This window comes from Manis pentadactyla, chromosome 10 (assembly GCF_030020395.1).
Source record: "Manis pentadactyla isolate mManPen7 chromosome 10, mManPen7.hap1, whole genome shotgun sequence".
NCBI classification, from domain to species: Eukaryota; Metazoa; Chordata; class Mammalia; order Pholidota; family Manidae; genus Manis; species Manis pentadactyla.
In genome coordinates this window covers 101,186,773-101,328,135 of record NC_080028.1, presented here as the reverse complement: position 1 = coordinate 101,328,135, position 141,363 = coordinate 101,186,773, and the positions used below count along the sequence as shown (strand labels likewise).

The window sequence follows — 141,363 nt, the reverse complement described above, 5'->3', positions numbered from 1 at the left end:
TCATCTTCCCGGGAGCACCTCTGGCCACAGATGCTCACGGCCTCCATCCGACCCGTGCCTCCCCTTGGAGCTCTGCTACAGCCAGTTGGCAGTCACTGCTCGCCCACCACATTCAGGCAGGACACCATGCATCCAGACTGACTCCTGCCCACCCCAAGGGGATGAGCGGAGGCTGGCTCTTCTCCACCAGCTCTGGCTGATTTGGGTCCCAGACACAACGAATTTAGGATTGTTTACTTCCTGGGACTGCAAAGCTGGGGTGGACCCTAAGCTCCCTAGAGTCACCAACTCTACACACCAGACTCAGCCTCCAGGAAATACCTCCAGCCACAACAGTAACACACCTCAAAATCTTCTACATTCAAAGAGCCCACATGCATGTCTGCAATGTGGCCATTCATGCTGCAAATGGGTTCTTAGAGCCTCACGGGTACTCGCTGCCCTGCCGGATGTGGAGGGGGTTCCAGAGAATTTGAGAACCAGAACAGCAGGAAGTTGTGATCCGACCACACCCCACAGACTTTCTGGATTTTGAATATCAGTTGTCATTCCTTCAGTAACTCAATAAACTACTTCTCAAGGGTGGACGCTCCGATCAGGGCTGAGTCAGCAGTGTGCAAGCAAATGGGCAGTTCATCGACCTCACCAAACTGGCACAAAACAAATAGGTGAATTAAGGAAAATGAAGATCACACGGAAGCAAAGTGCTCACCTTCCGAGCTGGCGTTCGCCTCCCTTTCTCCCATCACACCGCCCGAGTCCTGTCACGTTCTTATTCCCCTTTCCCAGATAAAGAAACAGAAGCCCAACAAAGTTAAGTATCTGAGTCCCCAAAGTGTTTTTAGTTGGTTGGTGATTCATTTTTTTAACATTTGGGAACATTATGACTTCTGAGAACTCTTGTGCTTCTTGGATGGTTCACAGCTAGATTTGCTGGTTCCTCAAGTGAACCTTCATGAGACATTAAAAGTTAAGCATACAATATTGGATAATAGTTGCACATTTCCTCCCGGGCTGCAGATAATAAATGAACAATTTTTTTTCATTTAACTTCCTGCCAACTCATAAATGGCAGCACCAGGCCTCAGACCCCAGCTGGCCCGCTGCAAGGCCAGCCCTCTTGACCATAACATTTGCTGAATTAATCGCATAAAGTTGATTTGCCACAGTCAGAAACCTGAGCTCCCTCCAATTAGCAAGGATAGATCTAAAGGTACGGAGTCCCTTCTCCCCACCTGGCTTTGAGATTATGCGGTAATGCAGTGTGATGTTTTTGGATTGCTAATGAGTGCCTCTTTTCTTTCTTTCTTATTGGGGCGAAATCCACATAGCATAAAATGAACTTTTTTAAAGCATACAATTCAGTGGCATTGGGTATGTTCCCAAGGTTGTATGACCATCACCTCTCTCTAATTTCAAAATACAACTGGTGACTTCTGCAGTGCCTGGTGTCTCCTTCGACCCTACTGAGAGTGTTGTCAGAGAGAGAAGAGCAGAGCAGAAATGCAGAAAGTGAGTCGTGACGGTAGTCTGACTGTGCATCACTTGTTCAACCCTTCTACTACCAGGGGACATTTGGGCATGTTCCAGCCTGGGGCAACTATGAACAGTGCTGCCATGAGCACTTTAGTGCACATCTTTGGTGGACATATGTATGCATGTCACCTGAGTGTATGCCTCAGGCTGGGACGTCTGGGCAACAGGGCATAAATAGGTTCAGCTTGAGAGGTAACACTAAACAGCTTTCTAAAGTAATTCGACAGGGTTGAGGGTAGGCGACATAGGTGAAGGGGATTCAGAGGTACAAACTTCCAATTATAAAATAAATAAGTCACTTGTAGGGAAAAGTATAGCATAGGGAAAATAGTCAATAGCATCATAATTTTGCATGGAGACAGATGGAAACCACGCTTTCCGTGCTGAGCATTTCATAATGTAACATAATTGTCTAATCACTATGTTGTACACCTGAAACTAATATAATATTGTTTGTCAACTATACTTCAGTTTAAAGTAAACAGCTTTTTAAAAACTGAAGTAATTCTACCAAAATTCATTAGGAAATGCAAAGGACCAAGAATGGCGAGGCAAGGCTGGAGAAGACGGGGAGAACAGAGGAGGAAAAGAAAGTCAGAGAACGAATCCCACCACGTAAGACCTACCAGGGGCTTATTATAAACCTATAATAATTAAGACAGTGTAGAAATGGTCAGAGATGACAAGCAAAGTTTGAAGACTCTTTTAAAGGAAAAGCAAATGCTCTAAACTAGCAACTTTCTTCTCACTGGGAAATGAAAATGCAACATTAAGGAAGCTTTGAAAGAGAATCCAGCTGCTCTCGGAAGGGTGGGATGGAAGGCAAAGGAGCCCTGCAAGTTGTATCCCAGCTTGGTGCATGAGACACGACCTGAGGGGCAGAAAGGGTCCTGAACCCCACCAGCACTTGACTTCCTCAACGAAGCCCCTTGACCTGCCCAAGGGGTGCCATTTTCCCGAACATTTTATTATGCAATTTTTCCGACAAGTAGCAAAGTTGAAGGAATTTTACAATGAACACCCATCTCCCCAAAACCGAGAGTCCACCAAGAACACTTGACTGTCTAACTTTATCCTTTAACTATCCAGTTCTTCACCCCATCCTCTTATTTTTTTATGCACTTCAAACAAATTGCAGACATGATATGCTTCTTCCTAAATACATCAGCATGCATGACATGGCCTAGAGTCCAGCATTAGTTTACTGCCACTTATGTAAAGTTTGCACACAATGAAATACACAGATTTTTAAGGACACATTTGCTGAATTTGGATAAAAGCACATGCTTGTGTAACTGAACTTCCATCAATAAATAGGACACTCCCATTAGGGGATGCCTTTTTTAACTCATGTAAAGGTTCCCTGTGGCTCTAGATAGAAGATTCTAAAAGCTTGAGCAGCTAGGAGGTCCTGAGCAAGGCTCAGTCTCTAGAAACAGTGACCTCAAAATGAAGATTATATCTGAAATATAATTTGACTTAAATCTTCATTTGCCAGCAGAGACCAAGCCTCTTCCTGGGTTTCACGCAGGACCAGCCTTGGGATCTGTCCAGGGTCCAGTGAATATTAGATTTCATACAAAACCGTAAGCAGAGCAATGGCAAAGCAAATAAAGACAGCATGGGCTGCTTTCCTCAGAGAAGAAGAGTACTTTCCAGAAAACCTCTAAAAATATCCAAATGGTGCAGCACTGTACATGTAAAGAAGGATCTGTTCTCTGTGCAAAATATGCCCCCATGCTGCTTGGGGGTTAAAAGTTCAATGCCCTGAACCCAAACCACTTGGATTTCAACCCGGGCTCCCCCAGGGACTTGCTGGGAGCCGAGGAGGTCAGCTCCTGGGCCTCATGGCCTTGTTGTCAAATGGAATCATTATAGTATCTAGTCTATGGGGTCTTTATTTGCTTTTGTGGTTGTTTTAATTATTTATTGAGCTGAAATTCACATAACTTAGAATTATTTAAAATCGAACAATTTAGGGCCATTTAGTACATTCCAGTGTTGTGCCAAACTCCATGTGTCTGGAGCATGTGGGCTCCAAGGAAATGTGAGCTGTCCTGGTTACATGAGCGGGTGACCCTGCTGCCTCGTCGGCGATGCCTCCCCCTTGGGTTAAGAGACGGGCGGGCGTTGGGTCCCCAGAAGCCGGAGCAGAACCTCCTGCAGACAGCGGTGTGGGCGGGCATGCCGCAAGCGCGGCCTCCGGGACGTCTGCGGGAGCAGCAGGGTGGCATCCCGCGGGGACTCAGGCCAGAAACAGCCACCTCCCCAGAGCATGGACTCGGCCAGCAGAGCAGCCTCTGGCCCTCCGATGGGGCTTGACTTTCATCCGTTTCTCCTCTTGGTTTACTTTGCTTTTCAGATCAATTTCCTTATGTTTTTAATTAATTTAGAACTTAATTAGTTTGGTTTTTAAAGGGCGTGCAATGGTTCCAAGGGTATCTAGGGACAAAAATAAATGAACGCTCAGCCTAATAAAATTAAGCCGTTTCTAGCAGCTGTCTGCACAGGCTTCCTCACGCTAAGAAGGCAGCAAGGAGACAAGGCATCACTAGGGGGCCAGGAACATCCCAGAAGACACATCCCCTCAAAACCCAAGTGCGAAGACACCGCTTCATTCGGCACGTGGGTGCTGTGAGTCTGCAACCGGACAGCTCTTGCCCCACCGTGTCTGAGGCCTCAGCAGGAGGCAGGGGCTGTGGAATATCCGGAGACGTCCTCACTTTTAGGTCTGGTGGTTGGTCTGCGGGCTCAGTAGGCCATTGTCTAGAACACCAACATTTCCACTTCCGTGTGGCCCCTGCAGGGCTGCTCAGGCTTCCTCACAGCATGGTGGGTGCATCCAAGAGCCAGTCTTCCACCAGAACAAGGCAGAAATGCCCCCGACTTTTACGGCCTAGCTTCAGAAGTCACATGGCATCACTCCCACAGCACTGTTGGCAGAGGCTGTCTCAAGGGCTCTGCCCAGGCTCAGAAAGCCGGGAAACCTTGATGAAGGGAAGAAGGTTCTAGAAGGACACATGGGAATAGAGGTATTTTTGTGGCCATCTTTGGAAAACCAGAATCTGCTACACCAGCTTCTACTGAAGAGTCACCTCCCCGCCTCTGCAGGCCCAGGGAAGGCACCCTGCCTTTCAGCAGAGCCACCCCTCCACACGGGGCCTGGTGGTGACTCCAGAAACCCAGCCTGCATCCGTCTGCGACCTGAAGTCAACTGCCCTGTGAGCCCTGAGACGCTGGGCTTATATGTTGCAGCAGCTAGCCGTGCTTCTGCTGATTAATAAAACCATCTAAAAAGGGAAGCCATGCTTGCAGTCCCTGTGCTCCAGGCCCCACAGCTCCACTGAGGCTCCTGAGAGTCACCATTTTTCACGTGCTCATGAGAATGTGTGGCCAATAGCCACTGGAGTGGACGCCCTATCCACACTGCTCACTCTGTTTCTTCCTCACTCCTGGGGCAGCTCTTTATCAGGGTCATTCTCTATTCTGCTCTCCTGAGGCTGATTTTAATCTATTTGTTTTTCTGCTATTAACACATACTACTCTTCTAAGCCATCTAAAATCATGTGTGGACCAAACTCTCTGAATCCTCAAGTGCAGCATATACATCACATGCATCTGCCTTATGTTACATGTGGCTGCCAAGGTCAGGGACCCTAGGAAGCAGGTCAGGCAGAGGAAGAGAGCATTGGGATACTGTTCCAGCGATGGCCTCAGCAGCCCCGCAGGCTAGTTCTGTTATGCTTCCAAAGGTCACTGGCTCTGTGCACCCCAGGAAAGGCTAATCCTTGAGCCAGGTTGTTCTCTATAGTGGAGAGGCAGTCCCTGACCCATCACCATCAGTACCCCCAGAGGCTGTGGCCACCTGTCCTTTCCACGTCCACACCGTTTGTGCACACTGCCCCATCCCACACTGAAGTAAAGCAGGAAGTCACACAGCACTTGGCTCCCAGACTCTCTCGGTCACTGGCCCACCAGTCCCCTGCTTCCCAGGAATGTAAGGACCATCAGGGACCATCTGGCTCCACATACCTTGTTTCATAAACATGAGCAGCTTAAGAAATGTGTTCAAAGACCCACAGCCAGCCAGGGGCCGAGCCCAAACCACTCTAATCCCCATCCGACCCACCTCTGTCTTCCAGGACTGACCCTCTTCCTGATACATTTTTTTAATGATTAAATGCACAAATGGTCCAGCCCCCACTGTCCTCCCCGGGACAGTGGCCCAGGGGCTGCCACATCACAGCACAACACTGAGGGCTGACTCAGCGGGACCACATCTCTGACCTCACAGGACTCGCCTCTTGGAAACAAAGTGTGTCTCAGGTGGGCCATCTGGGCCCAAAGCTGCTGGGCCCATCGGTTCTACTTTTCCCTGTGGGAAGACCTCTGTTTTTTTTTATCTTTTAAAAAGTGGTGGGTTTTGTTTTATTTTGTTTTGCTTGTACTGAGGTGAGATTCACACCCCATGAAGTGCAGCATTTTGAGCGACATTCAGTGGCCCATAGTGTGTTCCCCGCACTGTGCGCCCGCCATCCCTCTCCAGGTCCTGAAGCTTTCACCCTCACGTGGACCCCGCAGCCATGAGCACTCTCTCCCGCCCACCCTCCCCCACCCTGGCACCCCCCCCCCCACCTGTGTCCTGTCTTCTACAGAGTTGCCTTTTCTGGGCATTTTGGAAAATAGAATCATCCAGTATGTGGCCTTTGTGCCCACTCTTACCAAGCATGATGTTTCGAGGGCTGTCCTGTTATAGTGTGTATTGGGCATCATCCCTTTTTACGGCCTGTATGGCTCTATGGATGTCCCACAGGATCACGCCTTTTTAATCCTCTCATTAAAGAATCTGAGATCATCTCCTTCTACCTTTTACAAATTCACAGGGAACATCTTACTCGGTTATGTTTTATTTGTTAACGGTGAAGCATTCGTGCCAAAAGAAAGGTCCTTGGGGACCCCATATGTAAAATCAGAGAACCCCCAACATAAAAACTCACAGATGATCAGAGCAGATATGACTGCCATGGACCTAGGAGAAGACCCTCCCACACATCCCTGGGGTACCCTAGGCCCCAAGGAACAAAGTTTGAGAACCAGTGAACACAAAAAGCTCCATTATGAACCCCAGTGTGGTTTGCATGTAAAGTGTGTGTTAAAGTCTGGAGAGACTGCTTAGGCTCTTCAAACTTATTAAAAGATCATTTTAGAAGTGAAAATTGCCTTAGAGATAACTTCTGGAGAATTTTAATTTGTCTGTGAGTTAAAGTCACCTGGGATGGCGTAAAAGAGTATGTTCATTAAAGCCTACCTAACAAGGACCTGGTTAGGAATTCCAAATCCAGGTACAAAAACTTAGCTTTTCTAACCTCCTTTAGCTCTATTTCCTACAAAGTGGCGCTAAAACCTCCTTACCAATTGCTGCGAGAACCAAGTGAGATACAAATTAGGAACATAGCCAAGGACAGAGAGAATGCACAAAAAAATCTCCCTTTACCAAAAAAAAGAAGAAGAAATTGAACGATTCATGCGATGGAGACAGCTCTAAAAACTGATGTTGAGGGAAAAATGTATTATGCAAAATGATTCATAATATATCACAAAAAAGAAAAAAGGAGACATTAAAATATGCTGCTGAGTATGCCAATAGTTTTATAAAATGTGCATTTTGTGATTTTATACAAATGTATAGCTTTATAATTATCCATAAATCATTGGCAGCCTCTAAGTAGGCATCATTTATGTGTGTATGTGTGGGTGTGTGCATATATTTAAACACCACAAGATCATTATCAAAACAGTAGTAACCTCTGGGTAGCAGGGTGCATAAGAGATATTTAATCTTTGTGAGTTCTGTGGGATTTTTTTCCCAAGGTTTCTGCACTGAGTATGAGCTGCTTGTTGTTAGGTGAGGTTGATCCTCACCTATGTGCGAGCAGGGAGTGGAGAGTCCACCTGTGTCTTGGACAACTGGTGCAGCATCCTTGAATCTGGGGAACCTACTTTCTAGTTTAGTATTTTGCATTATATATAAATTGAATAGTCTATTTTAAACTAAACAGAAAATTTTTCTAGATTAAACAATTCAGCTCTGAAAAATGGCTCAGATAAAATGGACACACCTAACACACACCTGCAGGCCAGGAACCTCACCTCGTCATGGAGTCTGACTTGCAGGAAATCAGTTTAAACGGGGCCCAAAGGGACAGCTCTGCCTTGACCTTGGATTTTGGACCCCTCTGGCCCCCTAGACACCTGGTGAGCTCTGCTGAGGTGGATGGGAGGTCACCCAAGAACTGAGGCGGGTGTCCCATCAGCAAAGATCTGCCTGGAAGGGGACTGTGCACAGGTGTGACGGTGACGCTGGGGAGACCTGGGCCCAGGTGGGGCAGTGGGCACTGCAGGCTCTCAGAGGAGGGTGTCAGGAGCCACCCTGGACAGAGCCCCCTTGGACAGATGTCTGACCTGAACTCAGCCAAGATCAAGGAAGTGAGCGTGGGGGGAACAACATGATGGCCAAGTCTGAGAAACGCACCTAACGCCATCAGACTATCAGGGCGTGAGGCTGCCTTCTGCCATTCAGTCTTGCTCTCTGAGTCGTGCTGGCATGTAAAGCCATGCTCAGATCTGGAAACAGAGAACCTAGAAATCTCCCCTCAGAGCTGGGCAACACATCCATTCATTCCAAGGGGCATAAGGCAGGTGCAAAGGGAATGACTATTTGAACTACTGGCTCAACATAAATTTGAGCAAGAAACAGAGGCTCCAGACAGGTGCCCTGAAAAATCCAAGTCCCAGGCCCGCTGCACCCACCAAGTCTCAGGGCAGGGAATCTGTGTGGCAGGCCAACGGAGCACCTCGCTGCCCCTGCGCTGCCCCGATCTGCATGTGGCCTGCGCCTCTGTTGCTCATCCTCCTCCTCTTGGTGGCAGGGAGCCTGCAGGCAAGTCCCTGCCTCCATAACTGCCTCCCCTCCTCTTCCCACTGGCACCTGCCTGCTTCCCCGCACCACCCCCAGATCCTCACAATGCCCAGACGCTTCTGGGATGGGCAGCCTAGCCCCCACTTCAAGAGGTCTGGCTTCTCCCATCCCTCCTCCCTCTGGGCACCTGTCCCTCCATCATGCCTGCTCCCAACCCTGCTCAGCTGGGTAGGTGCACTCTGGCCTCAGCCATCAGGGGTCGTCCTGGCCGTGGGCAGCACATGTCCAGGGGTACAGCGGTGTTCAGCCAATGTGGGAGGTGGAGGGGCGGGTGGAAGGGGCAGGTGGGGACAGAGTTTTGGGGGATGGAAGGTTCCAGATCTTCATGGTGGGAGAGGGCCCGTTGTTGAAATGCATGAACCACACACTGAAAAGCGGACTTCAGTGCAAAAATATGAAATAAACCATTGTTATTCGGCAATGACCACTGCCCTCTTCAAACTGTTCCTTTTCATTCTCCACATCACATTTTAGATGCAGGTAAAACAAAAGGCAACAAACACAAATGTTTCTCCCGGCCTCCATTCACCAATTTTCTTCAAATTTCCCCTCAGTGTAGATTCTCCCCTTAATAGTCTCCATTCTGTAATTAGTCGCTCTGATTCTTTTATTCTGTATGTTTTATTTCTAAAATACTTATTATCATGGCTGTCCCATAGCGCCTTAATTCTCTACTCCCCGGTCACCATTTTTACAATCACACAGTATTAATAATATCTTCTTTTTTTCATGCCTTTTTTTTTTTTGGTCTGATGAACAAAAAAGGACTTTGTGGGTGTTTTATATCCCTGTGAGTTATTTAGGGAAGGAAAAAAGATTTCACAGATGGGAAAATATAGGCACAAAACATCGTGTGGCATGCAGATCACAGAGGGTTGTCCAAAGCTCCACTCAGAGCTTCATACGTGGAGAAAGGGGTGCCCCCAACCTCACGCACTGCTCCCCACTCCTAGCCTGGGAAAGCCTAGAGACAGCTAGAGGCACCCCTGCTGGGTGGGGGCTGAGCCTGGGCATCTCCCTTTACAAGTCAGAACACAAAACCTGCCCCATCCCCACCCTGGCCCAAAGACCTTTACTGAGGAGTGGCGGTGGTGGGGAATGACCTGAAATGAAACCATTAGCACACACATGCTCAGCTGGACAGAATTACGGGATTTCTCTAACTCCAGAGGTGGCCTTTTCATAATCCCCTGACTGTGATCTTTAAGGCCGCAGTGCACCCTGCCCAGAGGCAGGTCCCAGCCAGCCACCCACCACGGCACCTCCAGCTGTTTCCCCTGCTCCCACCCCAAAGAGCTCTCCGGGTCCAAGTCCTCCTCTCAACAAAGACAACAGGGCTTTTCCCAGATATCCCTCTCCCTGGCAGTGCTCTCCCACGGAACCCACCTTGTCCCAGCACACAAAGTCAGGGCCAGACATGGTCAAACTTTAAAACAATGTGGGACACACGCACAGTTACTAGGTGTGCAAAGGGCTGCACCAGGTCCAACCGAGGACAACCAGTAGGTGACCCTGACGGGCACCCAGAACACCACTTAAGTATAGGCAGGTTTAGAAGACTCCACTTCATTTACTCATTCACTTACAGGTATTTATTAGGCACCACCTGTGTGTCTGGCCTCCTCACCCGGATTTTAAATACTAAAGACTGCATGTACATGTTAGGGGAGGCATTCCTCCCTTGAAGGCTGCTTTGTTCTGCATTGAGGAAGCCTACTATGAGCACCCGGAATGATTGTCCACAAGGTACCATGGACCCCGTGCTCCGCACCATCTCACCCAAGTCCTGCGAAGCTGTGCCATGTGGGCTGGAGCTGGGAGGAAACATCCTGTTAAAGTTAAAGACCCCCATCTGGTAGTCTGAGACCCAGGGTCACTCTGGAGCCTTATACGCAGCCCAGGGTGAGCACAGTGACCAGCTCTTTCTAGTCCCTCATTTGTTTGTTTATTTGTTTTTTTGTTTTTTAATGCGCACCAGTCCCTTTCCTTTGTAAAGCTGACAGGGAGCTGGAGAAATGGGCTGTTTTGATTAATGGCATTTCTGGTTGACAGAACCGAGCTGAAACCATTCTGCTCTGACTCAGCGTCCTAAAGCGTCCTGCTCCCGGCTCTCGCTCAGTGTCAGCTGATAAACGTAAAGGATCCCACGTGGATGAGCAGACTCGAGGCACTAGCCTGGAGACCACTCTTTCTAAGGTCAGTAGGACTTCAGTGGCTTTAACTTAGGACCAAAACCAGATTCACACTAGGGATGCAGGCGTCGTGAGTTTAGGCGGAACCAGGAACTGAGCAGGCTGGCTTCTCCCAAGGCCTCTCTCCTTGGCATGTGGACGCCACCTCCTCCCTGTGTCCCTGCATGGTCATCCCTCTGCGCATGTCTGTGACCTGACTTCCTCTTCGTATAAGGACATCAGATTAGAATACCCCCCCCATGGGTTCATTTAACCTTAATTATCTCTTTAAACACCCCATATCCCCTTCTGAGGTCCTGGGAGTGAGGATCTCAGCATCTGCATTTGGGGAAAACACCTTCAGCCAAGGCACAGAAGGGTGACTGAAGACACGCACCTCTTTACCACAACCCACAGCACACACTGGCTTCCCTGAAGCTTCTAGAATGTTCAGCATGCGGATAAAACTATACAGTTTCTAAGATCATTTTGACACATTCAGAGTTTTGTTTGGAAATGGAAGGCAACCCGAGAAAGAAATTACGTTCTTTACACAAATAAGAGAAGGAACATGGTGTGCCTCGGCCTCTGCAAACCGCAAATAATCTACTTTCAGTTTTAGAGCAGAAGATCGCTGTTACCTGTTTGAAAAATGCAAAGAAACAATGCTGGGATTTTCTTCGTGGTGGTTTTTTGTTTTGTTTTCTTTTGTTACCTAAAGCTTAAGAGTTTCAGACGTTCTGGACGCTGCTGCACTGCGCCCCCTGGTGGTTGGATTGACCCATACGCCCCCAGAAAGACCCAAGTGCCCATTGCTCAGGCTCTGGCCCTGATTCCTCGTCCTGATTTCCTACTATTTGGCTGCCCTGGGATTCTGGTCCTGATCCAAATCTTGCTTCTCTTCCTTTCCTGTCAGTCCTCATTCTCAGGTCTTCAGACAAGGGGAAACATCTGTCTGGACCCTCAACTGCTGGGCTCTGCCCACGAGAACCCCTGAAGACCCCGGTGTGACTCACAGCTGAGCCCCCACTCTGCTGACCTTCCCACCCGCACTTCTGAGGCCCCAGCATTCTCCCACAAACCCTTCTCCACAAGGCTGGGGGAGGCCAGACTCCCACTCTCGAGATGGCAACTGCTTGGCTCTCGGACGTGTGCAGTGGGACATGGCACTAGCGTTCTTTGGGTGACCCAGGCTGTCTGTGTCCATCACTGGTCTTAACACTTCAGGACTTCCCACTGTCTGCAAAGATGAGATTCCACAGTTTGAAATCTAAAGCCCTCCTTGATCTCGTCCCATCTGCCCAGCCAGCCTTGCCTCCATTTACACAGACACACCACCCCCCACACACACAAGCACGTCTCTGCACACTCATGCACGCACATTGCACCCCCTTGACTCCTCTCTTCTCTGCAGACCCCTGTGCCTCTGCCAAAGTGGCTTTCTCAGCCTGAGAACCCCTCCTCTGCTCACCTTCACTTTCAAATCCCCCTAATTCTCAAGGCCAATTCCACTGCCACATCTTCCCTGAAAATTCTCACTCTCTGCACATCATCTTGCCTCCTAGAAAGAATAAATGCTAGTGTCTTAGAAGACTCCACTTCATTTACTCATTCACTTACAGGTATTTATTAGGCGCCACCTGTGTGCCTGACCTCCTCACCCAGATTTTAAATACTGAAGACTGCATGTACATGTTAGGGGAGGCATTCCTCCCTTGAAGGCTGCTTTGTTCTGCATTGAGGAAGCCTGCTATGAGCACCCGGAATGATTGTCCACAAGGTACCATGGACCCAGTGCTCCGCCTAAATGCTAGTGTAGTAATAACCATCTGCCCTGCACCTGGCCATCCAAGATCTTTGGAATAGCCCTCCCACAATTGCAGGAATTTCCTTCCTGGGGAGCTTCACCATCCCCCACATCCCACACTTTCTGGTAAAAGCCAGAATTCAATTTCCCAGATGCCAATTTTCATGAGCTGGCAGGAAGCACAGGTTCCACCTATGAGGTAGGTCAGGGCGAGGCTGTGACCCAAATGCAAGCACCACCCAGTGAGGAAGTAACAGCCACGTGTGGTAGCCACAACCAAGTTCTGGGTGTTCTTGGCTACACTGCATGCTCCCCAGGACAGAGTCCATCTTCACCTGCCAATTCCACTCCTCTTGCCTGCACTTTCCTCTCAAAACACCTAATGTATTAGCCAAGGCTGGCTGCTGTAACCTGTGGTCCCCAAACTCACAAGGGCTTAAGACAATGAAAATGTACTTCTTGCTCATGGGCCAAGCCAAGGAGGGCATATTCCTGGTGGGCTGGGGGCTCTGCTGCACCCAGGCATTCAGGATCCAGCCTCCCTGGGGGTTAGCATCGGTCTGCGTCTCCCAGGCAGACCTCCCTGGCCAGCCACATGGAGGAACACAGAAGTGGGGACACAGGGCCAGAAGGTATGTTGTGACTCTGAGAACAGTGGGGACACCTGGTCATAGGCAAGCAAGCTCAACAGAGAAAGAGAGAGGAACACGAGCAGTGACTTTATGCCCAGCCGGCCAATCAGAAGAGCTCCCCATCCTTTTGCAAGGGGAACGGAGTAAAAAAAAGTTCCTTCTAACAGTGTTTTTCACTCCCAGAGAGAGCCGGCCCTCCTTTCTATGCAAATATAAGGGAAGGAGCAATAAGGAAGCTCTTCACAGCCTGGCTTGGGCTTCCCCCTCCTCCACAAGTGACTCATGCCAGGGGACCCCCGTGCCCAAAATCTCCCTGCACTTCCCCAGCCTCAGAGCTTTTGTGCATGCTCTTCCTCCACCATAAATGCCTGCCCCTTCTTTGTCTAATTAGAAAAACCATATGCATCCTTTAAGACCCAGTGTAAATGGTACCTCATTTCCAGAACATACCCTGACACACACCTTCCCAGCAGCACTGGCTTTTCCTGAATCTGTGCCCCTGCAGTACTTGGTCGCTCGTGCAGAACTCCACTTCTGGCTACTCTTAGGACCCCAAGGCTGGGTCCATATGTAAGGCAAGGCACGTACCCAATCATTGGTTTTTAAAGAGGAAACCAGTGAGCGAACACATCCAGCCCATTTTGATTTCTGCCCCCCAGAAGAAAGTCACACACGTAACTTCTCCCTGCCTGCTCACAACTCCCTTCCCTCCAAAGGCTTAGACCCTCCGGGAGTTGCAGAATTGATAGGATCCAGGCAATGTCCGTTTTCTTCTCAGAGGGCAATTTCTCATTCTCCTCAATAGCTATTCCCACATAATGAAAATAATCACCTCTTCGTGGCCCAAGGACACGTTATATTTAATCTAGCTGACAGATGTCTTAAGTGGAAGGCCACAATGAAAATAACAGTGCAGAGCCAGAGTCGAGGAATGACTTGCCCGCAGGTGACCTGGCAGCCCCTGAGATGACCCTCCCAGCCCCCTCTGCCCCCTGCCAGCTTCTCAACCCGCTGTAATCATGATCCTCTGGGTCTGCCCAGCATTTAATTATTTTTCCAAACACTTTCGTGCCCTATCTCTCGTGATCCTTACCACACCCCCACAAGGCCATATGGGCCGATTCTCCCACAATATCCCAGCTGAGCCCTCAACAGCAACACTCAGCTGATTCACGCAGGAGTTCGGGCCGGCGCTGCCTCTGTGCTGAAGCTGGACTCGAAGATGAGGAGGCCCCTGTGCAAGGCTGCCGACACCTGCCAATTTGAGAGAGACCTCTCCAGGACAGGGGTAGCCCACGGCCTGCTGGTGAGAATGTAAATTGGCTCACCCTTTCTAAAGAGCTGCATGCTCGGGTGCCTGCCAAAGTTAACTGATTTGGCCACTAGATTCCCTCAGATTTGGCAACTCTGACACTTAACATCAGGTGGAGAAAATCCGTGAGTCAAGACCCAGGCTTCCAGTCCCAGTTCTGGAAAGGGCAGTTTAACCCTGTGTACAGCATCAGGTCACTCCAGGGCCCCTGCAAGAAGCAAACAGGGAGGACCCTCAGTGACTTTCAGCCTGTAGGGTCTCAGAGTTCATGATATCAAAAATCAAAAAACCCACATTCCCAAGAACAAGATTCCATGCACAGCAGTATTGTACCAACACGTTCGTAATTATCACACAGCACTGCCTTCCAGCCTAGATTTTATCTGGTCCACCAGTTAAGAGATTCTGCTTCAAAAATCAGATGGCATCTGAGCAGAAGCGCAGAGGCATCCACAGTTGAGGTCCTGCAATCAGGGAGATCTGAGTTCAAACCCAACCTTCCCGCCTAGTGTGACCTTGGGCAAATTGTCTGCCTGCTTCTGGATTTGGTTTGCTTGTCAGTAAAACAAGTCTACAAAAAAAGAGCTAACAAGAGTATGTATATCATCGTTGTGAAGATGAGTAGTACATTAAGGCAGGTGGCATCACTGCGAAGATCACATGAGATGATACAGCACCTGGCATGTAAGAAGTGCTCCACAAACACAGGGAATGTGATTGTTCACATTTGACAAAAATGATCAAAACAATTGCCTCATAGTTAACTGATTTAGCCACTAGATGCCCCCCAAAAATGCTATATATATAGATAGACAGATAAGTGAAAATCTTGAGTTAATCAAGAGACTAGTTTAGAACTAGGTAACATAAAGATTTGGAGGTTTCAATTCAGTCTCAGCCCCATAACCTCTCAGGCTGCTGCCTCCAGCCCCAATCCCTAGGACATCTGATCCTTTCTGAGCAAGTTCTAGACGCAACCTGTTCACCCTGCCACATTCTCTAAGCTTCACCATTTCTTGGCCACCAGTTCATGAAGCACCAGCCCCTTTGGGCGGTTCTGCCGGTAAACTTTAGCCTTCTGATCCTCTGGGTCCCTGGAAACCTTGTCAGATGGGAGTTTTACTCCAGCACAAAGGAGATAGGAGTATCTTTCTCATTATTAATGATCAGTTTAGGCTGGGTTTTTCCCCCTTATCAGTGTCAAGACTGGTGACACAAACTTACATGCCTAAAGCATGTAAGGCAGGCAGTTACCATAAATCAGTGCAGACAGTTGAGGAAGGAATCCGGCTCTGCTTTGGTGTGACATTTTTGTTTTCTTACTGTGACTGACAGAGGCTGTGGGCTGGGGTACGACAGGGCATGGTGGAGACTGAGGCTAACTGGAGACGGGTGCAGACACAAGCAGATTGGCCTGTCCGTTATAACTAGGGGTGGGGGCACTGATTTCTTTAGTTTCTCTTATTTTTCAGGTTATTCCTGATTTTTAGGCAAAAGCCCCCAAATTTTGAAATATTGGCCTTTTTTTTTTAAACACCATCAAATAAAACCTCAGACCAGATGCAGCTCGTGGGCCATCACTCTGTGAGCTTCCGTTGGGCCTCCTCTACACAGTCCTCACCACCGCCTCCCAAGTGGAGGTCCAGGATCACCTGTGTGATTGTCCAGGCTGTGCACTAGCGCAGGGTACCAGGCCCAAGAAGGGGCCATTTCTACCACCAGCATCCAAGATCTGTACTATGAATTTCAACAGTTTTCCAGCAGAGGGCAGTAACATGTCAGGCTCTAACAGAATCTCGTAACAAAAATTCTCAGCCGAGGGACATGTGTTGCAAGGTAGGGATGTCCTTTTTCTAATATTCACAAAGATGTCCTAAGAACAGCAGTGGCCCTGAGGGTGGAATATGTTGAAATGAATCAACCTATTTATCCTGATGGGGTTGCAACACCGGGCTGCAAATACCAAGTGTTGCTGAGATTTTGGAGGACCCTGCACAGCTCTCGTGCTGAATAGGTTCACCCCCGGCTTTGGAAATTAGCAGCAGCTCCTCGTCAGGTTGAGCAGGCAAAAAATGCCCATGGCTGCAATGCGGCTAGGTGGCTACCCAACAGCATGCATGCAGACGTGCACCCCGAAACATGTTCCGGAACATCCATAGGCATTGTACCTGCTTGTACCAGCCAAAACAGGATGCCCATCGGGAATCAAAAGGATAAATAAGTCATGGTATATCCATATATGGACACTGGACAGCAATGTGAAAGAACAAGTTCCTGCTACAAACCCTAACATGGACAAGTCTCATAAGAAAATGATAAACAAATGAAGCCAGCCAGAGAGAGCATTCCACGTGATTCCATGTGTATAAAATGTAAACAGCAAGCAGAGCTAATCTTAGTGTCTGAAGTAATAGGGGTGGGTGTTGGTGACCCTCCAAGGTGGTGGTAGGCTTTGATTCTTGACCTGGGTGGGGGTCACATGGATGGCTCATGTTGGGAAAATCCACGAAGCCGTACACACGTGTGGTTTGGGCACAAATTTTCCACATGCGTGTTAGTGTCCAATAAACAATGTCACAGCAAAGAATCCCATGTGTACCTGGGACAGGAAAGGGCTTCAGAGGAGGAGAGGGAAAGAAACCTACAGTGTCATGCAGCACAGTCTCCAGGGGTCACGTTCATTCCTGAAATGAACTACCTGGGCTCATGGTTGCAAAGGAAAACCAGCTTCCTTGGACTGCGATCGGCCGGGTCAGCAGGGAGACATCCTGTATTTGGCGACCAGGAACCCTTGCTTCTGGCTGCCACTTTTGCAGGTGGAAAGTATTGTTAGCCTCTTGTTTTATAGAGGAAATGAAAATGCTACAAATGATCTGATGTTATTTAACAATGTGTCACTATCTGGCAGCCTGGAACCCACACGCTCCAGCACAAAGAGCCATGAGGTCAAAGCCTAGACCTGCAGGGTGATGTGCACACTATCTGAGCCCCACCATGGTCCTGTGGTTCTTTTTAGCCTCCCTTGGCATTGGGTTGCTTTCCACTAGGAAGTGGCCCCCACTTTCCAGGTTGCTTTGCTTACACATGCCAAAACTGAGAGGTGCCTGGGGTTTTCATCCCCAGGGGATCCCCCGGCCAATGATCAACAGTCTTGAATATGAAAGCCCAGCTCCCTCACCTGAGTCTGGACAAACCCTCAGGGGTCTTTGCTGAAACCCCTGCCCTCTCTGGCTTCTCTGTCTTTTCTAGCTCCCTTGCAGCCCCCCTGGGACCATGGCCTTCACAAATGACTTGCACGCAAACCTCCATCTCAGGATTTGATTCTGGGAAGCCTGACCTAAAACAGAGGGGAAAATGGATTCCAGCCTCTTGGAAATTTCAAAACCAGACACAGATGTGGCCGGGCCCCCTGCCTCCCACACACATGCCTGCATATCAGGTTTCTGCAAACCGAGCGAGTGGCTTGCATCAGGCTTGTAGACAGCTGTCATCATTTCCAGGATTTGCTGTTACTCAAGTTGTAATGTTTTCTTTGTGTGCACAGACGTGCTCGCACTGGCCATACACCAGAGCTCATTCCTACATCCCTGGCTTGGACTCGGAATGCACTTTCCCGTAAAAATAACAGTGATGGCTAACATTGTGTAGCACCATTACTAACCAAGCCTGTTCCCAAAAATAAATCTTCTTAACCCATGTGTTGCCCAACTTTAAAGTGCTAATCTGAACTCTGGTGGTCTTCCTCCAGTTTGAGGAGGCAAAGAAAATTTTCATCTCCTAGAATCAAGGCTTCCCTACAGGACAGCAGATAAGAGCTCCTCTCTGTCATTTGAATAGAGCCAGGACCCACCACTTACCAGCCGTTCACCCTCAGACAGGCCACTGGCCCTTTCTGCCCTCCCAGTGTCCTCATTTGCCCAATAGACACAAAACACCAGCTTCTCGGGACTATGGTGAGTATTAGTCAAAGATAATAATAAGTGAGAAATAAGCATGTGCTCCACTAACCATCAAAGAAAAGCAGGATGGGCCACAGTAAGCTGTCTCCCAGTACACAGAAGCGCATGATACAACCACTTTGGAAATGAACTTGGTAGTGCCTGTAAGAACTAAATATGCACATGTCCAAGACCCAGTGAGCTTGCTCATTCCCCAGAGAAATAAGGACACAGAACCACCCCAAGATATATTCAAGAATGTCCACTATTGCTTTACTTATGACAGCCGAGAGCTGGAAACAACCCGAATGTCTATGGACAGTAAATGGGTAAGTCACGCGGGCTATACTCTAATGATGGAGTATGACGGCACCAGTGACTTGCATGAATCCCACAGACGTGATGCTGAGCAGAGAAGCCAGAGGTGAAACATCTGTGTTGTCCAATTCCATCAAGATCAAGTCCAAAAACAGGCAAAGCTAACTATTTTAGTTCAGGCTGCTGTAAAAGTATGGCACAGATGAGGAGACTTAAAAACAACAGAAATTTCCTTCTCGTGGTGCCGGAAGTCACGATCAGGGTGCCGGCATGGTCAAGCTCTGGTTGAGGACCCTCTTCTGGGTTGCAGACACTTTTACACAGAATGACCATATGACCCAGCAATTCCTCTCCTAGGTATGTGCCCAAAACGATTGAAAACAGGAGTTACAACAAAAACACGAATGTCCATAGCAGCACTATTCACGGTAGCCAAAAGCTGGGATCGAACCAGCTGGTGGGTGGACAAACAAAATGTGGTGCATCCATACAACAGAACATTAGTCCACCACAAAAAGAAAGAAGTACTGATATGTGCTAGAATGTGCCAGAATGTAGCTGAACTTGAAAACATTATGCTAAGCCAAAGAAGCCATACAAAAAAGGACATATATGGTATAATTCCATTTATATGAAATATCTAGAATAGCAAACAGATAGAGACAGAAAGCAGATTAGTGATTTCCAGGGGTCCAGACTGGGGAGTGAGTGTTTAATGGCTACATAGTTTCACTTCGGGGTGAGGAAGAGCTCTAACTGAGAGAGACGATGGTCACACAACATTGTAATTTACTTCATGCCCCTGAACTGCACCCTTTAAAATGGTTAAAATGATAATGTTCATGTGATGTGTATTTTGACACACACACACAGAAGTTAAACACAGAGGAACCACATGACTGAGCAATTCCACTCCTAAGCCAGAACCCAAGAGAACTGAAACACGTGTCTGTACAGAACCCTTGTGCATGAATGTTCATAGCAGCCTGATTCAGGAGAGCCGGAAGGTGGAACGACCCAAATGTCCATCAAATGATGAATGGATGTTTCGTTTTCCTAAGGCTGCTTAAACAAATTACTGTAAACCAGATGACTTGCAACAATCGAAATGTATTGCCTCACAGCTTTGGAGGCCAGAAGTCTGAGATCAAGGTGCTGGCAGGGCCACACCCCCTCTGAAGCCTGCAGGGGAGCCTTCCTTGCCTCTTCCAGCTCCTGGGGGCGGCCAGTAGTCCTAGACAGCTTTCCGGTACAGCTGCATCCCTCCGGGCTCTGCTCTGTTCTCATGCGGCCTTCTTCTCTCCGTACCTTATAAAGACACCACTCTCAAAGGGCTCAATCCACAGTATGGCCTTATTTTAACTAACTACATGTGCAATAACTCTGTTTTCAAATATTCTGAGGGGCTGAAGGTTAAGACATCAACGTTTGTGTTTTGGAGGACACAATTCAACCCCTAACGATGGATAAACAAAATATGGTCTATCCATGCCAAGGAATATTGTTGCTCCACAAAAAGAAATGCAATACTGATGCATGCCAAGACTTGTAAAATGGGAAAACATCATGCTCAGTGAGAGAAGCCAGACACCAGAGGTCACAGATTATATGATGCCATTTATATGAAATGCCCAGAATGGGAAAACCATGGAGACAGAAAGCAGACTTAGAGGCTGGAGTGTAGGAAGGAGGGAGACTGTTAATGGGTATGAAGTTTCTTTTTGGAGTAATGAAAATGTCCAGGAATTGAATAGTGTTAATATTTGTACAACACCGTGACTATACTAAGAACTACCAAATTGATACTTTCTGTGGATGAATTTATGGTATGTTGATCACATCACAGTAGAAACAAGAGGACAAAAAAATAAGCTACAAACTGGGAGAAAATATTTGCAAACCACTTATTTACCAAAGGACTTGTATTTAGAGAATATACATATGAAGAAGAATTCTCAAAAATCAAGAGTAAAAACAATCAATTAGAAAATGGGCAAAGGAAATGAAGAGACCTACTGAAAAAGATACAGAGGCAACAAATAAACACACAAAAATAATTCAGCATCCTTAGCCACTGGAGAAACGCAAATTAAAGCCACAGCGAAGCACCACACACACCCATGAGGATGGATGGAGTGAAAAATAGTGACAACACCCAGTGCTGGGGAGGATGTGGGGAAACTGGCTCCTGTAGGTGTTGCTGGTGGGAACGTAAAACAGTACAGCCACTCCGGAAAACTGTTTGACAGTTTCTCACAAAACTAAATATGCACAGATAATACACCTCAGAAATGACACTCTTGACCATTCCCTCAGAAATGAAAACTTATGTCCACACAAAAACCTGCACACGATGGTTCATAGCAGCTTTATCCATAATGGCCAAAAATTGGAAACAACCCAGTACCCTTCAAGGAAACTGTGACATCCACACCATGACTACTGCTTAGCAATAAAAAGGAACAAACCGTTGCTCCACATAATAATTTTTATGGATCTCAAAGGAATTATGCTGAGCAGGGTGAAACAAAGTCAGTCTTAGAAGGTTACATACTATATGATTCCATTTACATAATATTCTTTAAATGATAAGATTATAGTGAGGAGAACAGATTAGTGGGTTCCTGGGGCCAGGGATGGAGGTGGGGGGTGTGATGCTGTGCAGGGCCAGCCAGAGGAGCTTTGTGGTGGCGGATGAGCTCTGTGTCTCGACTGTGGTGTGATAGAGGTCTACACATGATAAAATCACATACCACCCCACACACACACATATAAATCTGAAAAGTTCTAAGATCATACAAATGTCAGTTTCCTGGTTATGATATTGTACCATAATTACACAAAATGTTAGCTTTCGGGGGAACTGGAGGCAAAGTACATGTGTTCTCCCTGTATATTTTTTTACAGCATCTTGTGAATATAGAACTTGTTCAAAATAAAAAGTGCCTTCAAAATAGATTCATATTACAAATATTACAAAATAGGTTTGTATTACAACATTGTGAAAACATTGAACAGCCAGTATTGCCTGGGCACTAACCAGTGGGAACACAGTCCAGCCATAAACAGTTAGTCAGCCAACCCCATTAATGGCGGCACGTCAGCCTTGCAAGGTCCTGACATGCAATCAGATGAGAGATGTCGAATGTATCTGGAAGCTGCATCCCAGAAGGGGATGCCTTGAAAAGATGGGAGCGCTCCTACAGATGGCTACCCTAGTTACGTTCAACGGGAGAAGAGAAAGAGGCGGGCTCCCTGGGTGCGAGGCCACTAGGTGGCAGAGAAAGAGCAGCTCAGTTCTCCCACACCCCCACCATCCAGCCCATCACCTTCGCCAAGGCAACAAATGAGCCCCAGTGTGCAAACAAACCTTGCTAAATGGAAACAAAAGTTCAGAGAGTTTACTTATCACAAAGTGCATCTGTAATAATGGAAACCTGGCAACAACTTAAGTGCTCATCAATAGGGGACAGATTAAATAGATGGGGACATATCCATGCAGTGGCTAGTGGGCAGTCCCTTAGGATGGTGACTTCCCAACTCAGCCCAAAATTTAGCAAAAGTATGATGGGCCTGACTGGGAGGAGTCTATGCCTCCCAGCCAGCCTCAGTCAAAGCAGGTTCCATTTTATCTATTTTGTGAAGTGAGCACTCCTTGAAGATTTTGTTTCTCTTCAAAAAGCTAGAAAACCACACATTGGTAGAATGTTTATTGATATGCATATAGTTTTAATGATATTTATCTCTGGGTAATGGCATTACAGATATTCATCTTTCCATTTGTTTCTTACCTCTATTTTCCCCTTTCTCTCACAATAAATCTGAATGCATTGTTTCTACAGAAGGAAAAAATAAATCACGGTTCAGTCTTCTTTGGTTAAAAACAATAGAGAGTAACTGACACTAATCTGAGCAAAAAGAAGTCAAAGGAAGGATGTTGGGGGCTGAGGCAAAGAAGGAGACCTGCCCACCCAATATTCATTCTCTTCCTCTTTCTCACAGAAGCCTGGTTTTAGTCAGGATGGGAATGTGTCCGGCTGAACGTTACCTCTCAGCTGCCCTTGACACTAGGGGTTGTCATGTGACCTTGCATGGCAGACAAGATATAAATGGAATTCCATTGAGTTGGAATTCTGGGAAAGATTTTTTTTAACTGGGTGACTGTGCCACAACGTCCTTTTGGCTCTCTCCCCCAATTCCTCCTGTCTGGACTAGCCATGTGATGGCTGGTACCACAGCAATACTCATAAGCATATGTGACCTTGAGGGTAGAAGCCACATACTGAGAACAGTTGGAGCAGAAACACAGGAAGAGTCTGGGACATTAATGACTCCATGGAGACACTGACCAGACAGGCTGCCTTCCTCTGATATTTAAGCCAGTCTTTCCTGCTTCAAACTCATCTCAAACTGATCCAGGATTCACAGGAACCGCAAGAATCTAGAGACCCAGGTTTGGAAATAGGCAAGACTAAGACAGCTCAAGAGTTAAGAAGCGAGAACCATATCCATGACGTTATGGGTGACCTCATCACCACCCCGGGACAATTTTCCTCCTTGAGGTAGCAGCTGGGTTCATAAATGATCACTGGTGTCTGAAAGCTAACCACACCCTTTCCTGGAAGCTAAGCTATACGTTGGCACAAGGAGAGAGAACCTGTAAGTATAAACTTGCCTTCTAAAAATCACTCTTTGGAAATTTTGTTCATTTATTGTTATGATGTTTCCAGAGAGAATCTTCCCCTCTCAGTGTCCCCAATAAATAAAAGTTAGGAATAGATGGGCCCACATTTCTCCATGATGAAAGATTTCTGAACTGTGAACTGTGGGTGATTGCTTGCACCCACACCTCCGCCAGGTAAGCCTGCTGGTTCAGGGGTCGGGGATGTCTAGACAAATGATGCAGCCTGTCGGGGGGACACCTGGAAGCACTGTGGAGTCCGTCTGAATACAGCTGAGGGAATAAGGATAGCAAAGCCCTTGGGAGCCTTGGAATTCCCATCTCATTGTGATTTTCAGAAACCTAAGTGAGATGTAGCCCCAAAAGGGGTGGGGCCCTAATTTGGGGACATCCTAAGACACAGCTCTCACAAGAGATGATGGAAAAGAGCTCCACTCATTTCTATCCTCTGTTATTTGGTCCCAGATTTCATTTCCAGAGGAGGAAACATCCAGCCGAATCTAGCTGGGGTCTATGACAGCCCTTGGGGAAGGCAGACTATCAATTATAAGCCCCACCCCACCTCGACTGAACTATATCCAATGGGAAAGGGACAGGCAATTCCTCATACAAACGCAGAAAAAATGGATAACTGGGAAATAGAGATATTTTTTAACTTTTAAATTTAAATTGAATTTTTCTAAGAGAAAAAGTAAAACTTTCTCAAAAAGAAAACTAGAAGTTCCAGAAAGGTAAGGTGATACTCAGCACATCCCTGCTTTAAAGTTCAAGTGTCCTGCCCAGATGAACCCTGTGCTGCCTTCGGCCTGAACAACACTATGATTTTTCTCAGGTAGCACAAAGATAAATGAAGTAGTCCCTGGAACTCAGTGACATATATGTGAACAAGACATATATGTGACTAACTGTAACATGATTGGGAAGCCCTGTTAGAGGTACTTGATGAAAGCACTGTGGGAGAACAGAAAGTTGTTAATTTTGACCCTCAAGATCAGGAGAGGCTTCCTGGAGGAGGTGACATTTGAGTGGAAGATGAGGATGAAGGCAGAGATTTAAACCAAAGGACGTGGACCTTTGAATGTTGCACTGAATTTTTCTGTGGAAAATGCAGTTTCATGAAAGATTTTTGAGCAGAGGGATAATATGGTCTTATTTCAGCAGTATACACAGATTAGATTGCCCCAGTGGGAGAGGTTAAAGGTTAGGAGACCAGTAAGAATGTGGTGGCAATAATTCAGATGAGCAATGATTAGCAGCTGCTTCAGAGTCCTGGGAAGCCAGATAATGATGAGAAACCACATTCCAGGGAGCAAGACTGGGCAAGTCTTGACGAATAATTGGATGGTGGGGTCAAAATGAAGAAAATGCAAGATTTCTGTCTGGGGTGAGCTGGTGAATGATGATGCTATCAGCCAATCCAGGGAACTTGGGGGCAGTGTGAAGAGGGAAAATGAGGTGGTGATTGGGGTCAGGTAGAGCTTGAGATGTTTTAGAGACATCTTGAGAGAAATGTTCTACTGGCTGCTGGAAATCTGAGTCAAAAATTCAGAAGAAATGGTGGTCATCATTACCTATGAGCATTGAATTACAGGAGATTTTTCTTTGGTTATTTTTAGGCTCTTTAATGGGCATGTGTTCCTTTTTTACTTACAGAGAAGAAAATGCTATTTTTTAACAATAACTAAAGCAGGAGCCAGGGCGGGATCTGGCAGGTCCGGAGGCTCACCAGTACCTCGGAACTTGTGGACGCAGACGCAGAATCGGCGTCCTCTCTGTTCGGTGTGGAGCAACATGGTCACCAAGCGCGTCCTCTTTGCCAGGCTCTGGAACGCTGCAGCAAACAAGACAGCAACCATGACAGATGTAGTCCCATCCCCAGGGAGCCCCGAGGAGTGGGAAGGTACCGGGAGAAGAGAGGCAAACAGATGTCCCACTTTGTTATAAAAGAAGGAAGGGGAGATTCTAGAAGCTGCAGAACTTGATGTCTGGCTGGGCAAAAATTCTAAAATCTTGTAAGGAGAGGGAAGTGCACATGGATGGTCTTAGGAGACCACAGCTTGGTTCCCTCCTTGAGAGGAGAAGATGAAAGGGTTCGTGTGTCTGGGGTTCAGCCACACAGCTAGCAGAGGTCCTCAGGATGCTCCTACGGGTAGTCTGGGTGAGAGGCAAGGGATTCGGATTCAGGCAGAGCAGAGCAGAGTTTTGATTACAGATTGTCAAGCCAGAGGAAGGTCTTGAGATCTCACATTTCTTCTCTTGGTTCTGTCCTGTTTATATATTTTTTTGATCAGGAAAATAGACACTGGCTCAGGATAAAGAGGAATGTAAGCTATCAGACGTCTCTGATGAGAGACCCTCTGTGGCAGGGAATCCCATCCCGGGTACATTCAAGCAGCCCCTGATGCCCCTTCCATGAACACGAAGACAGAGCCCAGTCCTGGATGGAAGTGTGTAGGGACATCCTCTGCAATCCTTCCCACCTGGAAGACCCTTCACGTCTGTAAGCACCCCTCAGACATACCCACCTGGAATCATCCCCCAAACTTGGCAAACTCAACTTGCCCAGAGCTGAGGTCATCCTCTGGAGAGGGTTTGGTTTGGTTTGGCAGAGTCCTTGCAGCCAGTCATACCTGGGCCTCCACCGACAACCACAGCTGTCCAGGTGTGTGCATTTGAGGCCAGGCATGCACCCTCCCTTGGCTTCAGGTCCTTCCTCTGGAAAAGCAGGTGATACCTACCTCAAGTAGTTGCGAGGGTTCAGCAAGGACCTACTATGTGTGTCAAGTGCTTGGATCCACCAGCACAAGGACAAAGAGTCACCAAGCGCCCATTAGTGCCAAGAACCCTGTGTGAGGCTGATGTCGGATGGCAAATACATTCAAATGGGCCAATAAGCCAAAGGACATGTCATTACAAAGAGACAGGAGTTGCGGGAAAGGAGGGTCAGAACACACGTCTCAGAGCTAAAGAAATCATACGTGCAAAGCTTTCAGCCTGGAGCATTGTAGGCATCTGATACCTGGCAGTCCCTTTCCATGGCCCCAGCTGTGCTCTAAATGGTGTGTCAGTCAGTTCCAGTTGCCAGAAAAAAATGCCACAACAGAAGCATATTTCCAAACACTTCTAGAGGCTGGACGTCTGAGATCAAGTCCGGCAAAGTCTGTTTCTGATGAGAACTCTGTTCCTGGCTTGCAGGCGGCCATCCACCGTGACTTCACTTGGCAGAGGGAGAGGAGCAGCAAGCTCTCTGATAAGAACACTGATCCTATGGCATCAGGGCCCCACCCTAGGACCTCATTTAACCATACTTACCTCCCCAGAGGCCCCATCTCCAAACACAGCCACACCAGGAGTTAGGGTTCAACGCTGACATGACTTTTGGAGGCAAGAACTCAGTCCATACACATGGGCGCCTGCCTCTCACACGTGAACAAGCTGCCACCCCCTTCCTGGTCCTCCCAGCTGGTGAACTGGGTGGTGGGCATGAATTCCCCTCAGCATTTTCCCAAAGGCCAATGGCAACCAGGCTCACAGTGTAGACCATGCCCCTTCTGCCTTGCCAACCCCTGACCTCACAACAATCAACTCTTGGGACCTTGAACCCCCCAGCCCAACCTGGACACACTTTTTCAAGTGTAAACCATTCAGAACACCCCATGGTCTGTGAACAACGCTGATAATCACAGTACCTAACACTAGTTGACTCTTCCCTGGATGCCCTGCTGTCTTCACTCATACCATGTTCCTTCAGACCTCTGCGGCGCGGCTGGGATCCAGCCTCACTCACTGAGCTCAGACACCGACAGACGAGGATCCCCCCACCAAGTCACATGGGAGGGTCACGCCAGAATCTGAAGCCAGGCAGTCGGGCCAGCGCACCCAGGGAAGAAGCCCCTGCCCAGCCCGCCCATCCAGCTGAAGAGCGTGGTCAGCACAATGCCACCAATGCTAAATATCCCTGCCTCTTCCTCGAGCCTCCATTTGTCGTGAAGTGTTAAGGGGGAAAATTCCAACCATTTAGCTAGCAATTCAAAACATCGTTTTTAATCTAGACACGCCTTTATCATGGAGGAGAATGCAAATGTGCAAGCATCTTTAAAACAAAGCTGGGTGCTTCGGGAGAATTTCACCCAGATGGGCCCTGGAAGTCTTTCTCTCACCCCTGCAGCCCCGTAGACCAAGCTCCTGGCTCCAGTGTCAGCCTGACCCCACGGCTTTCCTCCCCTCAGCCCTCTTGTCCACACTGTGCTCCCACTTGGCGCCCACACTAGACCACCCCCATTCTTCCCCAGCACCCACTCTGTGCCTCTGAACCCACACACCGCCTGCCCCCTAGCACTTGTTTGCCACTTTGTAAACTATGTTGCTCTGTTGTTGCTCTTTCCAGTACTTCCCAGTCTTTCCAATAAAACCAGTGGTTCTTTGCAAACAAGAGCCCAGCTATGGCTGCTCAGCACGACCCAGAGCCACATCTCACCCGTGATACACTCTCAGGGAACATGTGCCCATTCTGAGGGCAGATATTTCCCCCACAGTTTGGGGCCATCCCTGCAGAAAAGCTTATGGCAATTTCTGAGCAATACAATGTCCTGTAAACTCTAGCTTTGATCGGCTAAGACTAGTCCGCCACCAGGGACAGGGGGGACCTCTAAGGAAATCCGTCATTCGTGCAGACGTGCAGCATCATGTTTTCCCAGTCACTAAGCATACTTCCTGCCCGCGGAGCTAGTTAGCCAGCCCTTGGATCTTGCCTCCCAGATGAGGTCAGAACCCCTTCTCATATCTGCTCTGAGCAGCGGGAAGCCCTTCCTCACAGTTTACATGCATATTGGTGATGCTTCACCACCACACTGGGTCTGTTAGCAGGCTGCTCGTCACACAATAGGCAATCACTAAGTGCCAGTACATGCTCTCCAGCTCGGGGCGACAAACATAAGCCTCCCAGCAGGGTGCCTCCAAGTTGTCCTGGCAGGACGGCTCAGGCAGGGGTGCTGGGCTGACTCATGCTCCCGATTTATCCAGGAAACCAGAGCTCAGGGTTGGAACCTGAGAGCCCCAGGCCCGTCTGGCCATTACCAGGGGATTGATGGCAGGAAGGCGGGGAGGAGCCACTGCAGGCGTTCCCAGCCTCGGCCTCATTCAATTCCCGTCCTGCACTGCCATCTCCAGGACACTCGGGTGTGCTTCACGATCGAAGGAGTGACACGATCACCCTTGATCCAAGAAAGGTCAGAGCACTTGAGAAACATTTGCTCATCATGATTCTCCCTTTGCTGTGTGGCGGTGGGGGTGTTGGGGGAGAGGGAGTTGTTCCAAGCTGCTGGGGACGGAATCCAGGAGCGTAGCCAGCCGCTGTCCTTCTCCTACGCTATGAGCAGGTGAGGCCACAGGGATATCTCAGGGTGACGCGCCTGGCAGGACAGGCACCCAGGACCTTGTGAAAGGCAGATCCCGAAGCAGCAGACTGCGGTGGGTCCTGCGAGTCTGCATTTCTAGCAAACCCCAGATGCTCCTGTTGATGGCTGGATGCTGCATTCAATCCTTGATATTCAAAAGTGGTCTGAGGATGAAGCAGTAGAGGAGGTGCCAGGGAGCTGGTGAAAAACAGAGTCTCGGGCCCCATCCCAGACCTCCTGGATCACAGTCTGCTGCTGAACCAAATCCCCTGTTGACTCAGACGCAGTGAAGTCTGGGACACTCTGCCCTAGAATGCTGGTCTTCAAGCCTGCACATTGCAACCACCTTTGGGGTTTAAAAAAAAATACTGATGTGGGACTCCTTAGAGACCCCAGTTTAATCTCCATGGGGTATAACCTGCATATCAGAGATTTTAAGACTTCCCAGGTGATCTAATAAAAAGTGAAGTTTGAGGGCTTTGCTTTATATTAGAGTATCTTATCAAGTTTATTAAATTTTGCTAGCATTTGTCTTAATATTTATTGGAATTCTTTCTCCAGGAAAGATGTTCAGATGGCCAACAAGCACATGAACATATGCTCACCATCATTAATCATTAGGAAAATGCAAATCAAAACCACAATGAGATGTCACCTCCCAGCCACAAGAGCAGATATGACTTTTGGTGAACTAACAGTGCTAGCGAGGATGTGCGAGCATGGGCCCCTCGCACCCTGCTGGAGGCACGGGCAACGGTACAGCAACACAAATGGGTCTGGCAGATCCTCGGGTTAAAATGGAGTTACCACGTGACCCAGCAACTCCTGCCCCACATATGCCCAAGAGAATTGAAACCCGGGACCCAGATACTCAGATATACCCATAGCAGCCAAAAGGCAGACACAACCCAGCATCCACCAACAGAGAACAAACTAAATGCAGTCCAGCCATTCAGTGGCATACTATTCAGCCATGGAAAGGAATGGAACACAGGTGTGAGTCATAGCATGGAAGGACCCTGAAACCATGCTCTGTGAAAGGAGCGAGACACGAAAGGACAGGGGCTGTGTGACTCCATCTACACGGTGTGTCTAGAACAGACAGACTCACAGAGACAGGCATGCGTTTGGCCATCTCTTCAAAGGGCCATAAGTTCCCAGAACTGCAATTGGGCTTTCTTGGAAGATCTCTTGGCCTTTTGCAAAGTGAGTCAGGGTCCTTTCGGAACCAGCTCACACACCTTGATTTCATCAAGAAAATGTGTGTCTTCCAGTTCTTAAAGGGAGAAAATCATTCATAAGGATTTCACACATTTTTTAGTTTATTCTGGAGAGTTTTCATTTATTTTGTATTGTAAAAGGGATCTTTTCTTCCATTGTATTTTTTTGTTTTGTTTTTTGTTTTTTTTGTTTTTTTTTGTTTTAGTATCAGTATTTTTTTTTTTTTTTTTTTTTATTGAAGGGTAGTTGACAACAGTATTGCATTACATTCGTTTCAGGTGTACAACACAGTGATTCAACATTTATATACATGATAATTCTAGGTACCAGGTATCACCATACCAAGTTGTTACAATATTTTGACTATATTCCTTATGCTATACATTACATCCCGGTTACTTATTTATTTTACAATTGGAAGTGTGTTTATATATATATATATATATATATATATATATATATATATATATATATATATATATTGTGAGGGCATCTCTCATATTTATTGATCAAATAGTTGTTAACCACAATAAATTTCTGTATAGGGGGGTCAATACTCAATGCACGATCATTAATCCACCCCAAGCTTAATTTTCGTCAGTCTCCAATCTTCTGATGCATAACGAACAAATTCTTACATGGAGAACAAATTCTTACATAGTGAATAAGTTACATGGTGAACAGTGCAAGGGCAGTCATCACAGAAACTTTCGGTTTTGCTCATGCATTATGAACTATAAACGGTCAGTTCAAATATGAATACTCATTTGATTTTTATACTTGATTTATATGTGGATACCACATTTCTCTATTATTATTATTTTTAATAAAATGCTGAAGTGGTAGGTAGATACGAGATAAAGGTAGAAAACAGAGTTTAGTGTTGTAAGAGAGCAAATGTAGATGATCAGGTGTGTGCCTGTAGACTATGTGTTAATCCGAGCTAGACGAGGGCAATAAACATCCATGTATGCAGAAGATTTCTCTCAGAACATGAGGGGGGAGGTTCTAAGCCTCACCTCTGCTGCTCCCCATTTTCTCACCAGATGGCCCCCTGCGACTGTGCCTGTCTTAGGTTGTTCCTCCCTTGAGGAATCTTACCCGTCTCTGGCTAACCAGTCATCTTCCGGGGCCATACAGGGAAATGTTAAGTTGGTAAGTGAGAGAGAAGCCTTATTGTTTGAAAAGGTTAGCTTTTTACTTCTTTGCATATTTATGCCCTGTGGCTTCTATGCCCAGCATTTGTCTTGAGGTGTCTTTACCACTTGGAAGAATTATGATACTCGGTAAATTTGATATGAGGCACGAATTCTATTTAAGGGTTGTAATTAGGAAGGAAGAAGAAAAGCTATAGAAGTAGCAGGCGGGAGAAAACATGGGAAGATTGATTATTTCTTTGACATATCTTCTTGTAGAGTAACTTCAGCATGGATAGGTTTTAAACGACTAATTAAATTGTGCACACACATTAACATAATAGGAATATAGTTACCTAACCAAAGCATACCTGTAATTACCAGCCATCTCCAGTGAAACCAAGAAAACCAGTTAGGCACCTTAGGCATTTGTGAAAACTTATCTATGATATGGTGGATATTGTCCGACTGAACTTAAACAGTCTGAGAGAATTCAGATAAACTAGAATAACCCATTCCTGGGGACTGTTCATATCCCATATGTTCTTTTAACGATAAATAGTCTGTGGTTGTAAGATTTTGGAGCGCTACAATTTGCACTTCTCCTAATTCTTGGTTGAGTTCCAACAGTATAGATCCAGTCCAATTTTTGTTTTACTGTATGCACAGGCCAGCTTAGATATCTCCTTCATCATTCCCATGGCAAGTCCAGGAGCTGATGGGATGAGTGCATCTACACCTGTGACAGTGCGTGGATCTTTGTTGGAGTTTTTTTTTTGCTGATCATCTTCTGTCATGAGTCTTCCCGAGAGTGCTGATGTTGGAAGTTCTTTTTCATATCGTATCTTAGTTCATTTTCAGGGTAGCCAAATTAGGCTTTGATCCTCTGTATAAACACAAACAGACCCTTTGCCTACACTTTTATATGCCCTTTATATCATTGTGTAGAACTCATTAGAGGTCACCACATAGGAACTGCTTTTTTTTTTTTTTTAATCATTAATCTACACTTACATGACGAATACTTTGTTTACTAGGCTCTCCCCTATACCAGGTCCCCCCTATATACTCCTTTACAGTCACTGTCCATCAGCGTAGCAAACTGTTGTAGAATCACTACTTGTCTTCTCTGTGTTGTACAGCCCTCCCCTTTCTCCCACCCCGCTATGGATGCTAATCTTAATACCCCTCTTTTTCTGCCCCCCCTTATCCCTCCCTACCCACCCATCCTCCCCAGTCCCTTTCCCTTTGGTACCTGTTAGTCCATTCTTGAGTTCTGTGATTCTGTTGCTGTTTTGTTCCTTCAGTTTTTCCTTTGTTCTTATATTCCACAGATGAGTGAAATCATTTGGTATTTCTCTTTCTCTGCTTGGCTTGTTTCACTGAGCATAATACCCTCCAGCTCCATCCATGTTGCTGCAAATGGTTGGATTTGCCCTTTTCTTATGGCTGAGTAGTATTCCATTGTGTATATGTACCACATCTTCTTTATCCATTCATCTATCGATGGACATTTAGGTTGCTTCCAATTCTTGGCTATTGTAAATAGTGCTGCGATAAACATAGGGGTACATTGGTCTTTCTCATACTTGATTGCTGCATTCTTAGGGTAAATTCCTAGGAGTGCAATTCCTGGGTCAAATGGTATGTCTGTTTTGAGCATTTTGATGTACCTCCATACTGCTTTCCACAATGGTTGAACAAGTTTACATTCCCACCAGCAGTGTAGGAGGGTTCCCCTTTCTCCACAGCCTCGCCAACATTTGTTGTTGTTTGTCTTTTGGATGGCAGCCATCCTTATTGGTGTGAGGTGATACCTCATTGTAGTTTTAATTTGCATTTCTCTTCTTCCATTGTATTTTATAAGGAGTTGCTGTTTGTATATAAGAATGCTATTATATTACATAGTGGATCTGTGGCATCTTGCTGCACTAATGGACAGTGACTGCATTCGGGTATGTGTGGGGACTTGATAATATGGGTGAATGTAGTAACCGCATTGTTTTTTCATGTGAAACCTTCATAAGGGTGTATATCAATAATATCTTAATAAAAAAATTTTTTAAGAATGCTTCTAATTTTTTTCATATTCAAAGAACAGCCCCTGTCCCACGCTCATGGTAGTCTTCCAGCTGATCGTCTGATATTTCTAGGTTTAGCTCATATCATGCACAAAAATTTTACATAAGCCCCTTTTTCTGGACCTTCCCAAACTATGTTCAGTGATGGACCAGGTCCTGGTCTTCTTCTCAAGAAGTTTTGTAAAATAGATGTCAGGTCCCCCAGATCCAATCTCAGATGTCATTAAAATGTCAAATTACTGAAGAAGTTTCCAATTTCTGTACTTTCTTGTCACAGACCAGTAAGAGTTGGCAGACCTGGAGAGATCTGCAGACTGCACTCGGAGCATCACTGTCTTAGACCACATCTCGAATGGTATCAGATGTTAGAATCCCAGACCTGTAGCCTGTTCTCACATGTTCAGTTACCAAAGTCCATTTATTACTGCAAGATCACCAGCAGTGCCTATGTGAAGTACAGAAACCTGGATCAGTAAGTTACAACACCTGGTTCGTGTGTGCATAAAAACACTTTTTATATCTAAAGCCAAGAAAAAGGAGGGGGTAGAGAAAAGGATAATATCTGAGGGAGATTAGATGATAGATATAGATGATAGATAGATAGATAGATAGATAGATAGATAGATAGATAGATAGATAGATATAGATAGATAGATATTGAGAGTACATGGATTTTCTCTGAATTTGGGGGGTGAAGAGGAGCAGGAGGAGCCTGAGCCAAAAATAAAGCTTAAAAATTCTGAGCAAATTACAGTTTGGTGGGGAAAGAAAACTATGCTTTTAAAAATAACTGCTTCAGTTAAGATGTCTCCCCTTCCTACTAACTAGTGTGACAAGTCGTGTTAGTGGCCCCATGGCTCCCGCTGCAGCAGAACTGCCTCCAAGTCTGGGATCTAATTACATGTCAGCCCTGCATGACAAACAAGATTTTTGCAGCACACTCAGGATGCACTGTGCCTGGGATTCCGCCGTTCCAGGGCTCCGTGGCAGGGGTACAAGTCACGTGCAGCACAGAGACCGGGGATTTCTTTCCTATCTGATCCTCAGAACCCAGGAGCAGTTCAGCTGGACCTCCACCCTGCAGGCCAGCGGTGGAAGGCCACTTGTGGGCACCTTGCAGTTATATTCTGCAAGGGCCTTCATCCTAAAATCAACCCTTGGTGCCACTGAGGAAGGTGATGTCACCAGAGCATAGCCAGCCTGTCCCCACCTGTCCTTTGAGATGAGGTGGGATGTAAACAAACACATAATTTTCATAAGGACTTCCCGCAGTTGCAGCAGTGGGACCCCGCACTTCACTAGCGCCCCACACTGGTGGCCTCTTTAATCCGCAACAAGCTCGGAGACCGGGGAGAGAGCTGTTCTCAGTGCAAAAACAACCCAGTCCACTACTTGAATCCTGGCCCTCCCTTCTGGAGCCTCTATTTCTATTTTGTAAAATGGGCCTAAGGGTTGCTCTACAGACCATGTGACTGTTTATAACATGTTATCATTAGGAAAGATCCATCTAGTAGGAAAGATATGGGAGAGAGAAACAGACCACTCCTGTCTCTGGGGCGCTGTCCCATGCCCTGCTGTGCCCTGGAACCTCTGACAAGTCCCTTCACCTGCAAGCACCATCGTCTCCATCTGCCAAAGAGCTCGGACCACCTGTGCAGTGACTATACAAGGTTGATGCTCCTTCCCTTGAGAGGCGGCGTCCAGGTCCCTTCTCCTGGAATCCAAGCGGGCTTCTGATCGCTCCAAGCAACAAACTAGACAAAAATAAGGCTGCAGGGCTCCTGAGGGTAAATCTTCCAAGGCCATGCAGTTTCCTCCCTGCTTTCTTGGGAGCCTCACCACGAAGAAGTCCAACCACCCTGAGACGTCTGTGCCGAGGGAGCTGTGGGTGGGTTCCCCCCACGACTGCCCTGAATGAGCCCCCGATTGCCAGCAGCATCTCCTGCCAGTCTGCAAACGAGCTAGCCAGGGCGTCCAGACTGCAGACGCCCGCAGCCCCACCATCTGATGGTAACGTCAGGAGATCGCCAAACATGACCTGCCTGGCTGAGCCCTAAACCAGTTCCCATTTCTGAACCAGCTCCTGGTGCCCTCCGTTCTGCCTTCTGTGTCTGTGAACCTGAGTGTTCTAGGTGCCTCCCATACGCAGAATCGCAGTGGGTGCACCGCGGGGTGTGGCTTCTCTCACCGAGCACGGCGTCCTCCAGGTCCCCCTATGCTGTGACAGCTGTCAGAACTTCATCCCTGATTTATTTTAAATGATTTAATTGAAGTACAGTTTATATGCAATATTTTCTACCGTGATAAATGCACGTAATGCAGAATGTTCTTCGTAGCCTGTTAAAGCCGCACAGAACCCCATGGTATGCAGACACCACACTGTCACCCCTAAGGCCGGGTGAACCCGGAGGCATAAGGGTCCCCACGGCCAGCCGGCGCGGAGCGCGCGGGGACAGAGCCATGCGGCGCAGGGCAGGGTAACCTGCAGACCGCCCACTTGTGCCCACTTCACGGTCGAGCAATGGCCGGAGCACCAATCGCCCACCCAGGACACGAGCCGGGGAAAATCGCAGGCCGCGCGCAGGGCCCGCCCTCCCGCCAGTGCGCAAGCGCGGGAAGCGCCGCGCCGAGGCGAAAGGCGCACGCGCGGACAGTGCATTGTACGGAAGACTCCGCTCCCCTGTGTAAATCCGCGATCCGGGGTTTCAGCCCCGCCAGGAGCTCTGTTTATAAACACACCGAGCGTCCGCCGGTGAGGGGTAACCCTAAAGGTAGTGGGGCCGAAGGTTAGAGGTCAGCCGGGGCGCGGACGGGGGAGGCCGATCCCTTGGCCTTCACCGGCTGCTGGCTGCGCGGTGCGGCAGGTGAGGCAGCCCTGCCGCAGTCCGGGTCTGTCGGGGGGAGCGCCACGTGGTGCGCACGTGGTCCAGGCCCCGGCGCGGTGGCCTCCCCTCCCCCACGGCGCTGGCGTCCCGCCGCACCCTCTGGCGGCAGCCGTGCGCGCCTGCGCACAACACGTCACGGCGCACCTTCCGGTCTGGGCGGGCGCGGGGCGTGGGTTGGCTGCGGTCTCGTTCCCTCTGCGCGGCGGCTCCGGGGTCCGGGCGGGGTGGGGCGGTGGGGCGGCCCCCCCGGGTCGCGCGCGCAGGTGGAGGCTCGGGGAGCGGGGCTGGCGCGGCCCCGGCGAACTCGCCGGCCACGTGGGTCGCCTGTCCCGGGTCCCCGCCCGCCTTGCACGCACACTCACTACGTGACGGGTGGGGGTCACTAGTTAGCACAGGGAGCGGTGTTTCGCTGTCACCTACTCCATAAACTTTCTTTATGAGAGTCTACGTGAAAAGCGCTGCTGGGCGTATCTTAAACTCGCAGTCTATGGTAGTTTTTATCATGGCGGTTGCTTGCCCTTTTCTAATTCTAAGGTTTGAGGAGATTTACAAAAATCAAAAGGCAAACCTCGCCCTGAGTTTGCCACTTAACGCGAAGGCTCACGATTGCATTGCCGCAGCTGACGGCGCTGTTGCAATTAGGATTCCTCAGTTTACCCCCTGCAGCAACGTCTTTTAAACACCTGCTGTGTGCTGGACGCTGCTCCAGGGTCTGAGGTGCCTGGGTCACACGTACGTAAGAGGAAAACTTAAACGTAGTTAAATCATAGAGGAAAGTCAGGAAGTGCTCCCCCTCCAGGTCAGGCTGATGTGCTTGTGTAATGACTGGCCGGGGCGGGATGCGTGTATACATGCATTCCTTTATTACAAACTTCTCTGATAAACTTGTGTAGCACACGATCTACAAAAGAATAACACATACAACACTCTTGCTTGTAAAGCCCCTCCAGCCAATTGGTTCTGAGAATGCTTTTGCTCGTTTTTACTGAACTCTGGTATCCACAGCCAACTTACAGTTAAAATTCAACCATAATTTATCAAATTGAGTTGCCTCCCAACCCACTGTTCCCAATAAATTTATCATTAAATGTAATATGTGATACGGATGTTGGTTGATATAACATGAACAAGTAAAACAGAAAGGAAGCTAAAAAGACATAGAACTTTATTCATCAGTGATGTGAGCGACTTCTTTGCCGTATTGGATCATAATTTTCCAATACTGGGCAAATTCTTCCTCAGTGTTTTGTTTGTTTTACAATATAATGGCTACAGACCTGAAACAATTTATTTAACCACATTGTTAGTTTTCTTCATTACTTTCTTAAGTCTAGACTCAGGGTTGGCTAATGTTTTCTACAAAGAGTCAGATAGTAAATAAGGCAGTAAACATATTCTTTATCACCCTTTGAAAATGTAAAAACGATTCTTAGCGAGCAAAGGGCAGATTTGGCCATCGAGCTCTGAATTATATATAGTATTTTCAGATTCCCACAATATAAATATTTTTCTGATGTCTGATTTCAACCTACCAACGTGGAGTACCTGAACCAGCATGGAGTGTCTGAATGCAGGGTTGGAAAGTATTTCTAGCGTGTGGATACCATAGATATAAATAACCTCACAAGCATAGATTGTAGTACAATAATTAGGAAGTAATGATTTTTGAGACTTTGTTTCATGGAATTGATTTCACTGTAAGGTTATATAATTTAATTTTTGATAATGTCTGTGTTTAACATCCAGCCCACAAAAATCCTGAAAATTTAATAGTTGGCTCTTATGAGCCCACCCCAGCCCAGCATGGATCTTCCCTCTAAGTGGAGATGGGGATGGGTCAGCTGGGCTTCTGGAATGGTAGGCAATGTTCAGTTTCTTAACATGGGTTCTTAGCACACCCAAAAGTGACCCCCAGTAAGTCATCCCCTCCCCAGGAGTGTGGGTCGGACCTGTGACATGCCTGTAGCCAATAGCATTTAGTGAAAGGGATGGGATCTCATTCCCTTGATTGAATCATGCCATATGTAAAGGGTGATGGGGTCACACCCATCACTCCCATGATCCCATGACAGATGGAGACAGAGGCTCCCCTACTGTCCTTGCAGGAAAAAAGAGTCATGCTGTGGACAGCCCCTTGAGAGGGCCTGTGGCAGGGGACCGTGGCTGGCCTCTAGGACCTAAAGAGGGCCTGTAGCCAACAGCCAGGAAGAAGCCAGGGCTCCCGGCCATGTAGCCACAAGGTCATGATGCATCTGCCAACAAGCTAAGCGAGCTCAAAAGAGGATTTTTCCCCAGCTGAGCCCCCAGATGAGAACTCAGCCCACCCAAGCCTGGATTTTAGATCTGTGAGACCTGAGCAGGAAACCCAGCTAATCTTTGCCCAGACTCCTGCCCCATGAAACTGAGATAATGGGTTGTTTTAAGCTGCTAAGTTTGTTACAGGGCAATAGAAAACAAATACATCATTATTCACTGGATCTTCACTAGATCTATATACCTTTATGTACCTATGTTACATTTCTCAACTTTTAAAGTCTGGGGGAAATGTAACCGTTACACAATAAATGTAGCAGGAAAGAGCTACAGTAGGCATTGACCAGAGTGCTGTCCGGCGGTCTAATGAGGAAAACCATCAGTGAGTTTTGGTTGTTCTCCCCCCAGTGGGCTCATGTCCTGATTCAGTGGCTTGTCTACACTTTGAGGCGGGTGTGTGGTCAAGAGGTGGACTCCAGCGCCTTGGCTTTTGACTCAGCACCCATGCGTCCTACCTACCTGTCTCAACGAGCTCCACTTCCTCATCTTTAGAATGGGGTGCCCGCCTCATGGGGCACCTGGCAGGGTTTGGTGAGACAGCCACGTTCTGTGGTCGCTGTGATGTGGCCAGCACCCCCTGTGGCCTCACCGTTATGGAGCAGTCGGGGCAGGCATTGCCCCCAGCTCTGAGGTGGGCCCAGGTGTGTCTGCAGGACACGTGGGGACCTGCCAGTGAATGCTCAAGGATCTGTCAGTCACTACCATTCCCTGAGCTGTTCAGGAAGGATGAAGTATCCAACCTGAAGAGGCATTTGGCTGGGGTTCTGGAAAGGAGTTCTTCTGAAAGGCAGCTGTGAGAAGAGATGGGCTTTCCCACTCCAGAGGCCATGGGAAGGACACCAGCTGCTGTGGGCCCTCTGGACTGTGTGGCCATCGGGCCCCCAGCTGCCACAGGAAGAGAGCACAGGGGACCAGAGCCCCTAGTCCCTCCTGCATGCAGATCCAAGCCATGTGGATGGATGCATCAGCATTGTTAAGACCATTTTGAGTTGGGTTATCTTGATGAGCTTGACTTGCATCCTGATTAGTTGGCCATGTAGAGGCACTAACCAAGGCTGTACCTCGGGATCATCGGGGTCTGTCCGCAGCTCCCTCTGGAGTTGGGTGAGGCGGGAGTGGCATTTTTATCAAGGCTAAAATCCTTGAGGCTTCCTCAAGTTTGTGGGCTTTGATTGCTTTCCAGCTGTTCAATCACTTAATCCTCAGAACTGCACTGGGAGGCAGGTGTTGTCACCAGCCCTGTCTTAGCCTGTTGCGCCACCATAAAATACCAGACGGGATGGCTTAAACAGCAGACATTTATTTTCTTGTGTTTCTGTGGGTTGGAAGTCAGACATCAAGGTGCCAGCAGGGTTGATGTCCCCCAAGGCCTCTCTTTGGCTTAGAGATGCCATCTTTTCCCTGGGTCCTCAAACAGTTGTCCCTCCAAGCCTGCCTGTGTCCTAATCTCCTCCTAGAGGGACACCAGTCAGATTGGATCAAAGCCAACCATTTGACCTCACTTAATTGCCTTGTTAATAGCTCTCTCTCCAAATACAGTCACATTCTGATGTACTGGGAGTTAGGCTTTCAATATATGAATTTGGTGAGGGACAGAATTCAGCCAGAACCAGCCCCTTTACAGACGAGGACACTGAAGCAGAGAGGCACCAAGCACTTGCAGGAGGCCACCTGGCTCATGAGGAGCAGGGCCAGGCACACGCCTGGCAGCCTTACTTCCTGCCATGGCCTGAACATGTCTCCCCAAAATCCATAACTTAAAACCCTAATACCCAAATTCATGGTATTAGGAGGTGGGGTCTTGGGGTGGGGCCCTCTGAATGGGGTTAGTGTCCTCCTAAGAGGAGACAAAAGTGATGGCCGTCTCTGCCTCTCTCCCTCCCCCAAGTGAGGACACGGAATGTGGTCTGCAGACCAGGGGCAGGCTGCCCAGGTGTCCATCCCGCTAGCACCTTGATCTGGCTCCAGACCTGCGAGAGATGAACGTGTGCTTAAGCAGCACCATCAGCCTGAGCTGATTAGGACACCCCTCCCCGCCCCCCAGTGCAGCCAGTACACTCCATTGCCTCTGAAATCTGGGCAGGAAAAACACAAGCTAAGGTGAAGTTGTGGTGGCTGTGGTACACTGCTGGCCTCCATGTTGTGCCTGCTGACATGTTCAGAGCCTGGCAGACTAGCTGGCGTCTGAGTTTCTTATCTGCACGAATGCTACCATCCTGAGGGCACCCGGAGGTGGGTAATGAGCAGGAAGGAAATGTCCCCATCTGGTCCTCACCCTAAGGGAACCAGAATGCCCTGCTGATGCCCCCTTTCAGCCTCAGGACATGTGTACCCCGAGGAAGCAGCAAGCCAGGGTGGGCCTGGGCAGAGGTGCAGGGCCTTGTCACCATCCCCTCGCTCCCCGGGCACGTCCTCACCTCTGGTGTGGCCCTAGGAGCCCGCTCAGCCTGCCCACAGCCCGCCCAGGGCCTGCATCCTCCAGCCTTGGGGTGCCTCCTGCGGGAGCCGGCCTCACACCCCTTCTTCGGGGTCTGCCCTTCGCCGGGCCGCCCCTGGCGTTACTCTTCTCTGGTCTCCAGGATTTCACAAAATCACCAAGGGTCTTTGGGCCCCAGCCCGAGCCCAAGCCCTTGGTGAGGCCCAGCTGCCCCCTCCACCAGCCCGGGTGGGGATGACACACCCACTGGTCATGCAGCCCAGTGAGTCTCCCCAGACCGGCCCAGGTTGGGAGGTTGGCCTGCCAAAGACGGTGCCAAGCAGCCATGAGGACCCGGTTCCCAGCCAGCAGCCCATTGCGGCTTTATAGCCCTTTTCTGCTGAACAAAGGCCTGGCTGGGCTGGCAGCTCCCGCTGCTGCTCTATTGAAATCTCTGGTGGGTCCCTATTAATCAGTCCCTTTGGTGCCTCAAGGGCCAGAAAAGGAATCAAACAAAACCTCTTTTCTAAGCAGGAAGAGCTTTCCTGAGGCCGGAGCAGAGAGATTCCCCAACCCTCCCTCCAACACAATGCTAAAAAGATGCTTGGGGCCCCCAGACTCACACAGACGGGGATCCTTGCCCGGCCGCACAGGAAAGGGGTTGAAATGTGACCCATCCCTTGTGGGCTCCCAAGGGCTCCGTGCAGGGATCAGGGCTGGCAGTGTGGGGTCTTGCCTGCCTGCAGACCCCTGTGTGCTTTATTTTAAAACACAAAAAGACCCGATGAAATGTTTTTTTTAATAGATTCATCCTACGAAGATGGGAGAGGAAAACAGAAGTCCCATCCCCTCCCTCCTCAGACATGAGCTTGAATTCCCACTCCTTTGCCCCTATTTCCTCATGTTGCTGTTCTGCACTAACCGATAGCTAATAGTGCATTATTCATCAGTCTATAAACATGAAGTTTGACTTCTCTTTTTAAACAGAAAGCACAGAACAAAATAACAGCCATCATTTGCCCAGACAAGTCCTCATCTCCCCTGGCCCAGGCCTGTTTCCTGGGGGCCTGCATTTGGATTGTCCTGTGCAGAGAGAAATGGCCCTTTTATCTGGATGCTGTGGCTCCTCTCAGGCATGGGAAGCAATGGCCCTGGCTCTTCACAACTCTGAGCAGAAGAACATTCTTTTTCACAAAAATTTAATTTAAAAGTGAAGGAAAGGAAAAAAGCCAGCTCAAACATTCATGTGCCATCCGTTCACATCTGAGGATAGAAGTCCACCAAATCCAGGGCATGATATTACCTTGGAAAATCAGGTGAGTAAAGATACAGCAGTTCATTGTAAAGGCACAGCCTTGGCCCGGCAAGACAGGTGGTGTACTTGTGAATCCAAACAGACATGATGCAGTCGACAGGAAGGATGGTGGACAGGTATCGTCACATTACACGATCAGTGCTGAGCTCCAGCCCGAGGGCAGGTGCTCTTACCGCCAAGAAAATAAACCTGAGAACCAAATTACAACTTGATCTGTGCTCAGCAATGCCCACTCATTCCTTAAAGGTTAGCAGAATTAAATGGCTGGGTGAGGACAGGCTAGCCTAGCGCACACAGTCATCAAATAGGGCAAGTCCTACCGTCGTAGCTAAAAACACTTGCACAGCCTGGCTGTCCTGAGATCATTTTTTAATTAAGAAATGACAGTCAAGTAGGAGAGATGATTATAATGTCCCTACAGTGCTTCCTAAGGATCTGTCACACCAGTTAAGCTAGGAAAGACAAATACCATATGATTTCATTCACATGTGGAATCTGAAAAAACAAACGAATAAAACAAACTCAGATGCAGAGGACAGACTAGTGGTTGTCAGAGAAGGGGGTGAGGAGTGGGTGAAGGGGGCCAGCTGCATGGTGGTAGGTGGAAATGACTTGTGGCAATCACTTTGTGGTGTACACGGATGTCCAATTATAGAGATGTACCCCCTCAAACTTAGGAGTAAAAAAAGGGAAATTCGAAGTGCAGCTGAATACCACTATTATCCCAGGAAGTGCTCAGGCACTTGATGGCTGATCTTAAAAAAAATCTTCCCCTAATAATTGGGAAGTTTTGTGTTCTGCTTTGTAGTTTGCAGCACAAATAAACACACCAGGTTCCCCCAAAAAATCAGAGACATTCCTTCCACCCCACCCTCAACACAGGCTATCATTTTTCCCAAACTGAAGGAAGGTTTGATGTGACTTCAGAGTCCAACAAATGAGAACAAAAGATGGATGCTTAGGTTTGCAGCTCACCCCTTGTCCTCTTGTGATAGTCCTTCCAAAGCAAATGTATGGTGTTTTGCAAAGTGTAACTGATCGATGCATGTGCTATACTTACTTTAAAGGATTTTTAATAGTAGGGAAATAACCACGTAAAGGGATGTGAAATAAAGCAAGATGAGATGGTCTGTGTTATGAGGGAATCGCACCAACTATTAAGAATGGTGAGATCCTGCAAATGATTAGTTTCTCTCATATATGTATTTTCCTAGTTTTCTACAATGGACCTATGTCGCATTTCTGATCAGAAGTGTTGTCTTTGAGATGAAGTTTAACACAGACTGGAACAACTCTTCTTTTTCTGTCATGTGCTGCCTGTTTTTGATGATTGATTTTTGTGGTCCATTTAAGTCCCTTTTTTTCAGTTCTTGCTATGCTAGCTTGTCACTCAGTAACAGTCATTTTTAATGATTGCCTTTTTCTTTTTGGTACTCTTTAGTAATGCTGCATTGCAGAGCAATCTGGTGTGTAGCGATTTCAGATCAGAGCGATAAATGAAACTGTCTGACCTTCTCAATTATCACACCTTCCACCTCGTGAGGCGTGAGTGCCACTGCCAACTTTCAAACCACTACATTTAATAAATGTCCCAGAAAGAATAATGCCTTACCGACTCCCAGCTGCTAGCTTTTGCTTCCATACCCAGCCACTAGGTCTCTCCTTCCACCTTGTCCTCATGTACTGCTGGTGTTCAGTGTTCGAATCTTTTCCCATGGTAGCAGATACATTTTGGATGCCTATCTAAAAGCCCCCTCCCCACACCTCTCCTTCTGCCAAGAGAACCTAGATTTTGTCCAGACACCACTTTCTAGCAGCTTCAGGAGAGGTGGGGCCAGCTCCTAAGAGAGTCAAGATCGGCCTGAGAAAAGCCTGGTGGTCTCAGACCCCTGGCTGGGGAGTGGTTTGGGAGTGGGCACGGTGATTTTGGCTGAGATATGAGGGGATGTAGGCTGAAGTACGAAGCCTCCGAGAAAAGTGTGTTAGTTCCTAAAAAAAAGATGATTGAAGCAAAATTGGCTTCCGGGTCCTGGTTTGGGAAGATGTGGGCCTCAGGTGCGTGCAGCCACCTTGGCACCATGAGAGTCAGTACATCAAGGACAGAGGAGCCAGATGGTGGACAGGAACTGTGTCCTAGGTGGCATCTCTGAGTCAGGTCAGCCCATCCTGGGACTGCCCTCTACCCCCAGTTCTGTGTGTAAGTCATAAATCCCTGCATGTCGGAGCCGTGCAGAGCTGGGCTTTCTGCTGTTGTCAGTCAGTGCCTGCTCACCGAGCCAGGGCTGCAGCTGAGTGTTGCCTAAAGTGAATCCCCAGGTCACCGCTCACTAGTGGTCTACACCTGAGATCCTGGCAGAGTTATAACCAATGCCCAGTTTTACCCTGAAAAGCATCCCAGTTTCAGATGATCAACTACATGGTGGCGGTTATGGTTGTACGGTGGTTAAGCTGCATCTTTGGCATTTTTCTATGTTGAAATCCTCCCCCAGCACCTCAGAATGTGGTCTCATTTGGAAATAGGATTGTTGCAGGTGGAGTTATAAGATGAGGTCACACTGGAGTACGGCAGGCCTTAATCCAATATGACTGGGCCTTACGAGATGAAGGCCTCAGGAAGAGACATATGCGTGGGAATGCTGTGGAGGCCTGGAAAGACACTGCCACTCACTACCACCACCAGAAGCTAGGAGAGGGGCCAGAACTGGTGCCTTCAGAGGGGGTGCTTCCCTGCCCACACCTTCGTTTGCACCATCTGGCCTCCAGACTGAGACAATCATGTTCTATGGTTTAAAACACTCCAATTGGGGTACATTGTTTTAGTGGCCCCAGGAAACTGACACAGACATGCAACCTCAAGATGTGTCTGAGGAGGAAGGAATCACTTCCAGCCACAGGTGATCAGAGGTGTCAGCATTTGAGGGGAGCCTTGAAAGAAGGGGAGGATGTCAGTAGGCATCAATGGCATGTGGGGAGAGGACACAGGACACCTGGGGAGATGTATGAGCAACAGACAAAATGACAGACCTGTTAACTCATCCTGACTGTTAACAAAACAGGGCAAGGGACACCTTGACTTGTCTGGGAGGAGGGGTCCTCGTGTGACAGCAGAAGAAATGGGGTACCCCATGTAGTATACTGATTCATGTATACACAAATATTCCAGCAAAAGAGAGCAGAGAGGGCAGAAACTATACCTATGGACACTTAATACATGACAGAAGTGGCACTGCAGAGCTGTGATGGAAAGGAATAGTTTTCAATCAGTTATGCTAAAAAAATCAAATATGAGAGAAACAGAACCCCTCCCTTAAATCACATGTAAGAGTCGATCCCAGGTAGCTTAGAGAATAAAATGAGGCAAAGTTACAAAGTTTTAAAAAAGGTATCTTCATGACTTTTGGGTAGAGAGCAGCGTCTAAAATCATTAAAAGTACTAATCAAATGACAGTAATGATATTTAAATTAAAGTCAAGAAGTTGTTCGTTGAAGTGCAGCAACAAAACACAAGTGAAATTGAGGCCAGTCTCAGTGTGGAAAAAGATGTCTGCAACAAAGACTGGTTTTCCACACATTTGAAGAACTTCCAACTGGTCAGAAAAAAAACCAGACAACCCAATAGAAAAATGGGTAAAAGATTTGAACAGGCACTTCACAAAAGAGGCAATGTGAGTGGCCAGTAAACGTGAGAAAGATGTTCAGCTTCATTAGAAGTCATGCCAGATACCTCATTATACCTTTATAAATATATTTTTAGAATATAAAGGTATAAGTATACCTTTATACCTTGCATACTGGCAAGAATTTAAAAGCCCAGCAGAGCCAAGTGATAGCAACAATGTAGAGCAGTGGGAACTTGAATACCCAATAGGTGGGGCTGCATACTGGAACCAAGACTGTTAGTTTGACATTATCTTGAAAATTGGAACCTTGCATATCCTGGCTCACAAACCTACTTCTAGATGTGCAACTTAGACAACGGTTCTCTGTCACTTGCCCCAGAATCTCTGGGAGGGCTTCTGGATCCCACTCCCAGAATTCAAGTCAGGTGGTCTGGGGTGTGACTCCAGAATCTGCATTTCTGACAAGTTCCCCAGTAATGTGGATACTGCTGATCTGGGGACCACACTTTGAGAACCACCTAGAGAAATGTGTGCTCATGTACTCTGGAACACATATACAGAAACTGTTCTTCAAGTAATAGTTAAAACATCCACCCCCTGTTGACTGGATAAAATATGGCAAGTTCATTGGAATACCATATAACATTGAAAACGAATGAACTGCCACTTTAAAATATGGATGTGTCTCCCAATTTTAGTGCAAAAAGCCAGACACAAGACTGTATACAGTATAGTTCCCAATAGGTGGAACTATATCATGAAAAATTTTAAATCAGGCAACATGAAACCATATTATTCAGGGGTCACTTGCATACGTGATAAAATTCTAAGCAAAAGCAAAGAACAGAAAAGTTGCCTCCAGGGTAAAGGGAGAGTGACATCATGAGGGAACACTTGCTTGTTATTGAGTCATGGCCTCTGGGCTCCAAACCCACCCTTCTCCATGCAGGTCTGCCACCATTGGGGCTGGACCTCCCCTACACATTTCTGGTTCTCCAGTAGGTTCTCTCTTAGGACCTTCCAACAGATGGCGCTAGACAAAGCCTGCAAAGCTGGAAGGAGGGCTTTCTCCTGGTTCCTTCCCTTTGGGTCTCCTGTCTGCTGATCTTATAAGCTCCATCCTCACCCTCTGCACGTTGGTGCCTCTCAGCAGTAGCAGCTTCCTGTCTGCAATTTTTCTAACACTTCCAGAAACAACTCATGTGGCCCATCAGAACTGCCAGCACGAGCCAGCTGCTCCTTGGAGTTTCAGCTCCCCCAAGTTCCTGAGTTTCAATAATTCCAGCCTCTTCCCTTTGTCTCCCCACCCCACCCCTAGAGTCACTATTCACCTCACTTAGTTGCTTCCTCCCAGATGCATGTGTTCTGATTACCCAGCGAACAACCTGATACCTAATAAACAGTTTTTTATATCAAGGTTTTTCTGTTAAAGTAACTCTGTGGCTTTTGTCTGAGACTAAGGAGTCTTCCAGGATGCAGGACTTTCGTTGCTGAAACCAAGAAAGTCTAGGCACCCCAGGATGTGTTGGCCATACAAGCCCTGTGACCTCTGCTGAAACATATTAACAACCATAGGTATGTCGCATGGCCACCCCTGGCTTCAAGGACCGTGAGACATGTCGAGTTTTAGCAAGCTCAATGCCACCCCAGATTCTGCCCTGTAACTGCAGGCTGCAATGGTAACCATCCTGCAGCATCTCCTGAGATCAGGACAGGGTTTCCCTTAGGACACACTGCTTGTTTTCTTCATTCAATTATTTGTTTCTGGCTAGAAAGGAGAATCATTTCCATCCGTTAGCATCTTGGATAGTCAATGGCTAATTAAATTCTGTAGCTGAGGGCTTGAGCAGCAACTCTCCCACCGTGTGGGTTGGTGAGTGGCAGTGGCCACCAAAGGGAAACGCGGCAGGTTCACACGACCTCCATCCGCCTTTGTGTGCTCCCAGTCCTGCACACCTCTGTCTGAATAGTATCAAGGCTTTAAGTTCTCAGTTTGGAGAGGGGTCCAGGGATCTGGGGTCCTGTCCTCTTTTTTTTTTTTTCCAATCTTGTATTTATTTGGTGCTTTTCTCAGACATTAGTCACCATCTTATTCTAGATACCTTTAATACTTACATTTACTATTACTGGCGTGGTATGAAAATTCTTGCTAATAACTCAACACGCCAACTCATTTTAATTTCAACAGCTAGCTTACTTTTTATGGCAATAATAAGCATAAAAAGAGGGAGGCAAAATTATGTCTTGCAGATACCATCTTTTTTATTAATTTAATCTTTGTAAGACTCTTAGCCAGCTTGTTTTTTCCTTTGAAGCATTAAAGGGCTAAGCTGTAGAGGGAATGTGATCAATAGTTACCTGACAGCTGGGAGATGCTAGGCTGTGCACAGTTCACGTGCATTTTGTGGCCTGCCCACACCACACTATCCCTGGGGCTGCATGTCTGCAAGGTGCGTGAGAAGCAGGAGGCTGCTTCTCCTCTGATGCCAGTTACCCCAGTGCTGTGTGTGTTTAGCACAACCACACTTCTTACAAATAGCTGAGAGTTGGACTGGAAGCCAGGGCTTCTCAAATTCCACTTCTCTAGGAAACACATTTCTCCATGGTGTGAGGAGCTACATTTGCTTTTTCCTTTTCTCCCACTTCCAAACAGGGCCTGTGGTGATATATATTTACAGCATAATGAGAAACCAGAAGTCTTCCAGTATGGCACATAATTCACCAAAGTCCAGTTTCATTTTCCACCTATAGCTTTAGCTCCATCTCCTTCCCTGTTTCAGAGCTCTGTAAATTTCTAGTTGAATGCCTACACTTGGGTCCATGATTTTAAACTCAAGTTTCAGTCATACTTTTTGGTTGAACTATGAAATTAATCATAGTGGACCACATTTGCCCATTTTTAAATGGCAGGAGGCTGATCCAACCTAATCATAAGGGGCATGTATTGAGATCTTGCCTTCCTGTCAGGCACTGCATTCAACACATGACCCTCATTAAGTCTCGAGGTTTACAGGAAGTGGGGAAACTGAGGCATGCAAGGAGATGGAGTCATTGGGCCCAGGTCATGCAAGTAGCAAGCACTGGAGTACAATTGAAGCCCCAGGGGGTCTGGCTCCAGAGCTGGCTCCTGCCACCAGCTCTCCTTGAGGGCAGAAGCCTATTAGCAGCCACATGGCTTATAAAGCATTTTGTAGAAAAGACTAAGGGAAAGCTTTTTGCTTATGTATTTTATTAGCTTTCCCTTCAATTAATAATTTCCAGCAATGTGCAAGGAGCATGGTACACAAACAGCTTGAGGGGCTTTGGCATCAGATTAAAGTGCCAGTGGCATCTGCTCAGGCAGGCCTTTGCACCTTCCTAAATCACTTCCCGGCACAGCTACACGGGGCTAGTGCTGAGGCCTTTCCTAGGGTTGTTCAGAAAATTAAATAGCATATGCAAGGTGTCTAGCACACTGCCTGGCACACAGTGGGTACTCAACAAATGTGACCTAAAATAGGTGATGCAGCAAATTGTAGAAGGAAGAGCTGGGGGCAGGCGGAGGGGGGAGAAAGGAAGGAGACATGCTGGGACTGGTCTGGTTCATTTCTCCCTAGCAGCTTCCGTGGGCTTGGATGGGAGCATCCATCCCCCCAGTCCAGCCACCTCACACAGATGGGATGAGGAGGCGAAGCTGGGAGGGTGTCGTGGAAAAGACCCTGGACTCACGCAAGTGAGAACACTGGGCTCCATGCACACCTCTGCAGCCTGGGAGCACCTTCTCCACCCTGTTTGAATGGTAGCCTCCTGGTCATTAAATGGAAATGACAGCAATCAGATTTCTTGTTAAACTCTGAAAATGATCAAAGCAACACATTATTGTCATAAAATATGGTCCTTATAATGTGATCCTTCAGCTGTATGGGGCAGAGTATTTCCTGATATGTAAGTTGGTGTTTTGTTCTCTCTGCATTTATTTCTGGAAGTAGCTATGCCTTGTGATTCCTTGTGCTGGGGTTGCTTGGATTACAGAACTGAAAACCTAAAGTTTCCAGTTGTAGGGGGAGGCGGTGTAATTCTCCAGCCTTCTAGAAGGGAGAAGGAGGAGGAGAATTTCCCAGAAGGGGTGGCTCAAGCAACTACTGCGCTCGTCTCTCTTCTTTGGAGTTTTCCCTTTTCTACCAATTTCCCATATGTGGAATCATACAATATGTGGTCCTTTGTGTCTGGCTCCATTCACTGAGCATGAGGTTTGGGGTTCATCTGCGCTGTTACACGTGTCAGCAGTTCATCCCTCCTTTTGCTGTTAGTCCTCATTGTATGAATAAACCAGTTGCTGAAAAAATAACCCACTAGTTGATAGACACATAGATCGTTTCCAGTTTGGGGTTTATGAATAATTCTGCCCTAAACGAAGCCATTTTTTATGTGTTTCATTTCTCCCCAGTAGTTCCTTGAGGTGGAATTGCTGGGTTCCACACTGAGTGAACATTTAACTTTTAGGAAATTACTAGACTGTCTGCCCAAGTGAAGACTGACTGCAAGAAGGCATGAGGGAGCTTCCTGGGTGGCAGAAATACTCTAAAATATTCTAAAACTGGGCTGAGGTGGTGACTGAATAACTCTGTAAACCTCCTAAAATTCATCAAATTGCACACTAACCATGTATAAATCTTGTGTGTAAATTATATTTCAATAAAGTTGTTTGAAAAATGAGAATCTAAACACTGGCCAGGAATTTGATAATCTTAAGGTATTATTGAGATTATTTTACAGGTGATAATATTGTGGTTATGTTTTTTCAAATGAACTCTTCCCTTTTATGTTACACCCTGAATGATAGGAAATGATACCATGCCGGAAATTTGTTTCAAAATCATATGAGAGGATTTGGGTGGCTTATAGGTGAAAGAAGACTGGCCATAAATTGGTCCTTGTTGAAGCTGGGTGACGGGTACATGGAGGTTTATTTTATTATGCTGTCTTCTTTTGTATATGTTTTAAATGTGCCACAATTGAAAGTCTAAAAATGACCTAAAGAGTCTTTTAAACAGCTGAATTGGCTGAGTTCTCCACTGGCCACTGATGACACCTGGCAGGAATGAGGCAGGGGACATGTGTTGTTTCTGCCTGCTCAGCATTCCCTTCCCTTCTGCCGACAGTCACCAGACTTTGCTTGAGGAAGGGCCAGCCCTCTGCGTGCCAGCTCCCAGGCTCTCCCAGCACAACGCCTGCCCGCCTCTGGCCCCGGCCTGGGCCCAGAGTTCCACTAAGCCAGTCATCTGCCCCCTCCCGAGGATTCCAATCTCATAAGGCATGATGCAAGCCGGGAAAAACTTGGAGCTGATTAATCCCAGGGGGGCATCCAGAGAGATCAGCCTTAGGTTTCACAGGTAAATCCCCATGGCAGCTGTGACTCTGGCCCTTTCTGAAACCTGGATCTCAGCTTTCTTTGGCTCTGTGAACTACCTCGCATCACGCCAACAAATCCCCCTTTTGCTTAAGCTGGCCACAGGTGGTTTCCATGGCCAAACACCAAAGCACCTGTGGCAGAAGCCACACAGGTGGGTGCCCCCAGACACATCTCTCCATCACCCTCCTGCTGATTCAGCTACAAGACCCCCTTGGACATTGAAACTTCCATCCAGGGGTCTGATAATGGAAAGAGAAGGAACAGACACACGAAAAGACACCGACCCGGTAGCTCTGAGCCATGCTTTGCTAAAACACAAATTCAGAGCATCGTCATGAAGACAGAAGCATCTATTGGGACAAGAAAAATTTAATTGGTCCATAACTGTCTATACTTCACTATAGGAATAAAACTCAACCCACAGGTGTGAGGCATAGATGTAATTTTAAATTCTGTAGTATCTGCATTAAAACAATAAGAAATACATGAAATTAAATGTAGCGATACATTTTTAACCCAGTATAACCAAAATATTATCATTTCAGACTGTAACCAATATAAAAACTATGAATGAGATTTTCTTTTTTTTTTCTACGTCTTTGAAATCCAGTGTGTACACCTCCATTTGGACCAGCCATGATTCAAGTCCTCGAAAGCTGCATGCGGCCTGTGGGTATCACAGCAGAGACACAGGGGCTGTGAACTACCCCGCCAGCCTTTCCACACACGCCCTCCTGGGCTGTGAAGCCTCAGAATGGCCCCCACATCTGCCCAGCTGCGTCTGTCGAGGGCGCACATCGCCGTCGTGGGTAGGTCTGTCTGCAGGGGGACCTGGCCTCTGAAATGATCCCTGGGCACTCAGATCTGTGGGCCCAACCCCCAGTAGTCAACTTGACAGCTAAGCCGGTGTGACCCTGGTGCATAGGTGGCTCACAGGGCCTGGCAGGCCTACCTCCCGAAGAGCTGGCACTTGAACTATTAGGGAATTGAGCCATTGGGAATGGAAGCAGCTTAGATGCCCTCAGCATCACACCCATCCATGCTACAAGAAAGAAGCTGAACCAACTGAAAATCAGCAACTCTTCTCAGATCCACCTAAGAGTGAGATCACGGGGCAACCTGCTCTCTGCAAACTGGAGAGACAGGCAAGAGAATGTGAAGAATCGCAGCATCCAGGCAGAGCAGAAGCCAGGAATGGGAGACGCTGGGAGGCCCAGTGCAGGGAGACCGCTGCCGAGGGCAAGGGACAGAGGTTGGGGCTACCACAAGCACATGTCCAAGACTTACAAGGTCTCAGTGGCAGCAGCCCCCACGCTTTCATGACCTTTCATGACCTTTACCACCAGAAGCCCTATCAGGAAGATCAGGGGGGAAAATCCCCTGCAGTGTCCATCATGGGGAGGGGAAACAGCCATCCTGCAAGATGTCCAGAGCCTATTCTTGCAAGGCCTGCCCAGCTGAGCAGCTCTGGGGACCTTCCTTGGGGCTAGTCTCATTTTCCTTGTTTCCAAGTCTGTTCTTATGAAATGCTCTACATTGTTTGAGGTAACGTGAATGAGTTTCTGAGGGTCTCACAGCCCCATTGACATGATCTCTTTTAAGCCTCCAACCAGCCTATGCCCATTTTACAGCAGAGGAAATGGAAGCCCAGAGAGGCTAAATAACTTGTCCAAGGTCACCAGCAGGTTACCAGTAGAGCCAGCTGAAAAGTCTGGCCCTTCCACTGTACCTTCATGGTGCTTTGACTTAACATGGCAACTCACACAATTTCTCCAAGCAGATCACGGCTGGACTTGCCCAGGCTGCATCCCTCTCATGGCAGCTCCCTCTTGGCAGCCATTCTCCTGGGGCGCCCCCTCTCTTACTGAGTTGGACTGACCTGTGTGACCACTAGGCTATTGCAGACATGACAGAGCAGGGCTTCTGAGGTGACATCCTAGAAGACCTGGCAGCTTCCTCTGCTCTCTCCTGGATCCCTTGTTCCCACAGGGATCTGGCGCCATGTTATGAGGATGCTCAAGTGGCCCTGTGGAGAGGTCACATGGCTGGTAAGGAACAGCACCCCCACCAATAGCAGTTCACACTTGCCAGTTGCGCACACTGGCCACCTTGGAGGCAGATCCTCCAGGCCCAGGCAGACGTCCAGAAGATGCAGCTCCAGCAGACATCCAGACATAACCTCACAAGAGACCCCAAACCAGAGCCCCCCACCCCCGCCAGCAGTCATTCCCGAATCCCTGATCCACACGAACTGTGAAATGATACAGGTCTTTTGTTTTAAGCCTCTTATGTTCTGGAGCTGTTTGTCACATGGCAGCAGGTGAGTAGCTCAGTACATCTGCCTTTTGCTAAGGGCCTACACCAGAGCATTCTGTTTGCACCCATGGTTTAGTTTGAACAAGTTTCCTGTGGTGTCAAAGTCAGATGCATCTTTTCCTTAAATTGGTGTATAAGAAATATGCATGGGTTGTAAATGACAGGGCGGATGAGGGCAGGCTGTGAAAGAAAGACAAGTGAGCCTGCCCCAGGTCTGCTGAGGAAACCAGGCTCACCTCTCAGGTTCCCAGGCCATGGTCTCAAATAGGTAAGGACATGTTTCCATTGAGGAGTATGCCATGCTTTTCTTTCTCTCTCTCTCTCTCTCTCTCTCTCTCTCTCTCTCTCTCTCTCTCTCTCTCTCTCTCTCTCTCTCTCTCTCTTTCTCCCTCCCTCCCTCTCTCTTTTGCAGGCATGTGGAAGTGCAGAAGTGCAGTCCTTCCCAGTGATGGTCAGAGGTCCCTTTGCTACATGATGTGAGACTCCAGGGATCAGTGAGTGGGCAGGAGGCAGTACTGGGGTACAGTACAGGAAGGATCCGAGAATGATCTGGCAGCAGCAGGAAGGGACATTCAGTGGACAGGAGAAAGAAGAGGTGATGGGAAGAAAGAGAATGGTCTGGCCGAACAAACTCCAGGCCCTTGGAGATGCTAGTGAGGACCAGCAGCTTTCAGATTTTGAGGCTTCCCCTTGGCCTCACCCACCTGTCTTCACCTAAGAACAAGAGTCCACGTGAGGATCCCTTAGGGTTACTGGGGGCTCAAGCAGGGCAAGCCCCCTTCATTGCTTCTTTGGGGGTCTTGTAGCACAGCTGCTCTGCGCTTGCCACCTGCTGCTCAGTCTGATTCCCTGACTTCAGAAGATAAAGAGGGAGAGAGTGGAGGTAGTAGGCCAGCCACCCGCCCCTCAAAGAAGCACCGGCCAGTGGAACTTTGCTGCGATTATGGGAATGTTCTTCATATGCGCTGGTCATTGCAGTAGCCATGTGAGTCTCCAGATGCAGCACCTGAAACGTGGTTCATGCCACTGAGGAATGGAATGTTTAACTTTACTTCATTTTAATTGGAGTGTAAATGCCAATAACCAGTTTGGCTAGCAGCTTCTGAATTGGACAGTACGGCTCTTGATCCCTGTTTTGGGTCTGTAAGCACAATCTCTGGAGAGATTTTCTTTTCTTGAGATTTTTAAAAAATTAAGGTATAATTTACTAGAGAAAAATTCACTTTTTTTAGTGCATAGTTCCACTGCTTTTGACAAATAATCACCACAATTGTCACCACCACCCCGAAAAAAACAGTGCCCACCTGTGGCTGTTGTCAACCTCTCCCCAGACCTCCAGCCCCTGGCAACCATTCGTCAGTTCCTGTGTCTATAGTTCAACTTTTTCCAGAATGGCCTGTAAATGGGAGCATGCGCGGTGTCTTGGGCTCCACCCATGTCCCGTGTGTGCACCTTGCTCCTTTTTGTTGCTGTGTGGAATTCCACCGTGTGGTTGAACCACAGTGAGTTTATCCACCCCCAGTGGAGGTTCACTGGGTTGTCAGGTTGTTTTTGGTCTGGGGTGATTATGAATAATCCACTACAAATACTCATGTCTGGGTCTTTGGGTCAATGCAAGTTTTCATTTCACTTGGGTCAAAACCTAATAATGAGATTGTGGCTCACACGGTAAGTTCACTGAACTTTATGAGAAGCTGCCAAACTGTCCCCCAGTTTGCATTCCAGCAACGGCTGGCCTCACCACTTTCCTTCAGCAGTTTTAGTAGATGTGTAGTGCTACCCCATCGTGGTTTAATTTGCTTCCTGGCAATTACTGATATTGAGCATCTTTTTGTGTGCTTGCTCATCATCCATACATCATCTTCGGTGAAGGATCTATCTATTCAAGAGGTTGTGTCTTTTTTTTGGCCTTGTCACCTCCCAATACAGCACCTTAGATTCTGTTCCTTTTTGTTTCTGTGACCAGTTCCAAAGGCTCCTTCCTATCAGCCTGAGCCTGGATGTTGCAGGCACCCAAAGGCTGACTAGATTCACCCTTGCAGGCTTTTTATTTTTCCTTTTTTGAATGAATGCTCTGTAAAACAGCTTTCTAGGCCTGGAGAGGCTGGAGAAGGTGACAGGAGAATTCAGTTTCCCTATTTTGGTTCTTTAATGACTTCTGATTGGCCCTTTGCTTGGGCCTCTGTTGAAGCTGTCAGTATATCCAGTGGCCTGCTGTTGAAGGAGAAAGGGATGCAAACGATGAAATAGGTGTCTAGACATGACAAGGTCACCATCAGTCAGCCTGGCAGTGAGTCAGTTTGTGATAAGTCCTTACATTTAATATTGAGTCAGGCCTGAGGGGTCTGGAAGCACAGATGCACGACTGTCACCAAACAGACCTGTCATTAAAAAGTGAGAGGTCGCCTCAGATGAGCCAGAGGAAAGAACCCTAGAGGCTGGAGGCAAATTTCACTTTTTTAAAAGAGCTGTGGTAAAATGCACATCACATAAAATTCACCAGCTCAACCATTTTCAGTGCCTAGTCCAGTGTGAATTAGGCAAGTTCACATTATTGTGCAGCCCTCACCACCTCTGTTTCCAAAACTTTTTCACCTTGCAAAATGGAAACTGTCCCCAGTAAACACTGACTCCCCCATCCCATCCCCCGGTTCCCCGGCACCGACCATCTACTTTAACCATCTCAATGACCTTGACACTTTAGGGATCTCACATAAGGGGAATCAGACAGTATTTTGACTTTTTGCTGTCACTCAGCACAATGCCCCCAAGGTTCATCCATGTTGTAGCAGGTGTCAGAATTTCCTTTCTTTTTAAGGCTGAGTCATATTCCACGGGCTGTATATACCACAAGTATGGATGGATTTGGACTTGCTTCCACCTGATGGCCATTGTGAATAATGCTGCTATGAATACAGGTGTACAAATATCTTTTCAAGACCCTGCTTTCAATTCCTTTGTTTTTCTACTTAGAGAATTGGGGGAATCATATGGTCATCTTATTTGATTTTTTGAGGAACCTCTGTACTGTTTTCCATAGCAGCTGCATCTTTTACATTCTCACCACCAGCGTGTATGTAAATGTCTTTGCATGAGATAAATATTGCTTGAATACCCCAACGCCTCTTCAGCTGCCTCCTTCAACCCTTCTTGCCTGGACCACTAGCTTCCTAACTACCTTCCACAGTGACTGACCGCTTCCCAATTCAGGCTCAACACAATAGCCAGTGATTTTATTTCACATATGTGGGTTTGCGTGCTCCCCTTCTGCCTAAAACCCCTCAGTGGTTTCCACGGCTCTTGGGATCAAACCCAAATCCTTATATGATACAACATGCTCCCCCTTCCCCTTTAGCTAAATCTGGTCAGCCCGCACCCACGTGGTCATTCTCGCTTCTGCGCACAGTGGCCTGTTAGTCTGTCCAAGGCACCTTGCTTCCTTCCTTAGCTGGAATGCCATCCTTCCCGCCTGTCCCCTCAACTCCCAGCCCCTCCTTTTTCATCTGTGGGTTTCAGTTCAAGGGTCATTCCCTAGAAAGAGATTCCTGACCCCATTTTTACTGTCCTCCTTCCTCAAATAGGTTATCTTGTGATAGCTTCTCATAAAAATGTGTTACGTGCCCTCCAGACATTTCTATTTGTATTCATATAGTCACTCCTGATATTTGGGTTAGTAACTACAGCAGCCCTAGGCTGGAGAGTGGGTAAGCAGACAAGCTCCCCACCCTAGGCGGGCCACATCGACACAGTCACATGTCACCACTCAGCAAAGCCTCACAGGCCTTGAGACAGCGCTAATTTTATATTGATTAGTGTTTGCATTTGACTCCTGTCCGCATCTCCCCGTAGACTGCAGCTCCACCAGGGAGGGCCTCTTTTCTCACACTCAATAACTATTAAACAATGCAAATGTGGAAACACTGCCATCTTTTTAGGGGGACCTGGCTAAATTAGGAGGACATGCCCAAGACACTGAAATACTAAGAGGTCCGAACGACGCCCTAACTGTCCGGGCATCTGCCTGCCCTGATCAGACTGTAAGGGCTTGCAGGGCTGTCAGTGTCCCTGAACATTTGACGTGGCAATTTTTTGAGTAAATGGCTCCGGAGCACAGGGCGTCCGGGCTTGCAAGCATCTTTGCGCTAACACGTTACCGAAAGCAAACCCTTAGTTTTGGGGGAAGTCTGAAGGCTCTTCAGGGGTGGCGGATGGAAAGACTCGGGCCCCGGAGACTGCCGAGGTCGTTTGTCCCTTTCTCCAGTGACCCAGGATCAACGCTTTACGGTTAGGCGTTCGGCGGCGGCCCTCCCCCGCGCCCCACGAAGGAGGGAAGGGCAGCCGCAGCCGCGGGCGGCGAGAGGGCGGCGCGGCAGCCCGGCGAGCTCCTCCAAGCCCCGGCGGGGTCCGCGGGCGGCGGGCGGGGCGCGCGTCCTCCGGCTCCGCTCCGCGCGATCCGGCCCGGGATCCCGCGCCGCCCCCCCCGCGCCCGGAGCCCCGCCCCACGCCGCGCCGCCGCCGGAGGCCGCTCGGAGCTGCGCGAACATGGCCGAAGTCGGCGAGGACAGCGGGGCCCGCGCCCTGCTGGCGCTGCGCTCGGCGCCCTGCAGCCCCGTGCTGTGCGCCGCCACCGCCGCCTTCCCCGCCGCTGCGCCCGCGCCCGGGCCCCCCGCGCCGTCCCCGCCGCCGCCCGCGCAGCCCCCGCCGCCGCCGCCGGGCGCGATCGCGGGGGCCGCGGGGGGCCCGGGCGCGGACACAGGGGGCCCGGCGGGAGAGGCCCTGGTGGCCGCCGCCGCCTGCGTGCGCCGCAGCCCCGGGCCCGCGCTGGCGCGCCTCGAGGGCCGCGAGTTCGAGTTCCTCATGCGGCAGCCGAGCGTCACCATCGGCCGCAACTCGTCGCAGGGCTCGGTGGACCTGAGCATGGGCCTGTCGAGCTTCATCTCGCGGCGCCATCTGCAGCTCAGCTTCCAGGAGCCGCACTTCTACCTGCGCTGCCTCGGCAAGAACGGCGTCTTCGTGGACGGGGCCTTCCAGCGGCGCGGAGCGCCCGCCCTGCAGCTGCCCAAACAGTGAGTGTGCGGCCGGCTCCTGGCCCGACCTACACCCGGGGTCACCTCGACCCCCAGCCGTGCCCAGCATAAACCCTGGGGACACATCAACCGCCGCTCGGGCCCGGGCCCCGGGGACGCCTCCGCCCCGGGCCCGATCCCAGCCGACCTGGACACGGGATCACACACGGCCCGAACCCGGAGAACACCCCTGACACCCGCCCAGCTTGAGCCCAAGGGTCACCCCTGCTCCTCCTGGGCCGGGGTTCAGGGCCGCTCCCGTTGCCCCCAACACCCGACGTGGACACTGGCTCGCTCTGGCCCCACCGCGTCCTGGGCCCCGAGTGGTCCACAAGCGTCTCCCCCTGGCCTGGCCCCAGGGTCCGCCCCGCATGCGTTCCCAAGAAGGGTTGCATCAGGTGGTGCGACTCCCAGAGGTGCGGGGTCCCCCGGGAGCAGCGCCCTTTGAGGCTGCGTCCCGCAGTGGGGCCAGGTCTGAACCTGCCGCGACTTGGGTGGGGAGGAGACGTTCCCATCCTCAGGGCAGGGAAAGGCAGGAAGTGCCCTGGCCGTCCACCTGAGGCATGGCCCTGGGGGCGCGGTGTTGTTGGCCCCCCGCGCTGCCGCAGCCAGGATTCCGGGCAGGAAGGGGAAACGGGAGAACCTGGGGGCTGGGCTGCCGTGCCCTGTGCTTCAGTAGGTCCTCCCGGTGCCCACTTTCTCCTCTTCCTGTTCCCACAGACACTTTAAACCCCCATTTGCCCTGCCCCCAGAGATCCTTGCTTTCTCAAGATCTGTTGATCAGGAGAAAGCCTATTTAATTACTCATTTCCTCTTTAGGCACTTTCTTTTCTGGGTAGTAATTGCTTTTAACTCCTCGCCGGTGTTTATCTTTCTCCAGCGTGCACGTTGCAGAGTCGTCTCTGCTGTATAATTACTGTCTCATCCGTTAGCACCCTGAGCCTGGGGGATTTTTGCTGGGGTAGTTCCCAGGGCCCAAAGCTGCTTTCTGCCAGGGTGTCTCCTCTCTAGGGTCTTGGCATGTTTGGCTGTAAATAGTGGGCTGAGTCAGTTGTCCTGTGTGGCACCAACAGGGACCCTCCTGCGGGCCTGAGAGGGAGAGCATCCCTTCTTCTCCCAAACAGGAAAGGTACGCCTTTGAGTAAACTCAGGACAGGGGAATAACAGTTGTCCCATCCTGTGATTGTTATGACTCTAGTTCCGTCTTTTGGTGGCCTGCCCACTCTCTCCTTTCCTTCTCCAAATGCCTTTCAGGCCAGATGCTCCTGTGAGAAACTAGCATGTAAACAGCTCCTCCCCTCCCTGCCCTGAGGCGCCTACGCGCCTGATTGTGCTCAGCTGCACACCGTCTGGGGTCTGTAAGTGCTTCCACTGAGAGGCTGGTTTTCAGAGGCCCCTGCCTGGCTGTTGAAGTGTGTGCTCCTGACCGAGGCCTAGCTTTTGGAATCTCCAAGGCACTATTATGTTCTCTAACTCAAGGGGAAGAGATTTCAGCCTGTGGAGTCCTCAGATCATCTACTGAATAGGCCAGTACCGATTCGGTCTGCAGAGTTACTGCCGTTCAGAGGCCCTGCAGGGTCATGCCTGCTGGGGAGCTCACCTTCTTAGCGGGCCTGCAGCACTGTGGTGGGGCTGGCAGCCTGACCATCAGGATGCCTCACAGCCCTGTGCCTGTCAGTCTGACTAAAGCTATGCGTCTGAGCACTGTCCACGTGGGCAGCAATGTCAGACATACAAGGCCGCAGGAGCCACCGTGAGTGGATGTCCGTGTCCCCCCTCCTGGAGGAAGGCTGTGTGCTTCTGAAAACTATCAAAGCCCCTTAAGAACATGGCCAGCAGTTTGAGCGGTTTTACATGTTTTATTTTAGAAAACTTAACCCTCGGTAGACACCTATGTAGAATGGGCTGTTGTAAACTTTTAAGCATTAGATCAAGGTTCCTTGGCCCATCCCATTGAAGGTAGTCAAGAAATTTTAATGAATTCAGAGCCCAGAAGTAGAATGTATACATTTTTGTCACTCCAAAGTTGGAAATTGATAATAGACTTTCAAAGAATGGCAGTACTATTTCCTCTCAGGCTTTGGTATGCAATTTTGCCATTAATATTTGAAGTTACACATTTCTTTACCATAGATTTGAAATTCTTACTGTATTAGTGCTTGGCTGACCGTGCTTGGATTTCATGAGCTGCAGTTGTGTGGGACTTGGAGCTTTTATTTGCTGCACAGTCTTTCCCCACTGGTGGCATCTCTGTAGGGCGGCAGTGTGTGCCCTGAGTCTGGGGGATTTTTGCTGGGGTAGTTCCCAGGGCGCAAAGCTGCTTTCTGCCAGGGTCTCCCCTCTCTAGGGTCTTGGCATGTTTGGCAACCCCAGGATAGCCGCACTCTGCCATTCCTCCCTTTTCTGTCCCACTCAAGACAGCATGCTGGTTAAGGGGACTGCCAGTGTTGACCCCCATTTGTTACTACAATCATTTTTTTCCAAAATACCAATATTTTTAAATCAATTTGTGGGAAAAATAGTTTCTTGGGACACAACTTAGAGCTGATGGCAACCCGCTCCTGTGGGGGACTGCCACTCTCAAGAGCCCACTGCTGCCCCAGGCAGGGAAGTTCCCAGGGGCTGGAGCCATAGATGCTGCTTCTGTGACCTTGGCAGTCTGGATGTCCCGCCCGGAGGGCCCCTCCTAGCCGAGAAGCTTCCTGGGGGCCGAGCTGAGGAGAGGCAGCACAACTGAGTTGTGTTTGTTGAGTTAACAACCCGATGACTGAGTGACTTCGCAGATCAAAGAGAGGGAAAGTGGTGTTCTTAACTTTGCCTGGTTTCCTGAGTGGACAGCCCGCCCGCCGAGGGAACGGGTGTGCATGCCTGCCACCCTGCCAGGAGTAGGGATGGGTGCGGCTGTGCATGTGTGTGACTGTGGTTCTTTGTACCGTCAGATTTGGCACCTGAGTTGGCTGTTCTGTGTGAACTGAAGGAAGACCCATGTGCACCCCTTCCTTTCCCTCACCTATTTTTTCCCAACCCCTTTTTCTAACACTTTTATAATAAACGTGGACTACTTGAACAATGACAGTAAAAACAAAACTTGTTTGTGGTGGCTTCTGCTACTGGTAAATTTTTGGGGATTCTTTTTTTTTTCCTTTTTCCTTTTCTGTGTTTTCCAACTTCTCTGCAGTGAGCATGGCTCTTTCTAAACACCAGCACTTTTTACTACAGAAAATTTCAAACATAAAAATAGAGCAGTGCACTTCTATTGCTTCAGCAATTACCATGTTATGGGCCACACTCGTCTTATCTTCATCCCACTCACCCCCAGTTATTTGGAAGCAAATCACAAATGACAGGTTATTCTGTCTGTAAATACTTCAATAAAAGATAAAGGTTCTTTTTTAAAAAAAACCTAACCACAATGTCATTATCAAACCTTTAAAATTAATAACAACTTCTCACTATCATCAAACATCCAGCGTTTGGATTTCCCTTGCTGCCTCCTGAATTTTCTTTTCTCTGACAGTGGATTTGTTTGGTTCAGACACGGTGGCATGCCCCCGCTCCCCGTGCTCCACGCCTTGGGCCACAGGCTCCGTCTCCCGCTTGTCCTGCTGAGGAAATGTCCACATGTCCTGTGTGGTCTCTCCCCGTCTGCTTTATGGAGCAGGCGCCCACGTGTCCTTACATCCTCTCCCCTGTCATTCCTGTGAGCTGGTTGTTGGACCCAGAGATTTCATCAGGTTCAGGTTTGATGTTTTGTGCCAGAACTGCCTCGCAGGCAGCAGTGCACGCATCTGTCAGGAAGCGGTGGTGTTGTCCATCACCCTTAGCAGCTTTGGCGGCCACTGCTGAAGCCCCGGCTTTATCACCGTCCGTGCTCTGTGGTTCACCTTGGCTGCTGGGGGACCCACGGGGCTGCACTGCTGCCGATGCGCTGTGCCCTCTGCAGGACGAGGCTTCAGCTTGTGGACCCTGGTGAAAAGTAGTTAACTGTAACCATCAAAGAAAGCAATAATTAACATGGATTCAATGTACTAGCTCCCAATAATAGTTAAATAATTGCTTTAGGATCCATGAAAACATACAGAATGTAGCGTCTCCTTGCTGTTCCAACTGGTCACTTGGAGAATATCAAATTAGTTACTAGCCATCACATAAGTAGTTACCAGACTGAAATTGTTTTTAAATTAATTGGAGAAGGCCCTAGTGCAGCCGTAATGAAGACAGCCCGTGTTTGCTAAGCCTAGCGACATGACATCCCAGGAAGCAGTGCTGTGTTCCTTTTGTCCCCATCTCTGTGCCTCCCCAGTCCAGCAGGAGCTGTGGGGCCCTTATGTGGCCTGACACCCCCACCATGGGGGCTTGTCCAGGAGTGGGTGTAGGTGCTGAGCGGGTTTGCACTTGGACAAGAGAGCGAGTCCCTCCGTTCATTTCCAGTGGCTGGAACTGGAAGATGTAACGACAGAGGTTCAGGTGGCTCTGTCCCCACGTGGGGAGGGGGGTGCACTGTGACATGTGCTCATGTGTGCAGAGCTGGAAGGGCCTCGGAACTACGTGGGAGACAAAGTCACTTGAATCTGACTCATGGAGACCTGGATGAGGTGGCCCTGGAACTGGGAGGAAGAGGTTTAGCTGAACGCTCTTCTGAAGGAAGAAATGTTTGAATCTGGAGACTGAAGAAATGTTTTTAAAGTGAAGCTCCTTAGTGAAGCTGGGAGGTTGGGAGGAGAGCCTTTAGAGTCAGTTATATGGTATCTGGAGAGTGTGGTCAGAATAGGAAATGTAGCATTTTCTCTAACTGAGTGCTTTATCCTGGTGTTCTTCTTAGCTGGCGGTTACTTTGTATCACATGTTTTTTCCAAGTTAGACTGTCATCGTGTTATAAACTTACTTTTAAGAGGTTTATGGGAGTGGAGGAGATTGGGAGCTAGTACATTGAATCCATGTTAATAAAAACATGTGCTACTTTCTAGTATTTAGTTCACAGTGATTTTTTTGGGCTTGTCACCAGCACGAAAAAAATGTATATAGCATTTTAAAAGCCAGTCTGTGAGGATGTTATTTATCATGTTGTATGTGTTGAATTTATAATAAATTTATGAATGCCTTTGTCACTGCTGAAGGAGCAGGATTGGTAGGTGCGTGAGGGGTATTAAACAGAGTTTTCATGCTTTTCATAGTTAATAATTCTGAAAAAGACAGTTACGTTTAAAATGATGTGCTGAAAAGCAGTGAGAGCATTTGATTTGGAGATACAGTAATTTACTATTTGCTGTTTTGCATCGTGAATGTCAGGGGATAAACTTGCTAAGTTAATGACAACTCAAATTACAGCAGTGCCTCATTTCCATAATTACCCCACATTTAAAGCATTTCATATTAACATGGGAGGATTATATAAAATGCTTTTACTTTGATTTCCTGGAAATAAGCCCTTGCATTGTGACTTTTTAGGAGATTTTGTAGTTAATTTTCATGGCTGCTATTACTTTTCATGAGTTTCTAGTTTTCTGGTAAAATGGTGCTGGTTGATTAAAAAGAGAGATGGAATCTGCACGTGAGCGTATTTTGTGGAAAAGAGAAGCCAAAGAGGCCTGCCAGGGGCAGACCAGGAGTCTGAGCTGGCCACTTGGCAGCATCCCGGCTGCCTGATGGTGACTGGCCCCCGGACTGTGCCCCTTCAGGCCTCACTTGACTCGCTTCCAGAACACCGGCTGCATGGGCTCCTTGGATGTTGTGAAAATGAGGTCCGGCAGGTTTGACTTTACTGACGCACAACAGTTCCAGCATTGGATCCTGAGCTGCTTGAAATGTGTGGCCTCTCTCTCCTAAGAATAACTTTCAGTAGACACGCAGGCAGAGATGCATGGTTTATACATGATTTGATTAAGAAAGAACTGTTTTGCCTCTGGAACATGTTTAACCATGCTAAGCATGGAATGAACTGATCTTCCCTTTATGTCCTCAGAGGGCTCTCCTTCCTGGCACATGTGTGCAGGAGCTGAGCTCTGACCACGCCGCCACCCTGCTGGAAACCTCAGCTGCTGCCGGGTGCTCACAGGGCCAGGCCCAGCCCCTTAGCGGAGGTCCCTGCGATTCTAGACGTCTTACCCTAACCTGCCACCCTGAGTTTCAAGGGACACAGTTCCCTTTGGGCAGAGATGCCTCTGGGCATCCTGTACCTTATTCTGTCAGGTCTCAAGGTGTTGGTACAGGGGCCTTTTTACACCCTCACATATTATTGGGGACCCCACAGAGCTTTTATTTATCTGGGATTTGTCTGCTACACTTACCATATGAGAAAGTAGAACTGAGAAATTAAAATATATGTATATGTTAATCTATTCAAAAATAGCAATAATAAACCTATTTCAGAAGTAGTTTTTATGAAAAAAAAAAAGATTTCCTGGGCTTTCTTTCTTCTAAAAGTGTTTAATGTCTGGCTTAGTTAATGACAGCTGGATTTTCATAGCTGCTTCTGCCTTCAGTCTGCCTTGATGGGTCATTTTGGTTAAGTGTACAAAAAATCCGTTCTCATACATACATGTAGCTGGAAAAAAGAGGGGTGTTTTAGCAGCCTTTCAGACCATCTAGGATGTTTGATACCTCACTGAAACTGGGCAGGTGGTAGTTTCTGAAAGGCTAATTGCATTATGGAATCTGAGTTTTCATCAGTGGACTTCGTGTACTATTACGTCTAATTCCATTTCTGTATCTTGCGTTTTGAGAAGGTCTTTTTACCCATGCACGATTGTGTAACCTCCTGCATTTGTCATTGGGAAAAATGCTGATTGAATTGTGCACACCACATGATGTCAGTGTGTTTCATTATACAAAGAACTTACTATACAGAAAGTATATTCTTTTATGTTTAGTTGGTTAAATTTAATCCCCTTGAACCCAACAAATCATGTTTTTGAAAATAGAAATCTTTGAAAGAAACAGGCTTTTTGATAGTTTAATTTTTAAATTGCTCTAAGTGTTGAGTGATACAGTGTATTTTTGTCTAATTAAAAAATTATGTAACTTTAGTCATTGCTTTACTTGCATCTGTGATGTAACTTGACTTAAATTTAGTATTTTTCTGTATGTACAGTCAACTCTTGATTGTTTCAGATAGAATTATCCATCTTGTCACCCACTTGTTATTTTCCCCTCACCAGGCAGGGCACCAGGGGCCTTTTCCTTCTTCCTGGCTAGTTCCTGGGTGTCAGCCCTGCTCTTTACCATCAGCCTCAGGGTGGAGCCAGGAGGCAGGGGCAGCTTTGGGGGGCCACGGGGAAGGGGCTGCACCTAGGACCAGGTGAGTCTGCAAGGGATGTCAGGGACCAAGTACGTTGCTATGGAAATAGTCCCGGCTCAGGATTTTCCATGAAACCTTCCTAAGCACATTTCTGAAACCCTGTGCCCCTTTAATAAATATTCATTCTGTCTTCCTCAGCCTGGCATTTTCCTCAGCAAATTTCTTCCCTCCTCCTGCAAATCAGTGTTACACAGAGGATAAACCTGAACCTGCCTATTCTGAAAAGGCTTCCTTTTTTGTGATTACATCCCCAAAACAAAAGGTACTGTTCTTCCAGGACAGTTGGAAGGGCAGGTGTACCTGCACACCTCCCTTCCCTTACCTCAGGCCCGAATTACTCTCTTTCCCAGATACTCTGGCTTTAGGGGGAACGTACAGGATTCAAAAAATAATTTTGTAGCTAATGGTTGGAATTTTGTGCCTGATTTTATGTCAGGTAGGTTGTGCTGGCTGTTGACGTGGAGTGTCCGTGGTGTTCGCCCAGGCAGTGAGCTGCAGGAGGATGTCGGCTAGAGGCCGGCTCATGCCTGGTGCTCAGGAGCCGTTGTGTTATTCAAACTCAGACAAACACACACGCAGTTCATGGGGCCAGCCGCCCCCTGCAAACCTTCCCAGAAGTACTCCCTCCTGTCATGTGACTCAGGTACAGTTCACTGATGAAATTCAATTAAGGAACATCCTATATGCTACCAGGAAGCTGTGATAAAAAATATAGTCCATGAAAAATAGTTTGTCGACCTAGTAACTCCTCAGAGCTGATTTTGACAGGATGCTAAATTGCAATCAGATGAGAACCAGACTGGGGGCCATGAAGTTCTGTGAAAAGGAAGATGGTTCCTCTCCCTCCACCCCTGGGGACTGAACATCCGGTCTGTTTGGCAGGTATGTTCCTGAAGCTGGGAACAGTGACTCATCACGGCTTGGGGAAAATATCCCTCGCTGAAGACTACCCACCTCCCTGTGATTGTATTCCATATTAACCAGGCGCCGTTTTATAGCCCTAATTTGGCTCCGAGCCTGCAAGAAGACTCTACTGAATATTCAGCTTTCTTAGCAGTTATGTTTTTCTCTGCAAATTGAGGTGTGAACACATTTTCTGGGCCTGCTAACCTTGGGTCAGCCAACAGGGCATGTGGGACTTACTGCAGTGACAGAAATGTTGTCTGTGCCCTCCAGCATGGACAGCGTGTGGCTGCTGAGTATTTGAAATGTGGCCAGAGACTGAAGAGCTGAATTTTTTATTGTGTTTAGTTTTCCATTTTTAGTTAAAATGAACTGCTGGTGTCCTTGAAGAGGTTGCAGGTCTTTGGGAAACCAGGCTCCTGAGTGTGGCCACAGCCTCGCCCCCCCCCCCCCCCCCCCAATTCACCTCTGAGGCATGATGTTATTTTCTGCGGTATGCTTCGAGGTGAAAAGGACGGGGCAGGGCTGGCCTAGGCTGCGGGGCTCGGGCAGGCCCACTGAATATGGTTGTCTGCAGTTACCGGTCTGGGTGAGAGCTTGCCAGTGCCACCCTGCCTTAAAGATTCTTCTTGAAACATCTTGTTGCAGAATAGGCTGCTGATTCCCCTCCATTTCTACCACCCTGGCCTGCAGACAAGTTAGAGTGGAGGGCTTCCAAATCCCCTTTACCACCCTCGTTGCTGCTGCCAGAGTGGAAAGCAAGGGTATCCGAGAGGCTGTCCTGGGTGTCACAGAGAGAGGAGGAAGGTTTGCTGGTGGGGGAAGCTTTAAAAATACCCCCGTGGCCCTTTCTCGCCTGGGGTTTACTGTGCACACTTATCAATGAATTACATGCTGACCTACCCCCTTTGTGTTAATATTTTGGTCTACCCCTGCAAAGTGTAAAACTCCCCTATTAACAAATGCATGCATGCTGTGCATGTCTGCTATGTGCACAGGCACCACTTCGTACCAGGTGGTGCCTGTCGGTGTTGTGGGTCATTGTGTGTGTGTTGATTAGCTTCCATCCCCTCAGTTTCCATGAGGTGGGGCTGAGCAGTTTGCACAGTGCTTGGCACTCGGAAGATACTAAATGTCTACTAAATGAATATGTATTTATATGCATCATATTCTGTAGCCTGCTGACTGTTGAAATAGATAAATTCCAAAATCTTCCTCATGGAAAGTCTAAAGTAGGTGTTTCTAATTTTTGGCAGAAAACCCCTCCTTCAAGTGGTGAATCAGGGACCCAGGCTGGTCCCCTCCAGTGACCCCACCATTGTTAGCTCGGCCCTCCAGGCTACCTGCATCAGGCCTGCCAAAGGGTCCTATGGGACAGCGTTGATGGGCCAGGCTCAGGAGGGGCAGGTCCCCTCTGCTCCTGTGCCAATGACCAAAGCTCGGGGCAGGCTGCCGCACGGGAGGACCACTTACCAGAAGGAAGAAGAAACGCTGTGAAGGGCTAGCTGGCCTTGGCCACATTTAGATTGGGGCTGCAAGCTACAGCCTGTGGCCCAAATTCTCCAGGCCCTTGTGTTTATAAATAAAGTTTTTTTGGAACACAGCCACATCCATTTGTTTACATGCTGCCTGAGACTTAGTTGAGAAAGAGCCCATGTGGCTGGAAAGCCTTACTGTCTGGCCCTTTACGGAAACAGTGTGCGCACCTCTGCTCTAGATCATACGCTTTCTTCCACACCGGCATATTTTACTGAACTTAATCAGTACCTTTGTGTTACTGTTTTTCTTTTGCAGAGACTCTGTGTTACTTAATAAGAAACGTTTAATCCTGGGTGTTTCATATATTTGTTTTGCAGATGGTTAATACGAAGGAGCTCTTTTTTCATTTCTTATTTTCTAAAGAGTGTTAGTATGTACATGTAGCAAAGGTGGGCTGTGTGTGTTTTCATTTCTCTTACTTTTTTCTTATAGGCTTTATAATGATGATTTATTTTTAGAACTTTACCATTTTGAAAAAGCCTCCAAAAGAGTTGCAAGACCAAACAACTAACTCTCATACACCCTCTGCCCAAACTCACCAATTTCTCACATTCTGAGGCATCTTCCTTAGTGGTTTCTCTACATGGATATGTGGCATCTGAGGGGGTGGGGGGGCCATAAGATTCTCATATCCCTTTTCTCTTTAATACCACAATACATGTGTCCTAAGAATAAGCGTGTTCCCACCCCACAGCCTCGTTGTTGTATTTGGGGAGGTTCATGTCGCTGCCATGCAGTCAGCTAGTCCCAGCTGGTGGGCTGGTTTCACCAGGTGTCCCAGTAGTGTCGTCAGAGTCCAGGCTCAGGAGCAGGACAGAGCCTTGCACTCAGCTCCCATCTCTGGGGTCCTTACCCTGGGACAGCCCCTCAACCTTTCTTCGTCTGTGTTGACCTTGATATTTTTAAAGGAAACAGCAGTGATTTTATTGGCTGTCTCAGTTTAGGTTTATCTGATTAGACAAAATCCTGATTAGATTCAGGTTAAGCAACTTCGGCTAAAATGCTGGCAAGGGGGTGTGCATGCCTCTCGGTGTCACTCAGCCATGCGGTGTCCTCAGTGGTGCTGAGGTGTGTCCCTGGATCAGGTGTCTTCAGGCTTCTCCACCAGATAGTTACTGTTTTCCTTTCTGTAATTAGTGGGTTTGGAGATGGAGTGCTGGGGTGAAGTATCAACTTTGTGTCTAGTCACGTTTAGCATTTCTGGCAGCAGTTGACCTCACCGTTTGCATGCGCCTCCTAGGTCACACTGTTCCTCTGCAAACAATGATTATTTTGTCTCTTTCTTCCACTATTTCATGTCTCGTTTCCTTTTGTCATCTTGTTGGATTGGCTGGAACTCCCAAGTAGTGCTGAATAAATGCCATCATGATGGGCTCTGTTCTCATTTCTGGCCTGATGAGGAATGCTTACGGGGCCTTTCAGAACACCGTCCTTTGGCTGCTTTCTCAAGTTGGCCTTGGCGGTGCCCCACTGGGAGGAGGTCCGTGGGCCGTGCCCACAGTGCCCCAAGGCTCCTGCTCTGCTGTCCTGTGGATACTGGAGTGGTTTGGGGTTCTGTTTATCTGACACCCTCTGAGTGTGGTGGGAGCTGGACTGTGCTTTTCTTGTTCACTCTTGTAGTCTCAGTACCTACCAGTATGCTCAGCACTTAGTTGGCACTTCATAAATTGTTGGCAACATGGGTAAGCACATGAGAGAGATCTGAATGGAAAAGCCATCTGGCTGGGGAATGTGATCAGAGGTTACAGTGGCTCAGCTTTTAAAAGGTCTGGCTTCTTCACCTTCCAGCTGGATGCCCTTGGGCAAGTGACCTAACCTCGAGCAGCCGTCCCCTCATCTGTAAAATTATAGCTGGGTAATTATGGGGCTAAGAGTGGTGTGTTAAAAGTACTCACCCCAGTGCCTGGCACACAGACTCTTGCCACACATGCACATCATTGTCAGCACCTACTGTCATTATGAACAGGGAGGGGAGGGACTGTGTGCTCTTGGAGGTGTCTGGTGTCAGAAGTGAGATCTCTCCCACTGGTGGGAACCTGGCTCAGCGCCTCAAGCTGATCACAGTGGAGAAGACCCCCCGTCTTCTAGCAGAGGTGCCCATCACTGACATGTGTCACAGAGGGCGGCATTCTCATGAGGGCGGAGAATGGCACGTGGCATTGCCAAGATCCCTCCCAGCTCCTGAGGTCGGAGCAAAATTATGTTTCTCTGAGCTGCTTGTTCAGAGGAAAGGAATTCAAAGTGCAGGGGATTTGAAAAGGCAAACTTGGGTTTCACTATGAACAACCTTCATAGGCTGCAGAGACTGTCCCCAGCTGGGCAGGACCCTGAGGGAGAAGCAGGGCAGAGGCTTTGATGTGGAGCCTCAGAGTGGCCAGATCGTTGCTACAGCCCTTCAGCCACCACACGCTGGGGGCACAGGGCAGTTTGCAAAGGAAAACAATAAACTGCAGATGGAAGCCCAGAACTGATGAAATAATGCTTATGTATTTCAAGGCATTTAAAAATACAGACATGAACAGGGGCTAACTTACCACATACTTGCACACCCATAAAGAATTGACACTGGTTCACGTTTTCTCATATTTTTTGAAGCCTTTTCTTAAATAAAAGGAACAGCACATTGCAGATGGCATCAGGTGCCTCCTATGTTCCCCTTCCCACCATTTCCCTTCTCCAGGGGCAGTGACCCTGAGGATTTAAGTCTGTTGTTCCTCTTACTTTCCATATGCACAGAGAAGTTTAGGGGCAGTTTACATAAATGGTGTCATGCAATTTTTATTATATACTGTGTGTATCTTTCACTTCTCTGGAAGATTGCTTCACGGTGAGGCTGTTGCACACAGGTAACTTTACCAATGTCCTCGTAGCCTCACGCTGGACCCTGGCCTTCACTCTGCAGCCCTTTTGCCACCTTCCCTGTGCTCCTGGTTCTGACCAGAGGGGCCTCCTTTCTGTGCCCAGGAGACCCTCTGGGTCCCAGGTTGAGCCTGGCTGCCTGCCCCACCCCCACTGGGCCGGGCCTGGTCGGGTCTGGGCTCCTTACTGTGTCCCATGGCTTGTCTCCAGCCACTTCTCCTGAGCTGCAGGCTATACTTGGTGGCCCCCAGTGTCTCCATCCTGGAACCAAATGGAAAGCCCACTCCGATGCCCCCTGCCACACTCCCGACATACAGTTGGTTACTGAGGCCTTTGATTCCAGTGTCACTGGCAAGCGGGCACTCAGTAGGTGCTCTGGGAGCTGGAGACGCAGAAGCTGGGGGCAGGGAGGATGCCTGTTTGCTCCCAGGAAGCAGGAAGAGACAGCAGGTGTGCAGAGAGCAGGCGCAGTATGGCGGAAGTGCAGAGCACAGTGAGGAGAGTCCAGGGGGCAGCAGGGCTGTTGTGGATGACTTAAGATCCAAGTTACAGGCAGTAGGGGTGCCTGGGAACATCAGGGACAGAGACTTCCCAGCAGTGGGACAACAGCATGGTGCCTCGGGGGCAAGGGGATGGGCTCTGCCCAAGGAAGCCAGGAATTGAGGGTATAGCCTCAGGGTCCCCTAGGAAGGTTAGAAGGAGAGGAGCAGTGTGGCCACCAGGGCCACCCCACGGGTTGGACTGTGGAGACCACGCTTTGGCAAAGGGACCAGAGTTCTTGTCATGGCCGTGGCCATGGCTGTGGCAAGACGTCAATAGGCCTGAGGTTGTTCAGGACCTAAGTCAGTAGGGCTGGGGGATGGGCTGGCTCCGCGGCTGTGGGGAAAGGGTGATGCCCTGGAACCCCCAGGGGCCACCTCTTGGGGCAGTGTCTCCAGCCCAGGCAGGGCCCGGACTCCTGTCCGTACACTGATCCTTCCTGCATTGCCCAACCTCGTGGTGCAGGAGGGCAGAAAATGTGCATAGAATTTAAGGAGCCCACGAGGCTTGGGTGCATTTTATTTACCTGGGTTGGGGACAGAACATCTTCAAGAATTGTCCCATACTGTGGAGCAAAACTAAAAGCTTTAAAATAAAGCTGCATGATCTGGGGGAGTCCCAGGCTCGATGATATTCAGAATGCTGTTTGGAAGGCGGGAGGTCCCTTCAGAACTCTGGAAATATTTTACCTCATCTTCCAAAAGGCCAAGGTAGTGTAATGCTAAATGAGCATAGAATCGCAGCCTGAAGACCCCTCAGAGAGCCTGTGTGACTGTGGTTCCACCTTGGAGGGGAACTGTGGCCATAATCTCAGGTAAGCCTCTGAGGCCAGACCTTGCCAGTCACTATGAATATAGAAACCAAGCACTGTAGGGAAAATGCGTGCATATACTTGGGGGCATTGTTGTTTTTTGTAAGAATAGCTACCTATATATTTGGAAAATTGGCTACCGCTCAGTTAACAAAATGACCTGGGAATAAATTACTGAGGCAACCGATGGAACAGGCTGGAGTCTGCCCCGGGAGCTTGGGTGGAACCCCTGTGAGCATTGTGCCGAGATTACCGAGAAGACTGCCGAGTGCTCTGGGTAAACGGCGTGCCTGTTTCAGACTGCAGTGGAGCCGTCTGGATGACCCAGAAAAGATGGGCTTTTGTGGCTGATTGTCTTTAGCTCACATCCTCGTCTGTGTTTTCTGCTATTTGCTTGGCCTGTGAAATGCAGGGAAGCAGCAGGAAGGGTCCTGAGGCTGTGGGTGGAGAAGGTGTGTGCAACCCTGGAGGTGCAGGGTGAGCCCCTTCAGCAGGGGCACTGGGGTCTGGCCTGCCATTTCCAAATAAAGCCCACAGGTGTCTTTCTAGCTGCTGAGAGCCTCTGTGTGCCAGGGACCGTCCTCGCCCATCACCCTGTGCTAGGAGAGACAGATGTCACTGGGCCTCAGGGAGGGTATGTAAGGGCCATCAGCCTGGGTGGGGATCTCACCAAGGTGGCCCTTGCGGGCCTTCCGAGCATGACTTGGACAGGCTGAGGACAAGGGGACAGCAGGCAGGATGGAGCTGACTGAGAGCGTCTGGGAGGCTATCCCCAGCACCACAGCTCCGTCCCCAGGGCCTCCGCGGGCTCTGCACCAAGGCACCTGCCTGGCCAGCTGGGGCGCAGAAACCCTGCCCTGTGCTCCCGAGGCCTTCTGCCAGGCTGACCGCACCCACCCACAGGGCGCTCTCCTCTAACACCAGAGGCACTCGGTCACCCTCCAGGGCAGGTCCTAGAGCCCCACTTCATGCAGCGCCCTGGGGAGGGCAGGAGAGCCCAGAGAGCCTGAGGACTGACCTCATGGAGACAGCTTCTCTCCGTTTGCAGGCTGGGCTGGCGTGAGATTTTCCCTAGTATTTACTTATTTTGGTGTATGAGCTTGTATCAATCCAGCTAGCCGAATTCTTCTAAAGTAGATTGTTTTTGTTTTGTTTCCTAAGTGCCAGTAAGACCTGTGACAGGGCCCCCCTGGGTGGCTTTAAGCAAGGGTAGGAGTGAGCTGTGTTGCTGAAGGGACTGGCAGGGGTGTGGTGAGAGCCCTGCCACTCCCCACAGCCCAGGGCCCCCCCCCCACTCTGTCCGCTGTCACACTTCCTGAGGCACCTGCTTCTCGCTGCATCCCTGCCATCCAGGCCCAGGAGCCACTCACCCCCACCAGCCACTGACAGAGCCTCCCAGCTAATCCTTCTTTCTCTCGTGCAGAAAGGGACACAACAGTTACTATCTCCGCCACTTCTGAGTGTCTGGGTCGGGAGCCTTCAGCTCTCTCACACTACCGTGCAGCAGCCCCTCCGTCATCTCCAGGCCTGTCTGTCTCCCACACTGCCCCTCCGTCCCTGCAACCCCCAGCCCCTGGTGCCCGCCACCCACTGTCTCTGTGGATGACTCACCTTTCGTTCCTTACGCCTCTCATTCTCACGCTGCTGCCAGTATGAGCTTGTTCTCCACCAGAGGGTGCGCGGCTCCCCCCCACCCCACCCCACCCCGTGGCCACCCCCGCAGCGTGACCTCACAGCCTCCTGCCCTCCCTCCAGTCTTTCCCACCCCAGCACCGTAGCACTGCTGCCCTAGCCAGGAGCAACGTCCCCGTCCCTCCTTGGGTCACCCCACTGCCGCTTCCTCAGGGCCAGCTGGGCTCTGCATTTCTTCAGGTTTTAGTCTAGTTCAAAATTGCACATTTTTTGTATGATGTGTTTGTGTGTCCTCCCCTCCCCGCTTCCTGCCCTGTTACTCTAGAAGGTCCGTGAGGGTGGGGACCAGGCGTGGAGGCGTTTCTGCTGTGGTCTGTAAGGATTTGTCTGGGCCCCTTCTCTGCCCAGTGTGTAGCTGACCCCACCGACCTGTACCAGCAGCACTGGAGGAGGAGACCCCGTCTGCCCCTCTGCAGACCCGGAGCCGAGGTGGGAGGAGGCCTCAGGGCCTAGCTGATCACCATTTGAACAGTCCCAGCTGCGCCAGACGCCTCCCTACCCACTTAGGTCCCAGCCTTTCTGGAGACCCAGAGTCCGGATGGTCCTGGTCCCTTCGTGCCCTTGCAACTGTGGCTTAGCATCTTCCGGTCTGGTCCCGTGATCCTGTGTGTACATCCCCTGCAAAAGGGAGCCCCAGATATACTACAGTCTGTGTTGGGGATGATTAGTTTTTCAAGATTCTTACCTTCTGATAAACCTTTAACTTCAAAGGATTGAACACAATTCTGACATCTGGGAGTTTGATGCATGTGATTGTAGTTTTCTAATCAATAATCATATCAACATTTTATTATAACCCCTTGGAGCCTTCATCTTTTGCCGTTTTCAGAATCGTAATTTCATTTTGTTCACTGTCATCTGTGAAGCCAGGGAGGCATGATGTGTTTTTAACAAGATAACTGTAAAAAAAAAAAAATAGTAAAAATTTTAAAGTCAGTAACTTTAAAGGAACAAATGATTATTATCTCTTTGGAGAGCTCTATCTGAAATTACTTTTGTCCAGAGGATTCCAGATTACTAATCTGGTAGTTAGCAGAAAGTTAAAAGTTTTGAATTCTAAAGCTTATTTTGGAGGTTTTTTTTTTATCAGCCTGCATTCTCTAATTTTCTTAAAAGACAGAATTCTTTCAGTGTCATTTCTTTTTTGAGAAGCCAGTTTTTAAAAGAAAGCCCCAAAAAGTGCAGTCTAGTTTCTGTGCTACACATCTATATAAGCTTTATTGTTTCAAATTTTTTGGTATTAAATATGCCGTGCATGCCTGTAGAAAATGTGGAAAAACTGGAAACGTGGGAAGGAAAAATCCATGAGAAGCCTCCCTCCACAGAGATGGCTGCTGACCCCGCTCAGTGTGCCTCCCTTGTGTGTCTCCTTTCAAAAAGCCGTAGCAGGTGCTCGGCTGAAACTGTGTGTTTGCCGTTTCATAACTGCTGTTATTATTAGCCAGGGATTTTAAAGCACCTTTTTAATGCTAATGTCTGTTTAAAGAGAAGGTCAGGATCACCTTGCCTCCCCAAGCAAGGAGGTGGGTTCTGCTGCTCTCCCCACAGCCGAGCACTGAAGCAGAGGGCTGGGGCCGCAGCGGATCCGCACGCGCAGGCGGGCTCACCCAGCCCCAGCCGCTGGCGGACAGTGGTGGGCCCGGTGGGCTGGCCTGGGTCCTGGCCCTGGCTTCATGGATTCTTGCTTCTCAGGAAGGAACCTCTCCACCCGTCTTCATCCTCAAGGCCAGTTTCCTACCGACTGGATCAGATAATGGTGACCAAAATGCAAAATGTGATTCCTGGTTCTTCCTGACTTGTTTCTGTGGGGAATGTGAAAGAATCGTGGTGCCCCTCGTTCGAGGCTCATCCCCGGGGGGACCTGTTTGCAGTGTGTGGTGAGGCAGTTTTCCTTTGCTGTAAATACCATCAGTCCTGCTTGGCCCTGGGCTCAGGGTAACCCTCCTTCCCTGCCTGGAGCCGTGCCCTGCCCCCTCTGGAGCAGGGGTCTGCAGGGACTTCCCGCTGTCCTTGGGAGGGGGGGTGTTGTTTGTAGTTTTTTTTGTTGTTTTTTGCAGAGTCTACAAATAATTTCACTGAAACAGAGCAGATAACAGCTTGTGAAAAAAACCCTCATGAGTAAACATCTTAGCTGAGTTAAAGGAACTCCATCGTGGTTTCTGTGTAAAAAATGAAGGCCCCAACCTGAGGGTTTCCTGCCTTTGTCCCGGCGGGGAAGAGCTGCTGTGGAGCCCAGGCACAGACCCCGCGGCAGCCCTCAGGGACAGAGGACCTCTTCGCTTCTCGCCTGCCCTGCTTGGCGTCCCTTTTTATCAGGTGCACAGCACTGGGGGAACAGGTTACTACACAGACACTAAGGGAGAGTCCCTGGAAATCAGGACACGGGCGACTGTGTTGGGAGGGTGGGTACGAAAGAGTGTCTGGCTTCGTTTTTATTTCAGAGAAAACTGTTGATGAATAGGCCGTCAGGGATGAATTGGTGGCATTGAGAATGCAATTTACATCACAATGAAGCTAGTTTAGTGTACCCCGACCTGCTGAAGGCGGGCTTCTCCCTGCGTGATTATTCAGGGTTATTAATCTGTTTTATGACCCACTTTCCCCAAATGGATCGTTTCTTCTCCGTTGTACTGAAATATATTCAGAGACACGGGACTCTGCCACGGCGAGTGACAGGTTTTAAGAGCGGTCCACGAAATTGTGTCTTCCACCGTCCTCCGGCCGTTAGCTGGGGAGGCTGTTCGCTGGTCTTTCCGGCCTTCGTGTCCCTGGGTGCCCACTGGCCCAGTTCAGTGTGAGAGTACACTGGCGGTCGATGCTCAGTTTGTCACCGATTCTCCCAAGTCTGTGTCAGTGTGGAGGGCGGACTCGCCGCACAGGCCCCTCGGTGGACGGCGGGGTTCGCTGGGAGGATGGGGAGGTGCGCAGGCGCTGCCTCAGCTTTCCAGGACCCTCAGGAATGCGCTCTTGGAAGGCCTGAGTCTTAAGCAATAAAGGCCTTTTCAGATTCCTCTTGGCGCTGCTGCTCGGCTGTGTTTTGTTTCGGGTGTTGCCCAGGAGGGCTGGAGGTCTCTAAGAGGGGTCGGCTTTGCTTTGTAAATGTCTTCTAATTGCCAGTGATTAGGAGACAGGACGTACTTCCTGAGCCTTGATCCAGCCTCCATTTCACCAGCGGCTGCTAATCTGGGGGAGATTAGCCTGAGGGCGGATCAGAGTGGATCTTGGAAAAGACCACTCCCTCCCGGACGGTTGAATAGGTTAAAATCAAACTTGACTCTAAATCATCTGAAGTAATTTTCTCAGTTCAGTCTGGAATTTTATGTAACAGAACGAGAACAAAGGTGACTAAATTATAATAACTCCTCTATTACAAATAGAGGAGTTTGTCCCAAACCTCACCTTCTGTGTTATCTGAGAAAGGTTTCTCCCAAGCATTTGTGTGTTGAAGCCAGGCAGCCCCTGTCCTGGCAGCGCGGGGTGGCGCCTGTCCCTTCTGCCTTCTCCTTCCGACTTTGGACACAGATGTGGTGGCCACATGCTGCTGACGGAAAAGAGGCCCGTGGGAAATGCTGGCCCTGAAAGGACCAGAGCCCGGATGGACTCAAGCCTGTCCTGTGTGCCAATGGCCTCGAATGCCATCCCCACCTCTCACCTCCCGAGGAGCCCTGCTCAGCCTTCTGGGCCCCAGTAGCCTGGCGCAGGTGAGGCCCTTTACCATGGCTCCTCGGCAGCATCCATTACGTTGCTGTGTTTATCTGCCTCCCTGACTAGGCTGCAGGCAAGGGGTTCTAGGAGAAGCTATCATTTACTGTTTATTCTTAGGGCCTTACAGAGCCAGGCACTCAAGCGCTTAGTGACTGTTTCTTGGTGAATTAGAGGCTGAACATGCATATAATGGCCTAGCTATCTCTCGACAGGCTGTGGTTGATGCCACTGCTGACCTGTGGCCTGGTGAGCTCTGGCCTTATCTGCCAACTCAGCCCGTGTTCGAAATCACAGACCCTGTCCACCCATGGGGACCCTACCCACCCACGGGGACCCTATCCACCCACGGGGAGCCTGTCCACCCACGGGGACCCTACCAACCCATGGGGGCCCTACCCATCCACGGGGACCCTGTTCACCCACGAGGGCCCTACCCATCCACAGGGACCCTGTCCACCCACTGGGACCCTATCCACCCACGGGGACCCTGTCCATCCACGGGGACCCTATCCACCCACAGGGACCCTGCCCACCACGAGGACTCTACCCACCCATGGGGGCCCTATCCATCCACAAGGACCCTGTTCACCCATGGTGACCCTGTCCACCCATGGACACCCTGTTCGCCCACGGGGACCCTGTCCATCCACGGGGACCCTACCCACCCATGGGGACCCTGTCTGTGAATTCTGGCTTCTGTCTGTGAGCGCTGACTGCCCTCCAGCAGCCGGCATAGTTGGTCTCATGGCAGGCATGTGTGGTCTGTTAGGCATTAAAAGGGTGAAGTTTCAGAATTTAATACTGGTCAAACTGTGGACTTTGACACAACGAAGTTTAATTCACATGATAAAAATTTTCAAATTGCATATTCTGCTGCTGATTTGAAATAAGTGGTGAAACTCCACAGTGGTAATGACAGGGTTGACACTGAGGAACCTAGTGCCAGACCGGCATCCTCTCTGCTCCAATGGCATCTGTCTGGCGGGTGCAGTGGCGAGTCCCGCTGCCTCAGCGGGAGAGGGGTGGCTGAGCCTGGCGGGCAGGGCTCAGCCCAGCGCCTGCACAGAGCCATCACCACGTGGGATCAGGATCACTCTGGAGTGTGGGGACAGAGCAGCAGGCCAAGGGAGTGACTTTAAAATTGACTTGTATGCTGGTAAGCAGATGCAGCCACCATTGTTATGGTTTTTATTTTTAACAAAATGCAGTTGCTTTGTTTTTTCATCTGAGGAGTTGAAAGGTCAGAGCTAAGTAGAAGACATCATTTACTGTCGGGTAACTTTGGACGAGTGTCTTATCCCCTGCAAGCCTCAGTCTCTTCATCTGTTAACAGTGCACGTGCTGCCTCCTTTCTGAGACAGTGGCTGCCTTGTGGAAAGTACTGGATGAAGCACGTCTCCTTCCTGGGGGTCTGCACACTTGACAGCCTATGCTTAAGACCCACACACACTGGCTTTAGATACAGTGGCATCAATCCGGATTTTAGTTGGCATTTGAGTTGCGAGTGGTGTGCTGGGAATTCATGCAGAGGACGTTGTTATACTGGTAGTAAAAATCACCATGGACCTCAGAGAAATTTATGCTGTTGTCTGACTGCCGTTTCTGCTACAGCAAGATGCCTCCCCTGCTTCAGAGAGAGGGTTGCCTTCAGAGCAGGTGGGGGGCCTGGCCCAGCAGGTCTGCACCTGCCATGGATGCTTTTAATGGAAACAGGTCAGCCAGACCCCTTCCTCCAGCATGTGGGCACAGAGGCCCAAGTCCTGCGTCCTTCTGGTTTCAGGGTCTCAGTTTGCCCTTGTTACTGATTGTTGCTGGTCTGCCTATGTCTTCTGACAGAGCTGGACGTCCGTCCGTATTACCTGTGGAGTGCTTGTTAGGCACCATGCTAGCGTCTGGCGGGCCTGGAGGCCAGCTCACAGTTCATAAGCTTTCGAGAGTTTCAGAGCAAGGAAGAGCTCCAGGGAACTTTTTAGCAGAGAACCTGATTTTGATGAATCAGTTACAGGAGGCGAAGCGGAGACTGGCTCTCATGGGCCTGACCTTTGGCAACACTGTTTTTTCTGCTAAGACAGGATGTTTCTTCAAGATGCCATGCCTCAGACAGTTTATTCGAGTTCAGTTCAAGAAATGCCAGCCTGCAGGTGCTACCGAAAGCCACGAGAGGCTGTGAGGGTAGTGCCGGTAGAGCAGGCATACGGGCTGAGTACCCCTGCATGAGGCGTGTGACGTGCCTGTCAGCGAGGCTAGTGCAAGCACACTGGTGAAGCGTGGTGGCTGAACCATGAAATGACAGCAGCTTCTCCCGAGCGGCTGCAGGGGCTGGGCTCCTTCCTGGGGAGGTTGCATGACCAGTTGTGCCTGGCCTATGGAAGGGGATGAAGCAGGGAGTGGGTACAGCCTCTTCTGCAAAGCCGTGGCCCAGAGATGGTGTGCATTCCAGCACTCTCAGTCCCACGGTGAGAGCTAGTCTGGGGCAGCATGACCACATGGGATGCTGGAAGGCGGTGTTCGGCTGAGTGCCCCAGCAGAAGGGGCGGATTCTGGCAAGCAGCTAGCAGTCATATCGCAAGGGACAGCCGATCTGGGTATTGAAGAGGGAAGTGCCTTGCGTGAAGGAAAACATGGCACTCTCAGTGGACCTCAGACATCTTGGCAAGTGATGAGAGTGGAAAGGTATGCTTAATTCCACAACCAGCGGGGAACCTTCAGAGGCTTTAGAGGAGACGCAGTGGTGCAGTTAGCCCCACATTCCTGAAACATGAGTCAGCAGAAGTCTGCAGATGGATTGTGGTGAGGTAGGCCTTTTGCCAGAAAAAGCATAACCACGCAGACCTGCAGGAGAATGACCGCACTGATGGTGACTGTGTGTGGGCCATGTCCTCTAGTCACTGCCGCAGTCCCAGGCAGTAGGTAGGACGCTGCCACACTTCACTAGGAGGGGCCTGGTTAGAGAGATAAAGTGCCTAGGCCCCCCAGCTCTGGGTTTCAGAGCCAGCCTGGGCTCACACGCCAGGGTCACTAGGAAGTGAACGGTAAGAGGCAACAAAGTGCTGGGACCTCCGGGAGAGAGGATTGAGGCCGGGGACGCAGCTGGGCATGGGGAGAAGTCAGATGAGGTTTAAGATGAACCCGGCTGGGAGTGGGGCCGGGACCCCAGGAAGCAAGGCGCATGTTTGGAGAGATGTGTGTGGCTTGGGCCCCAGCTCAGAGGTGGGAGGTGGGACAACCGGGCACCTTGGGTTCTTTCCCAGCAGCCCAGAACCAGGCATTCCCATCACTGGGACACCACACTCTGACGTTTGGTCCCTGCCTCAGAAACATGGCTACTCAACATGGGAAGTGGTGGGAGCTGTTGGCTGGCGTCTGCGTCACGTGGTGTTGATTGCACATGGTTTTGAACTGGGCTGGGCCCTGGCCTCACCTATGAAGTGGGGTCTGCTGCTTCCCGGGGTCCTCACCTGCATCCTTCCCCTTACAGAATGGCTATCACAAGGGATGGAGGTGATGTGTCATCTCAGTTTGATTGTTTACCTTCAAGGAATCAGCGTTTCTCAGAGGAAGCTGGGCCATCTGGTCCTTGCATCCTTGGGAAAGAGTACTGATTGCAGACAATCAAACCACTGCACTGTGAATTCTGGATTTATTCTTGTAACCTTGAAAATGGTTATCTGGCTTCTCACTTTACAACTCAGTTTTCTCCCCTCTTACCTTACTAACCTGTTACTTAGATAGGTGATACTTAGTTCTGTTTATGCTTCTGAGTGCATTCCAATCCATTTATGATTAAACACTGCTCAAACAGCCAGGGTGAGATTTATTGACACAAAGCAGGGGTGATGTGGATGGAGTACTGGGCAGAGGTGACTCATTTCTCTCTGTTCTGTTTATTTCCAGTTGACAAGAGATCACATTTATTTTTAAATTGTGCTCATAGCTCTGTGACTTCTGCAGAACTCCAAACAGGATTTCACTTTTCAGTCAGGGTAGGAAAGGGGATAAAGTCAGTACTTCTAAGGGGCCAGCCCATTACTTGGCCCTTTGTTGGACAAACTTCACATGTAGATTTGTACTTTGGTTCAGGTAATCGATCCAAGTAATGCTGTGGCTTTAAAAAAAATCCTCTTCCCACTCTATTTATCTGCTATTTACACTTTTAAGCAGTCAACAGAGAAAGTTCCTAACTTCTCACAGACCCTGTGTAAGCTTAAAGTAGGGAAGATGTTCCTTTTCCTGTGACTATTTTGTCAGTGGCATGTGCCAGGCCCTGAGCTAGGCCCTGGGCGCACATCAGGCTCAGAGCTCCTGCCTGCCCAGAGCGAGCACTGTGCAATGGGAAACCAGAGCAAAAGAAAAGCCATGAGCCAGTGCTGCGCACGCAGCCACCCATGGCGGAGAGCCCTGGGGAGGCCAGCTCCCTGAGCGGGAAGGCTGGGAGCTGCTGTCCTGGAGGCTACAGTGAGTCACCGTCTGTTTTGCCTACCGAGGAGCGCTGGCTGTGTGGCTCCTGGCCCTTCAGGACAGGACAGAGGAACTGAAATTTCTGCAGAATGTGAGGACCCAGCCCTTGGGGCAATAGGTACCACGTAGGAGCTGTGGCCTCGGGTTCTAAATGCTGCAGTGTGCCAGGTGGTTTTTCTGTTGTGAAAAAACAGCATCACCTTTACCTCCTCTCCCTCCCTGACATGGCCAGGGTTTAAAGATAAACCAGATCCTCTTACATTCGTGTCTCAAAGTAGGGGAGCTTTTTCGTTTGTTCCATTTCTTACAAGGCACATCTCATAAGTTTTGATTTAAATCTTTTTCTGAAGAGGCAATGTGTTCTGCAGTTCAAAACTCAGGGTGCTCAGTCAGTGGCCTCTCTCTCTCTTGCCTCGCAGATTTCTGGTTTCTTGTACAGGAAGAGCATAAAATTAAAAGCGTCCGTCTCACTCTGAGTTCCGTTTCTCCAAAGAGAGCGAGGTTAGCGTAATGTTTCACGCGCGCCTCCGGAAGCCTGGTGCACGTGGATGTGTGTGCAGGGGCAGGACGCCGCTGCACCTTCCTTCCCACTGTGCTGAGCACAGCGACAACAGTCAGGCTCCAGTCAGCTGGGTTTCCTGGCTTTTGTCTAGTGCTGAAGATACTTGAAGGGAGAGCCGGTGGAATCGTGCTGTGGGGTGTGGAGCTCCATTTCAAGGGGAGATCATAAATACTGGCTTCAGTCTGTTGGCTGAGAGGCGTTAGCATCAGGCTTAAGCATCACATCGGGCCCAGGCATGGAGGCCACAAGGTGGAGGCCCCGGAACAGCTCTGGCGAGGTCTGCTCACCCCACTCTGCCCACCCTTCCTCTTTTCCAACAGACTGGCTACAACATGGGCCTCCTCTGGCCGGTGGCGGAAGGCTGGAATGCCTAACCTATGAGAAGCTTTCTGTTTATCAACAGTCAGATTTGACTTGAGCAGAGCCAAGTTTGGAGTGAATGAATAGGATGTTTTGAAATACTCTGGTGTTGTGAAATATGAAACTTTCTTTGCAAGTTTTGTTTGTTTCTGTAACTCACTGATAGGAGCCAGGTCTTGCCAAGCAGCTGTGCAGTACATGTTATTAAATGGGGTATCCTTGGCCAGCTCATAGCCTGGCACACTAAGGTTCTCAGAATGCCACCAAAAAAGAGTTTGGGGCCCACAACTGGTTCTTTGAAAGTAAAGCGATAGGGAAAACAAGACATGAAAACAGTCCTTCCAGTGGCTGGTCACAAACCTCAGCTCAGACCTGCCACCTGAAATCTGTAAAGGACCAGAAACGAGGACTGATGGGGCTGGATTAGGGGTGCCTCTCTTCTGAGTTTGAGTGAGGCCAAGTTAAGTGTGAGAGTGATCTTTCTGACATTCCCAGGGCAGTGCTCTGTCCGTTGTAAGAGTGCACAGTACACTCAGCGTCCTCCAGGCTGCCCAGGGAGGGAGAGAGGAAGGAGCAGCCGCCCTGTCATGGGCCCCAGTGCACACTCAGTGGGGGCAGCTGGTCTCCCAGCAGCCTGAGGGGGTCAGCATCCCCATGTTACAGATTTGGAGCCTGCTTACAAAGTGGAGGTCTAGCAGCAACATCTGTACATGGTAAAACTTGCATTATTTTAAGTTGATTGCCTGATTTTTGTTTTTCTTTTCTTTTTTTTTTTTTTTTTTAATAAAAGTTAACATTGGATGTTGTCTTGTGTCTGGTTCTGGAAGCAAAGGGGAGGTGTGCAGTGTGTGGAGACATGTGCCAGGCTAGGGGCTCCCTGGCCAAGGCAGAGGCCCTGCGCTGGCTCCTGACTCCCACTGCTGGGGCCCCTTCACTTCTGGACATCCATTTCTTCATTTGCAAAAGGAAGAGCTTGAGCCTTATCTAAATACTGTTTGTTCTAAAATTTGATTATGCCAGCGTGTTTTTAGTTATGGCATGCATGCCTGTGTTCCTTACAGAGGAACTGAAATTCCTGCAGAATGTGAAGACCCAGCCCTTGGGGCAATAGATAACACGTAGGAGCTGTGGCCTCTGGTTCTAAATGCTGCAGTGTGTGAGGTGGTTTTTCTGTTATGAAAGCTGCTGCGCCTTCCTGCCTTCTCTTCCTGAAATGTCTGTGGACACTGCTTCATGAGGATGAACGGCTGTAAGCATTTGATTTCCCCTGCGTGAAATGTCTGTCTGAATAAAGGAGAGTGAACACCCCCTGTGTGTGCTCTGGTCTCAGGTGGGTGGTGGGCACTGCGCCCGTGAGACCCTATAGTCAGTGGGGCTTCCCACACTGGGTCCCAGCCCCTCAGGCACTCTGTATTCTGACAGAATTACATCTTATGTTACCACAGGACACTGTCAGAGCCAGGAAGCTGACATTGGTACAGCATGTGTATGATTCTGCCATGTCACCACCCTCCGTCTGTGGCAACTCCCCCACCACCACCCCAGACACACACTGGCATCCACCTCAGAGCCCTCACTCATGCTGCCCCAGAGTCACTCCTAGCCCTCAGCCCCCGGCAGCCTCTGAGCTCCATCTCTATGATCTGTCATATGCCACATAAATGGGATCACGCCTACCTTGAGCTCAGTTCTTCTCAAACTTGGCATCACACCTTCTATCAAGGCACAGTTGCTACAGGCCCTTCCCTCTGTGGTGGAGTGGAGCTGGCAGCCCTGCGTGGCATGAGGCCTGGTAGGCCTTGCCTGCCAGGGGCTCTGCGGCTGCTCCCAGTCTGGGGCTGTTGCGAGTAAGGCTGCTGTGAAGGCTCGTGCCCGGGTTTTGAGTGAACACGGTTCTCATTTCTGTGCGCCTAGCCATGTGGTTGCTAAGCCGTGGTGAGCGTGTGTTTAGGGTGAGGAGCTGTGTCTGTTCCCACCCCATCCAGGGGGCGTCACGCTTTGCACGGGCTTGCCAGCGCCACTGGTGTCCCTGTTCCTGGCTTAGCTGCTCTGGTAGGAGTGCAGCGACATCCCGCCTGCGCCACGGCATCTCCCTGACAGTGGCGACGCTGGGTGTCTCCCCAGGGCCTGTCATCTGCGTGTCCTCCTCCGCCTGTTGTCTCTTTGTGCCTCTTCGCCACTTCCTAATTGAACTGCTTGTTTTTTAACTGTTGAGCTTTGAGAGTTCTCTACACGTGCTGGACATAAGTCCTGTCCGATGTGCGGTCTCCTGGCTGTAGCTCATTCTTCACCCTCAAGGGGCTCAATAGCAGGAGCTTGAAAGGCTAATGAAGCCCAGTTTGTTGTTTTTTTTCCTACAGGTCACGCTTGTAGGAACTCTGCACAAAGCCCAAGGCCCCACATTGTTTGAATTTTGAATCATTTCCCTCCATAAATAATGCGTCATTTCTCTATGGCTGCTTTCAAGACACTGTGTTTGTCTTCAGTTTTCAAAAGGTTGGTGTGGATTTCTCTAGATCTGTCCTGTTTAGGGTTTACTCATTTCCTTGAATCTGTAGGTTGACCTTCTTGCCAAATTTGGGAAACCTTCAGCCATTTCTTCTTTGAATATTCTTCACCCCATTCGCCTGTTCTTCTCCTGGGGCTTGGCTGACATGAAGATCTGGATCTTCTGCTGAAGCCCCCTGGGTCCTTGAGACTTGGGTCACTTACCTCAGTCCCTTTTCTCTCTGTTGGTCAGGCTGGGCAGGTTTTCCTGCTGCAGCTCCAAGTTCACCGATGCCCGTCCCTGTCCTCCTGGCTCTGTGTGCCTGTTTGTCAAGCTGTCATTTTAGCTGTTGTTATTCTGGTTGAAACATCCCCTTGGCTCATCTGTATCCCCTTTCTTTACTGAGACTCCTGTTTCTGTCATTTGCTATAGCATGTCATTGCTCACTGACGTTTTTATCACGGCTGCCTTAATGTCCTCATCAGATAAGTCAGACATCAGTGTCATGCTGTGCTGGTGTCTGCTGACACCTTTTCTCATTTCCTTTGAGACATTCCTTGTTCTTGATATGACAAGTGTTTTTTTATTGAAAGCTGGACATTTGCGGTATAGTGTTTGAAGACTTTGAATCTTACTTAAATCCTGTGTTTTATCAGCCACCCTCTGATTACTCTGGTTATCAGCCCTCCTTACTTCCCACAAGCTTCCACTGATGCTGGGCCTGCCCAACACATGCACCTGCTCCCCAGTCAGCCTGCTCTGCACTGGCCCTTGTGTGCACTAGTCCTCAGGAATGACATGCCCTGGACAGCATTTGCTCCCTGGTCCTTGGTGGACATGGCCTGTATCCCCTGTCCTCGGTGGGGATGGCCTGTGGCCCTGGTGGACATGGCCTGTATCCCCTGTCCTCGGTGGGGATGGCCTGTGGCCCTGGTGGACATGGCCTGTATCCCCTGTCCTCGGTGGGGACGGCCTGTGGCCCTGGTGGGCATGGCCTGTGTCCCCTGTCCTCGGTGGGGATGGCCAGTGTCCCCTGTCCTCGGTGGGACAGCCTGTGGCCCTGGTGGGCATGGCCTGTGTCCCCTGTCCTCGGTGGGGACGGCCTGTGGCCCTGGTGGACATGGCATTTTTTCTGGGGACTTGTCTCCACCATGGGTCTGTAGCCAACACTGGGGCCTCAGCAGAGCAGGACCTTGTGAATCTTAGCCTCACCCCCTCTGTCTACAGAACCATCTCATCCCTGCCACCCATTTATGTGTCCTTCCTCCCCCAGGAGCCAAGTGTTTCCTAGGAGTCAGACAAACGCTGTAAATGCTTATAAACTGTGGGGCATACCGTCCAGCTCCACTAGGTCCATATTATGCTGCACAAGGTTTCTCCATAAAGGTCCTGCATGTCTCTGTCACTTTTCTGTTTTGCTATCATCCTTTTTGCTGTTGGAGTCTTTGAATTAACAGCTTCCTACTGTGGAACTCTAGGTGCTGTTCATCATGGCCGCAAAGTTGGTTCTGTCCAAATGCAGCCGTGGTTTGTCGTGAAGCAACTCGGGTTCGCACGGGCCCTGGGCTTTGGGGAGGCCTTGCCTGTGTGCTGCAGCTCGAGTGCATGGGAAGCCCTGGCTCCACGGCCAGCCCCTGTGGCTTTGCAGCCTCTGGTGACAGTGTAACCCCCTCTGCCAGCCGTGGTAAGCAGGTGGCATTCCCAGTGACAAACTGGCCTGCTGCCTGTAGGCAGGTGCTGGTTCTAAAACATGGCCTTAATCCTAAGCGTGAGCTGTTGGCAGGCATTGAACTAAATTTACATAAAGCATTTTCTTAAACTCTGAAAGAGAAATCCAACTCCCCTCTCCCCCCGCACCTGTGGGAACCCATGGCCGGCAGCTCAGAGGCCTTCACTGCTCTTTCCATCACTCAGTGCTGACACACCTCTCCTGTGTGCCCAGCCTGGAACACTGTGGACAGGAAGGTCCTGGGCCCTGTCCTGGGGAAGCAACCGCCATGGGTGAGGCAGAGGTGAAAGAGATGCACCCACTGCATATAATCCCAAAGTACAAGGGGTGCCTCCAGGAAGAGTGGGCAGGTAGGACATGCGGCCTGCTGCAGCCCATGGGTTGTCCTTGAGGGATGTCCACTGATGCCCAGGGGGCAGAGGAGGGTGAAGCATCCCAGCAGGGCAGCCCTGGGCTGGGAGGAGGTTGAGCCAGGGCCAGGAGGCCACAGGAGGGAGCAGGAGGGCACAGGGAGGCTGGCAGGCTCAAAGTCTGCATTTTCTTCTGGCGCTGTGGACAGTTTCCAAGCTGAGGAAGGACCTGGTGTGATGTGGGTCTCACAGAGACCATCCTGTGGCGTGTGGAGCATGGAAGATGGGGTGGGGCAGGCACAGGGGGCCCTGGGGCTGTCCGGTCACCTGGGGAGCAGAATTGATGGGTAAAGCACTGTGAGGATCCCGACCTGGCAGGCGTGCTCCAGGCCAGCATCAGGTCAACGTATGGGTTTTTGATGGAACTTTAATGCTATTTCAATTTTTAACTAAAACAGAAATATCCTAGAAATATTTAAATTTCACCTGAATTAGTCCTGAGAAAAAGAGAAGCATGACTCTATTGACTTAGACTACAGCTGATGAGGCATTTGGAGGAGATGGTTAGACAATCCCTCAGATTTTTGGCGAAGGAGCACAGGAGGTCATGGGACAGCTGTGGCTCAGCACGGCCCCCAGGCCCACCAGGGGAGGTGAGCTGGCTGGGGCAGAGTGGCGCCCGGGCCCCGGGGCAGGCCCTGAGCCCTCCTGGCACTCGGGAGCTTGCTGAAGAGGCGACCCAGGTTTGGCCAAGCACTGCACCAATCGAGGGGAGGGAGGGGAGGCGTGTGTCTCAGTGAACACTTGGTGTCACTTCTGTTGCTTCTGGAAGATGAGCACCAGCAAAGTGGTGGTGCTGTTTCCCATCTTTCCCCGGTGTCCCTGCTCTGGCAGCTGTCTGAAACCTCATCCTAGAGCCTGTGAAGGTGGTCACCAGATCCCCATTTTAGCCTCTGATGTTCTGTGACGAGGTTTTCCCTGAAATCATGGCAGGAGGATGTCTGGAACCCCAGGGGTGCCCATGCTGAGTAGGCGCTGGTGGTCCTGGTCCCGGCGGGGCATGGCCAAGCCACGTCTGTGCTGGGTGAGCCGCTCCTACGGCGCTGGAGGTTCTCAGGGGCTTCTCTCTCAGAAACAGAGGGTGAGCTCAGCCTGGCTTTGGGGGTCCTGGCCAAGGGCCCCTCATCCAGCACCCTGCCATGTCCTGCTCCCTTTGGTTTGGGCCAGCATCCCCAGAGCCACCATCTGGTCCTGAAGCCTCATGCGCAGAGCTCCCTGCTGGAGGTTGTGGGATGAAAGCATGGTTGTCTTCGCAGGCAGGGCCCACCAGAAGGAGTGGCAGGGCCAGACGCCCTCAGACCAGGACGGTGGCCCGGTCCTGCAGGACACGGGTGCTGCTCTGCCTCGAAGTGGCAAATTTAGCCAAAGAGCTTGCTGGCCAACATCGCCTTAAAATATCGGCTTGATTTGTCTCCCGAAGTTGTTTTATCTTTGTTTTCTTGGATGTGTCAAGCTCACAGCTTCGAGTAACCTTGCTGGTTAGACGCACACTAAGAGCAGGAGAGAGTGTGCATGCAGCGAGGCAGCCGCTTCTCCACGCCAGGCTCTGCCCCTGCGCCCCACAGGCAGGTTCCTTGGTGCCGTGGAGGATCACTATGACTGCAGCAGAAATAGTGACAGATTGTAGGAATTCAGAAGTACTTTCTTTCTACTGTTCTGTCTTTGAAGCAGATGTTATTGGATATAATAACATTAATTTTTAAGAAAAGTGACCTTCGCTTTCTGCTTCTTGAGTTTCCTAGGGCCTTCGGTGTTTTGGGTTCCTCATTTATGTGAGTGAAAATGATGATGGCATTATCTGTGCCCTGCTGGCTGGCCAACAGTGTCTACAACACCACCCACCCTTCCAGCTGCGATTTGGTGTGTGGTCCGTAGTTTATTTCTCCTTCAGTAGGAAGCTCTGACTTATTTTCCTTTCTAAATAAAACCAAGCAGTTTGTTTTTCTCCAAAATGTGGAAGAGGTAAGGGGTTTTCACTTTGCTGTGTGAGTGTGTTTAATACAGCCCTGCCTTCCCTGTTATAGGCATAAGTTGAGGCCTGGCTCTGGACTCAGCAAAAAAATACCAAGGCTGCTTCTGTTTTTCTGTCCCACCCATCTTAGCACAAGGCTGACATTTTCAAGGTGACCTTGTCCAGGGTGGTTCCTGCGGCAACAGTCATCACATTTTCATTCTAGGACAGAATTGGGAGGAAGAGATGGTTGGTAGTGATGCTCACTCACCAGCTCTCCATCAGCCTCCTTGGGGACCGTGAGGCCTGCCCTGAGGGTGGCCTGACTTATGACTGGTCTTCCTGGCTGCAGGGGAAGCTGAGAAATGGAGTCTTTTAGATGGGGGCCTAGGCACCCAGAAAAAAGTCAGGGGAGAGGGGAGAAGTATGTTTGGCGTGGGCCCCTGCTTCTCTGTGCCAGCAGAGGCCATGCCCCTCACCCTGGGCAGCCCCCACCTCACGGGCCCTGCACACCAGCCTCCTGGCATTGGCTCTCCTGGGAATCATTCTGCTGCACTCCACTTAAAGCTCGATTCCCCTGGGAGGTGGAGCTGCTGCCTTAGGATGACGACCTTCCGCCTTTCTCACCTCTGCCTTTCTCTCCGCAGGAACACCCATCTGTAGCCCCAGCCCTTCTGCCACAGCAGAGAACAGAGCTGGGCAGCGGATGCCCCTTAGATAACATAGGGCTCAGTGTTGTTACCATGGAATTGGTTGTTTTCACTGCTTTGCCCAGTCGAAGCCCAGTTCAGTCGTTATTTCGGGAGACCAGATACCCTGAGAGTGAAGGGCAGGGAGAACTAGAGAGTGCTTTCTCTTTCACTCCCTGTGGTGCAGGGAGGTTCCAGCATGTTCCGTCCTGCCTGCCTTGGGTGTGCACAGTGCGCTGGGAGCAGGCCCTCCCGGGACCTCACACATCTCTGGGGAATGGGCTGGATTCAGAGATGGTCCTCAGAGAGCAGACCCGACGCAGCCCCCTGCCTGGCCTCTCGCAGCTGGGGGTGTTTCAACCCAGGCTTCCGTTTGTGCCTGATCGGATTTTCCAAATTAGGAAAGTAAACTGAGCTGCGGCTGAGGTGATAAAGCAGGGATGCGGTTTGTTGAAGCTTTCAGACACTGTCTCTGTTGTGTTCTAACAAATGGGACCTTTCTCTTTTTTTAAACAGCAAAGACCATTTGCTCTTTTTGGAGGTGTAGCTGAGGTTTGCATTTGGGGTTCTTTCGTGAGCTGTGCTGCTGTCTTTGAGGATGACGTATGAAGGGGAGGCCTTGAAACATAACTTGATTTGAATAGTAATGTCTGTGAGGCGGGGTCACCTAGAACATTCCTCTGGGGAGGACAAGGCTCCTGCTGCAGGCCTGCCGTGGGCCCTGGTGCTGGGGCACATGGCCTCCTGCCTGGCCAGCCTTCCGGGCTCTGCCCTCAGCTTCTGAAAGGATTTCCTCCACCAGGTTCCACGAAGTGGAACCTGGACCTTTTTGAGTTGCCAGGATCCAGAAAATAAACACGTAGAGCTGATTTCTGCTTTATTTCCTTTTGCTTTCTCCTCTTCTCTCTTCAGCTCAACAGCTGCTCTGCCCCAAGGGCCTCTTCTCTCCCCTCTGTTTTGTAGGGGACAGTGACCGCAGCCTTTCTGTCACAGCCTCAGAATACATGTGCTTACTCAGAACTAGGTGTCCAGAGAGGTGGCACGTTTTAGTTAGTTCACATACTTTAGTGCTTGGTGCATGGTTACCTGGCACATAGAATAATAGCAGATACAGTTTTTGACTATTTTTATTGAATTTCATGTTAATTAAAGTTTAGGCAAAAGACTCTCAATTTTGAAAATTATTCTAACCTGGAATGTCTCTCTTTTGATACCAGGTCCTACCAGACAGGAACAACATTCCTGATGTCACATGGATGTCACCTCATGTGGAGTGGGGGCCTATGACCTGAGGAAGTGCTCCAGATGGGATTTCTGAGTGTCAATGCAATTGATTATTCTATGTGCCGATTTCTCTTGTAGTCACACTGGATGCTCTCCTAGACCTCCCAGTGGTCTTTATGTTTGTGTTTAAATACCCGTCCTCCAGGAGGGAAGGGCAAGGCCAGGTGTGCATTGGAGCCAGCCTGGCATGGGTCATTAGATGGCATGAGTGCTGCAGAGTGCACATACTGGTCACTGCATGGGCCACCCCAGCCCTGGCCCCTCCAGACACCTTGACCTCAGGGCAGCCTGGCCAGAGGGGGCCTGCTGGGCTCTGTGGATGGAATGTCTTGGGCCTGCTGCATGGCAGCTGGGCTGGCTCAGATGTGTCCACTTTCACATGAGCCTTTCCTTAAAGACCATGCCTGTGGATTTGAGCCATTGAGCCAGCAGCCCCCAGCCTGTGTGGCAGGGTAGTGGGACTGTTCCTTGCCCTTGAATGTTCTCTGACTTTCTGGCTAATGGATCCTTCCAAACGTATGAAGGCGCCATTGCCTGAGCCTTTCAAGTGGCCGAGGATCAGCAAGCCTGATAATTTCTCTGGTTTTGGAGGCTCCGCAGAGGCCAAGTTTTGGCCATCGCCCCACAGCTGCCGCGGCTAGTTGCCATACCCCATTTGAGATTTATGTCATTCTGCCTCATACCCGTACACTGGTTCACATGTGTTTTACCTCCTGATAGACTCTAAATTCCAGAAAGAGATGATCATGGTGAACTACCTGTTTATACTAACGCGGCGTCTCCCAGGCGCCCAGTGAATGCTGGTCGGACTGAGTTACCGTCAGCCGGGTGTCTAGAAGGTCTGTAGGTTAAGCCACTTGGACTTTTTAAAGTAGTTGCTCTGCATCAACAGAAGGAAAAGGTAAGAGGCCTTGGACGCTCATCGCAGGCTCTCCCTGTCTGCTGTCACTTCTGTGGCCTCGGCCCGTGGCCTCATCTTGCCCACATGTCAGCTGTGCAGCACAGGCAGGCCCCACTGGCTGGTCCCCTTGGCATCGACCTTGGGAGGCCAGGCTGTCTGAAGTGGTTATACCTGCTTTTGAGCTCCTCTGCTCATCAGCTGGTGATCTTTGATAGTTTTCATCTGAGTCTGAAAGGTATTTGTGTTCCAGATACCTTGTACTTTCTGCCCCATTTAATTTTCCAAATTGTGAAGCTTGGGAGTTGCCTTACATGGCAACTTTTTGGTCTGTTTTAAATTTGATGCATTTCCACAAAGGGTACGAATGTCCCTGGGAAGATGGCCTGGGGCCTCTCCATGGGCCCTGACCCTGCAGCTCTGCCCAGGAGCCTCCCTCCTTTATGGTGAGTCAGAACCCTGCCTGGAGGGTGACCTTGGTGGCACCAGGGGCAGTGGGTCATTTCACCAGCGCCTTCAAGAGCTGGCAGGTGGGGGCATTCTCCTAAGGCCTCTGCTGGCCCCTCATTGTGCATTTACCGGGGTCTGTTTTCCCCAACATGCCTGGTAACCAGGCTTCCTAGGGGGTAAGATCATCTGGGGGTGCCCACTGAAACACCGATTCTGGGGACCCCCAGGCCGGATGACTCACAGTCACCAGGGAGTCTCTGAGCCTCAGCTGAGTGATACAATAGGAGTCACCTCAGGCCCTCCAAATGACACTATAGAAATGACCTCAGTTCTCTGCACTGGGTCTGGTAAGAGGGTAAGAGTCACCTGGGAGAAGGGTGTTCCTCCTGAAGAAGGCAGGAGAAAGGATTTTGAGGGGCCCGCAAAGCCCAGGGCCTGCCTCCCCTCCTGCAGTGGGGTGCCTGGGACTGCTGGGCACTGTGCGGCTGAGGGCAGGTCAGCACAGCTGCACCCAGCCAGCCTCGCCCTTAGTGGAGTCTTTCGCCCCTTCTCTACCCAGCTGCTCCTGAGACGGGGCTCAGACTCCGTTTTTAAAGGTGCCCCAGGTCAGCCATCAGGCCTCCTGCTGCGGCTTTTGCTGCAGTTCAGCCATTCAGCACAGGGGCTGGGGTAGCCCACCTCTTTCTTTTTTCCTAATAGTTGAAGCTTTTTTGCCTGATTATAAAAATAAATACATTCATTTTATTTAAAAAAAAAATAGACCACAGGAAAACATATAAAGAAGGAAGCAAAATCTCTTCTAAACAAAAGAACTATCCCATATTTAATTCACATGCTCCCCCTCCAAATGTTGTTGGGACCCAGCCCACAGCTGAGTGTGTGTGGCTAGGTTAGGGGCGACGGGATCAGGACAACATCTCTAACCACCCCGCCCTCACCCCCCCCACAGCTCACCCCCACCCGCCCGCCGCAGCCGCCTGGGGTCTCAGCTGCGTACGCCGCCCAGCCAGGGATGCTGGCTGAGCGCCGGCCGACCTGCAAGTGGAGGACCCAGAGAGCCCCAGGCCGCAGCTCTGCCTGGGGGGCGGGCGGGAGGGGCGAAGGCACTGCAGGGAAGGCCCGGTTTGCCTAGTTTCTGCTCCTCGCATGTGCTCCAGCATATAGTTAGATACCATTTGGGAACAGAATGACTTCTGAATTTTTGCTGGGTCAGGGACCTCGCACAGAACTGGTGCCCGATCCGGGACAGTGTCAGCCTTCCTGTAGCCGCAGCTGTCTGCTTCCTTTTGTCCTTCCTCGTTCCGGCTTGTTTGATTTTCCAGGGCCGCACTTTGCACCTCCCTGCTGTAATTTATGTTCCCCCTGCTGTCCGGTGCCGCCTCTCAGAACAGCGGAGACTGTGGTCTCTGCAGGGGAATGGCGGTCAAGGCCACAGCCTCCTTCGCTTACTTTTCTTTTTGGATGTTCTAGAAAAATATATTAAATTTTTAATAGAAGTAAATATTATAGGTCAAAAAATGTTTACATTGTTAGAATCTTTTGACTTGGGATTTTTATAAGTAAAAGTTTTTTTCAAACTGTTTCCTGAAAAGCCCTATTTTTCTTTGGAGTTCTTACAAAACTCACAGCCTCTAGTGCCTGTACAAGCTCATTTCAGACCTTATGTAAAGGAGGTTACTAGCGGACTGGGCCCACCCCAGGGAAGTTGCTGGATTGCATCCTCCTGGACGGCAGGCTGAAGGAGGTGGGAGGCCTGGGAGCAGCCCTGCAGGTCATGCTCAGCTGCTCCCCAGCCCTGCCTTCAGCACCCGGGAGGCCTGACTGTTTCTCCACCTCTTAGGTTTGGCCCGGGCCCCATGGGGCTTTCTCCCTCCCCCTAGAGCCGGACTGTGTGGCAGCACTGAGCCAGGGTTTATACTTGACTAGGTTTCTAAGACTTGTCGCACCTTGCATAATTTGAAAGTACTAGTTAGCAAGTAGCAACAGCTTCCCCCCCCCCCATTCTTGAGTCTTCCTATCTTAAAGGATACAGTAACAACACTGAAACAACATTTTGAAAAAAGAGCAGGTCTCCCTAGGGCTGCTGTCATCCTCTCATCACGTCCTATCTGGAGCACATGCTTTCGGCCACATGCAGTGTGCTGGCCTTGTGCCGGCACCGTACATGGGCTCCTGCTGCACCGAGGCCCCCACACTGTCCCAGCCCATTCTCAAACCAGCTGTGTCTGATTTCAAACCACATGACTTCAGCTGTGACACTGTGCCATTCAGTCTCTGCTGTGTTCATTTATCAGGTGTCTTCAACACTTTTCACATTCCTCCATGGGCCAGTTTTTCGTGAGTGCTTATGTGCAAGATACTGTATGTGCTTCAGAGTACTTTGCTTGGAATATTTTGTTTAATACCCACAAGAACCCTTTGAAGTATACACTAAGTACCCAGTTTTTCTGATGAAGAAAACTAGGCTAGTGCATAAAGAAATTGGCCCAAAAATGCACAGTAATGGAAGTGGTTCTTTTAAATGGCTGCATAATACTCCTCCATGAACATGCACCAGCTTATTCATCCATAGGGAGCTCTCTAGCTGTTTAAGAGTTATGATGTAGATTTGGTTTTTGTAACCAAACTCCAAATAACAAGGATAAAGTTGATTTCTTTTGCATATAACACTCTTAACATAGGCTGATACTGAGACTCCTGCTGTTCTATTACCTGTCCATTTTATGACCCAGGGTGGCTGCACCTGCTTCTGCCATCACACCCACATTCTGACCATGAGAAAGGAAAGAAGTGAAGAAGACACTCTGTTCCTTCCTCTTAAATACACGACCATTTGCATCCTATTGATCAGCACAGTCTCATGGTCTCAAGAGAAGCAGAGAAACACTGTCTTCTGTTGGGCAGCAGCGTGTCCAGCTGAGGATGCTGTGTAGTTTCTCTGTGGAAGCAGGAGAGGATCTGTGTCCAGGGGCCAGTGCTCTCTGTCACAGTCTGCCCTTTGGCCACCCACATATTTGCGTCCCTTCCTCCAACAAAAAATATGCATCCCCATTGTCACAGGAGATGGCTCCAAGCCATACCCAGTGACTGCCCTCCATGAAGTCCAGGATCTCCAGTGACATGTGTGTCCCTCCATCCATGTGTTCCAGGTGGTCCTGCTGTAAAATGCTGAGCCAGGAGAACAGGGAAAGGTGACTCAGCTCCACTTGGAAAAGGGAGGTGTGGGAAATGCGCTGACCGCAAAGTTCTCAGAGTCTGCTGCCTGAAGGGCCGGGTTCCGAGGGCGGCCCACCTGGCAGTCCCTGTGTCTGCACTCGAGAAGACCTCTGGCAGCCAGCCCCCCTGGCCTCGTCCAAAGCAGGCCCTGCAGGTGGTATGGCCCAGCTGCCCCACTGTCCTGCACCTAGTGCATGTTGTGGTGGGGCGCAGGGGGGCAGTTATACCTGGAAGGCCAGGTTGATGGTTTCTTGGGCTGTAGAGTTTCTGCAGAATCCTGGTAGGTTCCCAGGCTGCTTGCTGTCTGATGTGTCCGTGTACAAGAACCACAGAAGGGTCTCCACTGGCAGGTTTCATTCTTGAAAACTGGCCTTTTATTTTCTGTCATTGGGCCTGGTCCCTCTCTGTCACTTGAATGGTGGCTGCTTTGAGGCCACTGGGAGCTGAAGACTCAGCAGGATCTGTTCTTTGAGCCAAGCGGGTTTCTGTTACCCAGCCAAGTGGCAGCTGCTTGAAGAAGGCCTGGAGCCTCCTTCTGCAGCCCATTGCTTTGGGTGCTAAAAGCCCCACAGGTGCCCTGGTGCACACCAACACCGATTTCCCCACAGACCCTGTCACAGTGGCAGGTTCTGTCCCCATGGGGCCCTCTCTCAGGTGCCACAGGTTGGGGGGCTTGCCCGGCCCAGGGCAGATGACCAGGTTTCCAGCCTGCAGGATGCACGTGCTCACCTCCTAGCCACTGAAGCCGCGCCTGGCCCTGTATTTTAAATCTGTGATGCACCAGCCAGCTTCCAGCCAACGATTAGGAAGCAGACTGGTCGCAGTAACAGGCCATGGGGCTGTTGGGGGTCCCATGCCTTCTCCCCATTGCGGCCTGAAGGGCCCTTCACAGCATGACTCTCATTCAGATATTCAACCTCCTGGCCTGAGCCACCAGCATTTCCTCTCCTTTTCTTCTCTTGGAGCTGTTTGCAGCTCCGCCATCCAGCCTTCCCCTGAGGCTTTCTGTTCTGCGCCCCATATAATCGTCTGGGTCTCTGGTTCTTCCCTGCAGTGCCTTCTGGGGCCTCGGTCCTTGGGTGGCAGATGCCTCTCTTGTCTCCGGGGAGCAGGCGCTCTGCGTTCTCTCCCGCTCCCCCCTCCCGCTGTCTGTTCCTCTGAGTCTGCCCCCAAGCGGTTTGTTTGGCTGGTGGTCCTTTTGGAGGCGCTCTCCGAATGTCTGCTCCTTCCTGGCTCCCTGTCCGTCTACCCACAGCTGAGGCTGGGGAGCAGGCAGTGCAGTCCTCCCAGGCCGCCCGCTGTCCACCAGCAGTTGGGAAGGTCGGGTTGTCATGGGTGGCCTGCAGAATTTCAGTCACCCATTTCCGGGGCGGAATGTCACTCTGTTTACTGTGTTGATACCCCAGGTGCAGGCTTCTGTGGTTGCTCTGTGCTGGGACAGAGCAGGTCAAGGCAGGAGACAGCTCCAAAGATGATAACCTATTGCATCAAATTTTTTAAAAAACTTTTTTTGGAAGCATTCACATGTACTTCCTTTTCCCTCAGATTATTTCTTGTGTTTATATCAACAAGGATTAAAGAGCTCTTTTATTCTCTTGACGACTTCCTGGCTGGTAGGACAGGTGGTGGGATCCCTACTTCAGGATGCAATGTCATGCAGGTCAGTGACAGCCCGAGTCCCTTAGGCCCAACAGTGGTCGGGCAGGACCAGAGCCACCCTCTGTGCGGTGACCTCTGACTGATACTGAAGCGGGCAGCCTCACGAGGAACCAGGGCATTACCACTCAGCCTGGCACATCGCAGACTGGGGCAGCCTGAGCCCAGGAGCTCGAGGGCAAGGACAGTTTTTAAAAAGAGCTTGATTGAAGTGTGATCACAGACCATCCCACCAACCCATTGAAATTGCCTGATTCAGTGGATTTTAGTATATCCAGGACTTATGCAACCACCACCACAATTGGAGAACATTTGTATCTGCCCCCCTCGCCCCCTACTGGCCCCCAGCTCTGGGCAGCCACCTCCCTTTGCATCTATAATGAGGCCACGTGATGGGTCAGCCCGCGAGGTGGTGCCTGCTCGCAGCAGGTGGAGAGGGTGCCCCACAAGTGCTGCCCTGCAGCAGGCATTCATACACTGAGGCCGGCAGGTGGCACGTGGCTGGCTTCCCACTAAATCTGGAGCCTTCAAGAGAAGAGCTTTAATTGCCAAACATGCTCATTAAAACTCCAACTAGGGCCCCAAACCAGAATGGAAGGTTGCAGGGAGAGAGGTACTCGGTCAGCTACAGAAGCACCCTGCGGAGACATCTGTTCACAGCCGAGTGGCTCCTAATGATCCCGCCACCACCTCCTGGGTAGCAGAGTCAGCCTCGGGGTCAGTGTTGGAAGTGTGAGTCAGGAGGTGCTTTCAAAAGAGCTGGTACAGTAAATAGTGTGAAGATGTTTATTGTTGAACCCTAATTGGAAAATTAGTGTTACAGCAGGAAACTGATCTCAGTTATAGATGTTACTAGATCTTGCTAATGATGTACGCAAATCCCTGACCTATAAAAGACTGCATCTGTGTGCATGTTCCAGGCATCCTCTGTTCAGAGCATCCCTTTGTTAGCTAAGAGAACAACCAAAGGGAGGTTAGTGCACAGGACTTACCACTGCCCTTCCTTCTTGTTTACCTGCGTCACATGTCCCCACCTGTCATCTCTCATCACAGGAACATGGAGGCAGAGTCAGGCTGAGGAGTGGGGCAGGGACCCGAAATGGTGTGCTCGTCAGGCACCCCGACCTCCGGAGAGCTGCTCTGCTGGCCTGGGGAGTGGCCCTCCAGCCAGAGTCTGTCCTCAGACCCCCATCCCAGAGGGGCTCGTGCCTCCTCTCATCTTTACCCTAAACCCTTTTATCTAAGCTTGCCCATCTGCCCTGTGACCTCTGTCATGGGCCAGACACTGCACCCTCTCTAGTCAGCCTCGCTGGTGGCAGTGTGATACAACCCACATCAACATAAGGACTTCACAGTGCACACACACAGCTCAGGAGACTGCAGCTGGTTTTGTTAGTTTGCAGCACTTGAAGGAAGACACAAATGGTAAAGGGCCTGGAAACTACCTGTAAATATTTGTCGTCTTTATTGTCCTCATATCTATTACTGTAGAGTGGGTGCATCTGTGTGTGTGTGTGCCTGTATGATTTACATGACACGTGTGTAGGGGTTATGTGTGTGAAGTGCACGTGTGGACATATGCAGTCTTGCCATTCATGCAACCCTGCTGCTCGTGGGTGGAGCTCAGCCCACCTGTGTGGAGCCCTCAGCCAGATTCCTGGCTGCACACTCCTTCCCTCCATCTATCCTCTGCCATGAGCAGACAGTCCCCCAGGTCTGGAGGGACCTTGGCTCTCAGAAAGCATCTTAGGAAAAAGTGTGATGGGACTTTCTAGCCAAAATACTGATGGGGGAGATTTCCACTGGGCTATGGGAAACTGAAGAAAGTGGAAACAACATCAAACATTTCTTTAACACAGCTCATAGGGAGAAATTGCAGAGTATTACTAAATGGCCTTGGGTGGCCCTTTAAGTGAACCACAGGGGTGATGTGGACTACACATCAGACCCTCCCACCCCCTAAAATCTAACAACAGGTTGATGTCTAGGTTTATCTGTACCTCCCAGAATCAAAGCGGCATCAGAGGTAAGCCGGATCTGGAAAGCAGCATCAGAATCCCATTGTTCCAAGTTTAGGTTTGGAAATAGAAACCTGGTGTCCTGGAGCTTCCAGCCGGCTGCAGGGTTCCGCCTTTGTGCTGACGCCCAGCCCTTCTGCTCCAGGGTCTCTGGATGCAGCCACACCAGCCAGTCAAGCCAGTTTGAGTTCCTGCTTTTCTCTGAGGCAGCAGGCAGCTCCCAGCGCAGGGGCGTAGGTTGCTGAGTCATTTCGTGAGTCATTTCATAGCTGCCTAGGAAGGCTTAGAGTTACCCTGTCAGCTAAGGGGGTCCCCTTTCGATACCCTTGGTCTCAGACCTATTTTGGCCTACTCTTAAATCTTGTTTTTGAAAAACTTACTAAGAGGAAAAGAGAATCCGAATGAGGAGGGTGTTTGCTGTGTCCATGGGAGGTCAGAGGTTTATTTGCAATTTAAACATGGCCGCTGAATTAAAAACAGAGGCCAGAATGGGCCAGGCCCGCTGGCAAGACCCTAACACGCCTGGGTGTCGTAGCACTTGGCATGACGTGAACCCCTTCTGCAAACTATTAAAAGTGGGCCAAAGGTGGGTGTTCATAGACAGTGTTTCTAAGCTACCACCACCACCTGCCTTTTTTACAAAGAGCCTTTGCAAAACTGTTCTTACAGGTAGACTGTGTCACTCATCTCTGTGCAGGCAGCCGTTTATGTTTGGGTTTTTGGTTTTGAAGTCATGTGGTTAGCAGCTTGTTGATAACTTGTCACTTTGGAAGTTAGAAGGTATGCCAGCTAACGATGCCCAGACTGTACAGGTAGAAGCTTCTTGGAGGTGGGTGGCCGTGGGTGCACACGTGCACATAGGGAGTGATTTGGAGACAAGCAGGAGGCTGCCTTTGCATGGCCAGCCGGCCTCCCGTGGATTGCCTGTGGAGAAACTGGGGCTCATGACATGGCTTTCCAGTCCAGAACTAACTGGGAAGCCAGTCCACTGAACTCTGGGTCATGTGCCGTCGCTCTCTGGGAAGGCCTACTTCGTGTTGACAGGCGGGCTGTGGCCTTAGCTCTGTATCTTCCAGGACGCCTGTCATTAAAACCGCTGCATGAGCGGGCGCCATGGTATTTCAGGTTGCCAGCGAGCGCCCTGTGAGGTGGCAACCCCACATGGGTGTTAGAGCCACAACAGTGGTCGGGAAGCGGCTCTGCCTGTGGAGCCTCTGCTGGGGCGACATCACAGTGTTGGGGTGACATCCCTGTTCACATGTGCAGTCGGGAAACTAAGAACACGTAGAAAGTACAATTTTTAGCACATACGAACCAGAGTGCTCATGAGAGAGCCCAGTGACACGGGTCATGGTTCTCGAGAGGAGCCAGAGCATTCCCCTGGAAACCCCGGCCGCTGCGCTCCGCTGGCCTGCCTGACACCCTCTCTGCCCCGTTGCAGGTGCACTTTCCGGTTCCCCAGCACAGCCATAAAGATCCAGTTCACGGCCCTGTTCCACGCAGAGGAGGCCCCGGCATCACCGCTCCGGCCGCTGTACCCACAGATCTCCCCACTGAAGATCCACATCCCTGAGCCGGACCTCCGGAGCCTGGTCAGCCCCATCCCCTCCCCGACTGGCACCATCAGGTGAGAGCACTTGCCAGGTGGCGTCCTCTTGAAGATCGGGTGCCTGTCCACTTTGAGAAAGAGGAACATGAGGGAGATGCTCCATGTTAATAGTGTGGGGCACGTTTCTGGAAAACTGGGTGTGGATGGAAAGTCTGAAACCACTTGACGTGCCTCAGGGGACCTGACTACTTAAATAAGGTCTCTGGGGACTTCACTTCCAGAGTGAGGCATCTCTACCTAATTGTTCACTTTTCCAGTGTGCTGTTTGTACGTTAGGGCTTTTAAAGGAAGCACAAGTATGATTTTTTTAAGATACTGAAAATACTTTAAAGAAGTATTTGCATACTAGGATGTGGTGAACTTCAGTTTTCTAAACTTTAGTTGTGGAAATTATTTGCAAAGTTTTAGAAATGTACCTAGATTTTAAAGGAAGTCCTCCAACTTGCTCATCCTGGGCATGTTGTATGAAGCCCCTGAGGGGGAGTTTCAGGCAACACCTGTAACAAGAAGCCTGTGTGAAGAGGGATGGGCATGAGTCTCAGTTTGCTACAGTCCTTATGCCTTCCTCCCGTGTGGTCATAAAGCATGGTGGAAAGGCACCTCATTGATGGTCACGATTTAGTAAGTGTTAACATACATTACTGCTTCATTTGGGCATTTTAAGATGAAATTGGCTCTCTTCTTCTCCAGGCACGGGGCGCTGCGGATACCGTGGCCACTGCACATTTGGCATAGTGCCTGGTTCCTGCCATGGCACCACGGCATGGGTGTCATAGGTGGGAGGGCACGTCATGTCGGCTGTGGCTGGGAGCATGGCTGGGTGGCACATGCACCCTGGGAGGGTCCGGGGACTCCCAGGGTGTGTCTGAGACCGCACCCTGGAAGCGCTCACGGCGCTGGGGTCTCGGTGTCTCCACCATCTTATCAATAGACATCCTTTTTATTGCCAACCAGCCATACTCTGTGGTCCCCAGTTTGCATGCCTTGAGGACATTTATGTTTAGAATCTTATCGGGGTTCATTTTGATGTAAGAATCAGTTCGCTCGGGCTGTTTGTTTTCCTACCACAATGTGTTGGCTACAAGAGGGAGGTGCATGGAGTCAGTTTACTCCAGAGCCAGAGGGTGGGTGTGTCTCCCTCCTATGGTAGAGAAAGTTCAGGGGCAGCAGGCACAGCCTGACCCAGAACTCGAGTCTGGGCCCTGCACTTAGGTGCTGGCCATGTGTCCACTTAGTGGGAGAGCAGGGGCTCCAGGGTGCCCCTGGTATCCTCAGGGGCTGTTCCCCTCGTCGCTGAGGCCAGTGCTCTAATGTCATGGCTCTCCGTGCTAATGACAAAGAGCGCTAAGTTGCTGAAAACCTGGTGTCTGGGAGACCCAGTGCTCAGCACCATGCCCACACTGTCCTTTAGTCTTCCCAGCATTACCAGGTAACCTACTTTTTCTGAAGCTCATTCCAGATTTCTAGCAATAACTTGTTTGAAACCCAGAATTTAATGCATGACCTCATCGTTTCAGACATCTGACTTGAACTTAAGCTGAAACATGAGCCCCCATTTAAGCTCACCATCAACTTGTGCTCTGAAAACACTCTTACGTTCACTTCTGTGTGTGCACTTTACACATAAAGTAAAAATCATGTGGAGTGAAATGATGGAGCCACTTTTGAATACGGTCTGCTGACCTCAGAATGTTAAAGCCGGGACTACTTTATGATCTGACAGCTCCCTGGACCATGAGGTCATGAAAACCTGTATACAGGGGTTCCTGGCAGCATCACCCGTGACAGCCCAAGTGTGGGACCAACTCAGATATCTGTTGACTGCCAGGCAGGATTTCTTTGAAAAGTAGACGATCCTTACATGGAATATTATTTGGCCATAAAAAGGGTTGAGGTGTTGATATGTGCAGGGTGCAGCATGGATGACCCTTGAAAACAATGCAAGGTGAAAGGAGCCAGACAGAGGCCACACACACTGTGTGACCACTGATGGGAGCTGTCCAGGACTGGCAGAGCTTTCTGGGGTGAGGATGTCCCGGGGTCAGAGTGGTGATGGTTGCACGACTCTGAATACACTAAAGCCATGAATCGTGTACCCTATGCGGATGGACTGTCTCAGGGAAGCAGATGACAGCCTGACATGTGTTAACACCTTTACCTGGGAGCACCTTGTGCAGCTTCAGGAACACTGGCAGGCGAGTGTCACATTCTGCTGGGTGCCAGAGCGCCCGGCCAGCCTTAGACAGGCATTAATGGGGCTATTAATAACTGATTTATAATCCAGCCAAATGGCACTTTCTAAGAAAGAACATTTGGTTTGTACCTGGAGGACTTCAGAAAATAAGAATATTTCCCAGTAATACTCCATATAAAAATAGCCAACTGGTTTAAGATACTCAAGCAAAGCTTTGCTCTTTGAGACAGTTTTTGTGTTGGAAAGGAGGGTAGTTCACAGAGGAGTCAGGAAGAGGGGTTTGCCCTGAGCAGAGCCTCCCAGGTGCGGCAGGAGCGGGTCTGGGACACCAGGCCCTGCGACTGCCGTCAGCCCCGGGCCCAGGGCCGCTGGCCGGGGTTAAGGCGCACTAGCCCCCTGGCCGGCGTCGGTAGGGTGCGGGGCAGGGTCCCCTCCGGCCGCCCTCCTCCCCTGCGCCCCTCGGCGGGCGGGACTCCCGTGCACGTCGTCTTCCTCCGGTAGAACATCTGGGGACAGGTAACTCTGGGGCCTGGTCCCTCGCTTTGTGGCACTTGATTCGTAGTCACAGAACAGCATTTCTGTCACATCCGCCTATCCTGGTGCTGCGGAATTCAGCTGACTGTTTAGAAACCTCAGGGGCCTGTGAGGTTCTGCCTGCCCAGATCCTTCTCACCTGCGTCTCTGTCGTGGGGGGGAGCGGGCGTGTTTACAAACACCGCGGCCGCTCTGCCCCCGCGGGGGCGGCCCCGCCCTTTGTGGAGCGCGGTCGGGGCCGCCCCTGCTCGCTTTTCGCCTAATTTGGAGGCCTGCCCGCGCCGCCCGGGGCCCGGGCTTCCCTAACGGAGGCCCCGCCCGCGCGCGCCAGTGTTTGCCCGCGAGCCCGGCCGCGTGGGTGTGGGTGTGGGCGGTGGTTCTTTTTCTTTTTTTTTTTTTTTGCGCTGAAGTACTCCACCCAGAAAATGAATGAACTCTCTTTTATACAGATTCTGCTCTCTTCAGCAGCATTTTGTTGACTTTTTTTTTTCATTTTGCAAGGAAGTGGTATTTCTAGGAAATAAAAAATTGGTTAATCATTTTCTAGGTTTTACAAAAACAAGAGACCATTCTAAAAAGTGCCCCTTAGAGCTAGAGTTTTAAGAAAACTGCTGAAACTAAACCCAAGAAAAGGACAGAAGAGAGTAGCTAATTTTACCAAGAGCGAGATTTTAGAAGCTATTTCTTTAAGAAGGCTTTTTTTCCCCCGATGTAGAAACTAAAAATCAAAATAATTTGTTTTGTGAAATTTGGCAGAGGTTAGTAGAGCAGTATAAAAATAAAAATCAAGCAACTGACTTCAAAATCTAAACCACTGCTAATAATGATACTGAAGCCCAGCCCAGTTCCCTGTTCCTAGAGAAGGTTCGGTTTATTTGGATCTGCCGGGCTTGGTACCTTTTGAGTTTGGAGGTTATCACGTCTCCATTAAAAGTGCTCTTGATTTTCTGGTGACCTGGATCTTCCTTCAGAGTGACTTTTCCTGTTCCAGAGTTCCTGGCAGCTACCTTTCCTCATATTCTCAGCCTGACCCCCAGAGTGTGGTTCTGGAAGGTTTAAGGGACCCAGAGCAGGGGCCTTGCCCTGCGGTCTAGGAGCCTCCTCGTTTGTGGGTCACTGGGGGGCCCTTTCCCTTTCCTGCCCCACCCCCGAGCCCCACCCCACAGCCACCTGGTGCCTTTCCCCATCTGAAAACTCAGGAGAAATAAAAATTCAGTCATCTACAGAGAAAGGTGGGGCCTCCACGCTCTGCTTTCCCTTTTGCCTAAATCCAGGCTTGGGTGTATTTTGACTTGTAAAATATTGAGAGAGGGGTGGGGGAAGAATAATCATAATAATAATAAATTAAATATTGAGAGAAAGTTGCATGAAGCTCGTATTTAAGTTCTTGGCACATCTCGGGCCCTCAGAGGGTCATAGGTAATGTTCTCCTGGATGTGCTCACTGTGTGCTGCCCCTATGGGCAGTGACCGCGTGGCAGGCTGAGAAGGATGCCGGCTGCCCCCAAGTCCGCCCCTCAGTGGGCCCTCTCCTTAGCCCACAGCCACAGGTAAGGAGTCCACCGAGGAACAGCCCAGGTCCATTTGCCGGTTGATTTTCACAGGGGCAAAATGCATTTCAGAAACTAATCTTTTAAATAGTTTCCCAGGATCTCACAGCATTGCATTTATCCCAAGGGTACGCAAAAATTCGTTAAGATAGCTCTAAGAAACTAGCCTCTGTGCATTCTCTTTCCCTATTTATTTTTTCAGATACAGAAGTACTCTGCATGCATTATACACAATTCAGACATTTCTGAGCATGAAAAGCCCCCACGGTGGCATTCCCAAGATGAGCCCCGGGCTGGTCATCCTGTAAGCAGCCTGGATGGCTTGTCTCACAAGTGCTCTTGTTGTGCTTCCCAGAAGGCCCTGCACACTTCATGGCCCTGCGCCCCTCCTGGCCCCTCACACCGTGCCATGGGCACCTTTCCAGGCTGCACTCTTGGTGGCTGCGTGGCCTCCCCAGGGACGCTCCAAGTGTCTGCCCAGTTCCTGCTGAAGTTCAGCCTGGCTCTTCAGTGGCATGTCCGTGGTCGGCAGCTGCCTTTCCAAAATGTCTAAACATCTTATGCTGAGGCAGTACATTCTCAGGTTTAGTGATTTTCTTTAATATATGCACTTTAAGGGTCATGAGCCACAAGATGTAGGAACAATAATAAAAGCAGAATCTGTTGCTGACATGCTGGCAGTAGTAACAGCCTAAAGCTCCATGCCTGGCACGTGCAGGGGATGGGATTTCACCTCTGCGGAGGCCTGCAGGGCCTAGGCATGGCCACCCATCCCACAGATAAGGAAACCAAGGTGCAAAGAGACTAAATACTGCCTGGCAGATTGTGTGGAAGGCTTGGCTGTTGTGTTTAGCGGGCGCCCACAGGAATAGTGGTGGCACTGATTTATTTCATTCATGTTTAAAAAAGTTTACTTTTATCAAAGTGGTACATGCAGATGGTATAAGAATTCAAATGACCCTGTGGGCTTTTGATGAAAAGAGCCCCCGGCCAAGCCCTCATGCCTGTTCTACCCGCCTTGCTCTCCATCCACTGCCCGTCATGGACTCTCTGGGTCTCTGTTTTCAGTGTTATGTATTGACTAACTGAGTGGAAATTAAGGATTTAGCTTTACTTCCCCACCCACCCTACCCCACCAATACAAACACACCAGGACTGCGGGTTCAGGCCAGCCAGCCTCTCTGGTGCGAGCGTACAACACACACCATCCTGTGCCTGGTGCTCTCCTGTGCCCGGGGCCGGGGCCCTGGGGCTCTCACAGGCTCTTCCCTGTGACTAGATCTCCACGGGTCTGTGACCAGCACCCCCTGCCCCTCACCTGGTGCAGACGTGTTTGTCACTCACCCTTCCTGGGAGGCCCAGGCCTCCTCTCTACTGGCCTGGGTCTGGGGCACCTCCAGCCCTGGGGTCATCCTCCTCACCATCGTGGAAATTCCTTCTTTCCTGACTCCCGTGTCTTTCCCTTTCCTGATCTCCTCTGGTTTATTGGAAAACATCCTTCCGTTGCTTCCTGGGAAAAGGTACAGGAGAGGTAAATTTTTTAAACTCTTTCATTCCTGAAAATTAGCATTTTTCTCAATTCAGACTAGATAAGTGCTTTTACTGCATAGAGAATTCTGAGTAATAAACCTTTTCCCTCAGAATTAATCACTCTCTAGCTTTGAGTGTTGCTGGTGAGAAGGTCGAAGTGCTTCAGCTCCTGATCCTCCAGCACATGAGGCTTCCCCGGAAGCGCCTAGGTCTCTGCGCCAAGTGGGGCCCTTCAGCCTAAGGCTCAGCCGCAGGCCTAGGGCTTGACTCCTCATTTGCTCAGAATCCCTCCCCCTCGGCCCTAGCCAGCCCCCAGTCAGCTCGCTGGGGGGTTTTCTCAAGTTTCTCCTTTGTCCTTTATTGAACTTGATTCCTCCTGTCTTTAAAAGCTGAAAGGCATTTCCTTGTCCTCTGAATGGGCAGTGCTCTCAGTTCTCCTAAGCGATGTGTGCCTCCTCCGGGCCGTGGTCATGCTGTGCGCTGCTCTGCCGTCCCTGCCCCTCCCTGGTGTCCTTGTCCCACCCTCTCTGTGTCCTGTCCGGCCTGGGCAGGCCACTTCTGTTGAGGACCAGGTGCTGCACACCTCAGTGAGGCTGGAGGAAAATGAGGTGAGCCGATCAGTTAGTAAAACATGTTTTGAACAAGAAATTCTATTTACTTTAATGGAAGCATTTATGTTCTAGAATAAAAAGATCTTAATTTTCCAAAGAAATTCAACAGGCATGCATGACCACCAAATTACCACTTACTTCTGTGGACTCGTTGAAAGTATGATCTGCCTGGAAGGCCTGTCGGCTCAGCTGCCATCCCATCAAGAAGCTCATTACAGTTTTCAACTGAAAGTTAATAATCTAATTTAAAATCTCAGTAATACCCTAAGAAAAGGGCAGAGGTGCAGAAAGCTGCTTGGGTGGGCTGAGGTGTGGGGTGGGGGCTCAGGGAGGGATTCTGAGCGGCCCCTCCTGGGGGACCCCCCAGACTTCCGGGGCCCCCTGTTCAAGGTGTGGGCTTGCCCTAGACCTGTTCCCACAGCCCCCCACTGCCTGCAGAGGCAGGGTCCCTTGGTCCTCTAGATGAGACCCAGGAGCAGGTCCACGGCACCCAGGACCCGGCTGCGTCCTATAGGCTTGGCCCTGGCCTTTTCTTTGAGCAGCACTGCCCCACACTTGGCCAGTCCCACAGCCCCAGTGTGGCTCATGACCATGAGGTCCACTTCCCGGGAACTGGAACAGGGGGAAAATGACCAGGCCATTTCAGGGGCCGTACCCGTCCCAGGGCAGACCAGACCAGGCCAGGGTGCTCTGGGGGGATGGGGGCACCACAGAAGTGGCCTGTCATCGGCTCCAAGCACAGGCTTCTGATGGCTGGCCCAGCAGTGACTTTGGGCCTTCTGTCTGTCTGTTTTTCTGTCTGAATTCTTATCATAATAAGACCTAGAAACGCTTTCTCCCTCAGGCTGTTCATTCTTTTCTAATATTTGTAAACATAGGGATCAGATTATTGCTGGGTGTCTTGGACGCTCACGGAAGTCACGCTCTGCATCTGGGCTGTCATGGGGCCATCGTAGGTTTGTCCTGGCAAGACAACTGCCCGAATCCAGAGCAGCTGCCGGCAGGACAGCCAGCCACCAACAGCTGAGTCTCTCTCACCTGAAACAGAAATGTGACTTAGGAACTATTTTTCCACAAAAGGGGGGCACCAGGGACTTCCACCCCATTCCATCCTGGGCTCTCACATCAGGAAGAGCACACAACTTTCACATGGCATCGCAGCTGTCCAGGATTTCCCGCATCCCCAAGTTCAGACCTCCCACAGCCTGGCCACTGGGGGACCCTGAGGCGAGTGGGTCTTCACTGAAGCCTGGAGGGCCCCAGCATCTCTTCTGTCTCCTGTCCCCTTAAGAGGTACACGAAAAAAAAAAAAAGAGGTACACGTGTTTGTGGAACTGTTTCTGGTTTTGCTGATGGTCAGGCAGTTCCCATGGAGCAGGACAGAGCTGTGGCGCCAATGCTGGGTGTGCGGTTAGCTCCCCTGTGGCTGTCCTGCAGCCCTGAGCCTTCCCTGGGCCTGCTCGGCATCCCACCTCCCTCCCTCCCTCAAACAGCTGTGCTGTCCGGGGGCTGGGAACCAGGTGCAGCCCTGGCGGCAGAAGCCAGCCCGTGGGCAGCTGAGTGGGGCTTACTGCGAAGCTAGCCATTCCAAGGTGGAAAGGCCGTGCACACACATGTCCTCCTGGGAGGGTCCTGCAGGCCAGCTGCAGGCTTCCCGGCTGGCTCCTGCCCTGCAGTGCCTGTCGTTGCAGGAACGTCCCCGGCAGGGTTTGTAGCACGAGCCCCCCAGCACCATCCACCCTGCCTCTGTGGCCTGGCTGTGGCTAGCCCATTTGTTATTTCCATGTGAAATCACTCTGTGGGCAACAACAGCCTTTTCTCTGGGTTTTGCCTTCTGAGAGTTAGACATTAATTTGCTGTGACCTTTTGCAAAATAGCGACTTGGGCCAGCAGCACAGCCCAGGTGCCTCAGCCCAGAAGGTGCTGTGTGAGTCTCCACTGGTAATCAGGCCACATCTCACACAGTCTCACCTGGCTGGACGCGATCTGTCCCTGCAGGTTGGTGTGTTCCTGGCAATGGCTCCTGGTGCCCATGGTCCAGAAAAAGACCAATGTTTGGTTTATTTGCATTGAGTCTGGAAGGGGTTGGCTGTGTCTCGGATTGGAGCTGGGGAAAAGGCTGGCTCGCGCCCAGGCCTTCTGCAGTGCTGCGCTGTTCGGCAAAACAGTGCAGAGGAACTTCAGGAAGGCCCCCCTGTCAGGGCCCCTGACCCCTCTGGTCTGTGCCACACAGGGTGGCCCTTGGTCCACAAATGGGGGCACTTGAAAAGCCTGATTTTGAGTGTGAATGTGTTCCTGGTAAGAGCCTTTCTCTCCCCCTCCCATCTTCCATTTTAGCTTGAGTTTTGTATATTTGCTTCAGAACTAAATTCAGAGGAAGCAGCCCTTATTATTGTTTCCTGCTTTTAACAGGCTCATTTATGGTTGCTGATCAAGTCTCTGTACTGCAGGACATAACCTGTCTGCCATGTTTGGGGAATCTGGTGAAGAGAACAGAATTCTCAAATAAGAGTCCTTAAAGTTCTGTGTGGCTTTCACACATTCATTTACCAAAAAGGGTAATAATGACTGCAGCGGAATCTCTCATTCAGATCAACTGCCACGTTTTCCTGGCAACCTTTTGGTCTCTCATCCATCCCTTCCTCCCATAACTGGTGACTGGTTCTGGGGCCAGGCCGCGCTGCAGACAGTCCCCGGCTGCAGGAGGCAAGCCCAGAGATCTGTGGTCACTGTCCAGGCCTGCAAGGGGGAAGGGCCCAGCTTGAGCGGGACAGGGAAGCACGCTCAGGCGGGGGAAATGGGCAGAGGTGGGGAGGACGGGAGAGCCCCCTGAAGGCAGGGCCTCCAGTCCTCACCGGATGTGGGGAGCGCGATGCAGGCAGACTGGCCCTGGTTCCCCCGAGGCTCCCAGGGTCTGTTACCTCAGGGTGTTTGTTGGTTCTCTCTGAGTATTTTGTAATAGAATTCATTTTTAGAATCAAAATTATGATGTGGTTTGAGAACTGAAGTCCACCTTGTTAGTGAAAGGAGATGATGCCATTGGAAAGTGGGCAGGACAGACAGCAGAGCCCCTAGGCATGCTGGGGGTTGGGGGGCTGGGGCCAGAGGGTCCTCGAAGGGGAAGCTAGGTGTGTCCAGCCTCGTGTCTAGTTGCTGTCCCAACTGCGGGTTGTCACTGCTGCCTGGAGGGACAGTGAGCCCAGCTGAGGTGGTGGCTGCAGCCCAGGGGAAACCAGGAGGCCACACAGGAGGGTTTCCCCAGAGCAGGCACCATTCCCTGACGGTTCCTCATGGTGCCACCGTGTGGACAAGTGAGCCTGGACAGCAGCCCCAGAGCTGGCCCAGGTGGGGCGCCCCTGCTCGTGGGCCCTGTGAGTGCCCTTCTCTGGCTGCACACGGTGGATCCTTTATAAAAGGGGTGGAGCAGGCAGTGTCACAACAGCACAACAGTGTGGGGATCCCTGTCCCAGATCCTGCAGCAGGTAGGTCCTGAAATCCTATTACAGACTCCCTCCCTCCTGGAACCTGAACTTAGGACCTGCCCCTTCTCTCCACAGTGTTCCCAACTCCTGCCCGGCCAGTCCCCGTGGGGCCGGCTCCTCTGGCTACCGCTTTGTCCAGAACGTGACCTCAGACCTGCAGCTGGCAGCAGAGTTTGCAGCAAAGGCCGCCTCGGAGCAGCAGGCAGACACGTCCGGAGGGGACAGCCCCAAGGTCTGCACCCTCACCTACATTTGGCCACATGGTGAACGGGCCGGGTGGCCGCATGGAAATGAGCCACACTTGGTGGGACCCTCTGGCCGTCCCCTGCCTCCCGATCGTGCATGGTGCCCATTTGCTGGCACCACATCTCGGCACCTTGGGCAATGCCACCTCCCACTCGGCCTCTGTCCTGCATCCTCCTCATTCATCTGCTGGTGACAGGGTTTCAGCGAGTTTTAATTACAGTTTTTGGGAGGGATGACAAGTTTTTTCATCACAGCTTTGTATCTTTGTTCTTTTCCAACTGTTTTTAAATCAATTTGTAGAGGAGGTGAGAAGTCTCAGAAATGAGTTCTGATGAAAAGCTAATTTCCCTTTTCACGAGGCAGAAACAGATCTCTAGTTCAATGCAAGTGTGCCGGCGAGCCAGGCAGAGGTCCCGGGGCCAATGCCCGCACACTCTTCATTTCCTGTCCTGCCAGCAGGGTGTGCTCTGTCGGGATGGGCTGTGGAGGTGTCCCTTGAGCTGACGGCCCTGTCTGTTCCCCTGCAGGACGAGTCCAAGCCGCCATACTCCTACGCCCAGCTGATTGTGCAGGCCATCTCCTCCGCGCAGGACAGACAGCTCACACTAAGCGGGATCTATGCCCACATCACCAAACATTACCCTTACTACCGCACAGCCGACAAAGGCTGGCAGGTGAGGCCTCGAGCCCCAGAACCGGCTCTCAGCCACTCAGAACAAGAAAGTCCACAGGCGCATTCCTTTCTTTAAGACAAACAGAAAAGGGCACAGGGATGTTTGTAGGTTTGACCAGTGGCAGGTGTAAAAGGATCCACGGCTGAGGCTGAAACAGCCTGCCCTCCCTCTGAGCCCAGAAACGCGAAGACCAGTTTACACATCCTGCTAGTCTTTATGCTTCCCGTGTGGTCTAGTCCAGTGCTGACTTGGAAATACACTGTACACACTATTTACAAATAGTCCACATGTGTAAACTGTGTGTCCATAAATACAGTTGTCTTTGTACAGGACTGGAAGACTTGTCTACCCTAGGCATCACTAGCACACTTTATACTCATTTATATTTTCTCCATAGTCACTATTTCCTGTAACAGATTATTGCTTAGCGATTTAGTACAGATTTTGAGCTCAGTGTTGTCCTAGACTGTGGCTTGTGTGTCTCACTTTTTCCACAAAGAATGTCATGATGCTGAATTTGATGGTAAAAACTGCCACTGTGCCTCTGCCCTTCCCCAGGGAAGCCCAGTCCCCCAGCCCCCGTGGAGAGCCTCTGGCATGGACACCAGGCTCCTGTCACCTGTTGATTTCACATCTGTTGGGTTCAGGTTTGGGGCAAGTTGGGGTTTGTTTTCAGTTGGCTAGTAACTGGTGAATATCTGTCTCTGCTCTCCTGCAGAATTCTATCCGACACAACCTCTCTTTGAACCGTTACTTTATTAAAGTCCCTCGTTCCCAGGAGGAGCCTGGGAAGGGGTCTTTTTGGCGAATAGACCCTGCCTCAGAAGCCAAGCTCGTGGAGCAGGCATTCCGAAAACGGAGGCAGAGGGGCGTCTCCTGCTTCCGCACCCCCTTTGGGCCTCTGTCATCCAGGTAAGCCTCTGCTTTCCTTGGTTGGAGGTCCAGCTCCCCCAGACAACCATGTTTCCAGTAGTATTTTTGGCATTTAAAACCCTTGGCCTTTATTTGAGAGGTCAAGAGAGTATCTCGGAACCGGTGAACTGTGTAAAGGTGAAGTCGGTAAGTAGACGGCTGGCTGCCCCTCCGACGCGGCAGTTCTTAACAGCTGGAACGTGTATTGCGGTGGGTATGGCATCTCGGGGAGCAGGAGCAGGGTGGGGTGCGGCTTGCAGTGATTCCCAAGGATCAGCCTTCCTGTTGGAGGGCTTGGGGCGCCCTGTAGCCACCTGGTCCCCGATGTGGTGCTGTGTCTTAGAAGAGACCGGCGAGCAGGATGGTGGAGCCCAAGCAGCTTGTCACTAATGGAGGTGCTATTGGGATGCGGCCCCTGCCTGTAAGCAGGCCTGGGCGGCCTCTCCCACCCCCAGCAGCTCTGCCTGCCCACCAGCCAAGGCCTGAAGTGAGCGGGGTCCAGAGGGGTACATGTTGCATGTGGACATGCCCAGCAGCCTCCCCAAGGTTGCCCATCCAGGGAAAGGCCTGGCTGAAGAGATAGAGGAATCCCACTGGAAGGAAACATGGCACATGCTTTCTGTCTGGAGGTATTGTTTCAGATGTGGCTGTGGAAGACTGCACATGTGTTCAGGCATCACTTCGTTTCCTGGGCGAGTCTGCCCCGAGCCTTACTGTCTGATCAAAGTAGGAATTGGGTGGAGGTGACAGTCGTATCCATAAGATAGGAATTCAGAAGTGTTTTGATATCATTCGGGATGTTTCAGCTGAACTCCGATTTTCAGAACACCACCCTGCTTAAAATAGGAAGGCAGAGAGAAATTGTATTAAGCTGTCAGTCGGCCAGGGCTGCGGCTGCAAGGTGCCACTGACTTGGCCGCAAACAGCCGGGACGCATTATCCCTCAGCTGTGGCACCAGAAGCCAGAGATCAAGGTGTGGGCAGGGCAGGTCCTTCTGACGCCGGGCGGGGAGCCTGCCCTGGGCCTCTCCCAGCCCCCAGCGGCATTGCCCGCCTCTGCCTCCATCTTCACGTGGCTGTCTCCCTGGGTGTCTCTGTGTCCAAATTCCCCTTTTATGAGGACCCTGGTCACTGGACTGGGACCCACTGCCATGACCTCATCTAATCTGAGCAGCTCTGTGAAGACTCTGTCCCCAAAGAAAGTCCCCTCCCGAGGCACTGTAAGTTAGGACCCCAACATAGCCTTCTGGGGACACAGTTCAACCCATAACAGTAACCAGAGCAGTTTGTTGCTTGTGGCTCAGCCGTCAGCCAGCTAGCGGAGTCATACTGGGTGATTTGTGTGCCCTGCACTGCTCGGGAAACCCTGTCTGAGGAGCAGCTCTAAAGATGCGAGGTGGCCATCCTCAAGGTCACACTGGCAGATGCGGACGCCAGTCTTATGCCACGTAGAAATTGCATAGGGGAAGCTGCAGGCCGCAGGATCAGGCAGAGGCTTGGTGTCGCCTGTGTCTCAGGGAGAGGGAGGAGTCTATGGCTTCCAGAGCCTGGGTTTCTTTGGAGGGAGGCAGCAGGTAGCAGACAGGGCTGGTTTGGTAGAGGAAAGCCATCTCAGGGGAACTGGGCACTTGGACTCTGGTGCTGAGAATCAAGGCCACTGCAGTCTGCAGTGTGGGAGGGACCAGTCACTGCTGGCTTGAGCATCACAACGAGCAGCAGGACTCCAGGGTGGAGGACAGGTGCCCAAGCTGAGAGGTGATGGGGGCAGAAGGGCAGACTGGGGGCAAGGCCAGGGGGAGCATGCCAGGTCCCTGCCATGGAGACCGGGGAGCCAGCCTGCAGCTCCCCTTCCGCAGAGGCAGCTGGAGCCCTGCTCCCAAGACTGCCCGTGCTGGTTATAAACACAAGACAAAGGCCACTTTGGGCCACATCCGGCCACCCAGAATCCTGCACCGCTGGCTTGGGTGGGCCCTGTGTTTCGGGGCTTGTGTGGCCACCCCTGAGAAGAAAGCCAGGGCTGAGCTCCTGGGCACAAGCAGCCAAGGAGCCAGCTTCTGGGGACCATCACCCGCGAGTTGAACAGCATGTTCCCTCCACGTGGGCTCTTCCCAGGGAAGCTGGCTCCCACCATGCCAAAGCTTATGCTGATAGCGCAGAGGATGGACCCTTTTGGGAAGAAAAGGGCCTGGATCATGGTTTTTGCTGGGAAGCCACAAATAATGCGGCCGCCTCCCAGTGATTGGGGCTTTAAATGCTGCATTGGTGGCATGTTTATCAGGCGGCAGCTTGTCACTGTGGGAATGTTAATGTTGAAAGCACCGTCTGAGGACAGAGAGAAGCATCAGGCACAGGGGCAGAGGCCTCACGGGCTATGGGTGCTAGGTGGCCACTGATCTGCTGAATGCCCTTTCTCCTCCCCATGTCTCCTCACCGCCATGGCCTCTCTCCCGCTGGCAGGAGTGCTCCAGCCTCGCCCACTCACCCTGGGCTGATGTCCCCTCGTTCTACCGGCCTGCAGACTCCAGAGTGCCTGTCTCGGGAGGGCTCACCCATTCCACACGACCCTGACTTCGGGTCAAAGTTAGCTTCTGTTCCAGAGTATCGGTATTCCCAGAGTGCACCCGGTAAGAGTGGCCTTTCACCTGATGTGGGGGACTCTGTCGTGCCCTGGCAGGGCATGTCCAGAGCCACTGCTGAGCCCGCGCCCTCAGGGTCCTGCTCCCTCTCTGTGCAGGCTCTCCTGTCAGTGCCCAGCCCGTGATCATGGCTATGCCTCCCCGACCTCCCAGCTTAGTGGCCAAACCCGTGGCCTACATGCCAGCCTCCATAGTGACGGCCCAGCAGCCTCCCGGCCATGCGATCCATGTCGTGCAGCAGGCACCCCCTGTCACCATGCTCAGGGTGGTCACCACCTCTGCCAGTTCTGCCAACGGATACATCCTTGCCAGTCAGGCCTCGGCAGGGGGCGCACACGAAGCCGCAGGCACAGCTGTGTTGGACCTGGGCAGCGAAGCCAGAGGTAACATACTGTGCGGTCGTGTGGCGGGGGCTGGTAGGGAGTCATCCAGGAGGCGGAGTCCTCAGCCTCAGTGAGAGCTCAGAGCCTGCAAGCTGGGGCACAGCTACCTCGGGGGCCGACGGCTCCCGGGCTGCTGCCCCACCTCGCTGCCACCTGTGAGTCCTTTTGAATCAGCCTCACCATCCTCAGAAATGCTTTCCCCCTCGCAGACTGTCACCTCCAATCCCAGAGCCCCTGAGGTGACACCGAACCAGGTCATGGGACCTGCCTAAAATGGGAATCCGGAGGGCGATTTCTCTAGAGTCCCCGGTGCAGAGTCCTTAGAAGTCACTTAAAGTAAAAAATAGTTAAAATTCCTAAATCAGAAATCTGGGTCCCAGGGAGTGAGTGGGGTCAGTATTGAAAACACAGCCAAAAGACTCTCAGGTCTGCACAGGCCCTCCCAGGAATGCTTTGAATTAACATCTCCTGGTCTTAAGGACCACTGTTGGCTCAATCTCAGCAGTGATTTCTTCTCTTACTAGTGTCATGACGACAGATGCATTTTGGTGAAAGACGACTAAGTTATGGCTCCAAATGCAAGTCATTTCATTCTAAATAAGACATTTTCTTTCTCAGAAAAATTTGGGTTAAAGTTCAAGGTATTTAAGTTTTTTTCTAAAACTCTGTTAATTTTATTTCAAAAAGTGGGATTTTTCTTTTGAGAACCAACATTTTTTCCCAGTGTAAATGCTAAAAACCCGCAATTCGCTTCACCTCCATTACCAGACTTCCTGCTGAGAGATAAATGAAAACAGGCTGCTGCGGCTGCACTAGGCAAAGTCAGGGGTCTCATACACTGTATTCCTGTAGGCTTGGAAGAGAAACCCACCATTGCATTTGCCACCATCCCCGCCGCCAGCCGGGTCATCCAGACGGTGGCCAGCCAGATGGCCCCTGGGGTCACCGGACACACGGTCACCATCCTGCAGCCAGCCACGCCAGTGACCATCGGGCAGCACCATCTTCCAGTCCGGGCTGTCACTCAGAATGGAAAGCACGCCATCTCCACGAATAGTTTAGCTGGCAGCACATATGGTGAGGCCCTGCCCCACCCTGGCGCCCTCAGCGTGAGCCCTATCCTTCAGCCCCCAGGCAATGCAGCAAGAGTGTTTCTCCAATAATCCAGTCATCCAGTCAGTTTGACCAAGTGGTGGAGCCCCTGCTCTGCCCAGGCAGTGTGGTGGCGCCCAGGAGAGCCCCGGGGGGAGAGGCACAGGCCCCACAACCCATAGCTGCCCCCTGCTCGGGCAAGACAGGCTCAAGGAGAGAAGGGAAGTAGCAGCGGGCAGCATGCCAGCCCCAAGACGGCAGGGTGGGGCTGAGGGTGGGGAGGGGTGCAGTTTTTGCAGAAGGGGCTCAGGGCAGGTGGCATTTGTTAAGAACCTGCAGCAGGTGAGGGCAAGAGCCGTCAGGGGTCTGCAAGGATCCACATGCAGAAGCAACAGTGAGGGAAAGCTCGGGGCATGGCATCCCTGGGCAGAGAGCAGGCCAGGTCATGCAGGGAGTGGCGTGAGAAAGTCACAGACCCGGAAGGAAAGGCCGAGGGGCAGGGTGTGAGTAATTTTCTCAGCCCCACACAGAGCCATCGGCTGGTGTGCCGAGCAGGCGCTGCTGGTCCTGAGCAGTGTCCCAATGTGAATCTCTTTTTCCCTCCACTCCTAGCCCTCACCAGCCCCCTGCAGCTCCTTGCAGCCCAGGCTAGTTCGTCCACGCCAGTGGTGGTCGCCCGGGTATGCGAGGTGGGCCCCGAGGAGCCAGCACCAGCGGCCGCCACCACCACCACCACTACCCCAACGACGGCTGCCATCTCTGCCCCTGCCACTGGGGAGCCTGAGGTCAAAAGGTCCCGCGTGGAGGAGCCCGGGGGGACTATAACCACGCAGGCCGGTGTGATCACGGCTACCGGCCTGCAGGGGCCTGGGACCGGGGAGTGAGGCTGCCGCGTGCAGGTGGAGTGAGACGCACACCCACAGGAATTCTGGAGCTGATGTGGCAGCTGCCCTCGTGACCACCAGGCCACAACGCAAAGGCTCCATGCTGCCCAGGCTTGGTGCCAGACGGACAGGACGGCCTCATCTGCCTGCACCTGGACGCACTCGTCCTGTCATTTTCTCTCCTGCCCCTGCTGTGGTTAAAACAAAACACATAAACACGTTCAGACAGCTGATTGTATGATTCTGGGAATTCTTTGTTCTTACCTCCTCCTCCCTCAGCACTGTCTCCTCCCAGGCCTCTGCCATGGTTTGGGGCAAAGGCCGTCGCTCCACATCTCCGCGTGTGTCCCAGGCAGACCCGGCCACAAGCAGAAGCACAGCTTCCAGAGCAGCCCTTGCCCCCAGGAGGACCGGACATGGAGCAGCATGGCGACCCCAAGGCCTTCCAAGGGCAAGGAACAGCAGGGTCACTTCCGCTTTGGAAAAGATGGGGGCCAGGCAGGAGAAGCCCAGGGAAAGGATGGGAGGGGTAAACCCCAGTTTGGAAGAGATGGGGCCCGGGCAGGAGAAGGGCCAGGGCTGCCCTGTTTCATATTGTTCGATGGCGTCTTCTCCCTCAGAAGGCAACGTCAGAAGTATCAGCATTAATTGGAGGGCAGGGTTCTGGTGTGGCTTTGGACTCCAGGCATTTCTTATTCTGTTGAAAATGTGGAATTCAGGCTTAATCATAAAGCTGAGGCAAACACTGAAGGGATCATCTATTTTTGATATTTTCATCTGCAGACGGTTTAGTAACTATGAGTCTGTGGTTCTCACTGGCATTAATCCCCTCGAAGAGTAAGTCTGCCACTCTCTGTTAACTTCAAGAAAGATGCATGGCCTCCTGGATTGGTATTCAAGGCAGCAAACGGTTTGGATGGAAGATGAGTCAAGAGCCTGCGGGGTGCAGCATCGGCCTGCAGCCCTGCCTGTGCCTGGATGGCAGCGGGGCCTTAACACCACGGCAGCTGGTGCTCAAGGCAGAAGCAGCCTACCAACTGGCAGGAAAATGAGCACAGATATGTTGCTCTAAAAACGGCCCCGTGCTCTCTGTGGTCCCATGTCCCGGTGCCAGCAGCCACCACGGGACACTCAAGCTGAGCGGAAGCCTCTCACACCGCCTTCCCCACCAAGGTGTGGTTGTCTTTACCTCCCCAAAACTCACCTGCTGTTTCAGTCACGACTGTCTCTTGCACCCATCGGACCAGAGGCTCTGGGGTCAGCAAGCAGCAGCTGGGGGTGGGCTTTGCGGCATGGTGAGAGCCCAGCTGCTCCCTTGGGTGAGCTTACACTGCATGGCACTGTCACCACTGTGGGCAGGGAGCCAGTGCTGTCTGGTTTGTGGCCCAGTTTGGGGTCCAGATCATCATCCTTCAGCTTCTCTTGGAGAATATTCCCAGGAAACATTAAGTATGTCCCTGTGAAAGGTGGCTTTGAGCTTAGTTGCCCTGGCGCTCATCCTCCTGGGTGGGCACAGCCGGAAACAAGAACAAACTCTGCAGACCCTGGAGCCCCCGGCACAAACGGGGCTCGTCTTAGAAACAGCCTGCTCTCAACGTGAGCCTCTCTCTTCCCAGCAAAGCTGCCGGCCCTTCCCTGACTGCAACAGCCACTCTGCTGAGAGAGCCACAGACTTCAGAGAGCCCCCGGAGGAAGAGCAGAAGGTCGCAGGGGCCCGGGACCCGGCTGGACAGGTGCTGGCTCAGAACAAAAGGGAGCCGGGGAACTCCGTTCGAGTCAGCACAGGCCAGGCTGGCGTGTGTCCAGGTGTGACCTGGCTACAGCCAGAGCTCCCTCTCCCTTTGCAGCCACAGCTGGGTAGGGGAACAGGCCAGTCAACCTCCTACCTGGATGGAGGCCTGTTCTGGGGGCCTCTTCAAGCCCCGGACTTTAAGTGGGAAAGGGGCTCTGTTGTGAAGTTGCCTTGGTGAAGTTGCAGAGAAATGAGGACAGGATGGAAGTGGCCAGGTGTCCTGTCCTCAGACATTACCGGCCACCAGTGATGAGAGACCCCACTCTGTTCCACAGGGACGTTTCTGGTATCTTACAGACTTTTTCTTTGGAAGTGTCTGGTGTGTGCATAGTAGGCATGAGACCATGAGTAAGCAGGGCTGGGGCGTGCACCTCCTTGCTGAGGGCCCCACCTTCACAGGCCTGGAAACAGGGCTTCCAGAGCCACCTGTTGCTTCTGCCCCTCCCCTCACTGGCTTGTTCCAGGGACGCTTGCTCTGGACTATTGTGACCCACCCAGGCTTGCCTCCATCTGCCTAGAGCACACCGCCCGACCCCAGAATCCATCCATGTGTGTGATAACAGCAGTCAGGGAGGAGGAGGGGCGCTGGGAGGGAGAACAGACTGTGGTCAGCGGGTGCCCTGCTGCCACGTGGAGGGCTTGTGCCTGCTCAGCTCCTGCTGGGTCAGCTCAGACCTGGGCAGGGAGAAGAGGGCCCAGCCTGGGAGCTGCCCCCCTAGGGTACAGGTGGGCTGTTGTCTGAGCCGATGGCATGCCTGGCTCATGCCAGCACAAGTCCTGGGGCTGGAAGCCAGAAGGCCTGAGAATTTTCAGCACCCCACATTGCAGCCAGAAGGGCCACCCAGTATCCTCAGAGCTGAAAAGTGATGGTCTCCCCAAGGCTAGTTCCCCAGCCAGAGACAAGTGCACCAGGCCAGAAGGGGCCAGGGGCTGTGGTCCTCAGAGGCTGGGCAGCCCGTAATTCAGCACAAGAGTAGATCATAGAGGGTGGGCCACCCCAGCTGAGCTTGGGGAAGCTAAAGTCAATTCTAGCGGGATGCTGGTGTCACTGTAGCCTTGGGGTCCGAGAACCTTCTCTCTGGTCACCCAGGGACTCAAGTCTGCATGAAGAGATCAGCCAGGCCAGGCCAGGGGTGTGCAGGCTGGGGGAGGCTCTCCTTCTACTGTGCTCCATCACAAGGCACTTGGCCCTATTGTTACAGCTACTCCCTCGCCATCCAGGACCTGGCACCCACTTCTCTAGTCATCACACTTGCCAGCACCAAATGCAGAGACGCACGCTCTACATAGGAAGGAAAGCACAGAAATAACAGGTTTTAAATAGTTGAGCATTTCCCAGAAAGCAGTCAAGTATGACTTGGAAGTGAGGAGGGTTGTTCGAGAGAGCTCACAGTGGCAGGGACTGTACACTGTCCCGTGCCGACGTCAGAGTCCCCCAGTGTTCCGGGGCAGCGAGGGCAGCAGCGCAGGACACGTAAGGCCATGAGGGCAGGGCTCCTGGTGCCCGAGTTGATGGTAGCATCTGCCGTGAGCCATCTGCCCCTTTCTCTCCCAGCTGAAACTTTCCCAGGAGAGACAGGCCTCTAGTGCACGCCTTGGAGGGTCTTAAGTAGATTGTCCCTTTTCCCCTTCTTTTAAGTCCTTAAAGATTACACAGCCTAAATCGCCTCGTGAAGTTAGATGCATGCCAGGATGGCCCATCTGGATGCAGCAGGCACAGCTCTCCTGCTCTGCTTCAGCAGTGGTCCTGTGCTCTGGGGGGCAGGATCCCATCTTGGGGTCCACGAGGCCAGCGCCAGGAGCAGTGGATCCGTGGGCTGCCTGTGCACTCACAGCCACGGCCCGTCAGCATCCCTCTCAGTCTTGGTTCATGTTTGGGGTTTGCTGTTTGTTTATGTGGGGTTTTTTTCTCTATTTAAGAGCCAGACCACATGGAAGAGGTGAGAATGGGTTCTGAGTCGTTGCCTGGTTTCTGAGCCGAGGGGTGGTGGTAGTGGAGCTTACCACAGCAAAGGGCAGGGGCCTCACCTGCCCTCAGGCTGCCCAGCCCCTGGGCTTCAGACCAGGCTGGATCTCAGCCCCTTTGTCCCTTTCTGCTCCTCTGGTTCTGGTGAGAGATCAATTCAGGCCAATGGGAATCATTCAGCTAGGGCCCATTTCCTTCAGAAAGGGTCCCCCAGGGACACTCAGGTGAGCCATCAACCTCCAGAGAGCCGCATGCACCATCTCTGCAGACAGAAAGCTCTTCCTTGGCAATTCAGAGTCCAGAGGGGGAGAAGGCTCTCCTTGGCTGTGGGGTCAGTTCCTTAACTTTACAGAGACAGAAGACAGACCTCCTTTGAGACAGCAGAACTTAGTTGAATGTGAGGAAATATTCAAGAAGAAATTATTTTTCCCAGTGCTTTTAGGGTGTAGAAATAAGTACAGTTGGTGCTGGCAAATGATCTGTGTTTCTCCAACAGCCTCAAATTCTGCTTTGCCTTTGAGTGGCCTTGTCCGGGATGAGGGACCGTCTGTGTGTGGGGTTCACACCCCTGCACCTCCGAGGGGACACTGCTCCCCTGACAAAGGGCTTCAGGGCAGGCCTCTCACTTTGGTGCTGGCTACCAGAGCACGCTCGTTACAGAGTAAGTCAGCCACAAGATGATTGCAGACCCTGCCACGTAACAGGTGCCAGAGTTGCCGAACGGAGGCCCCACCCTGCAGTGGCTGTGCAGCTGCAGTGGGTCAGGGCAAAGGCATCCATTGGGACCCTGACTCACTCTCCCATGCCTGGTGGTGGCTACGGGAAAGTATGTTTCCCACAGCCTCTCACAAGCCGCCTTTATACCTCTGCCTAGAAGCAATATTATTTAATAAGAATAAATTATTCAAACGTGCTGCTATGAAGACAGGCTGACCTTCCTGCAGGCTGCCCCTCATGGTGATGGTGGCTGTTTGGGGCCAGGGCAGAATGTGGCTGTAACAGTGGTCTCTTGCCCAGTTTCTGTCCATTATTTTCAAATTGTTCTCTTATGTTTTGTAAGTTCCTTTCCCGAGGCCTTGTTTTCCACATTAGGTTTTAAACGCTCAGGACACAGTTCTTTCTATCCCATACTTACTGTTCTTTCCAGTGTTTGATGCAGGACATCCATCCACCGCTCCAGCTTCCCTTTAATACCAGCGAAGCTGCTACCTTTCATGTCCCAGGTGGTGCTTGCAGGATGTTGCGTTTGACGACAACGCCCTGCAGGTGGCGCGCTGGGCTCCATACCGCGGGGCTGCTCCCTCAGGCCTGCGGTTTGAGGTCAGCCCCTGCGGGGCAGAATTCTGTCGGTTTGGTTTGCGTGAGGAGTTCTTGCTTGGAACTGCTGCTTCCTCTGTCCTCCTTGTTGCCTGACCCCAGAAGTGACAGCAGCTTGAAGAGTGGGATTTTGTGATACAACCCTGAACTGAAATAAAAGGCCCATTTTACTGATTATGTCCAGGGAGAATTGTTTTATGTCAGAAAGAAAGAAAGGTCACTTGCAGAGTTGACTTTTCCCCTGCAGGCATTGGCAGGCCTTTTTGGGGGCTGTCTCTGCTGAAGAGTCTTTCTAGCCCAGTCTAGCTCCCCCTCTTCCAGGCTCAGGCTGCTGCTCAGCTCTGCTGCTGGAAGGACGTTCCTGGTCAGCACAAAGGGTCCAGGGGCCCGGCTGCTGCCCAGAATGGTCAGGCAAAACCCCAAGGGCTGCCTAGTGTGAGTTTGCACTGACCTCCCCCAGGGTGTTGAAAAGCTTCTTGGGGGCACAGGGCACCTAAGCGGAGGTGAGCAGTTAGAACGATTCATTTCTCTAAGTTTGATGAACATTGCTGTGTCTCCATCACATTGACAGGATGTCTGTACCAGCTGCTTATGGGGGGCCCCACTCCCTATTTGGAAAATACCCCGGCTTCTGCCTGAGATGTCCTTGTCCCAGAATGTTAAGCCCCAGCTGGTTGGCGAGACGATGTCCTCCTGCAGGTTAGCCATTATCAGGCAAGGACCCCCACCAGGGACAGCACGTGCACAGTGTTTTCACACAGGCCTGTGACAAGATCAGTGAACCTGGGCGTCCTTAGTCTCTTTGGCTCATCCTAGCAGCTGGTTCTGGCTGTTGGTACTTCGGAGGAGCTAAGGGAGAAGCCACCGCTTCTGGACTTCTCTCCAGGGAGAAACCCCACTCAGAGGATTCCATTTCTGCTTTGCACTTGCTTGTCATTCTGTAGCGATTGAGAAAATGTCATGAAAAGAAAAATTCTGGGAGCCAGTGAAAGACAGCTGACACGCCTCTCTACTTTGGCTGACCAGCCGATGCTGGCTGCACAGCCCCTCGGGTCCCAGCCAGAGAGCTCGGGTGCCTTCTGGGGCTGGCCACTCATCACTTCCTGGGGTGACCAAAGTGTCTCCCAAGTTACTCTGTCCTTTTTTGCCCCAACCCAGTTATTTTAAGAGAGTCAAAATAGAATTTGAAGAATTCTGGTTTATTATTCCTTATTCAGGCATCTCTTCTGGAATAGGTTGCTCATTTGATTCATCCAGATTTATCAGTGGGTTTCTCCAGGTCAGAAACAGTAAACAGTGCAGGGGAGGCCAGGCCGAGAGGGATGTAGCCCTTTAGACCTGAGACATGCCCTGGGTTAATGTTTCAGTGGTCGGAATACTAAATAGATTCTGTGCCTCTTACGTGAACATTTTTCTTAACCTGCCCAGTAGGACTTGCCCTTCTGAGTTGCTTCTGATAATTTCCTGCATGAAGTTAGCTGGCCTAAGGCACATTAAACTCTGCTGTGGCCTCCAAAGCTCTTAGCCCCTAAATTTCTGGGCTAACTGGTCCAGAATTGGTTTTTTTTCAGTAATAAAAATGGGATTTAAAATCCAGCATTTTCAGTCTGGCCCTTCCCTCCCTCCTTCCCAACTTCCTTTTAGGAAAGGCTTTCTGGATACCCCATACCTTAACTTACTGGCTTGATTTCCATTTTGGGGTGGGGGTTGGGGTGGAAAGAGACAAAGTGTGTCCCAGATTCTCACTTAAATTAGGCTGAGTTCAGACTCGCAAGCCATGCAAATCCTGCAAATTCCAAAATGCCCAGCAACTCTGTGCGTGTGAGGGAGTATTCAACCCCATACTGAGATTTTTCTTTCTTATCTGATTGATAATTCTGTAAAGATAATCTGGGGGGCGGTGTTAGGGGTGTGTGTGTGTATGTGTGTATGAATGTGTTTTTTTTACAGTTGCTGTCTAAAGTATTTTTCACAGTATGTTTAATAATCAGTGCTTTAAAAAGCAGTGGTATCCTATAACGTGGAAATCTGGGTTCCCGAGCCAGCGCTGGGTGTGAAGTCAGGTCACGTCACACTGCGTTGTTCCACCACCTGTAAGTAAGCGTGGCCCATGGAGACCTAGCGAGGAGTGCAAACACCCTGCCCAGTGGCAGGGGGCCAGCGCCCTCATCAGACAGCTGGGCCGGCCTGCATTTTCATTTCAAATGGGATACAGTATTTTTTTAATAAGGAGCCATACTTTTTTTTTAAAGTTTGAGATCTGAATGTGATTTCTAATTGTATCAGACATTAATGTTTTAAAGCTATAACAAAGTTTAAGATTTCTACTTTTTGTTTTTCTTTTTTAACTGTTCTTTTATCTATTAAATTGTTGTATGTGGATGGGGAAGTTTTGTTTCTCCTCTTAGCATTTGTTTCTATAACCAGAAATAAAATTATATATTAAAGAAATGACACCAGGGCTCTGTGTGGTCCTTGTAAGTGACTGCGAGGGACAGACACACAGAAGGGCAGATGGTCTGGACATGCACCCTACTGCCTGGAGGGGGCACCTGACCCCGAGGGGCTGTTCTGCGGGAGTTGTGCTTCTCCCCTTCCTCCTCTGGCACTCACTCCTGGGAAGGAGCAGTCTGACAAAGGACATGATCGTGGAGGTGCCTTGATTTCCAGGGCTCACCCATCCTGAGTTCCCTGAATATTTGCAGCTTCAGGGACTTGAAGACAGTCCACATGTGCCCCTGAACAAGGAGGAACCATTGGAGTGTCCCCTGATCCTGGGCACCCCAGCTCGGCAAGGGGATGCCAACAGGGGCCACAGCCATCTCTGTGGGTCCCTGACACCCACCAAAAGTGGCCCCTGGCAGATGCGGGTACCTGCCTTCACTTAGCTTCGTGCATGCTCTCTCTTAGGCCCTGCTTATTCTAGGTACTGAGCGGAGGAAAGATGGTTGGTGTGGATGCCAGCGTCAGATAGACTTGGGTTCAAAAGTCAGCTGGGGCCTTTAACCCCCACAAAGTTCCATTTTATCTGCAGCACAGATGCCCTGCCTTGAGGCACGTCCAGCAGGCTAGGTGGTGCCATGCATGTCAGCTGTGGTGCAGTGGGCCACCTCTCTCAGGGCACCTGGAGTTTAACAGTCTCCTAAGACAACACTGGGCATTTCTGTGGTAGACCACCCAGGACTTGGGGTTTAATAAAAATGTGTTTGTCACAAACACATCTCTTGTGAAGGTTCTCTAGTGTTTGTGCCTGTGACTCATTCAGCTAGATATGTACGTTACTGTCTTTCAAATTTTATACTTGTCACTGAAGGGAACACTCCACTTTCCTTCAGGTTACTCATTTCCGTTGTTCAGAGTCCAACTGCAGCCTTAACATAGTATCAGCAGATTCATTGTATTTTAAGATTTTAAACAAAGAGCAAGAGTGAAATTAGTTTCAGGAGCTGCATTAGCTAAATAGCATCTTTTTTAATTTTTGGTTTTAAGACAACCATTTCTCATTTGGAATACCTTAAAATAGTATTTTACACAAATGTCAATTTTGTACGAAACAGTCAAATACTACCCGTGGTAATATCACTTGGGGGTGGGTGGAGAGAGGGAGGGGACGGTTCCTACAGAGAGAGAACATAGTTGAAGTCCTCAGTTAAAGTCCAGCTGCCCTCTGGGTATGTGCCAAAGAGCAGTGAGCATACACCCCACCAACATGGACTGCTTCACAGCTACTCATTATGCCCAAACTCGGAAACAAGCCACACATTCATCAACAGTAGACTGGATAAATCATGATAAAGTCACAGTAATACATTGAACATACACGGCAATAAAAAACAGCAGATGATTCCCACAGGCCTTAAGTTGGAGGAAAGAGCCATCAGAGAAGGCTGAGTACTGTAGACTTCCATTTTATGAACGTGTGGTGATAAATGGGAGACTAGCGGTTACCTCTGGGGTGGAGGGGAGTGAGTGTTGCCCTGGAAGGGGCACAGGGAGTATTGGGGGCTGGAGGGCTGGAAACATCCTCTCCTGATCAGGGGCAGTGGCTCAGTGGCTACAGAGGTTTCAGCAGTGGTGTGCTGGAACCAGCTTGTGAGAGCTGCTTGTTCAATTTTCAGTTTAGGGAGCCAGCTGACCCTTTATTAAAATTGTAGTTATATAAACTTGGATAAGTTACATTAAAAACAGGTAATACTCATTATGATTTATCACTTATTATTTTACTATTATCTCTGATCTCAGGTTACCCACACCCATTGCATCTGCATGGACAGTCTTGGTGGGCCACTGTTCAGTGACCTTGGGTTGGTATCCTGAAACTCCCCTGGTGGGAGTATTTACATCACGGAAACAGTCACACGCTGCAGGTCCCCACTCCCCCTTCCCATAGAGACAGTTAACCATTTACCAGCATATCATTAATAGAAATGTAAAACCTCAAGTTCATTTGAGATTTGTGCACCTTATGTTTTACTTTAACATTCTTTAACTATGAAGTTTGAACTCCTTTTCTCAAATGTTGTAGGTACAAATACATAGGAATTGGATGTGTAAGCCAAAGCTCAAGTAACGGAGCAAATCCCACCCAATCCACATCTCTAATGCTCTCACCCCGAAGTTCAGACCCAACTTCCGGTGCTCTGGTTTGCGACGGGGGGCGGCGCCCTGCCAGCCCCCGCCCCTCCTCTGGTTGGCGGGCTCCTTGCAGGTGCGAGACGACGAGAACGCAGGAGGAGGAGGCTCCCCGGCCAGCAACTTTATTCGGCAAACGCTGTGCGTCCTCGCAGGCCTGAGGTCCAGCTCTGCGGGGCCTCGGCCAGGCTTCCCTCGTCCCTGTGTCCCCGTGTTAAGAGTAGCTGCTGCTCCTCGCCCCCTTCCGGTTCTTCACCTACTTGGCAGTTCTGTATACAGAACTTCCAGTAAAATACCTGGAGTGCCTTCGTGTGGGAAAAATGAAAGTTCCTGTGGCCAGGATACTCACTTGGCCCTGATTGGCTAGTTCACTACACACGTGTGGGGAATACATTACTATTGACTCTATATAAAGAGCTCCGCCCCGTGCTCTGGGCAATGCGGTAGCACAGCTGCAAGGCTGCGAGAGCAGAGCAGAGGCTGAAGTGGTGGCAGCGGCAAGGACAGAGGCCCTGGGGACGGCTGTGTGGGCAGAGAGGCCCAGAGGCAGAGACTGGCTTGCTGCATGCAGACTCGCTCTGAGTGGATGGGATTTTTAGTGACTGACCTGCCACCATGGAGATAAAGTTGGGTATAACCCTTTCACCCCAAGAATGTTCTACTATCATTTCTTTGGTCACAATGGACCATACTGACCTTGCCCAGAGCTGAAACCCATTGGCAAGACGCTCCATCTCCTGGCTTGGCACCAGTTGTCCTCAACAAGGGCGGCACAGAGCCCGGGATTCCCGCAGGTGAGTGCTAAGCCTGTCCTCCCTCCGCCCCGGCCTCTCCCTCCTGGGCGTCTTCTCACTGCTTCTCCCTCCCAGGCCCCTTATTCAAGCAGCGCCCAACAACCTAGCACTGTCCTGCTCTGCCTCATCTTCTCTTCACAGCATTCGTCACTGCTAGGCTCCTGTGCGTCGGTGTGTTTGATAGCAGTCGTCTTTGTTGGCTTTGTTAAATCCCATCATGGCAGGGACTTGGCCAGTCCCGTTCACTAGTCCCCAGAACCTGAAACACTGCCAGTGCTTGCTCGCTGAAGGACTCCGCAAACCTTCATCCTGTCCTGCCCCAATGCCAAGTGAAGGGCACGACCTGGTAAGCCAGAAACCTGCCGTTGTCCTTGGTTTTCCTCTGTTCCTTCTCCCGCCCCCAAATCCACCAATCACCAGGTGCTACAAATCGTACCCCTGAATGGTTGCTGACCGCCTACTTCTCCATCCTCATGGCCTCTACCTGGCCGAGGTAACCTCCTTTTCTAACTACACCTATTTCCCCCATTCCACTCCCTATCTTGCTTCCAAGCATCAGTGCATTTCTGCCACAGGAGGCAGGGCTCCATGTTGCCTGCAGTACCAGCCCCCAGGGCCAGCCCTCCCACCGCTTGGTCTGACACCCTCTGGCTCATAGTAGCCGCCAGTACCTCCCGAAATCTTCCACCTGTACCACTTACCCAGTTTAGGGTGTAACAGCATTTATCGCGCTGGATTGTCACCGCCTGTGTCCCCACGCAGTTTACCAGTGGAAACACTGTGGCCAACGCATCTTTTAAAATTACTAAAACTGGACTTCTCTGAACTTGCTGCCTCTTCTGAGATAGGTGCCGGTAGCCTGAGTATGGGTATGGTGGGGATGTAATAAGGCAGCAGTACAGCCTATGGTAGGTGCTAAATACACGGGACGTGCATCCAGCCCACAAGCCGCAGTTTGTGTAACGTTGTGCGGTGGGACTGCGCACAGGATCCGCACACCGCGGAGTTGCGGGCGGTGATGAGACAACCCAGAACTGGGGCAACGGCGGAGAGGCCGCAGGCAGGGTCGGCGCCGGACGCCCATCGGACGCCGTCCCGGGCTCCAGGGTCCCGGGGTGCAGGTGTGCCGTGGTCCCGAGGAGCCGGGGTGCCAAGGGGTCGCAGCCCCGCAAGGTGAGTAAAGCCGCCTCGGAGCCGCGGCCGGAGCACCAATGGCCCCGCCCAGCGCCGGACGCTCCACCAGAGCCCATTGGCCGGCGGTCTCCCCGCGTGGTGCGGCACGTGACGCGACCCGGAAGCCGGCGGGCTGCAGGCTGCGCACCTGGAGGTCGGAGCGGCGGGAGCGCGTGGGCGGCGTTCCCCGTGGCGGCGGCGGCGGCGGCGGCGGGATGTTCTCGGCGGGGGCGGAGAGTCTGCTCCACCAGGCCAGGTGCCCCGGCCGTTCCCTTCGGGCTGCACCTAGTGGTGGTCTCAGGGCGAGGGACGGGGGCCGCGCCGGCCCGGCACCGGGCGGGGAGGTCTGGACAGGGGCGAGCCGGCCCCGAGCAGGTGTCGCCCGAAGAGTGAGCGGAAACGAAGCCGGCGGGGACCGCCGGTTGCTTGGCCCACGGCTTGGCGGTGAGAACCCCACGCCCGGCAGGGGCTGCCAGCTGCTTCAGGGTCAGAAGCACAAAGCCGCGCAGTGCTGGAGAGCCTGTTGGGATTGAGCCCTGGCGAGCTCCGTGTGCCAAGCTCAGGAATTCGGTAACAGCTGAGGACCTTGAGGAGGCAGGGGAGGATTTTGTGATTTAGGAAGACCACTCTCACGCGGTTGCATTGGATGGGTTGAGAATTACCCGCCGTCTTCCAGCGGCAGCTGGCTCTGATCTCCCTCCCACTAACTAGTCGGCAGCCCCTTCCTCACCAACTAACCAGGCATGGGAGAAAGGAGAATGTAGGCTTGGACCAAAACCCTGTAGTCCATCAGACAGTCTAAGACTTGATGCTGCTTGTTTAAAAGGAAAAAATGCAGGCCGAACCACAAGCCCATGCTAAACTTTTTTTTAAAAACCCAAAACTGGACGGTGGAGGACCAGTTGGTGGGAAAGATTAGGATGGTTGCAGCTGCTGTGATTATAGTAAAGCAAGAACTTGAATGCAGATTAGGTTCTAAAGGCAGTGAAGAGGGCAGAAATCTGTGGTCAAAATGACTCTTGAAAATCTGTTAGGAAAGTGCCTGGTGGATTTGCAGCACCATCTCCCAGTACATTCAGCAGTCTGTCTTTCCTTCAAGATTGAACAGATATTCCTATATTCAAGTTCCAGTATTCCAGTACAGGTTCATTTGAATTTGAATTTAGAGGCTATCTTAAATGAAAATATCTTTAAATACTAACATCTCACTCAAAATGGGATGTGCTCATCCCAAAGTTCTTGCCAAGAGACGGGTTCTGAGAGCCCCCTCAGAATTTCATTGGATTTACCTCTGCCAGCTAACCTTCTACTCAGGGTCATGCATTCATGGAATGACAGGCCGAAGGAACAGCCCTCACTATTGAAATGCTTCTCTGTCTTAAGTGAGGGTGGGGTGTGGTCAAATACCCAGAAGCAAACTATATGCGTCTTACAATTCCTCTCTGTTAGGCTTTGAGGGAAGTTAATAACTACCAAGTTTCGCTTTGCATTTTACTTTAATTAAGCCTGTGGTTTTTCTTGGTACTTTAAAATAAATGGCTAAGGCTTAGGGAGTTAGGATTTAGAATGAATTTTAGTTTTCTCTGAATTTTTCAGAGATGGAAAGCCGGGGTGGTGAAAGCTAACAGAAGCAGCTCTGGTAAGCTGAAGACTAAGTGAAGAAGTTGGGACTCAGATCAGGGCGGACAGGGTGTGCAGCAAGGTCAGCGGAGGTTCCCAGAATGCCCAGGATGAGTGAGGAGTTAACCCAGAAGGGAAGAAGCCAGGAGTGTTTCCGGCAGAGGGTCTGTACGCAGGGTCAGAAGCAAGAGAAACAGTGAGTGACAGATCTTAGAGAAGTCAGGAGGGGAGGGGCCCTGGATGCGTCCTTAGGGTCTGTAGGAGTTTTAGAGACTGACAGCCCTGGGGAGCTGTAGGAGTTTGAGCAACAGCCCTTTTAGAAGCAATCCTGTGATTTAGAGACTACATCAGAAGGGATTACTGTAGGACAAGGATGCCACGGTTCTGGGAAAGAGCCCTGTTACACCTGGGAGGCACCTGGCAGCCTCTTCCTACCTCATTATCCCAGTGAGAAACAGACTAGGACCTGGCTTTCCGTCTGTCCGCCTCCCCCTCATCCCACTGGGATATTCTTTTGTTTGTAAGTGATTAAGTCCAACTCTGGCTATGAGTAAAAAATGAAAATGGGGGCAGGGGGGCAGGAGGGAGGCAAGGAGTGGAAGAGAATTCATTGGGATTTTATCTGCCAGCCTTCAAGAGAGAACAAAAAATGAGGACCCCAGCTCCAGGCATTCAGGAACCTTCTTGTCAGCCCCAGTGCTGGGGAAGTTCTGTCTGTCTCAGTTCAAAGTTCCAGATTCCCAGAATGGATTTAGTAGCCTTCAGCCACAGCCTGGGGAGTGGACACACAGGGAAAGCACAGATGGCCCTTCTCCCAGAGCCCCACCCAAGGTCCCCAGTACAGGGACTCGTTGGCATGTTCCCTTTTCTTGCCTTTTAGGGTTCCATTTGGAGACTCTGTTCAATATCTTGCCTGTTGTCAGTGCTCAATAGATACATTTTTTTAATCAAAATAAGTGTCAGAGTCAGAAACCTTTCAATGTGTCATAATATTAGCCCATTAATATGTAAGATTTAACTCCTGTTCCCAAAAGTTAAAGGCTCTTTGAAGGCATCTTTCGAAAACAACTAATTTCAGACTAAACCTCCCCTTACCTTTGGCTCTAAATTCAGTCAGTTTTAGTTCTGTTCCTGGAATACAAAATCAAAATGCAGGGAGGCTCCGTTAATGAGACCGGTTGTCATAACCCGTTGGAGGGGTGGTCTCCCCAGCAGCCCTGCCCAGCAGAGGCGGCAGCGACCCAGTGGATCGCTGGATCCCAGGGGAGAGGAACCATTCCAGATGACCAGTCAGCAAATTTATCCTGCGAGACATTGCAGGGTGGCGGGACCCTCGACCCCAGGTTGCCAGCATGGTCCCCTTTGCCTAGGGAGATCCGCGGCGAGGAGCTGAGGAGGTTCTGCTCCCGGGTCAGTCAGCTGCTGCAGAAGGACTTGGGGCCCAACACCGCTGATGCCCTGCAGAGGCTTTTCCTCATCATCTCAGCCACGAAATACAACAGGAAGTGAGTGTGATCATCTGTGGGTTATGGTGGGCCTGGGGCTGGGCTCCTGACATGTGCAGCCATGGGGCACACCTCATTAGCACCTGGCAGGCAGGTGTCAGCATCCCTTTGGTGTTTAAGATTTGTGTCCACTTAAACCAGTGCCTCAGATATAAAGAGCTCTCTGCACCTGCCCGAGGGCCCTGGGCAGCTTCTCTGGGGAGGGGGAGCCCTGGGGGGGCCGGTGCTCTTGTGGTGAGATGCCCCCCCCCATGGCCTTGCCGCCCCAGGCTGGAGAAGACCTGTGTGGACTTGCTGCAGACCACCCTCTACTTGCCCACGTGCCCCGAGCAGCTGCAGCTTCTCTGTGTCGCTGTCCTGAGAGAGATGTCACCTTCCGACAGCCTGAGCCTGTCCTGTGACCACGTCCAGAACAGCCGGCAGCTGAGCCTGGTGGCCTCCGTGCTCTTGGCCCAGGTAACATCACTGTTACTGCTCAGGTGTGTCGCCCTGCCCTGGGTGGCCCTGGTGCCAGCGTGTGGTCCCCATGCAGGTGCTGACTTGTCACGTGGCAGGCTCGGCTCAGCTTCCCCTTCCATTCGGCAGTTTCTGTGGCCGCTGTGGGGCTGCCCTGCCACCGGCGCGAGGATACATCTGGAATGAGCAGAGATACCCAGCTGCTCCTTCCCCTGCCTCCTTCCTAACCCCTCACTCCTAGGGCAGTGGCCAGGACGCTGTGAAGGCTACTTCAGACCACAGGGCCTGGGCTGCTCTGGTAACGTTCCCAGATGCCTGTGAGCGGTGGCATCATGTGATGACACTGATTGACCAGCAATCTTCTGAATTCAACAGTCCCCAGATGTTTTCAGACCAAATGCCTCGTTGCCCAGGCACTTGGGCCTGGCGGCGCATCACATTCTACCTGTGTTTGACTTGAAGGGTGATAAGGAGGTGGTCAGAAGTGTGGGCCAGCGCGCATTCAAGGTCCTTGAGAGCCGGCAGCCCGAGGGGCCCAGCCTGCGGTACCTCCTCCCAGTCGTGTGGAAGGTCGCCAGCCTGGTCCCCGGTGCCCTCAGTGAAGGTATTCGCCCTTCCTGAGGGCACAGCATGTCCCCAGCAGCTGCTCACTTTCATGAAAGGCTGCTAGTGCCACCTGCAGCCTGAGCCTGGGGACTGCACAGTTCCCACCGTGTTGTTCCCTTCCCCACTCCCCTCCGCAGACCACACCAACCTGCTCAGCAAGAGGCTGGTGGACTGGCTCCGCTACGCCAGTGTCCAGCAGGGGGTCACACATTCCTCTGGAGGCTTCTTCTCCACATCCAGGACCCGGCAGGTGAGGCATGCAGCCTCAGAGCCTCCCTGTCCTGGGGCTCCCAAAGGGTCCCGCTAACTGTCCTTCCACCTGCCCTGGTTCCAGAACATTTCCATTTGGGGGGGGGGTCACACAGGGTCACAGCCCCCCAGCCTGTGATGCTAAGTGGGTCTTTTGAGACCTAGGACCTGCTGGCAAGAGGTCGTGGAGGGCACCCATCACTTATGGAGGGCTGTGTTCTTAACTCGGGTGCCAGCAATTATGTGTCTAACAAGGATGGGTGCCCCTGGTTCTAGAGCAGCGTGGGCGACCTCGTTCAGGGTGGTAGCTCCCACTCCCACGCAGCCTTTCCTCCGCCCCACCCCCAGTGCCTGTGAGCCCCCCGCCTCCCCGCCCAGGGGTCCTGCCATGCTGCTTGTCCTTCCTTGCCTCCTGCAGCCAGGTCCTGTCACCGAGGTTGATGGGGCAGTGGCCACAGACTTCTTCACGGTGCTGTCCACTGGGCAGCACTTCACAGAGGACCAGTGGATGAACGTGCAGGCCTTCTCCATGCTGAGGGCATGGCTGCTACTCAGCTGCCCTGAGGGTCCCAGCACCCCCGACACAGGTGGGATGCAGGCGGGACTCGGGAAGTAGGCCAGTGGGACCTGATGGGCCCCTGGGCAACATTGGCTAGGCAACAATCCTCAGCACCAGGCGGCCTTTCCCAGACAAGTCAGAGAAGCCAAGGGGATCATTCAGGGCAGCCATCAACAAGATTGTTGGGAGAGCTTGACGAAGGCCTCTATAAACTGCCGAGCAGTCCTGAGAGCCTGAACTCCCTGGGGTGGCCTGTGGGGGTGTGGGCAGCTGGGGCTGGGCATCGCCCACACCTGGCTAGTCTGTGCCCAAGGCCCTCCTTGCGTTCTGGCCAGTGGCCTGCATGTGCAAAGCTCCTACATCCTGCTGAGCGCTTGCCCTCGCTCCCAGATGACAAGTCTGAGCTGGAGGGCTCCACCCTGTCTGTGCTCTCTGCGACCTCTGCTGCCAGCCGCCTGCTACCGCCCCAGGAGCAGCTGAGGGAGAAGGCCTTTGAGTACTGCCAGCGCCTCATCGAGCAAAGCTGCCGACGTGAGTCCCCACGTGGCCTCCCTGGCCACAGGGGTGCCTGGGCTGCTCAGGGAGTGGGGGCTGGAGCCCCAGCAGCTGTCTCCCTGGGGGCCTTGGATTCCAGGATAAGCCCCAGAGTCCTGGACATTGGACAGAAGAAACCCTGCCCACCAGGCATCCGTCCCCGCCTCACGCCTGCTCTGCCCATTGCGGGGTTCACCGCCCTCTCTTTGAGATCGCAGAACATAGTGCGCATCTCGTTTGGCTGCTCTGATGCTGCCAAAGAAACCAGTTGATTCTCTTACTTCACCAGGAGCCCTGAGGAAGGGTGATTCCGACCTGCAGAAAGCGGTAAGTGCCCGCCAGACGGGGTGGGACAGGGGTAGGCAGGGCGGGGCTGGTGCTGGCCCCCTCCAAACGCAGCCACTGTCTCCACAGTGCCTGGTGGAGGCCGTGCTGGTGCTGGACATGCTCTGCAGGCAGGACCCCTCCTTCCTGTACCGCACCCTCTCCTGCCTGAAGGCCCTGCACACGTGGCTGTGTGGGGACCTGGCCTGCGTGCAGGCACTGCTGCCCATTGCCCAGTTCTTCCTGAACCATGGTGAGCCTGCCACGTGGGCCTGTGAGGCCCCTGGAGCTTGCTGGGCCTCTGAGAGACAGCACAGCTCATGCCAAAGGGCGGCTTTTCTCCATGTTGCTCTCATTCCCTCCTTCTTTTGTAGGGTGGCATTGCTGGGATAGACTGTTAGCAGTAGATGGTGGCAGTTTTAAAATGGATTTATGTAGCCAACTGAATGCTGTCAGCTTTCTGTCTCAGAACTCTGCCGTGAGAGTTCATGAGTCTGGTGGAAGGTGCCCTGAAGCCCGCTCCTCCCAAAGAACGTTCCGCGCACGTTACTCAGAGGAATCAGTCTGTGGCCAGAGGCACTTGGGAAGAGCAGAGCGCTGCTCCACTAGCTTTTCTCCTGCAGGCTGGACGTCTCTGAGCCTTTGGTGTCCAAGACACATATGGCTGTGGAGACTCTGAGGGCTCTAACGGCAGCAGGGGCGTCCTCATGGTAGGGGGACTCCTGTCTGGGGCCTTCCGCCCTGACGGGGCATCATGCCTTTCAGGGGAGGCTGCTGCAGTGGACTCAGAAGCCATCTACCAGCATCTGTTTACCAGGATCCCTTCCGAACTCTTCCATAGCCCGATGCTGGCCTTCGAGTTCATCCAGTTCTGCAGGGACAACCTTCCCCTGTTTGGCAGAAACCGTGGCATTCTCAAACTGAGCTTCCCCAACCTCTTCAAGGCATGCTCGGCATCCGTGGGCCAACGGGGGCCTGGGGTGCCGGGTAGGAGTGCTCAGTGCCCCCAGGCTGTGCTCTCCGCCCAGGGGCCTGCAGGTGAAGCGTGGCTGTGACCGTGGCCCCGGGCCCTCCCAGGCCTGGAACACAGGGTGGAGGGAGTGCGGGGCAGCCCCAGGTGCCACACCTCCCCCTACATACCGCAGCCTGGGAAGGCCTCGTGCCAGTCCTCCTGGGAAGGGCTGATTAGGGCTGACTTTGTGGTTTGGTGCTCACAGAATTTGTTCAGATTTTAGCACCCGGGAAAATCCCTTCACCTGGGGCCTCACCGGGTGTGTTCAGCCCTTTGGTGCCAAGGGCTTCTGGTGTGTCTGTGACGTATGTCACTGCGTAGCTTTTTCAAAATCCATTGGAGGCCTCGTCCTTTAATTAGAGAGAAACAAATATGATAAGTAGAAGAAGTTGATTTAACTGGGGGCATAAAGTTAACACAGAAGCAAAAAAGGCCCTAATGAAGGGAAAAAAACAAATGGGGTGTTTTGGCCCCCTGGGTCACAGTGCAAAGGGCCACCACAGCTCCTGGCCAACAGCAGCTCATGAAGTGGCCGATTCTGGCTTTGTCCCCACCTGACGCTCCGCGGCCGGGCTGCGCACCGACATGCCCCCCTGGCTCCCCTCTGACTCCACTGTCCCTGCAGTTCCTGGCCTGGAACAGCCCGCCCCTCACCTCCGAGTTCGTGGTGCTGCTTCCAGCGCTGGTGGACGCCGGCACAGCCGTGGAGATGCTGCATGCGCTGCTGGACCTGCCATGCCTGACCGTGGCCTTGGACCTGCATCTCAGGTGAGCCCATCAGTGCCCTGCCCATGCTGCCTGGTCTTATAAGCCAGCCCCTCTCCTCGCCATCACCGACCCTGTCCCTCCCCTCTGCCTGCCTCTCCAGCACAGGACCCTCCTCCTTCCTCTGGCTGTTGTGGGAGCCACCTCTGATGCAGAGCAACTCTCTGGGCCCAGGGCCTCCGGCCTGCCTTTCACTCAGCCGTACATCTGCTCATCTCTCCTTGGCCAGTGGGTGTCCATGAAGGCAGGAACTGAGCCAGGCCTCTGTTGCCCCATGCCTGTGTCTGAGTCCAGCCTGGGGTGTCTGTTCACACGCAGATCATCACCGGCTGCATCTGAGAGGCCGCTCTGGGATGCCTCCCTCAGGGCCCCCAGCTGCCTGGAGGCCCTCCGGGACCCACAGTTCCAGCCCCTCTTCCAGTACCTGCTACGGGCCACAGCCAGTGGAACCACAGAGCGGTAGGGGCCACTCTGGCCAGGGACCCCCGGGGTAGGGCTCCTGCTGGGTGGCCCAGGCCCACGACGCCGTAGAGGACACAGGAGCACCCTGAGCCCTTAGCACAGGCTGTGTGCAGCCGGAGCCTATCCCAGGGAGCTGGGCTCTGGGGTCTACCCCAGGCCTCAGGCCTCTTGACCTGGAGACATAGCTGTGGTCTCCTCCACCAGGCTTCAGGCCCACCTCTTCCCCAGCCGCTTGACTGAATCCTCATAACCATGGGAGGTAGGTGCCATGACGCCTCCAGTCTACAGAAGGAAAAACAGAGGCCTGGCACCCCCAGAGCAGGAGAGCCAGGACTGGGACCCAGGCCCCTTGCAGTTCAGCCCCACACCAGCCTCCCTGGGTCCCAGGGACCAAGGCCGTCCTAGGAGTAGGTGGCTGATGACAGGAGCGGGCCTGTCAGCACAGGGTGTGCTTGGGGACAGGGTGACCCCTTTTGAGGAGGGCAGTGTGCATGGCTACAGACCCTGGCCCAGGCCATGGCACCCCACTGGCGTGTGGGGTCACATGGATTCATGTCCAGAGTGTGTCCCTGTACTGGGTGGGGCTGGGGAGCAGGCAGGTGGGTGCTCAGTGGGCTGTGCTGTGTCCCAGGCTGGCCCCACTCCACCAGCTGCTACAGCCCATGGCCAGCTGTGCCCGGGTTGTCCAGTGTGCCCAGGCAGTGCCCACCCTGCTCCAGGCCTTCTTCTCAGCAGTGACCGAGGTGAGTCTGCCTCCCAGGTCCTCTGCACGGCAGAGGGGCCACCCAGAGAGAGGGCCATGGCCACACCCCTGACCTTTGTGGAGCCTCCAATTCCTTGGTGGCAAAGGGGTGGATATGGCTGAAGATCAGCGAGAGTCACAGGAAAGGGTGCACATGCTGGCCCTGAGCAGGGGCCTGGCTACCAGGTTGCATGGTCTGTCTCACTTTGACCCCCAGTTTGCAGATGGGGCCCTAGCCAACCAGCTGGCCCTGCTGCTCCTGGAGAGAAGCGACTCGCTGTACCAGGTCCCACAGTATGAAGCCCATGTGCACAGGTGCGTTCCTCCTGTCAACCCCCGCGGCCTTCACCCCTCCTGCAGCCGCATGGCCCCAGCCCTGTGCTGGCTTCAGTGACTCCTTACACATAGCTCATCACAGCCTGGATCCTCCACCTTCCCATGCAGCTACCAAGGTGCCACTCACCAGTCCCTGGTGGCCCTCAGTCCCTCTGCCAGGCTGCCACCCCCAGTGCCATCTCCAGGCCAGGCTCTTCCTGGGTTACTGCACAGACCCCTATGTCCCAGTCCTGAACATTCCAGCGCCCTCTCCTTCCCTCTTGCCTGCTGTCTTCAGAGCAGGCCAGGTCCCTGTTCTGCAGTGCCTTCCAGTCGCCCTCCCATTCCAGAAGGTCTGACACATGCAAGTTGGTCCCCCTCCACTCGCAAGCCCAGGATGGAGGACAGGCAGCCAAGCCCCAGGCCCTCCTCTGGGGACCTTCTCCTCCACCTGGCACTCAGAGACTTTCCTGTTTACTTCCTGGCTCGTGTTCTGGGCGGCAGGGGCCGGGTCTGTGGGGCTGTGCTGCAGCTCATGCATGTCCTCTCTGGGCAGAGTGCTGAGCTCGCAATTCCTGGCCCTCTGTAAGCTGCACCCCGTCCTGGTGGTCGAGCTGGCCAAAGAGCTGCTGGAGTTCGTGGGAAGCACAAGCAGCCCCCTCAGCACAGGACTTATGCGCACCTCCGTGGTAAGGCTACCAACTACGTACCCCAGCCCCTGACACAGCAGGGCCTGGACGTGGGGCCAACATGTGTCCCTGCCAGGTGTGGGCTATCGGCGAGTACCTGGCGGTGTCCTGGGACCGGCGGTGTACCGTGGAGCAGATCAACAGGTTCTTCGAAGTCCTAGAGGCCCTGCTGTTTGAGGTCACCCAGTCCCGCCCCTCAGCTGCCCTTCCCAAGTGTCCACCGCAGGTCGCCACCGTGCTCATGACCACGCTGACCAAGCTGGCCTCCCGGAGCCAAGACCTGATCCCCAGGTACCATCCGGGGGTGTAAAGAGGGAGCCCACAGGCTTCCTGTGGAGAAGGAAGCAACGTCCAGGGTCCCCCTGTCCCAGCTGCAGACCCGGCGTCTGCGGGCCAGAGGCTCTGGGCGGGCGCAGGCGGCATGTCGGTGCCTCTGTCTCACTTCTCCGAGCTGAAGCTGCACTGCTGGGCCCCCTCGTCCCCAGGGTGTCTCTGTTCCTGTCAAAGATGAGGACCCTGGCCCAGAGCCCAGCCACGAGCTCCGTGCGCTGCGAGGATGCCTCAGGAGCCGTCTGCACACGGGCCACGGAGCTGCTGAACCTGCTGAAGATGCCCAGTGTGGCCCAGTTCGTGCTCACGCCCAGTGTGGAGGTGTCCCAGCCCCGCTACCACCGTGACACCAACACGGCCTTGCCTCTGGCCCTGCGCACGGTCAGCCGGCTGGTAGAGAGGGAGGCAGGCCTCCTGCCAGGGGAAGGCACAGTGACCAGGTGAGCGCCAGCTGGGGCCGCAGATCCAGAGCCTAGTTAGCGGCCAAGCCATGGCGCCCGTGCTCAGGGAAGAAAGCAGGCGCCCCCATGGGTCTCTGGCCCTCGGTGCTGGTCACACCTGTCACGGTCTCCTCGGGGTGCTCGCCTCTTTCTCCCAAGCCCGTTCTCCCGTGACCGTGCTGGGCTGTGTGGTGAAACAGCTCTGATTATAGCTCTCGCCCTTTGTGGCTGGACGTGAGCTGTCTGCTCTGGGTCCTGCTGTTCCTTGTTTTGGGCAGGTTGGGGGCAAGAAGAGACACAGCAACAATAAATCTCCTTTTGGAAGTATCTGTGTGAATATGCAGGGTCTGTTCCCCTCCTCGGCCTGGGGAAGGCGAGGAAGGGGGCCCAGCAGGCAGCCCCCTAGCTGCTGCCCTGTACTGCAGGGTGGGGAGGGCTGGCCCTGGGGATGTAAGGGGCCAACCACAGGACTGCAGCCAGGGCTCCCAGGGACCCCACCGCCTGCCACCAGGAGCCCTACACAGAGCAAATCCAGGTATCCTTTCACGTTATCCCAAGTGGGGGAGACGCCACAGCCCTAGCGCTTCTACTGCTGTGCATTTTAAGTCAGCGCTGCCCCAAGATGCCCCAAAACGCCCCCTCCAAGACTGTGCCTTGGCTCCGCCTGTGCTGGGATGGTCTTGCCACCAGGTGGCGCTG

General features: G+C 51.2%; 2 protein-coding genes and 1 long non-coding RNA gene across 6 annotated transcripts; 2 read left to right on the top strand and 1 right to left on the bottom strand.

Annotated features, from left to right (window-relative positions):
• Window positions 1–55,361: 55,361 nt before the first annotated feature.
• Window positions 55,362–59,318, bottom strand: LOC130679184 (uncharacterized). The gene is made up of 3 exons (XR_008992249.1): window positions 59,088–59,318; window positions 55,783–55,846; window positions 55,362–55,679 (listed from the first exon to the last, which is right to left on the bottom strand). It is a non-coding gene; the product is annotated as an uncharacterized LOC130679184 (long non-coding RNA).
• Window positions 57,993–125,911, top strand: FOXK1 (forkhead box K1). 2 transcript variants are annotated; one of them, XM_036933054.2, is made up of 9 exons: window positions 57,993–58,531; window positions 101,488–101,673; window positions 111,631–111,787; window positions 112,329–112,475; window positions 113,194–113,387; window positions 115,845–116,011; window positions 116,122–116,406; window positions 117,259–117,483; window positions 118,111–125,911. In XM_036933054.2, exons 1-9 carry the CDS (start codon window positions 58,008–58,010, stop codon window positions 118,380–118,382), a joined length of 2,157 nt encoding a protein of 718 aa, XP_036788949.2. In that variant the 5' UTR covers window positions 57,993–58,007; the 3' UTR covers window positions 118,383–125,911. The 2 variants fall into 2 exon arrangements, with proteins under 2 accessions (XP_036788949.2, XP_057343415.1); XM_057487432.1 differs by lacking the exon at window positions 57,993–58,531 and adding an exon at window positions 80,354–80,550.
• A 2,699-nt stretch (window positions 125,912–128,610) lies between these two features.
• Window positions 128,611–140,991, top strand: AP5Z1 (adaptor related protein complex 5 subunit zeta 1). Of its 3 annotated transcripts, none has more exons than XM_036932979.2 (17): window positions 128,611–128,883; window positions 133,047–133,181; window positions 133,451–133,637; window positions 134,100–134,241; window positions 134,381–134,493; window positions 134,911–135,079; window positions 135,442–135,582; window positions 135,875–135,912; window positions 136,000–136,162; window positions 136,675–136,853; window positions 137,547–137,689; window positions 138,005–138,145; window positions 138,780–138,891; window positions 139,108–139,205; window positions 139,762–139,894; window positions 139,971–140,185; window positions 140,380–140,991. In XM_036932979.2, the coding sequence occupies exons 3-17, from the start codon at window positions 133,548–133,550 to the stop codon at window positions 140,666–140,668; spliced, it is 2,166 nt and encodes a 721-aa protein (XP_036788874.2). In that variant the 5' UTR covers window positions 128,611–128,883; window positions 133,047–133,181; window positions 133,451–133,547; the 3' UTR covers window positions 140,669–140,991. The 3 variants fall into 3 exon arrangements, with proteins under 3 accessions (XP_036788874.2, XP_036788873.2, XP_057343414.1); XM_036932978.2 differs by lacking the exon at window positions 128,611–128,883 and adding an exon at window positions 130,145–130,312; XM_057487431.1 differs by lacking the exon at window positions 128,611–128,883 and adding an exon at window positions 130,338–130,626.
• The last annotated feature ends 372 nt before the right edge of the window (window positions 140,992–141,363 follow it).

Bases quoted from the DNA above. Each gene is read 5' to 3' on its own strand.
- FOXK1 (XM_036933054.2), top strand. From the start codon at position 58,008: ATGGCCGAAGTCGGCGAGGACAGCGGGGCCCGCGCCCTGCTGGCGCTG. The intron at 101,674-111,630 runs GTGAGAGCACTT...TTCTCTCCACAG, and splicing joins TCCCCGACTGGCACCATCAG to TGTTCCCAACTCCTGCCCGG. The intron at 111,788-112,328 runs GTCTGCACCCTC...GTTCCCCTGCAG, and splicing joins CCGGAGGGGACAGCCCCAAG to GACGAGTCCAAGCCGCCATA.
- AP5Z1 (XM_036932978.2), top strand. From the start codon at position 130,272: ATGTTCTCGGCGGGGGCGGAGAGTCTGCTCCACCAGGCCAG. The intron at 139,206-139,761 runs GTGCGTTCCTCC...CTCTCTGGGCAG, and splicing joins TATGAAGCCCATGTGCACAG to AGTGCTGAGCTCGCAATTCC. The intron at 140,186-140,379 runs GTACCATCCGGG...CCTCGTCCCCAG, and splicing joins AGCCAAGACCTGATCCCCAG to GGTGTCTCTGTTCCTGTCAA.